The sequence below is a fragment of the Buteo buteo genome, chromosome 12 (assembly GCF_964188355.1).
Source record: "Buteo buteo chromosome 12, bButBut1.hap1.1, whole genome shotgun sequence".
Classification (NCBI taxonomy): Eukaryota; Metazoa; Chordata; class Aves; order Accipitriformes; family Accipitridae; genus Buteo; species Buteo buteo.
Genome location: NC_134182.1, coordinates 14,590,698 through 14,712,593, shown reverse-complemented (window position 1 = coordinate 14,712,593; position 121,896 = coordinate 14,590,698). Strand labels below are relative to the sequence as shown.

General features: G+C 40.1%; 2 protein-coding genes and 1 long non-coding RNA gene across 4 annotated transcripts; 2 read left to right on the top strand and 1 right to left on the bottom strand.

Annotated features, from left to right (window-relative positions):
* The first annotated feature begins 2,880 nt into the window (after positions 1–2,880).
* On the top strand, positions 2,881–13,480 carry KCNG3 (potassium voltage-gated channel modifier subfamily G member 3). The gene is made up of 2 exons (XM_075042794.1): positions 2,881–3,503; positions 12,436–13,480. The coding sequence occupies exons 1-2, from the start codon at positions 2,881–2,883 to the stop codon at positions 13,079–13,081; spliced, it is 1,269 nt and encodes a 422-aa protein (XP_074898895.1). The 3' UTR covers positions 13,082–13,480.
* A 17,879-nt stretch (positions 13,481–31,359) lies between these two features.
* Positions 31,360–44,833, top strand: COX7A2L (cytochrome c oxidase subunit 7A2 like). 2 transcript variants are annotated; one of them, XM_075042795.1, is made up of 3 exons: positions 31,517–31,933; positions 40,370–40,504; positions 41,397–44,833. In XM_075042795.1, the coding sequence occupies exons 1-3, from the start codon at positions 31,862–31,864 to the stop codon at positions 41,538–41,540; spliced, it is 351 nt and encodes a 116-aa protein (XP_074898896.1). In that variant the 5' UTR covers positions 31,517–31,861; the 3' UTR covers positions 41,541–44,833. The 2 variants fall into 2 exon arrangements, 1 of the variants encoding a protein (XP_074898896.1); XR_012652475.1 differs by lacking the exon at positions 40,370–40,504 and having other exon boundaries at positions 31,360–31,933.
* On the bottom strand, positions 43,537–86,665 carry LOC142037962 (uncharacterized). Its single transcript, XR_012652476.1, has 3 exons — positions 86,533–86,665; positions 84,104–84,222; positions 43,537–43,664 (listed from the first exon to the last, which is right to left on the bottom strand). It is a non-coding gene; the product is annotated as an uncharacterized LOC142037962 (long non-coding RNA).
* Between the last annotated feature and the right edge of the window lie 35,231 nt (positions 86,666–121,896).

Below are 121,896 nucleotides of genomic sequence, written 5' to 3'. Positions count from 1 at the left end.
CAGATATATGACGACAACCACTGAACTGACACTTGTGAATTTTGAGTAGTTCCCATGAAACAATGTGAGTTACCCTGAATTTACTATAAACCACCTATTTCACAACTGCAATAGGGAGACCAATCTCAAAATGCCAAAAATCAGACCATTTACTGGAAAGTCACAAATCCTGTCTAAAATCTGAGGTTTCGTTCCCAGTAAATTGCTGCTCCTGGTGCGCAAAGGTGTTGTTTACAGCTATTGACACCAGCTTGCTAGAACAAATCTCCTCAATTGAAAGTCAGTAATTATAACTGAACTAAAATAACTAAACTTGAACATGCCAGACTACAGAGGAAAACATTGCTGTTGTCAGGTTAGCTTTGCTTACATTGAATGTCTGACAGTGTTATTCTGAAGGAGGAGATCATTGTATTCTATATTTAAAATAAACTGAAAACCAGAAATAGGCATCAAATCAACCTACAGTGCTTCATCAAGTGATGCACTTTAGAGTCTTGGTCAACCCAGCACTTCACCTGTTCTTCCATGCAGCTTCACAACACAGCACATAAAGCTTTGTTCATCTTGAAACGATGTACACTCCAACCCATATTTCTGTAGAGTTAGTAAATATATATCTTCAGGCCATGTTATTTGTACTCTCCTCTCTTCCTCTGCAAGCTCCCTATGAGGAATGAAGGCAGTTAAAACGTGTGGGGCAGGAAGCACGACAAATTGCAAAGGCAGAAGCACCTGTATAACTCATCATCACCATCACACTTCTAGTCAGGTTTTGCTATTTAATTTTTTAACAGATATTCTAGTAATTGTTCCTGAAAGAATGAAATACAGAAGCATACACATCAAAGAAAGGTGAAGAGGTTTAAAATAGTGTTTGTTGCTTATAAAATTATCAGGCAGCCAAGATACATTAACTGAACACAGCTGCTGGAATGAAAAACCTTCCCAGCTGTGCGAAAACAGACACCGGCATAACTCAACAGAGATCAAAAATGACCTTACCGTAGAACAACACGCTGGTGTGTATACTTTACTAAATTTTGTAATTGGAGTTTGCGTGGGTTTCTCGTCAGCTCAGTAAATGAACAGAGAACAATGACTAACCCTGACCTCTAGTGGAGATACCGTATAACAGCCATAGCAGAGCTTGCGGAATTCTCTTAGTGGTAACGGGGACATTTATTCGAATTTCTCTCGAAGTATTTTTTAGAAGATGACAAACAAGGTTAAAAATAGTAGCGCTTAATCGCATTCTGCTTTAAACCAACAATTTTTAGGACACAATTGGATGACTATCCATTTGCTTTGATACATCTAAACGTGCCTTGCAAATCTCAGCTGAGAAAGTAACATGGCAGCAACAAGAACAACAACAAAAAAACCCAAACCCAAACCATAAAGACAAGTACATATATCTAGAGCGACAAAGAACGGGGGTGGTAAAACACTGGTTTAACCTGGATGTCTTTTCATAGACACAGCGCTTGAGCGACAAATCTTTGGCATTGGTTCTGAGAGGATATACTCACCCGCCCTTTCTCCTGACAACTGGAGGCACATTCGCAACTAGAAGCGCCTCACTGAAAGGGAGGGCTGTATCTTGGCTGATTTTACCCCACGATGCTCCAGATGTTAATAAGCCTAGAAAATACCTCAGCCTGGAGAACTGTCATATTCGGGTAAAAAAAAAAAAGGAATTAAAAAAATCAGTAGTGGAAATGAGGAACTCCCTGTACAAAATGCAACTAAATGAAAACAAAGCTTTAGAGAGCAGACAGGGTCGTACCAGCTGGTGAGCGGTTTAATGTTGAGGATGGGCGTAGGCCACAAGAACGTAGGAAACTGCAGGAGTACGGACCTGAGACTGAGGTGGGCAGAAGCAGGGACGAAGGCTCTACCTAAGGCGCCTGACTCTTCCTGCTGTCCATACACTACGTGGGGAGGAAAAAGAGAAGTGTCTCCTTGTCCAGATGTGCACGGGGGGGGGGCTCTGAGAAGAAACCCGCGTTTCGCAGAACGCCTGGCCGCTGCAGCCAGCCGCTGCCCCACGCCGCCCAGCCGCGCCCGGGGTCGGGGCCGCCCGGCAGGAAGGGCCGCGGCGAACGAACCAGACGGGAGCGACAGGCGCTGGCAGCCGGCTGCCTTCAACACAGAGCGAGTGGCGTCCTGCTCAAGCGCTTCACTTCCACCTTTTTTTTTTTTTTTCCGGGGGGTAGGGGGATCGCCCCCAAAGTGTTCCTTGGCTTTGGTGGACAACTTCGCCCAAGTGCCGCTTGGCGGGGGGCGGGGCTGGCGAGGACAGGCTGTCCCCCGCCGCAGCCGAAGCCCTCGGCCCGGAGGCGTCCCCGAGGGGCCGGGAGCCCCGCGGCAGCGCCAGGCGCTGCGCTGCTCCGCGCTGCTCCATGTGCGCGGGCGGGGGAGGAGGCGTGTCCCCACCCCGCCGCCGCGCCGCCTCCCGCTCGCCTGCCAGCCGGCCCCGGCGGAGCGGAGCGGAGCGGCGCCGGGCGCGGAGCTCCCCGGCCCCGCCATGCCCGCGGCCGCGCCCCGGCCCCGGCCGGGCCCCGCGGAGGCGCCCTCCCGCCGGCGCTGAGGCCGCGGCCGCACCTGCGAGCGGCACCGCCGGGGGGGCGCGCAGCCTCCGCCGCGCCCCGTCTCCCGCGCGGCCGCTGGGGCGCCCGCGGCGGCGCCTCTCCCGCCTTCCCTCCCTCCCTCCCCCGCTCCGTCCCTCCCCGCCCGCCCCGTCGCCAAGCGGGAGCCGCCAGCGGTGCGAGCAGAGCCGGAGCCGGGGCAGCCTCCGCCGGCCGCGCTGCCCCCCGCCTCGCCTCGCCTCGCCGCCCTGCCCTGCCCGCCCTTCCCCTCCTCCGCGCCGCCCAAGCCATGAACTTTGGCCGCGGCCCCTCGGTGGTGTTGAACGTCGGGGGCACCCGGTACTCCTTCTCCCGGGAGGTGCTGAAGGATTTCCCGCTGCGGCGGGTGAGCCGCCTGCACGGCTGCCTCTCGGAGCAGGACGTGCTGGAGGTGTGCGACGACTACGACCGCGAGCGGAACGAGTACTTCTTCGACCGGCACTCGGAGGCCTTCGGCTTCATCATGCTCTACGTGCGGCACGGCCACCTGCGCTTCGTGCCGCACATGTGCGAGCTCTCCTTCTACAACGAGATGATCTACTGGGGGCTGGAGGGCTCCCACCTCGACTACTGCTGCCAGCGCCGCCTCGACGACCGCATGTCCGAGACGTGCACCTACTACGCGGCGGAGGAGCCGCCGGGCGAGCCGGCCGGCGGCCCCGAGGGCAAGGGCCGGCGGCCGGCGGGAGCCGAGGGCGGGAAGTGGCTGGAGAGGATGAGGAGGACTTTCGAGGAGCCCACGTCTTCCGTGGCCGCCCAGGTCCTGGCCACCGTCTCCATCCTCTTCGTCATCGTGTCCATGGTGGTGCTGTGCGCCAGCACCCTGCCCGAGTGGCGGGTGCCGGAGAACCGCAGCGTGGAGGAGCAGAGCAGGTACACGGCAGAGTCAGTGAGGGAGCCCTCAGGGTAGGAGGATCCTTTATTTTCCCGCTGTCCGGTCCCCGTGTGTCCCGTCCAGTGTGTCCTGCCCCTCGTCCCGACGGTCCGTAGCCGTGGCCGCCGCCGCCTTAAAACCCTGGCCCTGAACGGGGGACCCGGGGGGTGCGGGGGTGTCTCGGGCGAGCGGGCGCCGCTCCGCCGCTCCGGCTCCCGCCGGGCTCTGCCCCCACCGGCGGCTCCGAGCGGAGGGGACGGCCGCGGGAGCGGAGCCCGGCGGCGGGCAGGGCAGCAGCCGTGCTGCGGGCAGCCCGGGGCCGGCCCGCAGGCAGCCCGGGGCCGGCCCGCAGGCAGCCCGGGGCCGGCCCGCAGGCGGGGGTCTGGGGCGGGCGGGCGGCGGAGCAGGTGCCATCGGACCACGGCTCCTCTTCCGTCTGCGCGGCATCCGGGAGCTCTTAGTTGCCCCCTTTTAGGAGCCACGGGGCTCCTTAGCCACACAGACGAGTTCAGACACCGGGAAGATCATATCGGGCCTTAAAACTGTGGAAAAGAAGGGAAGGAGAACCCTGTGGGAAAAGCACAATCCCGTAGGTACTCCGCCTGTATTCATACAGGTCCTTCTGCCGGAGCAGATCCCCTGCCTGTTACGGTTCTCTCGTGTAAAATCTTGCGTGTGGGAAAAGCCTTACCCCCGTTCCTCTTTCCATCTCAGATTCTCTATGTGGGGGGCAGAGACGATCAGGCTGCGCAGTAAGCTCTTGCAAAGGCACCGTATAAGCACCCCACTGTATGAATGTAGCAGATGTTTACATTTCCTCTAGATAAAAGGTGTGTAAGCACACTAAACGTTGCAAAACAGTTGCAGAAACCAGGGCATGGGGTATAAGGCTCAATCCCGAGCCTTCCTAGTAAGAACAAACCCTTTGTCATCTTCTTGGTGACCTCGGCTTAGGGTTACATCGATGCAACTCTGCTGACTTCAGGATCGTTGCTCTCTCTCTCTCCTCTCTCTCTCTCTCCCTCTCCTGTTCCCTAGAGAACAGAATCAAGACCACTCTGGTAGGATTTCTCCCGTAAATAAGACTGACGTATAAAGAAAGAAGTAAACGTTTCTTGTATTTGCTACCTTCTCCCATCTTTTAAAACAGACAGGATATTCAACAAAAAGTTTTCAGCTTTTTGCTGCTAAAGGGGTCCTACAGAGAAATTGCAGCCTTGCCATTATGAAATCATCATCTTTTACCATAGAGTTAATTGGAATGTGATGTATTATATCTTAGTAGCCAAATTAATTCCCTGGAAAGTATTTTCATAGTTTCCATTAGCTTAATGGAAAACTGCACCTGTATTTCTCACTGTACCTGAGCCAAAGAATTAATTGTATGAACAAAAAGAAAGCAGATACAGATTGGGAAGCTGTTGATTCCTGCTTAGATTCAGATATGTCAGAAGTTGCTCTTACAGGTTCTCCCAGTTAAAAAGCCTTATTTAGGCTTTGCAAGGTTATTTCAAAGGGTGGATGCTCTGGGTGATCTTACTGTAAGGCAGCGAATTGACACAGGAAAACAGATGCAACACCACCATAGCATTAAGGACATCGGTCATATCTTTGTTCACATCTTCATGGTGTGGGAGTCAACAACAATTTTTCTCTTACTGAAAGAGTTCAACTTGCAGAGGAACAAGGCATACGACGTGTAGTTTTTCTTTCATAGTACCTTTGTTTTCAAGAACATGTGTGTATTATGTACATGCATAATTTTACTCTTCTGAACAATTACATTTTGTATACCAAGTGTTTGAAGGATAAGGTCCTAAATACTTGTATGCTACAGTAGCCAAGCTCTTCACAGGGCAGTGAGGGCTACTTTTAAAAGCAGAAGAACCACTATCTATGGTAGGGTGAGTTTCTTCAGTACTCCTTGTAGTACTCTGTGAATTTGCAACAAAAAAAAGAGAGCTAACTGTAAAAGTTGCGGCTGAACAGTTTCTAACCATCTTCTTGCAAAAGTCTGTCACATATAAACACTGATACAGGCTGGTTCATTTCACGTGTGACTTCACCTGTGTGCTCTCACTGCACAGGAACTGATAGCAATTTAATGGCAAACACATGGAAAACGGATAGAAATGTGTTCCTTTCTGTCCACAGCTGGTCACCTGCTGAGGTGACCTTGTTCTCTCACAGGAGCCACTCCTTTCCTTATTGCGTATGCTGCATCATGACTAAAAAGCCTGTTATGCCTGGAAAAAAAGGTGTGAGCTACAGTTGCTTTTAAGTGAGTGATCCAGTTTGGTTACAACTACTTATACATGCCATAGGATTTGACCTAACATGCCCAGTTGTCATCTGACTTTATTTCCCTTTATTTGTTTATAGTTTCTTTTGTTTGTAGTTATTTCATTTAAAATTAGTTAGGTTTTCAAAACCTAAGTAGCTAAGTGGCTTATTTGAAAATCTGCCCACAGAAATCACACAGGAGTGTCTGGGATTGCATACTCTGGCAATACGGTCCATCTTAGGTGAGAAGGCTTTTAAAAATCTGGCCACTAGTTTCTGATACATTTAAAAGTTTGAAGCCAAATTCTGTTTTTTTGTTTATTAACCAAGGTTCCTCACTGAAATAAAGAAATTTTATCTAACATGATAATACAATAATTTATATTTTTTTTTTGTCAAGAGAAATTGTGACATTAATGCTGTATGCAAGTTTTGACTCGCATGGCACTGTAATTACTACTATGAAGACTTTACATTATTCTAAAAACATACTTTGAAAAGTTTTGGAAATGAAAATTGAATGGGCTTATCCAGAAGTCCTTAGGCTGTAGATATTGGATGTAACTAACTATTCAGATCAGCATAAGCCACTGCTTAGAAGAGGTGAGAACTACCTCATGAAATTCAGCAACTTCTTTGATACTTTTAGTCTCTCACATGCTTACTAATAAACTCCCCTGTCCTTCCCTTGATGTTATGTTACAGTTCAGAAAGGTGCCACATGGATTATTTCTGTAACTGAACTGTAGTAACCATCCCCAGAACCGCTTTAGTAAGAACAGCTCTAGCAGTGTGTCTCCAGCTTGCCTGGACATCATCTTTAGAAGTGAGGGGGTCACCAACCCTGTAATTTACAAAATCAGCCTCTTTAATGAGGTTTGCAGTGGGGGCTTGCTGCAGCTGCCAGCTAATACCAGCTGTGTTTATTTTCCTTGTATGAACACCTCTTCACCAGAAGAGGAATCGAGTCCACCAAACTTTTCTCAGAAACCGTTATGTTGTTATGACTTATCATGGTGACCACACTCTCAAGGGTGAACAGCCTATAGTTCTTTCTGATCCTGTGGAGTAATACCCTTTAGAGGGCAACAGAGAACTCCACGAGTAAGCCTTTTCAAGGAGAGAGGGATGGGGAATCTGACCTCCGAATTTCACAGATCTTACAGACACTGACAGTGTAATTCCCTGATTTGCAGGGGGGTTGCCTTCCTCAGGTCCGTTCTCGGGCTGAGGGATGAGTTACTGAATTTCTTGGATTTTAAGATTTTTGCTCTCTTCCCTGCCTTGGCACGTTGCACTTATCAGAGCTAAAGATTTGCATCAGATATGCACAGTTTAGGAGCAGACAGCAGGGACACCTGTCTCCCCTTCTGTTGCTTCTGGCAATTTCAAGTCATCTTTGCTTGCCTCTGAACTGTGCCAACAGATGCATACTGCGAGCCTCTGATCACGGACCTGTCCACTCGCTGATCGTAAGGATAATCTTTTGGGGAGAGCTTCTCAAGCCTGTAATAGGAAGTCATTTGAAGCTGCTTGACTTACTGCCAGCACAGTTCTATCTACCTGCCTTTAAACTATTTTTCTAATGCTAAATGTGAGTAGCTTGTTAGCACAAGGGAGAGACTGTTGCACCTTTTCCGCTTACTAATCATGATTAAATTTGTATTGAAAGAATCACTTGGTTATCAAGCCTATATGATTGCTGTGTTCTTAAGCAAAAGCAAATAAACACAGTAACTTCTCCAAACAGCATCTCTCAACAGATGCCAGTGGGCTTTTTTTCATCTCTGCAAAACATCAGCTTAAAAAGTTGCATTTAAATTTTAAACACACAAAAATCACCATTCCTTTATGGTGGTGGAATTTCATAACACCCAAATGCTCATGTCCAACATCTGTTCAAAAAAAGTAAGAACTTCTTTCCTGGGTGAGATCTAACCTGAACACCACATTTTTGCTAAGTTAAAGCAGTAGGCTGAAGGTAAAGAATGGAACTACAGACCTAAGTTAAAAACACAGACGTGGATTCTTCTAATGAATCCACGAGCTTTTTGAAAACTAGAGATAACAGAAGGAACAGACATGTATTGCTGCCTGGCCACAGGAGAACCTTACCGAACTCGCCAGGGCTAGGTGCCGCTCATGTTGCAAGCATATGGAAAAGATGCTGAGGACCCCCAGGGCTCGAGATGTTCATATCCAGGTATCCCCTGAGAGCTGGGTCATTACAGCCTCCCACATAAAACACTGGATTTCAATGCATCAAGACATATTATTGCTACCAAAGCAGGGACAGAATGGAAAAAAGCCAGCAAGGTTTTTAAAGCAGGGAAACTAGCTGTTCTGTGGCCCTTACTCTACAGTTTGTAGTGAGACAGAAACCCTGCTGATTTCAAAAGGATTAAAAAAAAAAAAGACATTTGCTGAAATGACTAGGAATCTTCCTGAGCAGGAATTTGATACTTCTGGCTACTGCTTGGAGGTTTTTCAGGTTTAATGTGCTTTACATGAAAATAGGCTTTAGCAACAATTTAACAAATCAGTGCTGACAGACTTTAATCCTGTTATATACTGCCTTTAATCATATTGTCTGTTTTCCTCATGTGTCCCGTTGATGTGTATGTTTTATTTACAAGCTTAATAGATAATAGTGCCACTAATGAATATTTTGGCTAGATTTCAACCAACTCACCAGGGGATATTGAAAGTATACAAATTGGCATGCTGGGGCAAAGAATAATGCTAAGTTGAGATATTCTAAGACATTCACAGTATGATTTTTTTAGTAATAACAAACTAGTCTTGTTAGTGATTGAAAAAATAATTTCTGAAGTGGTTTAACTCACTGTACATAAAATAGCTTATTCTGAAAGGAAGTTACCAGATGGAACAGAAAATTGAACAGTGATGGGATTACAGTAGAAATGAGGCTTACAAAGGCTTGATTTTCTGTTTATGGACAAAAGACTCATTAGAGCAATCTTGAAAGACTGTTAAGTACGAAGTGGCTTAAAATTTTAGGAGAAAAACCCTCTTTCATGTGCTTAGGTCTGGGACAATGAACAGTAAATTTGAGCAGAAATAACCTGAAACTGAATAAAAATTAGGACTCAGTATTTGCTCTGATTATTTATAAATTTTGTGGGGAATCTTCAAGCAAACACTTCATGAGTTTGCTTTTAATTTCCCCTCTCCTTTTTGAATAACAGCTATTTTAAAACTGAACTGATGGGGGGAAAAAACCAGCCAAAAACTGTGATGGAAGTTTGTAAAATAGGTACTACATTTTACCAAATCAAGCTCATGATATAATTATATAGTTATAGATTTTAATACAGCATTATTCCAAGAACAGGCAATAAAAGGCAGTCTGTCCTGTGAATATGCAGCAAATACTTTTAAGAATTGATTACAGAAGATACAGTAACTTTAGCCTTCTGAGTGCATGCATTTTATTTGGCTTTAACCTTCATACCCAGTTCTAAGTTCTCTTGAGGACTAACTGTTAAATAATGCTTTCCTTATTAGATGTTATTTATCTTTTAACAAGGTTAGCTATAAAGATAAGACTACAAGGAGAGGGAGACTTGATCTGAAAGTGGAAACGTAGTATGTAGCACTCCAGATCTCCCAACAGGCCAGAGGTTTCTAGTTCTTCTCACCAAAGTACGCACTTTTACGTGATTCACCAGGACTGCCGAAATCCATCTACCCAGGCAAATAGAAGTGACAAGACAGGAAAAATGAAAAATGTTTCACTGGTGGCTAAGTAAGGAGAGGAAAGAAAAAAAAAAAAGGGACACCCTTCTTCATTATCTTGTCCCTAGCCAGGATGCGTATAATTGATGAGAAGGAAGGAGAGATGTAGAATGGAGAAATGGAAGTGCAGTATATAATGGAGTGGCAGTAATGCATCCCCCACTGTCTTGATCTTGCTTTGTCATTTTTGCATCAGTGATGCTCCTTAGCTCTCTTAAAGTCTGTTCTACAATAAAAGACTTCTTCAGTCCTACCTACTGAAGAGATTTACAGTATCTCTTGTGCTAGGAACTGCCAGAGTAAAACAATGGGCTGATCACATTTCATGGATTTTTACTTGTACAACTATTCCCCAAAGTTATACCGGACCACTAAATCAATGTTGATTCATAAAGAAGACTTCTACTGAATCACAACAATCAGGACCTAACTTCCTTAAAGCTCAATTTAGAGATAACCTGCCTAATTTGTGACAAAATGGAGGAATCACATTTTCAACGCATCAGGAGGAAATACCGAGTGAAAAAGCTTTACATTTTAGTATAATTACAAATTGCTTTTTCATTCAAATGCTCCATGTCACAGGGTATAGGCAGCACTACCAGAGAAATCTCATAAAATGTAATGAAAGAGAGTGTGTTGGAATTGTTGAATATTCCTGGCTGCAACTTTCTATCCACATATAATTTTTCTTTTAATAATTACAAGAAATCTCAACTAGCCAACGTGTAAGTACATTCAGACTTTATCGGTGTGTCCATTACCATGATCTTGCTGTTTCACTGATTTTACTAGGGAAAATTTCAGGTATTTCCTCATCGTGTAAAAAGGATTTAAGAGAACTTACCCATTAACATTTTTTCTTTATTTTTTTCAACATAAAGGAATGATAACCCACATAATACAATAACTTTCATATATTCTGTACATGACACTTGTTTAGAAGACATGATCTAAGCATTTTTTAAAAGAAATTAAATCTGCATCTGAGGTAGTTATCACTGTCATTATTAAAAAACCACCAGTACTTTCAAAAGCTTAATTTTTAAGAGAACATGTAATTCTTAAGAGCAAGCTATTTTTTAAATTCACAGGTCTTTCCATCAAAAGGTGCTAACATGAACAAGTGTTTTATAAGCCCTTTATGAAGAAAGGCCACTTGCTTACAGAACTTTCATTTTTATTCATGAAACAGCAAAAACAAGGTCTGATTTTATGTGAATAATCATTTAAGTAATTAATTTATGTTCATTTAAATTTGCTGTGGCTGGAATTACAGTGTACCTTACAACTTTAGATCAACTGACCGTTGCTGTTTCCTCCATTTTTTAGCATAAAACTAAAGTGAATGAATGAATAAGATGAAATTAATAAAAAAATAAATAAAACTTTAGTGTATGAAAGTTAGTTTATAGAGTCTATTAGTATAATTATAGAAGTTACAGAAGAATATTTTCTTTCTAACAGGCCATTGTCTTAATAATAACAATAGATTTCAGAACTGGTAAAAAATTATGCAGATATGTTAGGGAAGCAAAATTTTAGGTTTGAAATGCCAGTCAGATTATTACTTGCAAATCATTACATTTCTACAGACACTACCTTGTTAGGATCCCTGTAGGAGCAAAAAAGCTCTGGTTGTATGTGGTATTTTCAAATCCCCAATCTTGCATCAGTTTGGCTTCAGACCTGTTGATATGAGAAGGCATTGGTCATTGGCTTTTTCTTTGCTCAAACTGTTGGTGAAAAAGATAAACAAAGGAAAGAGGGAAAGATTAGCTCCCATTCCCTCCTGTATTAAACAAGTGAGCGCAGTCTGAATTCTTAAGAAAAGGGTTATTTTCAGATGGGAGATTTGAGACTACATGCACAACAGTTATTAAATAATCTTAGAGCAACATTTTCGTCTTCTGTTTCTACCTTCCACTGGTTTCAAGTTGAGATATTCTCAAGTCTCATTCACTGCACTGGGACTTGAAAATGTTTAAGAAGATACTGAAGTCACCTTCCAGGATTTCTTTTCTTAAGGCCATTGTTTGTATTTGGCAAGAAGATGATCTTGCCTATTGCTTTGGTTTCCTTGACATTTTTGCTGCAACACAGTTTAGGTGGAGTCACATTTAAAACAAAAGAAAAAATTCAGTAACACAGAGCATAGTGGTAAATAGGAAGACACAAGCTTATTACTTGGTGTACCCAATGATGAAAAATAAAATACCATCTGTATTTACTGGCAGTACCTATAAAGTTCTGAATATATTTATAGGTAAGCCCCTGTTTGGGATGCAAGTCAGACTGGTTTAGGCTGGTTCCTGAAGAGCCAAGTTGCATGAATTATCCAACGCGAAAGCTGATTCCTGCCTACTCCATCTTCACTTCCTTTTTAGTCTAGCAGTCTGGTTCTATACATTGTTGTTCATAACCAGCCAGTTCACTGATCTGCAGTCCTTAGCATTCCCAAGTGGATCACGCCTCACAGATTTAAAACAAACAAACAAAAGAACAAAATCCCCCCAAACTCAACCAACAAAACCAAAACAAACAAAAAAAGGTTTTCTAGATAACATTATACATTGGCATCGATGGCATTTCCTGTAGGGTTCCAGTTTTTGTAGGCATACTTGCCCAGTATTAGAATCAGTCGCAATCTGTAATTCAGAGAAAATGATCCATGAGTGAGTTTTTAGCAATGATCAGTTTAAACTCCTCAATAGATCCTCAGGTTAATTGCTGAAATCTGGTGCTATGTGCATAGGATAAGAATACCATGGCTTTCTGTTTGTCGGTTGTGAAGGTCTGAGTGTCAGTTTGGTAATATCTGTGAACAACCCAAACATCCACTAAAGCTTTTGCACAGAAATAAATACTGTACTTTGTTTCTTTTGACAGGATAATTGAAGCTATCTGCATAGGCTGGTTCACTGCAGAGTGCATTGTGAGGTTCATCGTCTCCAAAAACAAGTGTGAGTTTGTCAGAAGACCTCTCAACATCATTGATTTACTGGCAATTACTCCTTACTACATCTCTGTTCTAATGACAGTTTTCACAGGGGAAAATTCACAGCTTCAGAGGGCTGGCGTCACCTTGAGGGTCTTAAGAATGATGAGGATTTTTTGGGTGATTAAACTGGCTCGTCATTTCATTGGCCTTCAAACACTTGGTCTGACTCTGAAGCGTTGTTACAGAGAGATGGTGATGCTACTTGTCTTTATCTGTGTTGCTATGGCAATTTTCAGTGCACTTTCCCAGCTTCTTGAAAATGGGCTGGACTTGGGAACAAAGAATAAGGATTATGCCAGCATTCCCGCTGCTTGTTGGTGGGTGATCATCTCAATGACCACGGTTGGTTATGGTGACATGTGTCCCATCACTGTACCAGGAAGGATTCTTGGAGGAATTTGTGTGGTTAGTGGCATTGTTTTATTAGCCTTGCCAATCACTTTCATTTATCACAGCTTTGTGCAATGTTACCATGAGCTCAAGTTCCGATCCGCTAGGTACAGTAGAAGCCTCTCTGCTGAATTTTTAAATTGACCAAACTTGCATTCTGTTGTAGTTACTTGCTCAGCTTTGTCTTAGAAGAGAATGGTGGGAAGTCCCTTCGCGTGTCCTCCTTGACTGGATGGTCCTATGGAACAACATTCTCGCCAGCCTGGAGAAAGCCCGTCACCATTCAGACAGGAAGGATGGCCATCTGCCTTGAGCACCTTGCAGGGAGAGGGAGTGATGTTTCAAATTTGAGAGAACAAAATCAACAACAGAGGATTCAGAAGTCCTCAACCAGACCAGTCTGGTCTTCAGTTTGCCTTTCCACACAAAAGCAGAACAAAAACCGGGCTTAACACTGAGATCTGTCATTCCCATCATTACATCCTATACCATTCTAAGCAACGTGTAGCAGAAGTTTTTCAAAGATTTCAGTATCTAAATGCTCCATAGAGGCATTGATAACTTCTTGCCTGAAGTATCTCCACTTCTAACTCAGATAACCAATGTAGATACTGAAGGAGAATCACTACTACTTTTGAGCTTCGCAACAGAGTAGAGCTGGTTCTGTAACTCTGGAATGATGAAGAATATAGGTCTGTAGGGCAAAAAAATCTTGAGGCCTGATTCTGATCTTTGATGAAGCACACAAATCTTCTGTAAAACCACTGAAGTCAGTGGCATTGCTCTGAATTTGATAATTCAAAGAAGTGCAAGAAGTGCACCTCTGAATGGTGTAGCAAGGACTTCCTTAGCCACAATTAAATTTCTTTTCTGGAACCAAATTGTTAGTAGAAGCAAGTGTTGTACTTTATAAAGATCAGCATAAAAAATCAGGCATTGATAAATGTATTTTCTGGTAGCTAAGTGGGGGAGCTATCCAAATTTTACATACATTCAGTTCAACTCCATCCACCTGAAGTTACATACTCATAAGCATGTATTTTTTCCTCCCATTTAATTAAACATATATATCATAGTGAAAGTTCTCTAAGACAAATTATAAGATTCCATAAGACAAATTGTAAGATTCCATCACTTGAAACAGTCTGGAGAAAGCACTGAAAAATAAAGGGTAGCTGCTCCCTGTCAGATGAGACTCTTCATCACCTTTAAACTCTGCAATCCTTATTGAAGGATACACTTTAATGGAAGTTTTAAAAACAACTGTAAAAAGCCCAGAGCATACCAAAGAAAGTAAAATATAGAGGTGTGAGCTGCACTTGGCAAAATGGTATATTCTCCAATGTAACTAGAAAATTAAAATGAATCAAGTTAGGTTCTGAAATATTGTTCGCTACATTTCTTGTGTAGTACTGCTTAATAACATCATTCAGTATAATTCTGAAAGGCTGCTACATAGAAATGTGCAGTTAGATACTAAAACACATTAAGGTACAACTTTAGAAATTTGGGTACCAATAAATATCAACAGAGAGCCTTCTTATTAACATGGGAGTTCAGAGTCATGAGCATCGTTGAATTTGGTGTGCTTGCCTGGAAATACTGCATTTACTATTACTGTGCTGTAGAAGCAACTTTTATATACGTGTTTGTTAAAAGCTTTAGAAGTAAAATGAGTACCACCTAGAATACGCATCTCTGGAATTGCTCACTCAAAAGTACCACATTGGTCAGTAACCAGTACATCGAAGGCTCTACCCCGAGACCTGAAAAATTCATTATCATTTTAAGTGGTCTTAGTCTTAAGTAGTCTTAGAGAATTACACTGCAAACACAATTTTTCTGAAGACCTGAAAATAATTGTAGTAGCCTTCTTGCAGACAAGCTTGACTTTTCCTTCAGTAGTGTTTCAAGACTACATTATTAAGTAATGTTACAGCCATACCTCTGTTTCTTGCCACTGACGCATTCTGGTGTTCAGAAGGTTAGCTCTGTAGTTCCCTGTACTACTATATTTATGGCTTTTATATCAGAATCATGTCATTCAGAAACTGGCTCCAGCATTCCCCACAGAGAGGTGAATATGAGATAAGCAAAAATTTCTTTCTTAGGTGAGATTCACAGCTGATGTTAGTTAGGCAAGTTGTGACTTCAGAGACACTTAGATGTTTTACACCAGCAGAGATGCTGGCTCTGTATTCCTGCATGTGTACCTATATATATCCTGCATATATTATAGTCAGTTGAAATGTTGGTTTTTTTTCTCCTCACAAAAAATGTCCTCCTTGACAAAATTGAAATTTCAGACTTTAATCCAAACACAGCTGTTGAAGAAAATGACATTTTCATCTTCTAATGAAAAGTTTATTTTGACAGTATCAAAACCATTTTCAAGGAGAAAATAGCTATTTTTTTGTACTCTGCTCCAATTTTTTTTCCATTAAAAATAGTTTAAAAAAAAACCCCACTTAAGGAATTAGCCCTACAGATTTTCTGTTTTTAACGCTTGGGAAAAATACTGTTTTACATAAAACTCCTTAAAACTTAGCCTTTTGTCTATGTATTGTATTTAACCAAACCAATACTCTGAGATACAACCCTCCTCCCACAAAATGCCCAAACCATCATCACAATGACAATAGTTTGAAATCCATACAGAATATGAATATATTTCAAAGTATGTTGCAATCTTGGTTTCAACACAAAATAAAATGCATTTCAGCACTACCTGTAAATCTAATCTTTAGATGCCCGTACAAAGGAAAAAATGCAAATTAATGCACATAATAATTTGTGAATACCAATTTGCACCATGAATCATTTTGTATAAGCAATTAAGGACAGGAAGTTTTCAAAGATCCAGGCTATATGTGGTATACAAACAAAACGTTTGATCCTTTATAAAGTGTTTTCCAGCTAAAGAATCCTTTCCCAATGTAAAAAGATTATCTAATGAAAATAATTGTGTAAAGGAGATTATCTTAAGTCATACTTTTTTTTAACAGCCTATGTTCACTTTTTAGATGGCAAAATGTGAACAAAATGACCTAATGTATTTTTTTAATTTGAGTTATAATAAAAATATTTTGAAACTGCTCTATATAAGACCACTAAGGAGAGATACTGGGGTGTTGCTTTTTTATTGTTGTATGGTTATCAGTGTGTAGACTTTAGTTTCCTTAGAAACCAAGTTGAAGTAACGTGATCTTAACGGTAGCCTTAAAACAGAATTTTATAGTAAGTAAATAGGGTTCCTGGCTTCCAGTAATATATGTCATCTTATTTTCAATGGATCAGTGTTTTTTTAGTGGAACTTTAAAAAGCCTGAATTATATGTGTAGTCAAAAATAAGCATACTTTTAAACAGATGAAACTGTTTTAGTAGAAGTTCACTTGAGGCCATGTTTTATGCAGACATGGGGTGCAGTGCTCTATTTCAAAATACAGCATTTCAAAGCCAAGTGAAGACAAGGTGGCTTATTTCTAATCATTGCCAGTTAGAACCCTATACAATAAAATACTTCATGGGCAGTACCTCTTTCAATATCTGAAACATTCACAGTTGGGACAAATTAGATTAAATACAAATATAATAAAACTGGGGATAAATGAAGACAGCTTATATAATTGTGATTCAGCCTTTCTATTCATCTAAAACTAAAACCAATGCCAGTGAGTTTTGAACTGCCATTGTATGTTTGATGACAACAAAGGTTAATCATACATTACATACTAGGTTCAATCCTTAGGACTGACTTATTCGGAACTATATATTGGCTGCAGTCCTTCAAGGTACTGTGTACCACTTAAAAGCATTTGATCATTAATGGAATCACTGGAATGGAAACCTGTCTAGGGTACATTTTCCTTCTACAGTTCTACATGAAGCAGCATCCCCAAAATCACAAAGAATGGAGGATTATCATTTCCCTTGATGTAAGACTTGGAAATGATATTGTCATGATGAATACCCACCAAAAAAAAAAAAAAAAAAAAAAAGATTAATTTGCTTGTCTGATGATTTTCAACAGTTTTATCAGCATAGGGATCAGCCATTTAAAGATGTGATATTCATTCTTACTGTACAGTGGCTTATCCTGGTATACATAGCAGCAAGTTTGAGGAAGATAAAAATCCTGTTAATGGGAGATTCGTATCTTTATACCCACGTATGTAAAGGAAAAGGTACTGGGTTTTCATATCGTGTATGCAATTTGTGTCCATAAAGGAATCGGTCTTCGGCTTCTGTAGCATTCAACCCTCATGTTTCCAAAATAAAACTGAAGTCCTTGTGGGTTCAAAACACTTGTCTCTTCCCCTCTGGGTAACAACTACAAAAATCTTACCAGATCTGAATGTCTGCCAGGAAGTGGTCATATGCACACACCAGCCAGCTAAATTCAGCAGCCAAACCAGCCAGTTTCCTGGGAACCAGCACAACGAACAAGGTCTGCTGTGCTCTCAATTTTCTCCCACCTAAGAGGTTCAGGATAAAACTACTGATTAAAGTTTCATCATTTGAAGTACCTTGAAAATTTAGAATTATCCTTTCAAATGATCTTCGAAGGAGACATTTGCTGGAAAATTAAATAAGCTATGTGTAGCAAAAAGGATGATAGAGCTTTATAAAAACTTTTCCACTATGATTTTTAAAAAAGGAAATTGACTCTCATTTTCTCTTATTTGTAAAAGCAAACATGCAGGTCAGGATACATGATGCAAGTTAAACTCGCTACATAAAACAGATCCCTGTTTAAAATATGTAGACTTAGTGAGAAAGGTCTTCCAGCTTTGCTAGAGCTGTAACAGTTTACACTAGCTGAAGAGCTGCCCCAGCCCATATGGAAGAAACAACAAAATGCTGGTTTCATAGCAAAAAACTAATATGATGTATGGCCTGTGAAGTGCAACACAAAGTAGGGAGTATCTTTTGCAGATGAGAGGATAGGTTAAGGATCAAGAAGGCTGCACAGTGAGCAACCAAGACTGACAATCTGCTTGACAAGAAATTTTAAGAGCCACAGAAGAAGAATATAAATCTTTCGTCAAATTAATAAAATGTGAATGCCTGCAACTATACATTTTAGACTCCTTTGTTCTTTACAAACACAAAGGTTTATAATTCTATAGAACATTAATTTTATATATTGATTGCTTATCTGTAAAGAAAAATGTATACTATAATTTGAAAAAGTAATAAATGTGTTTTCTTGATGTGAATACACAATTAGATGCATAAAATCACATAATAAAATTTGCTGGTCTTGTTGCTATATTTCATGGACTAGTGGTCAAAACACAAATATTTATAAAATGTGTTCTTTTTAACAAATGAATTCTGTGGCTATTTATATTGGTATTGTACCTTGGCAAAAACTTCTTTCCTTTAACAATTTTTGGCTACTGAGAAGTCTGCAATTTAGAACCTAGGAGTTTTACTCAACAGAAAATTTAAGTATTTGATCCAGAAGTTAGTCTGAGCCAGAAAATAAAGTTAAATCTACACAGGGTTACTCTTCTGCAACTGAGTATCTATTATAATCATGGACAACAGAACTGTCAAAACAAAATTAAAAAGCAGCCATGTAACACATACATCATTCCTCAGGGATTACTTATAAGAACAAATCTGGAAAAATGGATTTAATTTGGCTTCAAGTTCACCAAAATGTATTTATGTTTAAAAAAAAAACCCCAAAACATCAACATGGTGTTCATTCTGGAATTTCAAAGCCACCAGAAATTTCACCAGTGCAATGCTTGCATTATTGTGAACAGATCTGAGACACTCTGGTGATTCTTCAAATGCAGCCATTTCAAAAGTACTTCCAAAAATAAACACAACTAATGTTCTTTTAAAAAAAAGCTTGAATATTTTAAGAGATCATTGAATTATAAACTATTATGGCACCAGCCCACTGCATTATTATGAAAATGAACAGACTTTATGTTTAGAAATCATAAGCATTTTTACTTCTCATATTTTAATTATTAGTTTTAAAAGTTTTACATAAAATCAGTGAAGAAACGAAGCAGGTATCCACATAGTCATATATTTTAGAAGTGTTTTTCTAAAAGAACTTCTAAAATATTTTGGAAGGGTTTTTTAATACTTTAACACTATTATTATTTTACAGATATGCTCATAGCAATCTGAGATGCAACTGTAAATACACAGAACCCCCCAAAATAAGCTCAAGTCTTGCTGTCTTGGGGAACATTTTATACATTTGTTTGCCATAAGAATTAAAAAAAAAAAAACAAACAAAAAAAACCCCAAAAACCAACACTAAAGGGGTTCATTAAAATCTAGGAAATCTAGAAGTTCTTTCCCTTGTACCCCAGAAATCTTCCACTTCAGTTTTCGTATTTCTTTTCACTGCTCTTTTACCAATATTGAAGTAGTAACTAGGAACTACAGTGAGGACCAGGCTTCTGTTGTACTATGTGCTCTGCAGCCATGGATCAAAATTATAGTGCTGCTCCCAAACCCCATATAATGCAAGACTGAGACAAAAATCAAAAGCTGTATGCAGACAACGGTGCAAGCAAACAACATGGCATTTCTCTGTAGCATGAGTGTAGCTTATGTATTGAGTCTGATATACTTTTAAGTATTAAATGTTCAAATACAATTTATTTTTTTCTCTTCAATTTAGAGAGGCTCCCAGAGAATGCAGCACTTACAAGACAGTCTTTTCTACATTGCTAAAGGCCTTGTCAGCTGTACAAGCCTCTAACCGTGACTTTTGTTGTTTGGGGTTAATATTTAAACTTGGTGTCATTTGATGGGATGCTATGAATGAGTAAAGTTGGGGCCATTTATTAGAATAGCATCTTGAATCCTTGATCCATGTAAGAGTAAAAGAGAAAAACAAACCCAACAGTGTATTCACTAAGTATAGTCATGCAGAGGCCCACTGAAAAGAAAACCATCAGTAAGAAATTTACTTCAATAAAAAAAAAACCCAAACCAAACCTGAAAATGTGGATTCCTGCCAGAGAGTCTTGCTTCTAGCCCTCAAATTTATATGAATTCCTTGAGTATCTCTGCCTTCAGGTGCAGTGTCTTTAGGCTGTACCTGTTGGGTCCTTTGATACAAACTAAGCCTATAGGTCACAGCAGCTTTTTGGTCTCCATTGACTCAAGAGGCTTAAAAACCAGGTATGTCTGAAGATAAAGGGAGTCAGGCAACCAGCAGTGAATAAAAGGTAGGCAAGATGAATTTAGCTTTGTTTTAGAAAATCTATTTGTCATCTGGGTTATAGAAGACGAAGTCTTGGATGTAAGTGCCAGGTTACTCTCAACACAAGACCAGGGACCATGAAGCTCATCTGCTTCTCTCCTTATAGCAGACTCCAGCATCTCTTATCTTGTTTTCTTAGCCGTTTCTCCTTTCACCTGATCCTCACTCAAGGAGCATTAAGGTTAAACATTAACATCCACGGACTGAGGCTGCTGTTACCTTTGCCTTCTCTTCACACAGACTGTCCCATTCACATCTGAAATGCAGTTCAACTCCAGATTATATAGCTGAGAATAAATATCGGTATGTTTCTGTCTCAGTGTAGGATAAGAAGCTCTCTCCTCCCCCACAATAAATGTCATATATAATGGGAAGAAACAGTCATGCAGAGCTTTTACAAAGCAGTACAAAATAGCCTAAATCATCCACATCCCACCCTTCATCTACAGTCTTACCCTGGGACGTCACATTCTGCAGTCCATTCAAATCCACTGACAACTCTGCAGTAAAGATCACCTGTCTGCCTTTGGCCACCTACTCCTGCCAGCATAAGTGGACTAGACAGCTGAATTACCAATGGGATGTTGGAGTTACAGATTTGTACTTCTTTACTTTTTGGTTGATTACTCCAAATTGCTGTTTCTACCAAGAAACAGTAAAGCAAACTGGCCAAGCTTGTACAGTACGTTTCCACAGGTTGGTTCACTTCCACCAGCGTATGAGTCATGCTAGAAGCAACTAACAGCCTTGGAAACTGGTAGGCTTTCACTCTAGTATTAAAGATCCCAGTTTAAGATCCTAAGAGGAATTAGTACCTTTATGTTCCCTGCTTTGGGGATTTATCCCTACTTAAGAGTCCAGGATTGTCATGCAAACTGAAAGAACATTGCAGAGAGCAGGTGTAAGACTAATTAATGAAAAAAAGGAAATGGGGTGGAGGAATAGGCAGAGATTAAAAATACTAAATACAGCATTGCAAAAGGCTCTGAGACAGTAATGAAGTCCTTTCTAAGCGACTCACCAAAAACTAAGAACATGCAATGCAGATAACTCTTGGACACAAAACACAATAGGACTTTGCTGTGCTTTTCAGCCCTCTTCCCCATCACTGCTGTTGTCCTGGCATACCCTCCCTGAAAACACATCTCTGCTTTCTCCCTTTGCCAGACTTTTTCCATCCAACTCCTTTCCTCTGGTTTTTACCCTTTTCCCAGCTGCCCCATTTTCTTTCTGCCACTAGCCACACTAGCAGGCTTCTGTGCTGGCACCAAATATTTCTGAAATCGCAGTGCCAGCCCACTGTCTCCCATCCCATCCTGCCCATTGTTTTCTGTCCTACTGTCATTTTTATAGGTACATCCTTATTACATTGAGTGTCCTGCCCCTTGAGTAACTGTGCTAAAAAGCAGTCCCCCAGTCCACTCATCCCTGGTAAATGTAACCCAACTGATACCTGCCTACTCTGCTAAAAAGAAAAACTTTCACCCATTTCTTTGGGTTACACACTGTGACAATAACTTGCATTGCGCCATCATTTGTGATTTACTATTTCCCTCTAAATGTTTTCTGAATGTGTGTGCTCGCAGATGCAGTCTCTCAGGTCAGGAGAATAAAAGAGAATCTGGCACCATCTCATCCCATTCAGCAGTCTCTTCCCTTTCCGTTGTGTGCTAATGACTACCAAAAAGCATGAGGCATCCACAGTAAGGGGATCCAGGGACTGCAGGCCACAACTCAAAATACGTACAAAAGCGAACAGAGGGCTTTGACTTAAAACCTCCCCAACAGTCACGTCCTTTCCTTTCAGAGACAACCACTGGAAACTTCCATGAAAATGTGCCATCTCAGCATGGAGGGTCCCTAACCTAGCCTTTAATCATGATAGCTGGTACACTAAACACAACCTTTTGCTGCTTACACAGGCTAAAGCTGTGGCCAGCACCATGTCAGCCAACTCCTCCTGCTCGAAGGCTAATAATAACATACGCAGCAAATGCTGCTCTGTTCAGCTCTATAACTTGGGCTCCCAAGCCACATCTTTATCCATTTTCTCCTACTATTTTAAAGCAGGACATAGTACAAACAATACTTACTACTTTGCTTTTAAAAAGAGTATGAAACAAAAGCTCAGCTAAAGCACCATAAATTGTCTTGGAGACGAGAGCAAGAAGATAAGCACTACAGCACTTGATTAGGCATTCTCACTGCTCAAAGGAGAGACACAGATCTCCTGAATCAAAAGATGTTCAGTTTGAGTGTTACAGTTCAGAGGGAAAATTGGGTAAGTCCATTGTAGAAACCTGCAGTTATTTACCAGTAGTCATAAATAATCCATAAACTCCCTACTAGGTATTATTTCCTCCTCATCTATCAAATATGCAAATCATATTTTATGATTTCTTTTTTTCTGTAACCAGCTTAAAGAAAGTTTTTTAAGCTGTAAGGTTGCAATCACACAAAAAGGAACAAAAGGGAACACACATAGGTATTGTTCTAAAGTTCAAATTGGTTTATGTGTGAATCAAAGGCAGCTCTTAGATTACACTGAAAATACATGGGACCTTAAGTAAAATCTTTTTAATAGCATTTGGAGAATGTTTCCCTTGTCTCTACCCATAAAACTTTCCTGTAAGGCAAGCGTGTAGATCTCACTCCTAATTCCTTTCTCCCTGAAGTACTACAAACATGATGCTATAATTGAATAACCTAGTGAAAGCAAATAAAGATCTTGGAGTAATTTGGTCCCCATTATTTTAGTGTAATCTCTACACTATAAGGCAAGTGTTTAGCCAGTGCTAAGAAGCTTGAGTTTCTAGGTTCAAATTGTATTAAACTGATACTGTCTGTTTGGTGGCAACTGGATCTGGGACAAGCAATTTAATAGGGTCAAAGTGGTGCCTCCAGCAATTCTGAGAGGGCATAGAAGCAAGTTTCCATTCTGCCATTGAACAGTAAGCAACAAATATTGTAGTCTAAAGGATATGGGGAATCCTTCAGGAAACCACAATCACATCAGCTCCACACTGCAAAGTCTAAAAAGAGAACTATATTGGGGAGGAGAAACAATCAAGAGTATGCAAAATAAAAAGCAAGTAAAATCATGGTGCCAAATCCCCATTTCCACAACTCCTCACCATCCCTTTTCAGTACTCTCAGGCTGCAGAATAGGATATAGCACTCTTAAATGAACATGCCTGCACCACCAATGGTATTGCAAGCTCTGATACTCCTTGGGAAAGCAGAACTCAGATTTTCCCCTTAAAAAAGCCCAGGCTCCTATATATTGAGCCAAATGAAACTCTCCGTTAGTAACTGGCATCCCAGAACCTACACAAGACAAAGGAGCCAGATACAGTTCAGCAAAATTTACTGTGAAAAATCTTTAGGAGGGAGGATGCTGTCAAAAGACATGTTTTCAACAAAAATTTTTACTCAGATGTTAAGCGTGGTCAGCAACTGAATCACACTGCTTCCATCCACGTACACATACCTGCACTCATACAGGTCATCTCTTGCTTGGGAGGAAACTATAAATAGAGATGCAAAGTGCAGTATGAAGAACCCAAATCTATCTACAGGCTTTGTAAGGCTGTGTATGCTCTGCCAAAGAAAAGTTCCTGCACAGTGCAGAGGCAGATGTTGCAGGCAGCATTTACTTGGAGGGCTCCCTATTTCTGCAACTATCCAACCCTTTCATGTGTGCAAGTGCTTGGCTCAGGAACAGTTCCTTTCAGCTTTCTCTGTTGATACTCCAATCACTCTGGCACACTTCAGTCCTCTTTTCTGCAGAGCTGCTACCGAGCTTCCCTCTTCCCCTCACTCCGGACTTTATCAGTCTTCTCACACACTGTTACCCAATCTCCTGAACTTCACGCTCTGATAAGGAGATAGAGATAGATAGTTCTTTCATCTGCTTGCACTCCCAGTTTTACAGTGTCCTGATGGCACTAAGAAAGCACAGACAGGTACACAGCAGCTGACAGAATATTTTAAAAGGGAAAAAAAAAACATTTATAATGTGGCAAGATAAAGGGGAAATGCATCAAAAAACCTGCAAGACTTCCTGAAACAGATCTGAGTTACACTACCACATGAAGAGACAAAACCATAACAATTATGTGCTTATAGAATGTCAGTGAGACTACAGGATGCTGCAGGAAAGATAATTAGGAGACTGTCAGTTGTAAAGGTATCACAGGGTAATGGTTCTTGCTGCTGGAAGAGTACAATCCTCAAAAATAAACATAGTCAAAACTATGCATTATTTTCAATGCAGGAGACACTGATCTCATGGCAGCAATCTATTTTTATTATATTACTTCTAATGTGCTAAATGATTCATAAAACAAGAATATTTTCTATGAGAAAGATTTCTCTAGTAACCAGACAGTTGATATTAGTATTACTGAATTTAAGTATGCCTTTTTTTTTTTTTTTTTTAGATCAGTCAGATAGAAACCCCTGAGAGTACAGCCTGCTGACAAATAATCTGGGCAAAGCTGGACCTTCTGCCTGAGTATGGCAATAGTTCAGCCAGCTCTGAATGGCTTTATTCCATGGCAGTACTTGGAAGAAGGGCTTAGAGGTAGTAGCTGTGAATGGGATTCTAGGCAGGCATTAAGATCTCAAAAATCCATCCTCACATCCCATCTTCCACAATTTACCAGGTTGTGCCTACTGTGGAAAGTAGCTGAGACAAGAGGAGCAATGTGCAGAATGAAATAGCCAATGCTGAGGACCTGACACCCACACCATACATGTTTCGGGGGGGGGATTACTTCAGACTAGTTCTAGTCTGGCCCTATTGTCTGAACACTTGTTAGCAACTGGAGCACATTAGATGTGTTCCTAAAGTGCATCTTACAGTCCACCAGGAAGTCCAGCTTCATCCAAAAATACATCCCAGCTGTGAGCTCCAAGCCTGCTTGCTCAGTGATACAAACCAAAGCACAGGTATAACTTGGAGGTTCACTTTAAAAGCATATTTCTGATTAAAAGCTTCCCAGTTGAGTACATCTGGAGGAAAGTTCTCTTTTTGCTCCTTATATTTCAGATTCTCCTCTGTAAAGTACTGGAGATCTGCTGTTTTCAACCTTTGTGGATCCACAGAACTGCAGACATTTCACTGGAGTTGCAGGTCCAGGCTCTTCTTAGACTACATCTTGGCTGAGTGGCCGTGGTGCACTGCATGGTCCTGGCTTCCTATTCACTCAGTCTGGAGACTCAGCCAAAAGCTGCAGTAGTTTCCCTCCCATAGAAAACTGTGTCCAAGAGCAAACTGGGAGATGGCTCTTTGGCTCTACATCTTAGACATATCCTTAGCTAAAACACAACCAAAAGATTTTACATGTCTAGCGCTCTCACAGTGATGCTTAGATGTAAAGTACTGCTACTTGATAGCACCACCTTAAGAATTATTAGCAAACAGTGATCCTCTGGTGGAAGAATTGCTGTTATTCTTGTTTCTTTGTCCTGAACAGCATGGATTCAATGCAACCTATCAAACAGCATTGCCTCAGCATGTACCTATAGGTCACTCTGCACTATGTTAAGGGTGGAGCTCTAACAAACACTTTATAACTTCTTCAGGAAATTACAACCCAGAATTTGCCAACTTGTTGAAATTTATTACCTACAATAGTTTGTTACAAAAACTCATCATGTGAAATGAGACTTTCATCTGTTCATATTCCTTATATCCTGAGGCGTGAGAGAGAAGTGGTAACACACGATCACATGCTAAAACGTGAATAAAATGACAAATTTTTAAACCCAAGCTTATGATTTTTGAACAGCTGGTGTTGGCAATCCTGCATGTTCATTGATTATTGCCTTCTCCAAGGAACTGTTAGAGTAGATACAGGGCAGTGTCACTGTTGGGAAAGGGTAAATTAAGCCCAAATATAGCTGTATAGAATGTTCTGAAGTGCGACTGATAATTACTAAAATTAAGTATGAGTGAGTAACAAGTGGGAGCTGGACCAAGAAAGCAAAAGACTTAAGTATTCAAATCAAGCAACCTGGTATAAATTGCCCCATGCATTTCCAAGACAATTGTATTTCAGTTGTTAATACTGAGAAACAGTGCATGGGATCTCTCCTCAGCCCATCACAATACCCTACTATCCATCTGCTTCATAATATACAAATGCACAGAACATTTCCTCTAACACATGTACAGAGGAGGGTTTTTTGGTCTATAAATCTTGCCTTATTCAGGGAAGTTTGTTACACTGCTGCACTAAGGATGTGGTTGTCTCTGGACTCCAGTCTGTGGATTTGCATATGGAAAGGCTGACAAGAAGAAATGAATACAAGGACAATGCATCATCCTCCCAGTATCTACAACATTTCTGAGCAAAATAAATTTTTGCTGTGGACTGCTGACTTTTTGAGAGAGAAACACAGCCTAAGGAGGGAGAAGGAAGAGGTGAAGGAAGGCTTTGGCAGCAGTGTGAGAACAGAAAACCTTGCAGATATATTTCACCTCTCAATGCCCAGAGATACTGCTCACTTTATTTGGGAACCTATTTCACTACCTGTATAATGTTTAAAGGAAAAGTTCAGGAAGAATAAGGTACTCCCATTGTGAGATTTCCCTTCTGGTTGTAAAGGAAAAAAATATGTCACAGCAGAAAGCATGCAGACAGAAACTTTGAGCTGTGGTTGTCCCTGTCAAAGTCAACAGCAAGGGGCAAAGTATCCAACCTTGCAGTACAGCATTTCAAAAGTGGGAAGTGTTATAAGCCATAGAGATAGGGCCTGGAGATTTCAGGATTACTTTCTCAAAAGTAGAATAAATAGGGCTTTTAGGTAATTATTATTTTACTGACAGCCAACACTGATGTCTCAATCAGACAAAAATTTTACCTTCACTTCTGCAATTCTGCAAATAAAGGGGAAAAAAGCAAAGACATCAAAGGTGAAAACTAGTGAAAGCAATATTTACTGTAGGTTCCTATAATGCTTTTCACATCTGGAGACTGGAGGATAGAAGAATACTTCATTGCTAACCTGAAATAAACCCCTGCTTTCACAATTTCCATTCTGCTTTTCTACAGGTACCACATAACTGCAGAGAAACGGTCTATAAAAAGCAAAACTTATTGCCCCAGAAGCATTAGTCAATCATTAGGCTTTACAACAATTATATCATCAAGTTTTCAATTCCTTAATTTACTTTCTCAGACAAGTTCTGCCTGAGAACCTGGAAAGAATACTATACATGTGTAACAAGAGGTAGATAACCCCCAAATAAAATTCAACACCTTTAAAAAAAATTCCTGATCCCCATCATACTACAGTCAACACAATGCCCTTATTGCCAAAATTGCTATTGCTATTAAGTAGGTATTGCTATCAAGTATTTCACGTGTAGAAGCCTTATGTCAAGACAGAAGTGCCCATGAAACAGAAGCGCAATATGGATTTCTAAATTCATAGAGAAGATATAAATGGCTGCCTCTTTAATCCCATCTCCCTCAGAAAAAAAGCAAGAATTTTGTTGTAAGAAAGATATACAGTAAAAGCTTTGGTTAAATTTATATTAATATTGTAACTGTATGAACAGTCTTAAAATTAAAAACTATTTCTATTAATTTTCAGCATTATTAAGTCTAACAAAGAGAAATCTCTTAGTTGACAATAGTAGTCTATTTCCAAGAGTAATCTGTGCTGTATTCAGTAGGTATGGGCAATAAAGCACCAATAAATTCAGGTTTTAGAAGTAACTACTGCCTTAATCTGTGCATAGACTTAATTCATTTCTTTCAGTTGATAACACGATTCAAATGGAACATGTTTACAATGTCACAGTCTCTCACATTAACAGAGCTTATGTTTGGTGATCACCTTCTAGTTTGGGGGTTTGTATATATTATGTACACACACACACACCGCAAATATTAAGCAAATCCAATCTAGTACTCTTAAAAATGAGTACTGCATAAACAAAACATAAGCGCACATGGCAATTTCATGTTCTAAATCCACCCACACAGTTGTTCTCAGCAATTCAAGAAGAGAGTTGCATGGGCAGATTCACAGAATATGAGTTACAGACATCTGTGCCGAAATAATGATCAGCATATGAAGGTTTTGTTCATTAAGCAACAGAATAAGATCTTGTTTTTTTATTTATTTTACCCTCAAAAAGAAAATAAATACACAGAAATTGCAACAACAACAAAAAAGCAGAGTAAGTTCAAGGTATTCTGCTTCTTTCATTCACTCCCAGAAATCTACCAATCTTGAAGCATAATCCTAGTGCTATTCCAGGAACAAGCCATGATAAACAAACCTGCATGTATGAAATCAGTTACCTTAAAAATCTGGGAAAAAATGAATAAACTACAGTGTAGCCTGTAGGACAGTATTGTCTTTAGCTGCTGCCAATACCACACTGCAGATGAAGATACAAAATCCCTAACAGCCCAGATGTAGAACTGCCAGCCCCCATGAATTATTCGCCTCGGTGTCTAGAAGTCAGAGCTCACCCTGAAGTTCAATGCAGGAAGTCTTTTCCTTCTGGGACACTTTGTTTACATTAACTCTCCATGTTTTATGGTCCACAAAGATGCCCAGTCTTTCTTTGAACCCTGCTAGGGGGAGTGGCCTCATTTTGCCCCAATTACTTCCTATGGCATTAAGTTTTACAGTCTAATTAACCATTATGTCAGAAATTTTGATAAGCAAAGCAGTGTTGGCAAAAGTCTAGAGACTAAAGCAAAAGATGGACCAAAAGCCTAAGGCAAAAACAAGTTTCTTCCTTTAAAGGAAAGACTTTATGCTATTCTGATTTTACTTTCCTTTTCATAAAATGTCCCCATGATCCCGTATTAGAACAACAGCAGAAGCTTTATTTGTAACTGTAATTTTATTCATGTCATCCTCCCATGCATCTCTCTTGCAAGGTAAACAATTGCCCATCTTCAATTTTGTGAGCTAAAACAAGAGAGAGACAGCACCTAGGTTTTGTTTCAACAGCTTGCAGCATCAAAGTTTCACAGCTTACTTTTAAGCATCATGACTTAAACTGATTAACTGAAAAAGGGGATAAATTGTACATTTTTTACAGCCTCCCCAGAGCTCCAGGGCACGAACCTTTCCTTTCTGCAGCCTTCAGTCAATACTGAATGACTTTTCAAGAACTTGACTCAAGAGCATCAATGGAGCAAGAACTAGCTACACAATGGCGTTACCTCCAAGCACTGCCTGCCACAAAACCTGTACTCCTCTGAGATTATAGCATGTATTAATATTGGAAAAAAGGTAGAAGAGCAAGATATAAAACCAGCTTAGTAAGTGAGCTTGCCAGGCACACCTGTTTCTTCTGGCAAGTGCTGAAATAGCTGGACAGCAAGAGCTGTAGTGCATCTGGTGACAGATATGCCCAGTGAAGGTTCCAGAGTAGTTATAATACCCGCCAGATCCCATGGATTTCAATAGGTCAAGACTGTTACCACACAAACCTAGCCATGATTCACAGCATTCCACTCATTCAATAGTCTAAAAGACTATGTATACCCCATCTTCAGGGTCTTCTCCTCCATTACAGGCAGATTTTCAATCAAACATAACTTCTAGTTTTCTCAGAAATAAGTAGAATCCTGATCAGCAAATTCTTTTCTACTATAAATTATGCAGCCCATGTTCCAGTTCATTAATCCTGCCTGGTTGTGAAAGCTACAGGGATTTCACAATTCTTCCTGTAACATTTACAAAATATTTCTCTAAGTTTCCTACTTACTGAGCAAATAACATATCCTCTCCAGTTAATGTTCCTAACACAGAGTCAGAACACCAACTCAGGGTATCACGTATGGAGCATCCAGCTGGTTCTCTTGAAGAAAGGACAGCAGAGACAGAGTTTGTGGAATTGAAGTCTCAACGAAGAAGAAAACCTGCCTCCAGGGCAACAGGCACAGATCAGAACTGGTGCAGCAAGGACCTATGCTTCTGGTTCACAGCCCTGCTCTCACAAGTAAATGGATGCACAGTGCTCACAGGGGCTTTCCTCGTTACTGAGTAGTGTTATCCTGTACAGGACATGTCTGTTCAGAAGGAGATAAATGCAAGAAGACTCAAGGCTCCATTCTGCTGCCACCAAACTCAAATTCTAAAAACTAAGTAGAAGGTGTTACACGGGTGGGCAAATAAATCATCTCATACATATTTTTATATGAGTATTTCACTTTCTAAAACATCTTCTATGATTAGATCTTCCCCCAGTTTATAAGCAAAGTACATTTTAATAGTTTTCACTCAGTGCATGACCACAGATATTTTTATAGCAAGCATATCTGCAAAACTGTATGTGGGACTCCTAATAGACAATACTCTTAACTGGTGCAGGTCACTAATGATTGAACATTACCAACAAGTGATCCTTTTTTAATAAGGCTTCAGTATGTTTAATCTTAACCAACAGTAAGCAGTTCACAGGGTGAGCTCAAATTATGAATTTGCACTGTCAGACTGATAATAGCAGGATGCTCCAGATTACTAACAAGAGTACCTCAGTTGGCAACCACCTGTGACCCAAGGCATGCACAGAAGCCAAATGACCACACGATGCCCGCAAGCCCTTGAGCTGTGAGCACGCCAAAACCCCACCACGTCGTACCTTCAGCCCTAGGGCTGCTGGACTTCTCAGGAAGATTAAATTCACAACAGAAGCAGCATCATACCACATTTCCCTAGTTCACGATGCTGAAATTTCATTTAATGAAAGCCTTATTTTATGAAACAAATTATAGATTTCAAATGTTTCTGTAAGACGGTGGGAGAGAAGGGAATCGCTTGATAGAGCGGAGACGCACAGGTTAAGTCCCAAAAAACAAAACCGCTGTTGTCCCTTCTTAATGTCTATCCGAACACAAACACTCCAAAACAAGCCGCCAGCGCTGCCTCACGTTCCGAACACCCGCAGCTAAGCAGCGGAAGGCGAGCACGCCGGACGCCCCCCGCTACCTCAGCGGCGGCCGGAGGGAGGGAGGGAGGGAGAGCGGGCCGGACCCGCCAGCCCTCAGGAGGGGAAGGGCGGGCTGGGCCGCCGTGGGGGGACCACCACCCACACGAGCCCTGCTTTAGCCGTGCGCACTCGCGACCCACGCGCGTCCTCCTCCCGGGCCGCCCCCGCAGCCTCCGCGGCACCGCGGGGCTACGACAGCGGCCGCAGAAGCGGGCGGGAGGGCGAGCGGCGGAGGGGCCGCCCCTGCCCCGCGGGGAGCGGGGCCTCGCCTCTCGCTTGCGCTGATTGGCTGACGGCACCCCCGCCCCTCCACACCGCCTGCCGCGAGCTTGCGCCCCGCTTCCGTTGCGCTTCGGCGGGCGGCGGCGCGCACGCGCGCTACAGCTCGGCCTGTTAGGGGCCGTGCCCGTTGCCTGACTGAAAATCGCCGCCGGCCTCACTGGGAGAGCGGCAGGCATTCGAGGGAGAGAGGCGCTCCCGCTGCGTTACTCGCGACTCGTGTATTTCGACGGATTTTTTTTTTTTTAATACCCCGCTCCTTTGGCGGCTTTCCGGGCTCACCGCTCGCAGGCGTCGGTGGCGGTGGCCCGCGAGCCGGCGGGCCCTCGCACGTGAAGGCGTCGCGAAAAGCCGGCTGGGGTCCTTCCGCGCGAGGCGTCGCAGTCGGTGGGCCGTTGTGAGCGCGCGCGCCGGTGGCCCCCCACCATGTATTACAAGTTCAACGGCGTCACGCAGAGGCTGGTCGGGGCAGCGGCGTCCGCCGCCTACAACCCCCAGGTAACGGGGCCGCCGCCGCCCCGGGCGCCCTCGCGGCGGTGACCTTCGCCGCCCTCCTCCCGGTGCGGCGCCGCTCGCTCCCCAGAGCCGCTGGAGGAGGCGGGCCCGCCGCCTTCTCCGGGGCGAGCGGCTCTGGCCGCCGGGCGAGCCCCAGCCGGTGGAGGCGGCAGGGCTCGGGGCGAGCCCCCCCCCCCGGACCCCGCGGTGGCGGCGGGGGGTTCGCGGGGAGTTGGGGCGGAGGGCGCTCGGCTGCTGCTCTGGCGGTCGCCTGGCAGGGCCGTCGGGGCCTGGCGGCGTTTATTTGGCGGGGAGGGATCTCCCGCGGCGCGCCTAGCGGACCCGGCCTGCCGTGTGACCTTGGGCAAGACGAGAGGCTTCGTTCTGCGGTGCACCTCTTGATTCACTTCTGGGATGCGTTGGGTGTCACAGCATGAAATTAACACGCTTTGATCACCTAGGGCTGCCGCTGAGCTAGAACCGTGGCGGGTGGCGTTTTAAAAGCGCAGCTGGCAAATCCGGACAGTGCTGCAGCTAGTCCCCCTCTTGTCTGCGCATGCAGAAAAACTAATTACTGAGAGCATTAAAACCCTTTTCAGAGAGGACATACATTTGTAGAAGTTTGTTTAAAGCAAAATGAGAAACAGCCTTTCCTCTGTATGATGCTGATGTGTTTACTAAGCATATACAGGTTAAAGGTTGCATTAAATAGGCTTTTACTTTCCATACTTCATAAAGTACTTGTTTAATTCTGCGGGAATGGAGGGGAGCTGAGGGAGAGGAGAATGGATCCTGATTACATCAGCCATTGTTGCATATTGGTGAAAAGAAGTCACAGAACTTGTTTGCTTTTATGTACATCAACATAGATTCCTAAGTAATACTGGGAAGGTTTGTAATGTGATTTTGTTATGGGACAAATGCAGCATGGTTGCTATACCGTGTTCAAGTTTCTGAGTAAACTTTGAAAAACTCAAGTTCTTACAGCTCAGTAATAAAAAAAAAAAAAAACCAACCAAAAAAAACCCCCCAACTTTGAGGTTAAGTATTGGAAGAATGACTTTTAAAAAGTTAACCTTCCAAAGAACTGCCTCCAGGGAGCAAACACATCTGATATGTCTTGGCTTTTTTAAGGAAAAAAAAAAAAGTAGATACGTGTGTACATGCAGAAGTGAAATCAAAGTTATGGTTTGTCTTTTTTCTGAGAAACTCATTAATAAAAGGTAACTGAAAGACACTTGATTCTTGTAGACTAATGTGTATTGTTGTGATACACAAATAACTCTATTTCATTCTTTCTTAGCCTAATTCTGTTAGCAACCTGCTTTCCTAAATATCCTTGACTATGCAAGTTTTACTTGGAAAATCCAGTCATCTTCTGCAAGCAAGAATATTAAACTTATGTAAAATCTCAAATTGTTTCAAGGGGCCCAGACCAACTACAAAGCTTTTAATTCTTTTTTTTTTTTTTTTTGACATTAAGATGTTATAGTTTAGATGGATAGACAGTTAGAAAGGTTAAGAGAACTGGATGGTTGGGCTTAGCATGGTGTCATACTCTGCCCAGAGGCTCATTAACAGGTGGAATGCTGTAGGTTAGTGCAGGACTTTATCAATTACCTGGAGTAGGCAATAGAGTGCACTCTTGTAAAGGTTACAGAAGACATCAAGGCAGTGGCTCCAAAACATTCGAAGTAGAGCTGCTGTTCAGAGGGACCTATCTAGAGTGGAGGAATGAGCTGACAGGAACACTATGAATTTCTATGCGGGGAAAAAAGACAAAGTTGTGCATGTGGGAAGGAAAAGCCCCCGGCAGGGATACAAGCTAGGAACTGACAGGCTGGTGGGAGCAGCTCTGTGGTAGAGACCCCGGAGCTACTGGCAGACGGCAAGCTGGGTGAGAGCCAGCAGTGTGTCCTACCTGTAAAAGAGGTCAACAGCATCCTGGGCTGTATTACCATATGCATAGCCAGTAGCTTAAGGAAAGCGATGATCTCCCTCTACTCAGCACTCATTGGATCACATCTAGGTACCGCATTCAGTTGCAGGCCCCCCAGTATGGGAATGCTCTTGATCAACTGGAGCAAGTTCAGCAGAGGTCACCAAGATTGTCGGAGAGGCTGGAGAACTTGCCCTGTGACGAGAAGATGAGAAAATGGGGCTTGTTCTATCTGCAGAAGAGAAGGTGTAGGGAGACAGAGGCAGGTGCAGGCCTAAGACCCGCCAGCCAGCACCTACAGGGAGGTTATCAAGACAATGGAGCCTGGCTCTGCACAATGCTGCATGATGGGAGGGCAAAAGACAACAGGCATGAGCTGCAACAAGAGAGGTTAAAACTGGATATAAGGAAGGATATTCTCATGGTGAAAAGAGGCAGGCAGTGGAGTGGGTACCCACCCAGGGAGGTTGTGCAGCCTTCATCCTTGGAGGCTTTCAAGGCAAGGCCAGACCAGACAAAACCCACAGCAACCTGGTCTCATCTCAGTTTGGACTAAAGAGCGCTAGAGGGCCCTTCCATCCTGAATTACTCTATGATCTTAAGTAAACATTGAGGTACCAGTGACTTTCGGATATGGCAATTCCTGTCCCAAGAAGATTTTTATCCTCCTCTCTCCCCATCACTCTTTGGAAGGCTTCCTGTGTAGCTATTGGGGGGAGGAGGGGCTGCAGGGCACAGGGGTGACAGTGGCATAAATAACATGTTCTAGTCTGAAGGTATGTCTATTCATTAAGAGTATGTCCAAGAGGCACCTGTGCTAGAAAACACTCTTGCCACTATTGCAGTGTTGGGGGCACTTCCTACCTCTTCTACACAAAGTTACAGTCAAAGAATAAATGTTAATTGACACTTCATTGTGTAGAGGAAAGCAAAGGCTAGGGTTACCATTGGGGGCGGTGGGGGGAATGTCTTCAAGCCCAAGCAGTAAAATATCTCATTTCTGGAAGAGTATAGCTTAGAACATGATGTATTAGTCTGTAGGTCATTGTGACTGTTTTTCTGCAAGTAATGCATCCTTTTTGGGATCCTAAGAGAAAAGCCCCACCACAGAAATACAGGAAGCTCTGATAACCACCTGGAGTAAAGTTGTCCTAAAGACAACACTCTTGGCTTCTGGAGCCCAGGTTGCGGAGTATTGCTTGGCCTTCTGTTCAGCAGGCTCCATTACATTATAACAATCATCCCATTTTAAGTACATCTTTATTTTTTAGGGATTAAAAACGCAGAAGCAAGATAAGAGGGGAATACAGAATTCTCTGTTATCCCACATTCTGTTCTGTTAATATTAGGTATGTATGAATATCATTGCATTAGATACAGAAAGACACAATAAATTCTGAATTCTTGACATCTTCTAGATTAAAACGCTATAGTGTCATGTATCAAAATTGGTTCCTACAGGGTTTGTGCAAAACTAGCTTCACATACAGGTATCATTGCAGATAGGAGGAAGAAAAAAAAAAAGTCTAGATAGGTCTCACTTCTGTGCTCTGCAAGGCAGGAAAGAGAATGTTCAAGGAGTAGAAATACTTTTCTTCTAAAACATTGTAGTGATTCTTTTTAGGTCATCATCAGGCATTATATTTCATTTCAGTGTCATCACCAAAATGTTAAAACCTAATTTTTGAGAGAATATAGTTGAAAAGATGAGGTTGTATCCAAGCAGGAGCATTTCACATACATCTTACAAATATTTTCTTGCTTTATAAATGTGGTTTTTTTTCATATTGATGAAAGAAACGCTGTCTTTTGTATCTGGCTCACGATTCACATGGCTTAGTCCTCAACTGTGGTACACAAATGTGCTGTGCAATAGAATAGCTACATTTTTAAAAGTTACCTTCTCTCACTTTTTGTAATGTTCTTAGGACAGCTTTTTGGTACTTTTTTTTTTTTTATAGTTTGACTCTACTCCCAGGTGACACATTCAGATGCATCAGTCTGATAAAATTGTTTGCAATAAATAGAGATTAAAATATGAAAGGAATCATGTGAGTAAGTAGATGTTAAGTCCAAAACAAAGTAAACTTTTTCCTATTGATTTCATTGCTGCAATAAAACCATAGCTCAGCATGTAAAATGGTTTGCTTTTTATGCTTCTGTTTATCTTGATGTTTCTGGAAAAATGAAGACAGCCTGTGATTCAAATTCTTCTTGGTCAAATATAGAGTTTAATAATTCACTCTATTCTGCACTGTTACATTCTGATGCTTCCCAATGGAGTATTGTTCTGATGCAGGTTTAGGCTTATTGTAGGCTTGCAAAATATCAGTCAAAATGTATTTCAGAAATTGTTTTGCTGACAGTAACATAACTAACAGCTTGTACTAACAAAAAAAATCTCTTGGTTTGAAACCTATACTGTTCTTTCCGTCTTAGCATTCTTAGAAGACTTAATTTTGCATTTAATGAAGTTATGTAAAGTAGTATGAACAATTTAGCCTGTTTGAATAAATAGGAACTTTGTCAGCTAGTGCAGGTGAGGAGTCAAATAGGTTAAAAACTACTACTCCTATTTAAGAGGGTAATGACTGCCATAACCATTACAAATACAATAAAAACTATAAATTCGAAGAGTTGGCTTATGTTTGAAGTACAAACAGTGGGACTAGTTCCAAATGCTGTCAGGTGAGGATGACTACATGAACTTTTCCCTAGTTCTTCAAGGCTGGCCATGATCCTAGTAGAAATTTAGTCATGCCACCATATATTCACTTGATACAACTTATTTTGCTTGTAGCTATGTAAAACCCCCGCAAGCCACAGATCTTTTGATTTTAGCTGTTATGAATTGTTTAGAGTTCATTGAGAAACTATAATGGTTAACCTTTTATGCTGTAGGTGATACTTAAAATGTATACAAAATCGCTTTTACTTGTGTCATCCCAGTACAAACAAAGCATCAAGTGATCCTACCTAAAAGGATCCTTGTGTTTAGTGGTAACAAATATATTTAACCTCATACAGTGAGGTATGTTCTACTATGAAGGACCTGCTATTTATGTTAGAAGTGTCTAGGTTCAGCAGTGTTACTTCAATACCTGTTCTGAAATAATAATTCTCAGCTTAACTTTCTTTCCTGTTTCCCCATTTCATTTTGGCCCTTACCTCAGTTTTCTCTACTTTATCATTCTCTGATCTGTTTGAGCAATTCCCCTAAAATTTAAAAACTTAAGTGTGGTGCTATCTCCATTAAATTGTGCTCCAAATCCTTAACTGTTCTGTGCTGTCAGGAAAATGTAAATCTATCTTGGGAATTCATGCTAGCAAGGCATAAGTTTGTTTTAACTTTGAGCATGTTGGCCAACCAACAGATAGATTGGGTCCTAAGACCTTCAGACCTCTGACAGGAAAACAGACACACTTTACAGAGGGGTAGGCAGAGAATTTTATTTGTTGTTTTGGATTAGCTACATGTCCTGACCTTTCATTGAGGACTGCAGCATTTGACAAAGTCATTGCTGTAGTGCGCTGATGAAATCAGCTGGTGTTGACTCTTCTGCACGAGTACAACTGCTGTACTTTGTCCAAGAATTGGAACAAATTCCAATTTGTTAACATGATTAGAAATTAAAGATTAACACCTAAATATCAGAAGAGGAATTATCAATATGAAACATTTTCTTACAAAGCATAGGTCAAATGCGTAGAGGCATTCATTCCTCAGTACTATCTTGAGTATAGTGAGACACTAATGTTATTAAACCTGCAGTTTTAGTCATATTCAATACAAGTGACAGTTAAGGGTCATTTCAGGTGTCTTTATTACTTGCTTAAAAAATGATCTGTACTGAAATTCTTATGTGTAATACTGAGGATTTCTCTCCAGCCATGCTAAGCTTAGCAAGCAGCTGCGTGTGAGATAAAGCACTTGCCACTTTCTCTCAATGAACACAGACAAATACCCAGTTGGAACAGCCACATGGCTGCACTAATTTAGCTGAGCTTGGTTGGAGCTGACCACAAGATGCACAATTCATGGATAGAATTCAAGTGGAATTTTATGTTGGGGCGAGGGACCCTGATTAATGCCGTCTGTGTTAGGTAAACTGAACTGTCTCTCTACTGCAGCATGTGTTTTGTTGTACTCTTTCCTGAAGCCAATGAACCATATCAATGATTTTTACTGAAATTGCTATGTGATGCTCTTAAGTGGTGCTATGCTGTTTTGGAAGTCATTTACAACAGTACACTGATGCTTGTATGAGTTTTCTGAAATGGCTTTATTTGATTTCATGATGAAGTTAGTCCCTTGAGTCAGGTTGGAATCTCCTGTTGCTACAACAGGAGAGGACCTTACAACTATCTGAATAGGAATGTATTTGTAAAGCCTGAAAAAGTATGCAATAACTTACAGTTGTTAACATGACTGATTTCATTATTCTAATAGTAATCTGTAGAGTGTGTCTTGCATCTAGGTGGTATCCTGTAGAGGCAGGAGTTCTAGCGCTAATAACAAATGGTAGGGGTTGCTAATCACATTTTTAAGCCCCCTATCTGTGAGTTTAGGAATGATGAAAATATCTTTATCATGGAACTGTTGGAAGTAGTTTGCAGCTTACTCCAATTCTCAGTATTTACAGTTTTTATACACTACAGATAGTGCATGAAATAAAGTAAACACATCACAACAAGCAGGAATTGCAATGATCTAGAGTAGCTGTTGAAGTGATCTCAAAGACTGCTCCTGAAAAAGTTGGGCCCTCAGGAAGGCAAAAGCGAGATTCAGAAGTGGAAATTTAAAGGAGGATGAAAGATGCACATTGCTGCGATACTAACAATCAAGGCAGCAAGAAAAGTTTTGGAGAAAAAGCCACCTGCATGTTTGGTATAGACATACGTTCTATAGTTCTTTCTATCAAATCACCAACCTTTTAAAGACAAATCTAATAAAGTACTTAAAGTTCTTATAGACAAAAATACTGGTCCAAAATTGCTTGCTTCAAGTATTTTGATGTAGATGGTACGTAGCCTTTAATATATAGCCAGTAAGTTCCCCTGGCTAATAATAGTTTCTTAGATGCTTCCTTCTTACTGGTGTGACCAGAACCACTTAGTCTTAAATACAGGTTCAGAACTTCTACACAAGCCTGTTCAGTAGGAAGGCACTAGTTACTGAATGTGTCAGAGAATCCAGTTTTGGCTGCTGTCTTTCAAACTACAACTATGGTCACAAAGGGATTCTAATATTCATTCAAGCACTAGAAAAGTGAGAAGCTGTAACCATGTCTTCAGGATGGAGACCTGATGACCATTCCATAGGCTATTTTGGGATGTTAAGAAATCTGATCTTTCTGTTGAAGATGCCTATTGTAGCGCAGAATGTAGAGAATTTGCATATGGAAAAAACATGCCTGGTCTGTGGCAGGCATAAAAGAAGAAGAGTGCCAGTCTGCTTCCAGCTCCAAATACTGTTCAGGCAGTTCTCTTAAATACAAAATGCATCAACTAGTCCTTTGAACAGAAACTAGAATTTCAGTGCAGCCTTAACTTGACCCATGCTGCTTCTGTTTGTAATGAAAACCTGTTGCATTAACCTACTTGTACAATGCTTTTAATTTCTCTGGCAAGTTAGAAAAAAAAAGTTACAGCTGTTTCAGGAGCCATAATGTAGACGTCACTGCCATGTGTCCAGGCATAACTGTTAAATCTAACTATAACAATAACGGCAAGGAGGCCACCTCATAATGGCTGTGACTTTGTGCACTTAATCTTATCCATAGAACTAGATTATGTAGTTTTTAATCATGGCAAATGTAGAGTACAACCGTCAGAACCAAAAGGAAATTATTATGTTGCTCATGGGAGTACACTGAGGTGTGGAAAGTTGCAGCAGCATGTGCATTATAGGGTGTACTTACACCTGCATAAAATATCCACCATGTCAGGGCTTCTGGAGTGTCCTTGAATACCACTTACTACTTTTGTATGAAACAAGTGGTCCTAACTCCCCCCTTTTTTTCCTCCTCAAACTATACTTCTAAATTATTTAAGGCCCAGTTATTTATGGCTATTGCTTGCAGCATTCAGGAGGAAGAGTTCATTGAAGTCTCACTCTGTTTGACCCAAGCATTAGGGATTCCCTGCTTCTAATCCTACTACTCAGAGCCCTAGATAGTCTGACTATGTGCAAAAAATAAGCAGCAATTTGGACCAAGTACCAGCACAGAAAGACTTACGATAGCATAAATTATAAATTTATGTCATGAAGACATCAGAAAGGAGACTTCTATTCTCTTTGCTAAGCCCTGACCCAAAGTTGTAGCTGAGAAGTGAGTGGGCCAACAATGTGTCTTTAGCTCATTATCACAGCTCTTCATACCAGATAAATATTCTTTGTAATGTATCCTTGTAATGTCTGGCAGTGTGCCTGACTAACGTGACAATTGGTACATTTGCAAGTCTTATATACCTTGATATTTTAATCTTTATTTATGCAGGGACTCAAACCAATAGTTTCCACTGAATCCCCAGCTCTGATTTTTGGGACAACAACTAAACTTGCTTCAGATTTACCAGCAACTGATTCTTTCTTGGGTAAAAACAAGGTGCCAGACCTACAGAAACTTTTTCAGGTAACAACAACTTTGGGAGTAACTTAAAGAAAACTGGAGAGGGGGACATATCTTTCCTTATTTTAATGTGGCTACCTACTTTTGTCATTCTACAATACCAAAATTTTGTGAAGTCTGGTTAAGAAAGTGTCAAGTACAGTATAACCTGTATATTTGTACTATACTACAAGGTTTATATGCCTTGTATGGGAGATAAATACAGAAAGTGGAAAGTCTAGTAACATTGTCTTTTTGCTGGCTTCAGATGATGCTTATTGTATTATTTGACTATTGGAAGGACTTTCTATCTGGGAATCCAAGCATATGCCTTAAAGCAGATCTGGAGGAGCAAAGCAGATTATTACTGTTTTGTGTATAATAATTTGAATATTATTGAAGCTGTTTATAATGCAGTATAAGAAGAGCACAGTAAAGTTTTCAAAGCCAGTTTGTTAGCCATGCAATTTCGAAGCATACTAGGACTTTTCATAAAACAAATCAGTTAAGGATTTTTTAAAGAACATGAAGAATGTGCTTTATATAATGTTCCTTTTCTCTCTTACATGCCACTTGCATTTGGAATGTGTCAGTCTGACTTGGTGAATAATTTTTTATACCTACCTTTTCACATTCTTTTGTTAGTGACACTTTTCCCATCCAGGTCCTCTTTAGAAATATTTCAAGATGTAGTCTTTCTGCCTGCACTTAACAGCTTTGGCTAATAAAATTAACTTGCCTTTGCATTTGTCTTGCTAAATGAAAAACACATAATACACTTGATTGCAGATAGCCTATTTGTCAGGAGGTTTTCCTCACAGAAGTCTCTTTATTTACCTGAGGTAGCTTGTTCCTTATGGCCTTGATATGGGTGTTCATTTCTTTTGTTTGTTTTCTTTTTAAATTCTTCCCACAGAAAGCAGATGGACTGCCAGTACACCTGAAACGAGGAGTTCCAGATAAGCTGCTTTATCGGACCACTATGGCTCTAACAATAGGCGGGACAATCTACTGTCTAGTAGCACTGTACATGGCCTCACAGCCAAGAAACCAAAAGTAAACGAACCGCAACTCATGGGACTCGTGACACTTCTCTGAAGGACCTCCTGCACATATCTCTTTGCACTTGCTTTAATTCTGTGATCATATAAGGTTCATTACTCAGATCAAATTTCTCTTGAGAAAATGTTTTTAAATTGGTTGCCTTATGTGTTCTAGAAATCAATATAAACAGGTTTAAAGACATAATTTTAACATATGGTTGTAGCTTTGCATTTGTTGTCTTGCAGGAGTGTATGAACAGTTGGAGAAAGTTAAGCTTTTCCTTCCTTCCCTCCCCCAACTTAAACAATGTTAGAGATAGGACAGGACAAATACTTTGTGGGCTATGCTCCACATTCCTTAGTGGGAGGATGCTGCTGGTTTCCAAAACAGTAAAAGCAAATAATGTAATTATTATAACATACTGGGAGCCTGTTTCTGTCATACACAGCTCATTTTACATAAGCAGGTGGCAGTGAAACTTTTCCAAATGCTGGTATATTATTAAATATTTGTACCTCTGATGGTAGGACAAAGGGCTTATCACCTTGGAGCATTTAAAGTGGATTTATTCTGTAATGTTAGCATCACTGTACACAGCAGAGTGCACCAATATTGTAGCGTCAATTATAACAGTTTTTGGACTTTCATTTGTCAAACTATCTTATTGTGCAATAAAGATAACTACATGAATAATAAAATAGGCAACTCTTGAAAGTTTCAGACCACGTCAGCTGGCCTGGTAGTGAAATAAGCAGATTGGTACACTTTTGTTTAAGTTCAACCTGTAGATCTCAAACCAGACAATTGATTCAGCTACATTACTGTAATCTTTTTGAGATGGTAATCCTCTTAAAACCTTCTCTCAGAACTCATTGGGTGTTTAACTATAATTTTAGGTGAAACAGGTCACTGTCATAGCTCAGCTGCATATTATTTTCAGTGCACGCACATACCTCTTTATGTAGACACAGACACATACATTTCCTTTGCTGTGTGGGTGGAAAAGAGAGAAGCCAATAAACCCCTTTCCCTTGTAATATCATAGCCTTGAACTGCAAGTTTCCCACAAGTCTTCACAGAAAGTATCCTCTAATTTGATAGATACTCCTCTGTCTATGAACATTGAGTATTCACTCTTGGTCACCCAGGCTCTGGATAAGCATGGATTCACTGGCCTCTGTAAAGACCCATCTCTCCCAGAACTGTGCAGAAACCACCTTCCATGTAAATCGGGAAAACAGTTGATAACAGAACATAAAATTCCCATTCAATCTTTTACTAAAAACATTCTGATTTTTTTTTCCAGTCAAGCTATATCAAAGCCTTATTATTGTTTCATAGGAAAGAAAAGAGCTGCTTGCACTGTGATCTCAGGTTTCAGTCAATGTTGGTATTTCAGGATGGGAGATTAAGTCACTGAAAAAGAAGTTTGTAAGGACAGCAAGACTCGGAGAATAGCAGAGAATAATTAAGTTCTCCAGGAACTGACAGCTGTGTTACCTCTGCTGATAAAATATTTTATGCTCAGTAGCCCATGCTTCCATGGCACTAAGAATCTTGTGCTATAGGCTGTAAAATCCTATTTAAAAAAAAAGAAAGAAAAAAAAAAGAGAGAAAGCAGCATAGTAGGTTATTGTCCGTCTTCCCTGCGTATCATATATTAAGCACTGCCTACAAGAATCTTCTAATAAAGGATACTTTGCACGCAAACTTGACAGGCAGATTTTCATGAGGATGAGTTTTGCTCAGAGAACTTCTATGCTCTTAGGTTCTGGTTTTGGTTTTTGGTGTTCAGTGTTTCTAAAAACAAAAAAAAAAAACCCAAGAAACAACTATTTTTAGAGTTCACATAGAGGATAACAAGTTTCTGCTTGTTGCTAAGGCAATTGTGGATAAAGTAACTAAACTGTTATCCCATAGCTCATTAACCAATGGAAATAATCTTCCAAGTACTTGTGGAAAGAACAACAACAGAGACTTACCACACAGGTCCAGCTTTCTTAAAGGGAGCTCAGCTAGAAGATTGCATTCATGTATTGCTATAGAGGTCCTGGTTGGAGCTAGGGATATCTGCATTGTCTTCCTATTGCCCTGGGTCTAGCTTTTTCCAGCTCTTTCTCAGCAGCTAAAAACACATGTGCTAAAGGGAAAAGAAAACACCATCAAGTTTGGCAAATAACCAGATGTTAGATAATTCATTGGTTTTTTGTGGTGTGGTTTTTTTCTTTCTTTCTTTTTTTCTCCCCAGTGTTTGGATTTTGAAAAACTATTTTCACTTTACCTTTTTCAGAAAAGCTGACCCAACTGAAGCAGGATGAGAGTGCTGCTTCAGCTTGTCAGATTCGCATCCCTGGTTCAGTTGGAGGTTAAAGAACAAAGAGGCATTGCTTGTCTGTAGCCATTGGGCACGGCTCCAGTTGCGAGAGAGAGAGGAGACTGCGTTTCTAGATTCCCACAGTAAAGTGCTCCAAAGAACAAGAAAGCTTGCAAGCTGTAACCAGAAGGTTAGGCTGTGGCAGCAAAATCTTGCCTCTTTTCTCATTTAATTTTGAGATCATCATAAAGAAATTACAACATGGTAAATCCTTTTTCTCCCTAGAAAAAAAGCTCTGTTAAATATCTATTTTAAAATATTTCTGGTGCCAGACTTCTAGGAGGATTAGAGAGGGTTTAAGTGTTTTGAATTACTCTTTGTGATAGAAAGACCTAATCTTCTTATTCTAAAGCCATCAAGAACACCCTTACCTTTAAAGGGGGTGGTCTGATGTTAAATAAGGTCTTAAGTAAAAGGAACCAGGAGTGAATTACAGCATCAAGAAGGCTCCTCCAATATTTTGTGTTGTTATCCCCAGAAGTAAGAATGTGACTTGGGTACTACAGCTTCGTTATATGTGTGTTATGTTCTGCTGTTTTTTTAAAGACCCTCTCAGTTTTGTCCTAGAAATTGCACAACCTGCCAGCACTGAGAACTGAGAAAACAAGATGCATTTTTAAGTAATAGCTTATACTGTAGTGTTTGGGCTTGAATGCACAGCAGAGAATAAATTATAATAAGCTCTCGTACCCCAAGGTGCTGGGTTTGGAAGGGAAAGCAGCTGAGACTTAAAATATCAGGAACAAAATTACCTTGTGGATAATCAACCATCCCCCATGGCATTATATTATTGTTGAGAGTGAGTGGTTTTCCTTCCTAAATGATCTCTGTGGCAACTTGAATTCAATAGTTATATCTTTGTAATGGTTTTTAAATATGATCTCTCTCCCTACTTTTTATGTGGGAGTAGTAGAATAAATGTACGTGAGAAGACATTGATAGTATGCACTTATGTCTTTCAACTGCTTTAAAAATAAAAGTATGTTAAGGAGAGGATTCCTCCACAGTATTTCAGTATGACCATGCCATCTCAACAGGCTTTTGCCTTAAGATTTTGAAATGTCAAGAGACCGATTATTTCAATACTAAGACATTAATTGATTGATCTTGCCTTAAAGTAAAGCTTGTCAAATTAAAAGGAATAAAAGCAAGAGAAACTAGGAAAATGGGAATCTAATCTTACGAACATCAAAAAGTTGAAGAGGGTGTTTAAGAGGTGTTTCCTCACACATACATACATAGTATTTACTCCCTCTTTACCTTCCTTCCTCCAAATTCAAGCCTTCCAAGAGGCTTCAGAAGAGTCTCACGTCAGTTTTTTTCCACTCCTGTCACAAGCCATTACCCCAGCAGATCTTAAAATTTGAAAAATCCAAATGCTTTTACACAAAGAAAAAAGTGCATGTATTGGGTAAGTTACATGTAAAATCATGCTAAACTGTTAAAAAAAAGTTGGAAGCTACCTGCATTTTATGACATAGTATACTATTTTCCCCTCTTGAGCCCTTAACCTCAGTGAAAAGTTTCACAGGAAGCCAAAGTTTGATCTCTGTTGTAAAATGGAAAGTGGAAGAAGTTGCCTGTAATCTAAGCATTAATTTTTAGCAATAGGCATGAAAAACAACCTTTTAAGTATTTTGCATATTCAGTACCAATTGCATCTTAGTTTATTAAAGACTATTAATTTGAATCAATTCCAGTTAGCTGCAGTGCAAGTGATGCACAAATTGCTAAGAAGTAGAAGCATATTTGCTGTGAAAAGCAGTGCAAGCATGGCTGTGGATCAGGAGATAGGGTATACGCTATCAAGTGTCAGTATGGTATCTCACTAGTATCAGATCTTACCTCCTGGTGCTTCTTACGTGATCCCAGACTGCTTTTGGGTATGGCACTAGACAGAAGGAACCATTTTATTTGTACATTAGTTATCTCAAAATGCAAGAAAGTTGAATTCAAGGGTCTGTTCCCCCACCACCATCTGTTGCAGGCAGCCCGTATCTGGCCTACAAGAAGGTATTCATCATCCTCTGGTTCCAAAGAGAGTTGGTACTCCATGCTAAAACATTGTTCTAAATGACTTTGCCCAGTGGATCCAGTGCTGCAAAACTAGGGGCATGGGAAGGAGGGGGAAGTACTTTGCCTCACTTCACATCAGCTGCATACCACTATCATCTTTCTCCCTTCCTCACTCCCACATTTTTATTCTTAAAGACCGTGAAAAGTTTTCTAGTTTACTACTTTTTTTCACAGCATTTTTTAAAATATTCTGTGCCACAGAAGGATTCAAGAGAACTTCTGAAATGTTCATATCAGAAGGTACACATTTGTCACATGTATTTTTTTCCTCTGCAAGTTGGAACAAGCCCTGGAAGTCTATGTGAAGTATATGAACCTGTCAACCCAGCAACTTGCATGTGCTCCAGGTATACAGGTGAGCACCTTACTACAGTGGCAAGTCTTTGAAGACACTGTTCTACAGGCGTGCAAATGTAGGGGTGTCAAATGACTTGCTGCTTCCAGGCACCTGACTGTATTTCAGAGAAATATAGGTATTACTCCCCTGCAACATTCTTGCACTTTGAGCTGTGTTACCCGAAATGTATGTTGTACCCATTTTTACATCTTCCTTGCAATTCAGTCACACACATTAATCTTGCTGTTAGTTGCTTTATCTGCTTATGGTGTGGTGCTACCTCAAACATCTTGGATTCCCTTTCTGATTTCATTATTGAGCCCTAATTTTGAGCATCCAAAATTAGAAATTCAGGCATTAATTATAACATGCACCCATTACAAAACTTACACTTGAGGCAGGGAGCAGCGACAGCCAGCAGCATCCATAGCAGAATTCAGTACAATGTGCCACAGTAAACCAGGTGTTCTTCCAACCGCACAAAGCCGTCCTTAGCATTTTGCATAGTTCTTGTTACATATAAGGAGGCTTATCTGTGTAACCTCTAGTCGCTTACCTACTCGCAAGAGAAGATTGAACATTGTCTAATTCACAATACTGCATAAGTGCAAATTGTGTCTTCCCTTAAACTAAAACCAAAACAGCACTTCTTTGGAAGGAGGCAAGGAGAACATGTTTGGAGCAGTGGAGAGGTTGTAATTGTCAATTCCACCAACTTGATCCTGACTTGTAGCCAAGAGAGCAAAACTAATGAAATGCAGCTTTTCTGGCATAAAGAACAAGTGCTACTTGTTAAAACTTATTCTTGCATAAGCCTAAGGAAAATATATTAGTCTTCTAATTGGAACTGATTAAGCAACTCTGCTCATACGCAAAACAAAAGGACACGCTTCAGCACGCTCATTTTGTTAGCAGCATGACCCTGCAGAATTAACAGGAGTCAAGACTTAAGGCTCTCATAAGACAACAGCAGCAGCAAAACCCTATGTTGCAATAAAGCAGGCTGGAGTTCACATAGGTTCACCAAGATGTGGAGAAACCAAGCAAACAGCTTGTAGCACTGTGCAGTTCTTGCACTCTCTTTTCAGAAAAGCATACTTTAAAAACACACTGAAAGAATGATTTCTGGCAATCTCAGAGACTTACTGTTTTCCCAGAAGTTCACCTGGAGGCCTTTCTAAAGCTCTGTAACAGCTTTCTATGGCCACTGAAGAATGGCTTGCTAGACAAAGGTCTGAACTTTTGTTTAGACCTGTTCCAGCTACGCAGAACCTGATGGATAATGCCTATCAGGTCTGCCTGCAGAGAAGCCGTGTGTTTGATCCCTCTGTACTGCATACTACTGCATACTGCATTTCTACTACTGTAGAAAATGTAAGCATAATACAATATCCATGTGTGACAGTATTAAAATGTTTGAATAATTCAGGGACGCACATGGCCTTCAAGAAATTTCTCATCTGTGTGGCTTTTTTTTTTTTACTTTCACTGACCAACAGGTTGTGAGAAAAACCTGTGTAATAAGGATTTCCTGGATTACAGGCTCAAATCCTGTGTTCTTTATTTAAATTGTATGGGATAAACTGAACTGAGTAAAAATAGAGAAATCTGTCAATATCAGTATTAACTAAATTAATCCCTCCTCCCTGGTTTGCTGCCCCTCCTTCACAGGAGCGGATGTCAGTGCCTGTGCTTTTCCTGCTGCTTTTTCTGGGAGCAGGAGGCAATCATGCACCTATTCACAGTATGATTTTTCTTGCTACTAGAACAAGGGAGATTGGGTGGTCATAGGGTAACCAGCTTGTTTCCATGACACCCATTCCTTTCTTTGTGGATGCAACCAAACAGCTAGACTGCAGTTTTCTCCGAAACTGTAGTGCCTGGCATGCCTAAGGAAGGGAAGATCCCAAATACTCTGGCTGGTCAACAGCAGGCCCAGCTGCTACGGCTGGCACTTAGGTACGAGCAGTGAGAGAAAAGGGAAAGTGATACTCACTGTCTCTGGAAACAAAGCCATCAGGACTACATGAAGAGCTCACCTGTAAGGAACACCATCGAATGCCAGCAGGTCTACTGGGAAGGCTACTTATGACCATGTGTCAGATTGCTATTCCATATATATGTGTGTGTGTACACTATTTCAACTTAAGTTTTGGATTCCGTGTTTTCAAAATTCAGCAACTTTCACCAGCTAGATGACAATCTGTTGTGTGAACACTTGTATATGCCCTTTAGTTGTTACATACTATAAACTCAAATGACCATCTGATACACACATTTCACCAGGATCACTGATCTGTGTTTATCTTTTCATCTCTGTACATTTTAACTGGCTGCATAAGAGTCTTCAAATGCTAGATCAAGCCCAAACTACTCTTTTAACTTCCATTGCTTTTATTAGGTATTTCTACTAAGTGTCTGCTGGGCAGAGCTCTATAGTATCTTATCTTGTATGAACAGTTCTGCTCCTAATAACTGAGCCTGAAAGCTGCTGAACTCAGTGCATGAATGAGCAAATATGTGCTTTATTTCTCAGGACTAACACACAGATATGCATACACAAGGCCTGTGGGTTTAATTCTGTTTTTCAGTTGCACTTGAGGAAAAATATATTTCTAGAAGCAGCAATAAATAAGCAAACAGAATCTAGTACCTGTAACAACATTTTGCCTGGTTTGCACCACTGGCTTAAAGAAATTAAACGATGCAAGACCCAGCAAAACCTGTCTTCACAAGGCAAAGGAGAAGATTAAAAAAGAATGTTTTTATCTAACCTGTTGAAATCCACTGTAGACAACTTAAAAGCTTAACTATTACTGCACTGTCTACCTTTGGATTTTAACATACATGAGGCAAAAATGTACTATTACACCTTCTCTCATTAAATAATTATTTCAGTGTTAGACTGTGAGGAGGTACACGACTGCTCTCCTAGAGCTGTGAATGCTGGAGACACAATGATCTCCAACTCCACGGCTTGTGAAAGGTTTCAAACAGGTGTTCTATTCATGCATTTTTGTGTGAAAAATTGCAAGGATCCTTAGAGTCAGCTTTGCTAGTACATAGAGCGTTAGGCCAGAACTAAAAGAGCCCTGCCAGGTTGCCATATATCAAGTGGATCCTCTCTCCTGGGTCTGAATCAGAACAAGTCTTGTTTCTAGCAAGGTATAAACTTATTTTTAGGTTGTATTTCCATACTCTTCACCATTTTATCAGCAGAACCTATGTTGGTTCAGGTTTGTGTAGCAACCTCTCCAAGTTTAGTTACTGTTGGCAAAATCCAGGCCAAAGTGGAAAAGGTACGTGTGAAAGAAGAAAGTCCTTTATGTTTCTTTTACAATGATCTGTTACACAAACATTCAGGGTTAGGGTGAAGAGCATTAGGAAAAAGAAAACAAAACAGTCAAACAAACACCCCCCCGCCCCAAAAAAAAAAAAAGCCCCAAAAGGCCTCGCAGAGTTTCTGTCCATTTTTACAGATTATGACAGGAAATATCTACAGACTTTTCCCCTCTCAAGATTCCTTTCATGTTTCATCTCTCCCGATCAGAAAGATCAAGTAGCAGAGAGCAATTTCTTTCTTATGAAGCAGTTTGTAATAGGCCACATCTCTGCAGCTCCAGACACAGGACTCGTGCTGACCTCAAAGGAAGTGTTAACTGTGAATTTGTGACAGTATACGTGATCCAGTTGGATGCTCTTTCGAGACTGAAAAGTTAATGGGACACAGAGTATAGATCAAACTATAGAGCAATTATACTAAAATGGTCCTTTTGCCATCCGAGGTATCCCACATAAATCTGTGTTGTCATACCTGCCTTGTGAAACAAATACAGTTCTGATTGTCCCATCTGCAACGGCAATGTAACCCAGAGGCTGCAAGTTGGGTAACGTGCTGGGTTTTAGATCCAGCCCTTGCTTCCTGTGATGAGATCAGAGCATTTAATAAAAGTCCTGTTTGCATATGGTGGACTCACAGCCTATCATTTACCAAACACTGTTATAGCAGTCACCAAAAGTATCCTTTTTTAATATATAGAGTTACAGGATTTTTCACTGAGTACCAAATAATTTATAAACCTAGGATACTGATTTGACTCACACAAGGATAAACATGCTTTGGTTCTTCCTGGTGCTACCCCATTTTTCCAATTTGTTTTATTTTTCAAACTTGATTTTCCCAGTTGGAGTAAACATAAAGAGTGCAAGAGCGGTATGAAAAAAAATAATCTATAATTGCTTAAGTGTGCAACAGGAGCAAGAACTAGTCTTGTACAATTAAGATTGAAAGTTCCTCACAGTTATTTCATAATGTATTTCTATACATACAAAGCTTCTTGAAGCTTTGCATTATGTTTTGTATAAAATACCATCTACAATTTTTGATTTTGATTAAAGTCCTTTTGATTTACTGATAATGCTCATTACAACATACCCAGCTGTGTCACTGAAGCCAAATATTACAGTCCATGTGAACTTTGGTTTACATTTCACCTGAGTGATATACGAAAGGGGGTTGCAGAATCTGATACGGAAGTAACTGCATATTTGCTATAATTTTTGCAACAGAACGATTTATGATCGGGCACACTGAAATAAATCTGAAGTGTATTAGCTTTACCCTGAAACCACCTTTATCTCAGACACAAAGTCAGTTATCTGTTATAAGATACAGCACATTTTTAAATAGCAATAGCAGTAACAATTATAAGCAACTTCACAGTTGTGTTTGTGGTGAGCAGTTGGGTTCTGTGAGCCAGAAGAGACCATCAGATCTGGCAGCCTGAATGGCCGTGGAGTATCATCTTGTCACTATAAATTTTATTTTTGTAGAATTTAGGACAAGCTATAGTATTAATTGCAATAGCTTCATTTTTAGAACAGACAAATGCAAAACAGTCCTTTATTTCTAGCTATTTGTATCATACTGTTACCAATCAAATGTGATTTACTCCATTAATCCTTCATTAATAGCATTTTGTTAGGAATGAACTATGCAAGATATTCATTTCAATACAGTAATAAAAGGCTTGAAATGTATTTCATGGCTTGCACAAGAGGGATTGGGGAAAAAAATAGAGGGCTGGTTCTCACTTATTTTATCTGCTGCACTTGTTATATCTGTTCAAAGTAAACTTAGGATAATGATATTTTAGTTCAGTGGCTAGCTAAGGGTAAGAAAAATTCTAGGGCATTTCTATTTCAAGTTAATCTTAAAGCAGTCCATTTGATTTGAAACAAAACATACCAATCTCAGGTAATCTAACCTTCAGAAGTTGTTAACTTTAAAATAAAAGAAAGTACGTACTATTTCTGCAGCTTTAAATTACAAAAAAACCCAACCCACAAAACACTAGAATTTCTGGAATAAAACCATCACACAGAAACACATACACTTTCTTACTGTTTTTTCCTCCTTGTGCAGATAAAACTATTCACTGAATTTAACCTAAGCTTGAGTATCATTTAGCTTCCACAGAAACTGACTCCCTTAACAGAATTTTTTTAAGTGCAAGTTATATTCTAGCACATGCACAAGAATAGAGTGTACAAAGCAGAAGAAAATAGGGAATCAGGCCAGAGACTAATTTTAAGGCTATTTTAGCATAACAAAGACTGGGAGAAAGAAAGTATGGAGGAAAAAAAATTGAGTGAGGTTTTACAGTGAACTATTACAGATTTTCATAAAACTAGACTAGTATACATGAGCTGAAACCCAGACTCTGCTTCTTAAAGGCAAAAACTGAAAGCGGCATCCAAAGAACAGTTATAAATTATGACACAATTTCCCCGCAATGTTTCCCTAGAACATCCAAACTATTATGCAAACTCGTCATCCAAATAGTTTTACTTCTTACTGTTCTATTAGGGCTAATACAAATAATTACATTTACAATGGAGACACTGGTCTATGAGTGGATGGCAAAAGGCAGACCTTCCATCACAGACCATTAAGAGTTCTGTGTGAGTAGAAGCTTATTTCTCTCAGAAAGCAATGAGGGGATTCAGACATCTCAGTGAAGAGGGTTATTTGTTTACAAGTGTTTCTCTGGCGAACGTATGCTGAGACCATAGACGTTAAGATGAAGAGGTCTGTGGATGAACACTTTAAGATGATTTGATTTCTACTGTTTAGTGGAACTTTGATGATGCAGAACACCCAAGAGTTTAATAACACAACAGAAAGCAGCATTTTCTGTCTGGTGCTTAAGACTCAATTATTAATTAAAGTGACTATACTGCTTTTTCCAGCTAGAATGATTTGAAAATAATTTCTGATTCATTAACTTCTGTGTTTTACCCTAGCTACTGAATTTTAGTGTTACAATGTCTAGTGTAAATGTGTTTTTCTTTTCCTTGTTGATGACCTGTCCTTCTCATTCCAAAAATATGGAAAACTTAAGATAATCATATCTTCAAAATATTTTCATTTGAATTTGATAAATACCTGATATTAATGCAACATAAGATTATGCCAGGGCTGATCACCACTTTGAAAGGAACACAAGGCTTCAGGAAAACACTTCTGAGCACCCAAAGGGGACATGAGGCATTAAGAATGAACAGAAATGAACGTTTGTTTTATACAGGGCTGTATGAAAGGGAAACACAAAAGGCTGGTGAGATAGAATATTCTCCTTGGCTTTCTTCGATAGAATATTCTCCTTGGCTTTCTTCCATTCAAACACTTTCATTTTTGTAATAGGAGCTTTGTTGAAAGTTTGCAAGGTTTTATTTTACTATGAGCCCTATCAACATCTCTAACCAACTCTAAGTCATTTGTCCCCGTGAAGGATTATGGCCCCTATTAGATTATTGAACACTTGCAGTTCAGCTTCACAAAGGAGTCTGTAAGCATTCAGCACCTGACAGGATTACACCATGGTGGCCATCATGATTACTTTGCCCAAGACTGACCTTGGGAATTTATCTTGTTTGTAAAATATGGTGCGGGGCAGGGGTGGGGGAGGTAATAAGCTCAGTACCTGTTTTGAACAGGCAGAACACAAAAGTTAGGGACCATCTGTGGCAGACAGAGACTTGTGAAGAGCACGGCTTTGATCTTCAAACTAGAAGAACTGATTTGTTTCAACACACAGATGATGGTGTCTATCTACTTTATAATCTCACTGTGCCCATTGTTTTGTTTTCTCAGGGTTCTTCTTGTGTCAAAACCAAATCCATGTGACATATTTGAATAAATCTCTATACTACTTAGGAGAGCCAAAGCTGAAAGGGCATGCCACATTCATGGGGCAGTGTGGAAGGGTGCAGGTAAGACTAAAGACAAGCTGCTCTGTGTGCAGCAAAACTATTAACGCCTGCTCTTCTATGGTAGTTATGTTTTGTCTCTCAGACTTGCTCCCTTCCCTTCAAGATAACAGTTATCCTAGGTCCCCTTTAATATTTTAATCAGGTAATAGACAACATACAGATAATCTGGAGCTACTGACAGTCTGACAGACAAGATTACAGCTGGCAAATTAGCCCCCAGAAATCACAAACAGCAGAATTCTGCTGGTTTTCCTGACACTGGGAGCACAAATCTCTCAGCTTTCTACTCTGTCAATGCATCAATTTTAAGAAGGTTCCAGGAATTTAATTTTCTATAATTTGAAGGAGATCAACAAACAGGTTTAAATCATTATCAGTGGGGGACTGATAGATGGACAGTAGATGAAATCACATATTGCATAACTGACTTGCTATGTTGCAATAAACTTTATTCCTTGATAGAGTAAGACAGAGCTGCAAATGAGCCCTTTGACCAAAGCAAAGAGGAGAGATGGCAGTGCATCAAGACACTAATACTCTGTAGGAGTGAGAGTGCTGGCTAGTATAACCTGTGATGACCCATAGGACTCAAACAACACGGCCAAGTTGGTTTGTGAGCACAACTGTCTTCTCTGGGGTGCTCCGACTGCCCAGAGGTAGTCTGGCATTATCTCAGAGGTACTGCGTCACTATCCTCATCTGTCAGAGTACTGCAATTCATCTGTTATCTTCTGCCAGGCACAGTAGTACTACAAGGTCCACATTTTTTTTGTTTTTTCGTTTTGGGTTTTTTTTTAAACGAGTTACTGTAATCAATCTGCAGTTCTATACTGCAGTGTAAATGTGCATTTCTGATAAAAGTATCAATTAAATATCTGGAACAAAACCCACAAACCTGAAAACTGGTATTTGCTGAGGTAAATATGGGAATCCCAGATACTAAGCAGTATAAAAAAGGAGTAAGAAATGGGCTTTGCCCTAAAATACTTGCTGGTGAGCCTCATCTTTGTAGACAAAGATACAAGGAGGTATCATTCACTGAGGCATGTAGCAGTTTAGTGTCAGACAACAGCCAGAGCACTGGAGAATCCTACTCACTGCATGCTACTGCATCTGAAGTACTGTCATCAGCAACCAATATTGAAAATACCCATGTTGCAGTAAAATGCTGTCTAACTAATCACTTAATCAGGACAAGAGACATTAACAAACCCTGTAAATTGCATCCAACTTTGTGGGTCATCAAACAGTATTTGTGTTCAATAAAATAATAAAAAGATTTAGCAAGTTGCCATCATGCCTTAGGCATATCCTCTCCACACAGCATTCACCATGTATCATGCAGCACCATTCCCTAGCAACATGAAGCATTATTATTAGCAACTTAAGTCCCAAGGTTATTAGTGAGCTATGAACTCACAATACGCAGAAGATAAAAACCTCTAATACTTTTATTGCTTTCATTCACCAGCTGGTGTTTTAATCATAATATGTTGTCTCATTAAAAGTCATTACATTAATTCTGTATATGATTAGAATCCACAAGGCCTGTTACACATTGCCCTTAAAAAAAAAAAAAGTCCTTAGCTTCCTATAGTCTCTCAGAGTACTTTCAGTTTTATGTTAAAGCCTTTTCTGAGGAAAGAGTAAAAAGGAATAACCGTGCACACTAGGGTTTTCCCATAAGGTAGAAACAAAGCCTGTGAAAACAAAGGTCTAAGCAATTAAAGTGGGCTGTGTGCTGAAACTGGCTTTGTGCAGTTGCAGTTGGAAGGCAGGCAGACTGCCTAAGTTTTAGCTTTAAACACCAGGCTCTGAGCTCCCAACAGTGAAGCATTTTTCCCCCATTTCCCCCAGCACAGTGGTGCCTCAGCCTTATTCTCAGAAATGCTTATTGTTGGGCTGGTATTTGCTACATGGGACACACATGTCCACTAGGAAGTTTTTAGAGGTTCATGAATTGTATTAAAAAGAGTAAAAGCATTGCTGCAGAATAAAATCCCCCAGTCCCTGGAAAGACAGTTGAGGACTGCACCCACCTGCTCCACAAGTAAATTAGGGTAAGGGAAGACCTTCAGCATTGTTGTTGCTCTTATCTTTTGCTGGGTCAGCTGCAAGAGCCAGGTCCCTCCTCCTAGATGAAACTTTTTCTTCGTCTTGTTTTGTTCTTCACCCTCCTTATTAGCCTGTTTCTGCTCTTATGCAAAGTACTTCTGAATCAACTTACAAGGGCTCAGGTTTGGGGAGAACTAGTTTTGTTGAGAAATTGCCTTTCCTGCCCTTCAAGACTTGCTCTCAGAGCACTGATATGGCTGCCGCACACAGCATGGGATGACGCAAGGAAGCCTCATTTGTTCCAGTTGCAGATTCAGACACACAGGATGTCCGAAATTTCTCCTTTCAAGCTGCTGAATGCCACAGCTCTATTTGTGCATCATTGCTTTCAATCATGGTTCCGGTTAGATGTCTTTTGCCCCACCACAGGGCTGCTAACTCACATCTCAACAGGGACCACCGAATCACTTTCTAAACAAAAGCAATGAAACAAGTCAGGACAAGGGAGGTTTCCTAACAGCGAGGATGCCAATGTTCAGAAGCCATGCAGTTAGCGCTTCTCTTTAATATGCAAGACAACTGCTACTAAGTGGAGACTGGACTGTTTTCAAGGGGACACTCAACATGAAGGGGAAAGCAAGCCTGCAATCTGACCTTCTCCTAATTCCAGCTATAGACAATATAGACAATTCCCAGTTCATTCCATCTAATGGAAGGATTGTGAGTCCTACTGAATATTTCTTTTTTTTCAGTGAGTGTGGAAGGAATGGGAATTGAGACTGCGAAGGCCTTGTGTCACTCCCCCTCCTGTCAGTCAACCTTCAAAAGAAAGCACCGCAGCTTCCTCCCGAAACTCTGAACAGTACCATGAGGCAAATAAGGGTGCCTCCCTTATTTGTCTCAGGTCAGGTAGGCAGAGGAGGTAACCTCAACTCACCCCATTTGGGAACCGTTTTGCCTTGAGAGATCAGTGAGTGCATGATGAGTCTCAGTCCCACCATCCCACCCCATGGTCCTGTTTCAGTGACAAGGTGGGACAATAGCTGGCAGACTGGTTTATGGCCAGGCTGGTAAATTCACACAAACTCCCACTTGTTGGCATAGATCAAGTAGCTGAAATACCACATCATCCTACTGCCAGATCCCTCCCTGCCAATACAATCTCACCAAATGGTACTGATGGTATTTGTTTGCATATAGAGACGTTCTGAATCTTATCAGCCCGAATCATAGCATTTCTCACTACCAAGCTTTCCTCTCCACTTCTGACATTTAACACTTGCATTTTGTCTTCTTGAGGTAGCAAAAGTATTCATTAAGCAGAGATATCTTTGGTTTTGCAGCTTTTCTTTCAGAGGCTCGAATTCACAGAGCCCACAGACTGTGGTTCACTGTCAATCCCTCAACACAAACTACAGTATTATAAATTCCCCTGCAAATGGAGGATGGGTGTTCACTGGGACCAGGGAAGTTCCTAGGAGATGGTCTCAGTGCAATTCAGGCCAATTCTGTACTTGCAAGGCATCTGAAAAAAAAAGTTCTGGCTCACCCTCAATGCCAGTCTCATCCTCATGTCTCTTCCGTCATTAAGCCTTAAGCAGAAGTCTTCTGTGGATATTTCTAAATTAGCTCACCTGTCATCCTCCTATTCAGCGTGCAGCAGCAACTTTCTAATTAGCAACTATTCTTTCACTGTAGTGTACACTCTAAAACTCATTATTCTAAATTTATCTACAAATTGAACAGCCCTCTTTCCACCTGTAATCAGGCCATATACTAGCATGTTCTAAATCCTTCCTCATCTGACTACATTACTGCTCATTAATTTTCTTCCTTAGTGTTGTTATTCCAGCTTCACAATACTGTGTTGTTGCTGACTATTAACACCAACAACTTCAGCTAAACAACACAGGCCCTGTATGTCTAGTCTTTAATATCAGTAAAATAGACACATTTGTGTTCACATCTGTTTGTAAAGCTGAGCCCTGTTCATAAAAGTATTGCGTACCACTATGTAAGAACATCTGCAGAGAGGATTGTACAAACATTTCCAGTCTAATTTCAGTTTTTAATTACCTTTTCATCCTTATTTTTCTAGCTGGAACATGACAAATTTCTATCTGAGGCTGCGTTTAAGAAGCATTAATTCTTATCTTAACTATCTAGTGCTCAAGACAAAGTAAGAAAATACACCTTCTCCTAACAGGACAATATTGAAATGACAAAAAAAAAAAAAAAAGACCAAAAATATTCCAATATGATATATGGTTCAAAATCTGAAAAGAGATGGAGACATCCAGTGCAATAAACCTCTTCACTATGTGATGAAATAAGCTGTAATTTTTGAAATTTAAAGAACTCTACCCCAAAACATAAGAAACACATTCATATTCAAGACAGACAGAATCCTGACCTGCAATCAACCTGACTTCCTCTTACTTAGTCCACTTCTCTTTCCACTTTGACATACCTTGCACCCCCACTTTGTAAACAGTTTGTGACTCCCCTCCTGGCCCCTCCACTTCTTATATTTCTGCACCAGAACTCTATGCGAGCAGAGGCACATGGGCATAGCCAGACATTTCATGCCCAGCAGCTACATTGGTTTTGGACACATCTTTCCCTTATGGTGTCTCCATATTACCCTTGCTATGTAAACAGCAAGGGTGTACAAAAATCCAAATGCAGTGATGAAATGCAGCACAAACTGTACAGCTACTCCAGTGATTCTTCCAGTTAACACCAGATTGTGGCTTCACCTTACCTCGCCAAGCGTTTTTCTCACCATCCTACCCAGTTTAGGATCCAAATTTTGTATCCAAATCTAGTGTTCAGCAAAGCCCTATCATCTGCAGTTTTCTCAGAAAGTCACTCCATGAGACAGAGGATGAATCCCTGCTGTGTTCATTGCCCAGCTACCCCCTGGACTAGAGCATCTGGCCACCTGCAAAAGGAAATCAAACCGAGCCCTTTCAGGCTGTGATAATTTAGTCTCCCTTTCCCAGAAGATAAGGGCAAGCAGGAAAACACTCTTTGTCCATGTACCATTCTCAAAGGCACCAAAAACCCTTTACGAAGGTATAATTCTTCTTTCTGAAAGCTAAATAACACTGAGAAAAGACACTGTAACACTCAGAGGTTTCTTCACGCTGACAATTTTAAATACCACTTCCTTCAATCTTCATAGACTTCAAATTGAACACTTTTTTATCCTTCCAGTAAAATACCATTATTTTAACTGCCTTAAAATGCTTCTTCCAGTTTTCATACTAAAATTTTCCAGCTCTTACACTCTGGACCATGTAATCTATTATAGCTTTTATCTTCACACTAACCACTTCAGGAGCAATCTGTGGATATCCTAATCCTTCCCTTTCTAACACCATAATCTCCTGATCTTTAATAAAAAATTAAAAAAAAAAAAGAGAGAGAAAGATTTGCAAAGCTGTTCTGTGCCTCCTGTTCCATGTTAGCACTTGCTAAGTCACTTTGCAAAATTATTAGGCAGCGAGCTTTTCTGCTCTATTTGATGTTTTCTTTTTGTTGTGCTCCCTCTGTTAACCTTCCTCTGTTGCTTCATTATGCATCATTTGTTTCTTCAATTCCTAGATTAGTTTCATAGTTCTTTATTACTCCTTGCCATAGCTTGCAACACCTTCCATCGCTGCCACGTTTACAACTGGCATATGATGCTTTATTGAACTAGACCAATATAATGTGAATGCAGAAGATGCATTTTCCAACACCTTCTGAGTTTTTTTGTTTGTTTTGTAAATGAGAGCAGGTTAGAGGGAGTCTGATTATACCAGACAGGACACTTTCATGAAGCAACCTTATCTAACATTGAAGTGAGCCCTGCTTGGAGAATGAAGTGAGACTACATGATCTCCAGAGGTCCCTTCCAGCCTACAGTTTTCTGTGGCTCTAATTCCAGTCTTGCCCTTGCTCAGTTCTGTCCAACTTACTTTTTCCTTGGATCCTTTTTCTGCCTTGCCACCGAGTCTGTCTTTCACCACAGGCAATACCAAGTCCTTCTGAATAAGAGTATGTGCCCACATATTGAAGGGCTACACTCACAATACACGAATTCAGGTTCAAATATTCCTTGCCTACAAACTCACCCTATTCTCTCATGTTCCAGAGAAACACTTTAAATATCTGCCATAGCCTACTTGGTGGCTTGCTTTCGATTTCTTGATGCACTTTCACTTTGCATAGACTACACAGCAGGAGCCAAAATGGAGGTCTACCTTCTCCCAGGTAAGTGCTCTCACTACCAAATTGTGCATCATGTTCTCACCCTCTGGTTTGCTCTTCATCCTCTTCTAGGCAAATACTTGACTACCTTACAGTGGTATATAATCAATTGGAGGGGAATAGATTGTGCTGTCACCTTTCCTTTATTTTTTTAATGGTGAGTTACCATGATTATTTGGTTTGAATGGTGCGTGCGCACACACCCGCTACAGTCTCTGTTTAAAGGGAAAAAAGAAGTCAAGAATAACAGTTCCCTCCCTTCCTTGTCTTCCTCCTAGTTGTTCAGATGAAGCCAAAACTTGTTTTCACAGCCCCTGCAGAGTACACGCTGATCATTTCTCTTGCGTCGTTCCAAGCCAGTGAAGCAACGCTGGTAACTACTTTTAAACTTCATTAGTGGCACAAAGAATAACACTTGGATTATTTGTCAGTTAGAAACTAGTTATAAATAATAACTTATTTCTGTGTCCAGTCAAACAGGAAAAGCTGTGACTAATGTGGAGAGGCCACCATTTTTAAATCTATGAGAAAATGCCACATAGGAATAGCAATTGCTTGTACCGAAATGCTTCCTCAGGGCCACTGTAAGGAGAGACCAAAGGTCACAGACTTATGTGTTTCTGTCCTGCTTTATTAGGCCAAGTATGAGCAGTACATGTGGGGAGATCCTGCAAGCTTGTGGCTTCTGCTGCATCACATAATTCAAAGCTTTCACCTGTTCAAGAGGAGCTCATAAGAAGGCAAGAGTCACCTCTCTCCAACTTTGCAGATCCTGCCCAACACTTATTCCATGTTCTTCAGAAAACGTGTTGTCTCACCCAATGTGCAGTTATAAGGGTGCAGGACAACAGTCTGTTACAGCCATAGGACGCTACTGCCAAAGAAATAGCTGACAACTAAGGTCACGATGCAAAACACAGCTACGGCCTGAAAGCTTCACAGAAATAGGTGAAATAAGTATTAAACACTTCTTTTTTTGGTAGATTAATTTCTTCAGTACAAACAACCAGACGAAGACTTTGAAGGAGTGTGCGAGAACATAAGTGGGAAGCTAATGAGTGAGCAGGGTGGTATTACCATGCCCCAAAGTGAATGCTATCTCTGCACTATGAAAAAAGCTAAAAATGATACCTGCCAGCTATGGAACTTTTGCTGTTTGAAGGAATAAGAGATTAAATAGCTTCATGAAATGCCAGAATAAATGAGCAATTACTCAGTGAGGCACATAGACCAGATTAATTACAGCTTGGAAAGAGGTCTTGATAGGAACGTTTCTGTAAATTGGCAGCACTGAAGGAAAAGCCTTCATGTTCTAGGTAACCAACAGAATAACAGTATAAATAAATGAGAAAGCCCATCACCACCGCAACAACAAAACAATAAAGAATAAGCAAGCAAACAAACCAACCCCCTAAAAACCTGACACTGCAGGAACCATTACTTCACGAAGAGGATCCAAGAACCGTTTAGCAGTGTCCACCCTTTCTACTCTAAGCCAGGAAATGCAGCTCATATATTTTGGGGTACTTCTGAGGTACCTCAAAATATTTTGTTAGTAGAATATTGAGTTTTATTCTTGCCCTTAAAATAGTGCAACAAAATAAACCAACAACTATGCAGAATCTGTTACGGAAAATTTAAATCCAGAAACTATGAAGGGGAGAACCTTGTGTGACATCAAGAAAATATGAAGGATATGATTCCCTTGAGATTTTAGAAGAAAAGTATTTTCATTCCTCCCTCCCCCGCTTCCTTTCCATACAGTACAAAGAGTTGTTAAAGAAACTGAATTCTCTTCTGCTAGGGAGAAACCTGCTGTACCATAGCGGTATTATACCATAACAGTATAAGTCTCTCTCTGCCTGGAGGTATAAAGGTTACTTGGAGACAGTTACACTAACCTTACTACAATTGTCAGTCACTGCAATTAACAGAAGCCCTACATCACCGTGTATTTTGTTAAAGAAAATACCATATACTTCAAAAACATGCGATTACCAGACTTCTGCCCTATCAAAATTAAGCATCCAGAGTTTTCATGAGCTTTTTGGTCTTATACAAGCAATATCAAAATACACCATGATACTTTCTTTCAGAATGAGCTCGATAGCCTTTTGCTTCCAATTCTAGAAGTACCCCAATCTACTGTCATTTTAATTAATTCATGCAGTCTGAACAACTGTCGGCAATTAACTTTTGTCCAGCAGCACTGTATCACATAGCATGAATATCTTAAAACTAATGCAATTTTAATACCTTTAATCATAGAGAGAGAAAATTCACTTTGGCTCATCTGAAAATCCCTCCCTATGCTCAGTCTCCAGACAAAATTCAGCTTTTCAGTTCTCCAGCTCTAGTTTCAGGTGACTAACAAACAGCATATCTTCAGCTGTGATGCTTTCAGAATTGTTTGGATCTGATCCTACAGACATATCATGCCCTACCTTAACAAGGTTACATTTAGTTTTAAACTCTCCTTTATGAGTAAGCACTGGCAGGCCCAGGTCCTGGGATCCCATACTGCAGTCACGTTCACATGAGGGCCTCCTATTGTGCTCTGAGGTGTAGCTGGTCACCACCATCATCACATGGGAATTACCAAACTCAACTCAGAAAATCTTCACTTACCTCTAAGAACATTCGAGCTCCTCCAGCACTGCCGTTCCTGGGCTGAGGAAGGACTTGCAGCAACAACTGAATCAGGGTAAATTTTCTGCAGGACCAAGCAGAGGAGCAACAGCTCCTCGAGCAACAGCCCCCAAGCAACTAGTGAGGGCAACAACCAGCTGATACTCTCTACCATCTGCTGATTGGGCATTTATTGCCTCGCTATCTTGCTCCTTCTGGTGTAATCCCCTCATCCCAGCATTACTCTACCTGCCTTCCCACTCTTCTTCCTCTTGGGTGGAAAATCCTCAAAGTCTTACCCAAAGAATTAGGAAAAAACTGTGAAAGCCCAGTGAAACCCTCCTTTTTCAAGGCAAGAGAAAAGATAAGTGGTCATCAGAAGAACAAGCTTACCACTGCTGCAGTCCCAGTGATTGCTTTACCTACACCTCATGTATGATTTTCTATCCTTCTCATTTCAAGTCTTCACTCTTTGGAAGAATAAGAATTTCTAGCTGCTCTGTATTGGCAAAATTTTTAGCATACATGGGCTTTGTTCCTGTCTGGTCCTTAATTCCATCATTATAATAATAAAAGCTGAATATTCAGAAATATTACAAAAATAACAATTAGACATGAGCCTGAATATTACAAAACAAAAAAATTGGTTTAAGATGTAAGCTGTTTTAGAGACTGATTTTCTTCCCCAGCAGGCAAGCTGTGAAAATCTAGACATTGCAGTTCAGTTTTGGGTATGAGAATTGCCAATGTTGCTGAGAGCAGTCTGGAAGATAACCTGGGATGCAACACACCTGGGTTTGCAAGTACAAGTTAAGTAAGCCTAGTTTTCCTTTTGAGGACTGAGGCAATAATTTGTGCTTACTCAACAATCTTCCCTTATAAAAGAACACTATTAAAATGTTTTGTTATGAAAATGGGAAGAACACACGTTAAAGGGCATGCTGTGATGTCTGATTAATAGATCACAGAGAATTAATAGATCTTTACCTTTTCAAGTGAGAAAACAAGCAAACAAACCTCAAAGAAAAATCACAAAGTTAGTTTTTATATAAAGTTAAAAAACAAATGAGCAGCCAGGTCTGCAGCTGACCCACACACATTCCATAGTCTGAGTTTTAGGTTTATTTCAAACAGTTAGTTCTTCCTTTTCTCTCAGAAGAAGATTTTCTTTCTGCTTAGAGATCTGTAGAGAAAATCAGCTATTATAGTCAAACATTTTCCATCTTTGCTTCTAGTTAAAAATCTAACTATTAGTCCAAATGAAGATTTTTGCAGAAAATGTTTGCCCTCCTTAGATAGTCTTATAATTCTCTTAGGGAGAGAAATTGTTAGTCGTTTAAAAAACAAAACAAAACAAAACAACTCCAACACCTTTTCTAAGCAGTTCTCTTTTAATAACATTAAGAATCCCCATATTCATAGTCCAACTTTGTCTTCAAGGATTTTCTTATTTCAGTATCTTTTGTATTTGTTTGCCATTTCAAAATTGTATTTACAGAAATACACCACATTTTGAAGTCCTCATTCAAAGACAATTCATAAAGAAGGTGTCCTCATGGTTTGACACCCAGTTTCAGCTGCTTTTTCTGTCTTTCTGTGCCTATACAGGTAGGTGGAATTTTGCCTCCAGCCAATTCTGCCTAGTGACAGCAAGTAGTTGGTCAATTAGCTGTGGACACGCTCACAGCTTTGTCAGTTAAATTGACATTGAAAAGGGAATAATATCAGGTCAAAGGTTTGTTCACCAGTCACACCAATATTTTCATTAGATTAAAAGAAACGTCTTTTCTTGTTTACAGATATCATTACGGCAATTGGAAATGGAAGATCTTCAGAGCTATTGTATTGTGATGTGAGAAGTACCTTCAGGCACAAGCTATCAACTTTGGGGAATAGTATAGACAGTTTAATTGCTGGTCATAGGATCTGAACTTGTTTGGTACTCTCCAGTAACCACTTTCAGCTGAGAAGTCTAACAGGATTTGCCTGAGTGCTAACCAGTCAGCATGTATTTAACATGAACCTCTGAGTAATACACTGAACAGTTTCAGAGAGTTCAGGCTGTATCCTCTTTGAGGTGCTATACTCCACATCTTCCTTTTGTGAGCCAAAAATATTAACAAGAATTAACAATCAATAATAACATCATACAACATGTCAAATACAAGTAATAACTGATTGACTCAGCTAGCAAGATCTGTTTGTCTTTGTTATCCTATGCTGCTGCCTGGACACATTGCTCTCCTGAAGTGTTGATGCTGTGTAGGCAGGTGCTAACAGAAATTAAACTCTTGCAATTTCCTTTGAATAAACTGAAAATGATTAAATAAATACAATAAAAATAAAAAATGTAAGTACTACAGGAACAGCTATATTTGGCAATCAATCTACCCTTGATTATAAGTCTTTTGCTAGTGCTCATGGACTGAAGTCATTGAGCTGGCTCTACTTAGTATTTTGAGAAAGTTTTAGCCTGGGTGATGTTTTTCAATGGTACAGGCTTTTTATATTAAGGTGTTTACTTAATCAGTTTTAATTCTGCTATCAAGTGCAATTCAGAAATCAGACCCATTTAATCAGATAAATGTTTGGTTCATTCAGTCCTATATGATTAGTTTTGTATAAAGACAACCTCTTTAGAACACATCTGGTACCACAGACTCCATCAAAAAGCTCTTGCAAGTGCAAGCGTAGGCTGGGTGTGAGCACGTACTCCAAAGCCATGCTTGAATTACTAGAGCTACACTGAGGCTGTGCTTCTTCGTTTGCCAGAATCTCTAGAGGAAAATTTTACTGTTATTAGTCCTGTTCTAAGCCACTGTGAGATTGTTTTGTTGAAAAGACAAAAGTTCAAATCCCCCTTTGGGAGATTGTGGCGAAAATCATCTCCATTGTCATGTTTTTCAGCACTTCATGAGGTAGAAAATAATGAATTTTTAAAAATTCTTTTTAGGGTATTTTTTTTTCCCATGATGATTTTCTGAAGGATAAAATGTCATTGTCAGCTTGAAGAAATATGATCAATGTTCTCTTTGCAATACTAGTCTGGTCCTTTTTGGTCATTTTATTTCCTTTTTCTTACAAATTAAATTGATTTGCAGAGACAGAACTCTTCAAAGATATTCCCATAAGATCTCTAGTTAGATTAAAACGGTACTTCAAATGATAATGAATCTGTTTCTGAAAAACAAATGTTTGTCTCTTCCAAATTGTGCCTGGAGTTCCCTTGAGCTTTACAATTCAGTGAGCATTAATGTTACATAGCACAAATGATGGGACTTCTCTGAGAAGACAGGATGCAGCTGCTTATGCTTAATTAAAACTTATAAGATTTGGTGTGCTGCTTTGATCTCTTGCTTTTTTGTTTCTCCACCTTTTGAGCAAAGCATCTATCAAAGTCTAAATGTATGCAGCCTGTTTGTCTCTGTGAAAGTCATGCATAAGACCTGTCTCTGAAGCTTTCAGAAGAAAAGGGCAATTCCCATCAAGGTGAAAACATTGACACGTTTAACTGTGTTTGCATTAAATTTTTAGATCCATGTTAACAATACGCATGGCTTATACATTCAGATGTTGCAAGCAGATGACTGTGACATAGTTTGCACGCACGAACAAATATATGTGCCAAAAGCCATAGAACATGTCATTTTAGTGAACATGATTTATGCAAGAAGCCTGTACAACAATATACAGTATGCATCACCCTACAGAACACTGATACAGATGTTGGGGCAGGACAAGAATTAGTTAGAGGCAGCATAAGATGCTGCTGGAATGGATGGGAGTCCATACTGCTGCATGAGCTATAGCAACAAGGATATCATTGTTTTTGTATCTGTCCAGGGGGTAGCACAGCTCCTAACAGGAGGAGGACATTGCTTAGCATCATTTGAGGAAAAGAGGCTACGCTGTACCAAGTCACATCAGAACAAAAGCTGATAAACCTGCAGTTCTCCCCCTACTTTCTGTATTTTGCAAAAGGCATAGCCAGGCTGTGCACCGGAGGGTGGGGCAGAGCATCTGAGCTAGCAAAGACAAGGGGGGGGGGAGGTGTATGAACTCAGGCACAGGCCGACACAGCAAAGCCACTTTAAACCCTGAACTGCCTCTCTGTCTAATGGTGCATTGTGTTGCACAGATGCAGCCATCTGGAAATAGCTTGGCAATCTCTGCACTCTCTGTTACGCGCACTGGATAAGCCCTTACTGTAACCCCTGCAAGTACTGGGGCTGGTCTATAGCCTAGGAAGCAAAGGAAGCTGAATGATGTCTCCTCAGTCTCAGCATAGCACATACTACTCACTAAATTTAAATTTGCCTGAGGTTGTCTCTCATCAGCTACCAGGATTAATTTTCCTCATCTTCTCAGTTGGGTCCTGGGAACCTCTCTAGTAAAAGCAAAACCAACATCACACTACTTCACTCTTTCGACTCAGTGGTTAGTTTGTCATGTTGCTGTTTCAGGCCAATACAGTCCAAAAATAGCTGTGTTTTGAACATGACTTTGTGCAGAATAAAGTGCTCTGTGGGTTGCCTTGATCAAGCCACCTGGGATGAAGGAAAAGAAAGAATTCCTTGTAATTTTAGCAGGATTTGTCTAACAACTCCCTTTATGAGATCAAATGTTCATTTACCATAATCTTCAGCCACTCTTGTTGCCATGAAATATTTAATGAAAAGAATACCCAGATCAGTAACTTTTTACCTTTAAGAGTTTTTAAATAAGCAATTATAACACAGAATAAAACTTCACTTTCTGTTGATTTTGATCATTAGTGATTTCCTAAGTCATTGCAAACCTAACACAGCCACAGAAAAATTAGCTGAAGAAGGGGGAAAATCACCTCTGAAAGAATAAGTGGAAACATATGACCATTTTAAGGATCATGATTTATTGATAGAAACATTTTAACAAAAATTAGTCTGTGTGATTCATAGCCCTTTGAAGCCAATGGAAGAATGCCTACTTACTCTAGAATTTTGATTGGACTCCATTATAAACGAAAAGATCTTTACGGTTACATTTTCAAAAGTGCCCACATGACTAAGGACGTTAAATCCCATGGTGCTTTGGAAGCATTTCTCTTGGCAATGTTTTTTGACTTGAAATCTCTCTGTGTAAGACCAGTTGCCTGACTTGCGACCTTGATCACAAGTTTGTAGGAGAGCTGACGGATCCAACGGCGTGAGACGAACTCAGCCTCGCTGCCCCTTCTCCCCAGTGGTCCCTGCTCTTTACAGCCTCCGCAGCTGCCGGCAGTCGTGCCTCCCTCTCAGTCCTCCTCCTCCTCTGGCCCAGCCATTGCTGCAGCAGCGGCAGCACAATCAGCAGAGGCTGTTGAGAGTCCCTCCTTTCCTGCCCTTATTTTGGCTTTGTCGTCTCCTGTGACAATTCCTCTACCCGCCTGCCCAGGGCCCAGGACCCCATGTCGGCCCCCACCCCAGCGACGCTGCAGCAGGGCCGGTCTCCAGCTCCCCACAGCCCTGCCCTGCCCTGCCCGGCCAAGGGCCCCGGTAAGCTGGGCCCATCGGTGGGCCCGTGACTCAGCCCAGCCTCGGCCTGTCCCCATCCCCATCGCCAGGAAGGTGTCCAAAGGCCAGGGCCGCCCCAGTGCCCTCGGCTGCCCTGCTCCTGGCTGGGGTGGTGGGAGGCAGGAGCGGCCCTGGCTACCAGGCCCTGGCCCGCCACCCTGGGGAGTCCCCAGTGCTACTGGGCCCAGGGAGCCGCTGGTCCCCGCTGCACCCTGACCAGGAGATTTTCGGGTGCAGAACCCGACGAGCAAGGTGCTTCCCTAAAGACTGAGCCTCAGCACTCTGCGAGTGGCGGGAGGCACACGAAAGCTTTTCCTAGGCAGATGCTGATGTCTAGCTTCGGCCACGGCTGGTCTGTGTGCAGGGGACATGCAGGGCCAAACCTGGATGGAGCTGCAAACCCCGTTAAGACTTGTAACATTCGGCACAAAAAGATGCACAGACCTGCTAATGAACCAAATCTTTAGCCCATCACCACAGCCCTTCATAAAAGTGGCGTATGAGAAAGTTCACTGAGGGAAGCACAGAGGACAAATCAGTTTTAAGGTGAAAACACCATTGCATGGAGTCTGTAGGAATTTGCTCTGGCATTTCCCGCAGCCAGGATTTCATCCTTGCTGTTCTTGGAAAAACAAAGACCATCTTGTAACTGCTACTAATAATTTTGTAACAGTAATCCTTACAATGCAACTTCACTGTGCCCCGTGTGTTTCCGTCCCATGGTGCTCGCCTGTACCGCAGTGGAGGTGTGGTCAGTCCATAGCATCAGTCACAGGCATTCAGAAGTACCTTTACACAGCCTTTGTACCTTACCGAAAACTGTTATATAAGAGTTTATCTTTCAAGATTTATATAGCTTAATTTTAAACATTTGCCACTTAATTTAAATACCAAACAGATTACTTTTCTCTGTCAGATCAAAAATATTTAGGGTCACAACCTAAGAAGAGGATTGAAGAATAATAGAGAAAGCTTAACCATACATACAGTAGTATTAGTGATATGTACTGCTTAAAGCTCTTAAGATAAAAGTCACTCATCATCCACAGTCATGGATCAAAGGTAACGTGCAGATACTGGATAAGTGCCACTTGTATTTCTTTATGAGTGGCTAACAAGACTTCTGGCGTTAAGAGTCTCAGCTTACTATTATGGATTTTTAAAGGCAGTCCTTTTGTTCTACTGAAAGCAAAATATGACATACACAAACAGAATTCGTGCTTCTTTTGTTGCCATCCAGAAAAAATGCAATGGTATTCCCTAGGGAGTAGCATGGCCACGTTGCCTTTGCTAGCACCTGGAAAGCCAGGCTGGCTGCTGCTGCACAAAGAGATGGTTGGTCGTGCGAGGGGGTGGCTATCACTAGAGTAGTAAGTGGTACAAACCCAAGTGACTCTCCAGGATTCAGCTGTCCCGTGCCTACTCTCAGCCATCTCCTCCCTGGGATGGCAAAATCCAGCATTACCTGTAGTGCTGGCAAACCTTGAGCCAACAGCTATGAAATCAGGACAGAAATGAATTGTACCTTTTGCTCCATCTAAGCAGCTACAAGCTTCTAAAAATTGGAAGGCCATTAGCTGTCTTAGCAATAAATAATGCAGAAGACAGAATTTTTGAAGAGGATAAAATTTGCCTGAGAGCTGCTACCGGACTCACTACTGATTTCTACTAAAATGAAGGGTGTGTCTTCATGGACAGATGCCAACAAACCCCAAATCTTGAGCTCTTGCTTTGAGCTGGAATAATTTTAGTTGGTATTTCCAGTCTGAAAATGGCACAGACCTGTTACAACAAGGTGCTGATGACTGGCAGGTTGCCACAGGAACAGAGGAGCTCATCTACTCATCTCTCCATTTGGATTTAGCCTACTCTGCTATGGAATCTGATTCTCCGTTTCTGAAGCACTTGCCATACAACATTATTTTTGATTCAACCTCCATTTCGTATAATCTTCAGAAAGGTTTGAGAAATATAAATCCACAAAACCTTTCTATAAGTAGGACATTCTCCTGTAAATTATTACATTCCCCATTGCTCTCTGCCCTCAAATCCTGAACAGACGTCAACTCTTTTGACTTAACATGCACAATCCGTTCTACTGTGTAACCTGTGCCACAGTGCAAGAGCTGCTTATATTGAGCCATTTTTAATTACCAACTGCAAACATTGTATTAAAGGGCATGTCCTCAACCTGCCACACTTTATTTAGTGCCTTGTTTTAAATTCTCTTCTTCCCTGACACATGACTTCTCAGGAGATTTCTAACATTGTATTCTTAAATGAAAGTTTCTGGTTTTAAAATTAGTTTTGTGTTTTGGCACAAACTGGATGAGGGGGAAGGTGGCTGTGCAGAGAAGACAGCTGAACTGATGCATTATGAAAGATATTAACATGTATGTAAAAAGATTAATCATTTTGTAGGTCAAGCCTAGAGTTAGGAAGCTAATTTGCTGAGCAAGGTAACACCATTTTAGTAAAGGAAATAATTAAAATGTTCCTCTGGCACAGAAAACTACATGTCCACTTGCAAGGTGTGTGTATCACAATATAATAGGCTGGGCTGTTGAAAGGTGGAAGTTTACAGAATTCAAGCACCTAATGTTTCCCTTGTAGTCTAAGCTGCTATGTCATTTTTCCAAGTTACAAATAAAAAAATAAAAGCCCTTGGACACCCTTATTTTGTTGAAACACAGCACAGGGAGAGCTTAAGAATGTTTTTTTTTTAAAAAAAAAAAGATTCAAGGGGTTGTGCCATTCAAGAAAAATCTGTCTTCTCTGCTGAGTGAAGCAGACGTGCTATCTAGCAAACCATTTAAAAGTATTGGTTAGGGACTTTTTGTGCTAAATGAAAGCTGTTCAACTTTCACTTTCTGCCAAAACTACTTCATTTTGGTATTTTCACAGCCTTGGTACTTGTTTAAATTTGTTTCATATTACAAACCTCCTTCAAAACAAGGTGGTTACCTTTCAGACACCTGAAGAAACGCCTTCACATTTTGAGTTTAACTTTGTTTACTGTGAACTGGGAAAAACATATTAAAGCAAGTAAGCACAACTGTTTTTTTTCTATTTAATAGAACAGAAAGAGATAAGCTCCTTTATGAAACAACTCAACCTTTTACATCAAAACTCAGTCACATGTAACAATTAAATATAACTGCACGTGCCAGGCCACTCAGGAATTTGCTTGGCATTGTGTACTACTTGTGTAGGTATGTAAATGTGTGGATAGATGTTGGCAGTCTCTACTTGGTTTTGCAAATTTCAGACTGAAGATGGAAAACCACAGAAGCAAACTAGACGAACGCTCTGAAAAGGTTCATGTCAAGCTTACAGAGAGCCTGTGGACTGAGTGCACAATCAGGTAGGCTGCAAGCTGTGGCCAAAGAAACAGATCTGCTGCTGGTTTATTTGACTGCATACAGGGAAACAAAACCTTGTACATTCTTTTCAAGGAATTATGATTTTATCAAAGAAACCTCTGCTTTCATCAGGTTTGCTTCCTAAAAAGAACAAAAGTAATGTTTGCTTCATCCTTCCTCTTTAATGGTGGGGAAGTGCAACATTAGTGAACCCTTTAATAACTGTATTCCTATTTTAGCCCTCTTTAGTAAGCTCTTTATCAGATTGAGAGTCAGTCATTACACAAAAGAGCAAAAAAGACAAATGGTAGGTAGAAGAATACTCAGTACTATCAATAAGATATTCAAAATTACAATTCATACCTTTCAATTAATGAGATTCACTTACAAGCATCCTTAAAACTGTATGCTTTGAAACTTGTTTCATAAATGAGGAAGGAGATATTCTGCTTGTCTCATGACTCTTGAACATGGAGTTTACAGAGGATGCTGAAACCACAAGACTTGCAATAAAAGTCTGAGAGCTGGCATCAATGAATCACATCACCCCATTTCACAAATAAGCAGCTGAACCAGAACTTTTGCAGACCAGATTCTTAAGATTTCAGGGCTGTGTATTCAGATGGCCGATGCTGCAATTAGGGTTAAGCTTTCCTGACCATCTAAGCTACTAGGTGAGACCCAGATTTCTAACAGCACTCATATGCTGGTACTAACTGATCATACCTTCAGATGATTTTAACATTCCATATGTTGAGGTTTTTTGAAAATGTACCTTCTATATTGGTGGTGAAGTGGGAGCTACAGCAGGTGCATGTATATTAGTTTTTGGGTCATACCAGGAGAGTGCTTTTGCAGTAAATCTCCAAATCACACCCATTTCTTGTGCTCTTGCTCACCTTGTGAAGCTGTCTCAGAGCACGCAAACCCAGCTCCTTCCAGATCCATGCTCGCTGAAAGACATGCCCAGGGAGCACCTCTACTGTGATTCAACCACTCAGAGGCAGCCAGTCCACAGGACCAGGCAAGAGCTGGTCTGAGCTACCCTTCCCACCTCCATGAATAAATGTAGTGTGGGTGCTGCATCCACAGCATCAACTGTTTGTTCTGTAGATCTGCTCCTATTGCACTGTACTACTTGCTAATACAGACATAGCCATCTTTAGAAGAATTGGCACTGTACTCTTGAAAACATGATTTTAGTGACATATCTACAGTGCACAATGGGGAATGAGGCACAAACACAACTTCATGAGTTGTTTCATCACTGAGGATGCTGGGAATAACATGGATAAATGTTTATCTAGCAGGGGATGTAACACCATGCTTATCTAGTCTTACGGCTTTCAGCATCATCTCAGTTTCAGTGCATACTGCTGCACTGTGTCATGAGATTGTACCAAGATGAGGTTGAGGCTAGGAGGACACCTCTGCATGTTGATGCTCCTTCGTATGCTGCACTGTCCTTTCTTACTGTGCATCATGGAGGGCACAATAACTTCCTAGGACCCAGCTGTGAGGCAGCCAGAGAAACAACCTTTTTTTTGTCTCTGGTGCCTCCTGAAGTTAACAAGGTAGCAGTCATCACAGAAAGGTTTGTTCTAGCTAAAAGAATGCTGGGGAATATAGAATTCAAAGGTAAAGGTAGCAGTTTGCAGTGGAGGAGGGAGGGGGGAAATCAAGCAGAATGTAAAATGCAGAAAGTAGTTCAGATTTCTCTGTGAAATATATATTGATAGTAACTGCTAGTTGCACATCACAAACAAAATTCATTTCTCTGACCTTGTGCATGTTTCTTTCTCATGGGCTAAGATCTTTATATTTGGGTCTTGCTTTCAAAGGCACAAGGGAAGTGTAGAATAGTCAATAAACCTATTGTATAAAAGCAATATGTAGGAGAGACTTTCCCTTGCTGTAAGATGCTAAAAAACTTAAATAAATTAGTTTTGTACAAACAGTGCTCTAATAGTTTGGGGAGAATACGTGGGAAATATGAGAGAAAACCTAACAAGGTTTCTTATTCTGTGGCTATCACCATGGTATTTGAGCACATTCCATAGTTAATAGGACAGCTTTGGGGCTGGCAGTGATTCTGAAACTTATTCATATGGAATTGATGAAGTATATGAAGAATGCATCTGCATATGTATAAGGAAATTACGAATCCTGCACATTAGCGGAAAAAGTCTAGCAGATCTTGTGTTTTACTCCAAGCATTAACATTTAATCTTAATGCCTGCCTGCCTTCCTGGAAAAACAATTACAATATGAATCCAATTCAAAGCCCAAGGAAATCAGTGCTATTTGCCCAAATATATTAACTTTTGGCTAGATTGAGTGGCTGCAACTCCCTTTTTTGTGGAATTAAAACATTTGACAGCTAGAGCAAGTTTATTCTTAAAGTGCTACCAGCTCAGGACAAACTGGAACAAGTTTTAACAGATCCTGTCATATGTGGGATAGGACCCTATCCACTGTAACTCATTGTTAAACAAATTTTTATTTATTTATTTCTGCATTGCCAAAGCAGCATTGTGTGTGAATGATTATATAGGTAACCTGGATAGATGCATCATACACTGTAGTTATTTGAGTGACTGCATGTAGACCTATGGTTAAGGGCTTTGGAAATTCTACCCAGAATGCTGTCTCTCTTTAGTTCTTGGCTTTGTTCTTATTTAATCTAAATTGAAAAGCCTATTAAAACTTGAAATGAGTAGAACTTGTGAAAGAATAAAACCACCAGCCAAGTAAGACTCAAAATGAGTTTCAGCATTTCAATGCAGAATGAATTAACAAAGGTGTCCAGATAGGTATCTAGTATCTTTTCAATATCACAGACATCTAAATCATTAAAATCCTCATTAAAGTGGCTAATGCTGTTTTCCAAGCATTTTTTTTAATATGTATTAAACAAACACATAGTAGAAGCTTTAAAAAACTCCAAACCACCAAGCCACACACCAAAGGGAGAAAGCTGAAGAAAATCTATTCCAAGTCAAAGGACTTGTACTTGTCCCTTTCCTACTTTTGGATGTTTTTAAAATGTACATTAAAGAATTTCCCTCCTTTTTCCTAAATTTCTATCCAAACTAATATCTAAAAAGAATGGTAAGTAAAATTGCCATTTTCAAATACAGTGGTAGAGCTTAACATCTGAGTTTCATTAACTATAAAAGTTAAAAAAGCAGTTACATAAAACCACGTCAAATTTAAAGATTCAAAGCAAGAAAACCAAATCTCCAAAACCACACATCCAAAACATGCACAACATGTAGATTAAACACTATCTTCTAAGGAAGTCTATAAAATGGCTAAGAACTCAAAACAGGCAAGAAGATACTTCTAGAAGAGAAGAAAGATCAAGAGAAAAGATTTTTTGGGCCTGGAAGTGCACCAACATCGCAAGCTCTATTAAAATTCCATACAAGGGGCTAACTCAGAACTGTTTGTTCAGTTAAGGTCTCGGAGCAATGACTATACTTTGCCTTTCCTGCTTTGTATTTCCCAGGTTGAAAAGTCTCTGTATTCTCTGCCCTTCCTTGGCACTTTGATGGCTGAAAGCAAAAGAGCCACTGGTCAGGCCAGACCCCATGGCTGTTAGCTCCGGTCGAGGAAAAGCAGCCACCTGAAGCCTGGCAGGAGGCACCACCCCCTATTCTAATACCCAGACACTTTGCCCATCACTATATGCAGTACCAAACGCAATGCAGCCTAGGATAGGCAACTTGAGCAGTAATTCAGCCTGTTCGCTCCAGAGCTGAGGATGCTGCTGGTTTTAATGATCACCAGGATTTGTTCCTTGTATTTTACTGAATTTGACTATTCCTTTTTACCTAGAAATACAGCAGTTGCAGAAAAGACATGTGTAAGCATTCACACAGAGGATATAATATTTTAAAAAGCTCAGGATATGCTTACAGCACTGTGAAGCTACCTGAAGTCATGGCAAGAGATCCTGCTGAACTGCTGGAACTAGACTGCCACCTACACCCCAGCTAGAAAGTCTCTATTCTAGCTTAGCTAGATATACATACTATGCTTTTCACAGCTCAGTTCTTACAATGGCAATGTTTCCTTAAACTGCCAGGTCACTTGAGAGAACTTGTCTGGGAACTTTCTTTCTGCTCTTCCTTGATTTTGTTTTTTCTTCCATCTCAACCAGGAATTTCAATGGGAAAGGCTTTATGGCAAAGGTGATATTATACAGCAGAACTTGGAGGAAGAATAGAGCACTCAAAGAAAGTGGTTAATGATTGAATTATCAAAGGTTTCCATTTACTGGAAGGGGGAGAATTTGCCCTGTAGCTTCACAGCAAATAGAAAGTTCAGATGATCCAGAAATAAGTGGCAGATAAAAATTTAAAAAAGAATCAGTTCCAACACCCATGGGGAAATGACCTCTTCTGTACTTTATAGAGCCTCCACATTAAACAGATGAAATACAGTGCAGAGTTTTAAAAAGGTGCACTTTTTTCTTCTCTCCTTTTTTTTTTTTTTAAACAGACTTCTTCAAATAGCTTGTTTTCAATATATTCTTAAAAGGGCACTGCTGTGTGTTTGTCTGAGAAGGTGGAGGGAATGTTTTGTGCGAACCAGACAACAACGCCGCCAGTCATGCACAATTCAGTTCTTCAAGAGAAGTTCTCTCCAGCATAAGGCCTATTCACACAGTTTCATTTCAGATATATTCTGGGAAGTACATACCATTATCCAGTAGTAAAAAAAGTAATATGTACACAATAAATTATGTGGAGAAAAACTATAATGTTCAATAAAACTGTGCATTTTGAATTCTTGTTTCAAATGCAGTTCAAGCATTTTAAATGTAATAGACTAAGATAAGCAGGCAATTCACATGTTTTCCCTTTGTGCCTTACTCAAAATGAAGTTTGCTTTCCGTGCATCACTAGTTTCTGTTAAGGCAAATTCTGTTTGGCACAACACCGCTCATTTTTGTTGCTTTCAACTGTTTTAGGTCACAAGTACTGATATGTGTTTTGAGCCCTACAAGTGTCTTGAACAAAGATTAACCACTAAATCCCAATCAAAGCTATGCTTATGTTTTCTCTAAGCACATCATTGAGTTAGCTTTAGTTAAGTTTCCTTGGTTCACTATCGGTTTTCATTTATTTATTTATTTTTATTTTGGAAGAATTGCTTCTTAAGAAGCTTAGCATCTTTGCACCATACTTCTCTATCAGCTACATGGATAGAAATCCAAAGTAAAACCACCAGAGTGGTTCTTGAATTTCACTGTTGTAATTTACAGAAAACTTTTCACTTACTCTATATCTGTTGGTAATGATTCATAGATCTGAACAGTATTAGTAACATACTGACACCTCATCTTCAACTTCTCTCTTCCAACTTGTCTTAGACTTGTCATAGAACATGATGATGTTCCAAGCAAAGGACATTTTGTGCCTTAGCAGATTTCATTGCTTGGATTTGAGTACAACAATGGAAAAAGCACCCTGGCTTGTCTTCCTTGTGAGGGCTATTGTGCTGACATATTAAAGTCCTCCTCCCCTTTACTGATGCTAAAGAGCCAAGTCTTAGTTCTTTCTTCATTAGTGAACTAATCCAAACAGAGCAGCAATCATCCTACGGTGCTTTTATTGCTCCCAGCTCTGATGGTTGTGCTGACATTTCCAAAGAATAACTGTATTATTTCTTGAAATCTTTTTAATTGTGATTTTTACATCTGACAAGCATACTGTTCCTTACGCTGTTGGTACCTTACACAACACTCCTTTAATTTCTGGTGTGTTTGCTGACTCCAAGATGGCATGGGCTCTACCCATCAGGCACAGAGGTAACAATTTTTACTAAGGAATAAATCAAATAATTCATTGTTTGAATTCAATTGCCCCAAGCTCACTCTCACTTCAAAATAGTGAGTCACCCAGATTTCTGCTTTTGAATGAGAGCCAGAGCCAGTAATGAGCTACATGTATCAACTGTATTTACATTTTTATATCAGAGCAGCTGGTGGTTTACATATGAATAAAAAAATACAAGCTTCATGGGAAAAAAATTCTTAATGAGATTTTCACATTTCCTCATTCATAAGTTAGGAATTTCCTAATAATTTAGTCATGTATAAGACATCACAACTGTTCTGCTGAAGACGTGAGCATTTTCAGAAGGTGGAAGGCAGAGGGGCAAAATTGCTTCCAGAGAAGTTAAAGATCAATAATCTTTGAGAAAAGAAAGACCTGAAGCTGAACGGAACTCCAGGTAAGGGGTTTAAGATAAAAGACCATGTGTTTTGACAGCACATTTACTGAGTGTGCAGACTGTGCAAGAGAGCTGAGTTCCCAACAACCTGGGTTAGGGACAGACTGCCAGTGACAGAGTGAGGTGGCTCAGATTTGAAGTCCACACAAGTAAATTGAACACAGATCTTTAATTTCTGCCTCCTATGTCCTGATAAACTGCTGTATCTGTGTTGGCTGTTTTAGAAATAAGTGTTTTTCTTTACTTGTATCTTAACTTGGCTTCAATGAAGAGTGATTCTGAAGGAGCTGGTTAACAGCAGCGTTCAATATGCCTGGGCACAGAGAACTCTAATCAGGGGTCTAGGTCATTCTGTACATTTCACCATGAAATAAAACACTTGCCGCTGATCTGAGAACCAAGTCTAAAAGGCAAACTGTCTTTCAGTGAACAGCATTAGCCAGGAAAGCTCTCTGGCATGCAGCAAAGAAGCGGGGCATAGATAAAAGCCTTAAGGGTCCTGCAACACTGTTTTTCATGGGGAGCTGACTCTTTTATAAGCCATCACCTGATGACAGCAGAAGATTATTTTAATGAAATATTATATGGTTTAGATTTTTCCATGGGAAAGGCAATATGTTTTCACATGCTTATTTGGGAATGCGTACAAGCTATAAGAAAGAAGGTATGACACAGTGGAAAGTTCAGGTTTGGGGATAATTCAGAGTTGTCAGACACTATAAATTTCCTCATCTTTTCCCACTTTTGAAAAAAGTGGATCTGCTTGCTGCCATGGCAGGTTGTAAAAAATGTGTCAGTATTTCTCTGAAAATCCCATGGAACTTGTCTCGATTTTAGGAAAGCTTCAAGAACATCCATAACATGGCTGTGTGATGGCCAGTGTCCTTAGCTACTTTTGCCAGCAAGTGTAAGGGGGCTTTTTCTGTAAGTAAAAATCTCTGGTGTAGTCCAGGATAAAAGCACAAATATTAAAGCTTACCCAGTTCTAATCTGAGCAACATAGGGGTACCTACTCCTTACATATGGAAGTTTAACCATTTTTTTATTTACTGCTATATCTGCAGATTGAATAGCACAAGTATTTCCATGTTTTCCTCCAGGATGGGAATGGTGTGGCAGAGGAAAGAATGGACAGAGAGGAAAAGATCTTATAATGAATTTCCTTCTGCTTTCATTACAGGTGAGGGTGAGCTGACAAAATAAGTACAGCTCTAAAAAAACCTGGTTGAACCTTGAAATAGCTTGTTAGTTAAATGTCCTGCTTGCCATTTTGAGCAGAGAAAATATTGGAAAGAATGTGTTTGACTAATCATTATTATTTACAATGGAACCTGAAAATTTCAGTCTAAAGTATTCAATCATAAAATCTGTTAAAACCCCAATAAGATGGAAATAAATTAACAGCGAATAGTTCTGCAGTTTGGTGTTTTTTTTTTTTTACTTCTATTTCCAATTTTATTTTTGCATGGACCCTTTCTTACATCCAGCTACCCTCAGTCCTTTTACTGCCATGCTTTAGCAGTCACAATTCCTTTTTTACTCTAATGAGTTGTAGCATTTTCTTGTGTACAAGTTGTCTGAGTGAAGTGCAACACAAACGTATGACATATGTACACTGCTCTTAAGCTTACTGACTCCTCATTTCTTCTAAGGATTCATCAAGGGGACATTAAGTAGCTGCCAGGCTTTGGTGATTAAGCCAACAAGGGAGAAAGGTAAATGTTGATGTTTAATTTATTAACACTATTATAAATTCTCATGGTATATAGAGAACTATATTATGCCACTGGGTTTTAAACATGTACATTATACTTAAGAGAAACTGCCTAGAAACCAATTATGTTATCTTTCTAGACTCAATTTAGACCATATTCCTGCAAGACATACAAGGACCTGGGCTTTTAATGCTGATTTACATAGCATATGGTTAAAACATTTCACTACCATTTCTTTTATAAACATATATGCTGGTAGTCCATGCATTAATAGGAAAGGCTCATAAAATTATTGACTTTTTAAAAAATGGAATCAACTGATGCTGTTTTTTCCTTAATGTTTATTCCCTCTTTTTCAAAGATATGGATACACACCATGAAACTTTTCTATACAAGCTGCAGTTAGCATTTTTTTAAATCCCTGGTCTTTTTTTTTTTTTTTTTTTAAAGATAATCTCAACTGCAAGACTTCTAACTGTGGTTGGAACTGTCAGAAGAAAAGCCCACCCAACTAATGCAAGGAAGACTTGTGATAAAAATCTCAAGAATTGGTAACATGGCAAATATATCCATTCAAAATACAAATGATATATAAAAGTTTGAATAGGATATAAAAAAACCCAACCCTATGGGGTATATGAAGTACAGTAAGGATGACTGAGTTTGTACATGTTTCACTTAGAGATTTAAAATTGCCAGCCCACCTCCCATCCTAGATAGCATAAGATATTTATAAAAAGAGTACATGGAACCAGAACAGGCATACAGTGTTTTTCCCCATGGCCAACGCAACTAGCATCTGAGAGTCAGCAGCTCGGGGGCTTTCTGAGACAGAGGCTTCAAAGAGACTGGTGTATTTAGTAGCTGTCAGCAGAACTATATTCTGTCAATTCCATTTAATTCTTTTTGGAGGCTATTTATACTTTCAGCCTTTTGTGACAATGAGGGTATTGGAACATCTCTTACTCCTTCTGATACGAGAAATGGGAATAATAATCCCTATTCACCTTCTTCCTGCCTTTCACAATATGATATTATTCCAGTATACCTTCTTCTAGCTGCCTCTTTTTCAGACTGGAGTGTCCCCTTGTATTTCCATTTCTGGACTTGACTCTCTCATTTAGTCTCTTCTCACATGGAAGTTGTTCCATATTTCTGTCGTTCTTCTCAATCTTTAAGACAGAGGGACTATAATCTCAAAAGTGTTGCAAACAGGGGCACGATGTTTCTTTTTAATTCCATTCTTTTTCTAGTTGTTTCTAACACTTAGTTTACCTTTTCTACCACTGATGATATTTTTGGAAAACAAATACCAAGATCACAGTGACTCCAGGATCTTTCCCTGACAGGTAAGACCTAATGCAGAGCCTGTTACTGCATCTGCTTATTTTAACTCAGGTACACTACCTTGCATTTATCAATATTAAAACCTACCTCCTGTTTTATCACTCAGCCAGTTTCACAACATCAGGAGAGCCTACTGCCATTCCTCAGGCAGCTTTGTTTTGACTATCCTGACTATCCCTGCACCAATTGCAAGCCGTGGCACCCTGCGATCACCTGCCTTTGCAGCGCACGCGTTGGCCCCAGCAGCACCAGTCCTGAGCCATCTCTTGGACATCTCCCTCCTCACCCTGCTCTCCCCCATGAGAAGCGACTGCTCATCCCCACTCCTGCTCCCTGCCTTTTTAAAGGCATGCTCTTCCCTAAATCCTGATCAAATTTGAAGGGGACTGAAAAATACTGCAATCGATATATCTTCTTGTCCACTAGAGGGAAGTACCTCCGTAATTAGGATTTGATGCACGACCGTACAGATCAAGGAAAACAATCTTTTGTGTTTCTAAATTGTGAGGTAACACTCGTTTAGAACTTTAATAGTAATAATTAAATGAACAAATGAACAACAACTTTTTGTAAGGACATTGACACATTAGGTAATAAATAACCTTTTAAACGGAATTGTGTTAGGCTTATCTTAATGCAGACTTCTCTTGTTCAATAAAAGCTTGCTTATGGCTTAATAGATTCACAGGAAATTGCTCTAGAAGAGCAATTAAAAAAAAAGGTTAGATTTGTATTTCTAGCAAAATCTGTATTGTATTCAACTCCCTTAAAGTAGAAATACCATTAGCCTTATGAAGTGATGTTAAATTACCTTCAAATAATTGTCACTCTAAAGATGAGTCATAAAGAGAAGTCACCTGAATAATGTTATATTTATCTCTGCACTGACACATGTAAACCCAACCTTTTTCATTCTTCTGCTATTTATATGGTACTATCAAAGAAAAACTGGTAAAGGTAGAGGTACCAATCTACTGAAACATTTAAGCATATCAGTTATTTCATAAAATTGAACAGAGTGTGCTCACAGCTAGACACTCACTGTGCAAGAACCCAAATGCTTTATTTCCCACAAAGTTTAGCAACTTAAGTACGAGAGAACTAGGTCATATACAGACATCGTATGACCACATTACATTCTCATTTTATTTTTTTTTCTTACTAAACTCCGATAGAGAGCCTACCATTTTTAGCACATTTTAGAAATGCATCAACAAAAGTAGTACCTCAATGCCTTCAAAAACTGATCATTAAAATCCTCCAACAGACTTAGCAGCTTATCACATTTCAGATATTAAACCCTTGTGCAATGGCTCTCTACTCAAGTTGAATGAGGTTTGGGCTCCTACTTCACTGAAACTCCTCTCTATCACTATTTTGAGTTTTCATGATCAAACAATAGTCTAAGAGGAATTTCATGGGAAACCAAGTATAACGTGAAGGTAAACTCACTATCTTGAGCCAACTTGTGTTTAGCCAATGTTGCAGATGGCTGACCCAAATGCCTTAGAGTTGTCACTTAACCATCTCCCGAGTGAAGGAATTCTCATTTTTTTATATAACAAAATTATTGTTTTATTATAAAAGGAAAAACTTAAATAAATAAGAAACAGGTGTCAAGATGCCATGACAGTGACTCTCGTTCTTCTCAGCCAGAGCTCTGCAGTCTGTTTCATACAGAATCACCCCACTGAAATTCTCATGGCTTCAGCACTCTGGATTTCATTTGAACCCTTCATGCCCTTCAGCAAATCTTCCTACTATTTGCTCCTGTAAGTTAAAATACTTTAATATACTGCCAGGAAAGGACATCTCCTTGCCACATTGAATCATTTCTGGTTTAGGATACTGCTACATGGGAATTACTAGCAAAACGGGGGGGGGGGGGGGAAGCAAAGCTTCCAGACTGTCCTAGCAATTCCCCCTTCAGGTTTCCTAAGGAGAAAACAGGGTTGTATTTGCCCTGTGCTTCGTTATCTTTTCCTCCCCTCTGTGATCGCCTCATACCTTTGGAGGAACCGGGATGAGGAGGAGGCAGCAGCCCATGTCCTGGGGAAAGCAGAGCCTGCTGACCGCGCTGCCCAGGCGGCCCCCACCGCGGCTGCCCTGGGAGCCGCTCGGAGCGGGGCAGCTCTCGGGAGGACTTTCCCTGCCCAAACACACCCAGCGGAGGGGATACCTCCTTTCTACAAACACAGCCCCCCTTCAGAGCCGTTCTGGAAGAAGGGTGGGTGGGTGAGGCCATGCACTCTGCGACTCCCTCCCTCTTCTGGGGGGTCCGGACTCCCTGTCTGCAACTGGGTGTACCGGGGCCTTAGCTGGTGCATTCAAAACAGACCATAAAAAGGTAAAACTGCAGTATCGAGGTTTTTACACTTTATTTCCTTGAACTGCATGGTAGAAATGATTAAAAAAAGCAAACCATTGTGTTTGCGATATATTTTTTTAAGCTTAACACAAAATGACAGTTGACTAAACAGTTTTACATAAAATTTCCATTTCCATTTGAAAGGCTTACATTTTCAATAAACATCCCTTCCAGGCTCCCCTCCCAAACTCAAGCTTGCTCTGGAGAAACCCTCAAACACTGAAATAAACATTATTTCCAAACTGCTTCTGCCACCTCACTTTCTCCTTCACAGCTCCATCTCCTAGATAACATTACAAACTTCAACTTTACAAGGTGTTTTCCACTTCACACCAGCAAACTGTTAAACAAATGACTTGCCTGCAGAGTGAACTCTGCTTAATGAGGTTTTTGCTTTAAGCTCTGTTCTGGGCACAGACTGAAAAAGAAGCAGCTCACTTACCACAGAAGAGTCACTGCTGAGTTTTGAGCAGCAGAACTGTGAATGAACGGTGCACAGAAGATAGCATTTAAATGACATGGCTTTCCACCGAAAAATGGAAAATTTTGACCCAGCTTTCCGAAGTCTAAAAACTGTAATTAACAGTGACTAGACTGCTTAAGGCTAATGCATTCCCTATGTAGCCAGACTACCATTTTATTTAAACTGTAATGGAAGTGAAATGCTGCCTCTGCAATCAGCAGGTTGTGGCAGCAGAGCAGAAACGAACACAGAGAATAGGTAGGTGCTCTTTCGCTGGGTATCAAAACCTTGTTGAAGGAAACATGTTTCTTTGTAAGAATACAATGGAGATGGTGAAAAGAACAATGAAGGATTTCAAAAATAGAGTGCAAGAACTATGTTTCACGCTGAATAGGTCAGAAAGGGGTCCCTCCTGTCTGAAGACACACAAAGCTATGCCTAGCTTATTTTTTGCTGCACGCTGCTTTCATACCGCTTCAGACATATGCACAGGCTACCCAGAGCAGAGTGGGATAGGTAATGTGTTAGACTGCTCAGGGCTGACTTACCCCTTAGTCCTTGTCTGTCTTTGTCAAGTGTCCTCCTACAGAGTAATTGAAGGTAAAATTTCCAGGAGCAGCCACTAATTCGGAATCTTTCAAGTGCTTTTGTGCATACACCTAGAAACCTAACGGGTAGAGAGAGATGTCTGAGCAACTTGGTTCACTGATTCCCAGGGGAAACTGTGCATTCCTGCATGCTTTGGAAGAGCATGACATCAAACAAATCTAACTTCTCTTTCTTGTTTTAATAACGTCATGTTTGACAACCTTTCTAAGTCCTGGTTTCCACACCTATAGTATCTATAGTAATACTGTATTGATAGTAATATCATTAGCAATCTCTTCCACATAGATATTTAGACATATGGACAAATAATATTAAATTAAAATTATTAAATACAAAGAATTAAGGTTGACTGGTAGTGGAGGTGACAGATTTTTTTAAATGTTCTTTATTGGTAGACCTATTCCTTGACCTTTAAAAAACCCCAACAAAACAACTCACCGTACTCAGTTTATCTCAGATGACTAGACATAAGCAGAATGGACATCTGCTAACACTGCAATAATTCAGGTTACAACATTATTTCCATTATAACTATCTTTCCCTAGTGATTTTCAGTCACTCATAACTTCCTGAAATATTAATAAGTGCTGAAATTTATTATGTACCTGGGGCTCAGTCTTGCCATGTACATAGCTCTGTGGCCCTAAGCTGGCACAAGAACTTGTATTCACATGCTCTTCTAGCACAGAATCAAAGCAAAAGAAAATAGGACTGGAAGGCACCTTAAGGGATCATCAAGTTCATCCCCTGGCATTTCCACCCCATCGGTGGATAACCCTACATTTTCCTAATTTATTCTTAACAACCTCCAATGAGAGGAGGTTACAGACATCCCCATTCTCAGGCCTCTCTGTGCTCCCTACTGGGGCTTCTTCTGTTGAACCTAAGCCTTCCGCTGGCAACCCATGATTTTTTTTAAGTATCTTGGATGGGGAGAACAGCTAGTTAAGGCTTAAAAGGGACTTAATAGCAGCCTTTGAAGACCTATGAGAACATTACTGAGAAGATGGAGCTGAACTCTATATTGGGGTGCATGGCAGAGATCAGAGGTCATAAATTAAAGAGAGACAGTGGTCATGAATGGGAACAGGGGAGGTTCTGGCTGGACACCAGGACAAAATTTTCACTATGAGGATCATTACAGACTGGAAGAGGTTGCAGGCTCTCCCTCCTTGGAGGTTTTCAAGACCTGACTGCTCAAAATGCTGAGCAACCTGGTCTGAATTCAGCATTGACCCTGCTTTGAAGGAGAGGTTGGACTAGAGACCTCCCAACTTGAATTATCCTGTGACTCTAATTCTCTCTTTCTTTACAAAAGACTCTTACAATTAATCTGCTTTTACTTTTCTCTTATGTAGATGTCATGGTTTAACCCCAACCGGCAATTAGGCACCATGCAGGTGCTCCCTCCTTCCCTCCACCCAGTAGGATGGGGGAGAGAATTGAAAAGAAGTAAAACTCATGGATTGAGATAAAGACAGTTTAATAGGACAGAAAGGAAGAACCCCCCCCCCCCAACCAATAGAATTAGAATATACAAAATAAGTGATGCACAATGCAATTGCTCACCACTTGCAGACCGATGCTCAGTTAGTTCCCGAGCAGCAATATGTACACACACACACCCCCTGCCCCCCTCGTTTATATTTTGGGCATGATGTCATATGGTATGGAATATTGCTTTGGCCAGTTTGGGTCAGCTGCCCTGGCTGTGTCCCCTCCCAACTTCTTGTGCCCCTCCAGCCTTCTTGCTGGTTGGACACGAGAATCTGAAAAATCCTTGTCTTAGTATAAACACTACTTAGCAACAACTAAAAACATCAGTGTGTTATCAACATTATTCTCATACTAAATCCAAAAGATAACACTATACCAGCTATTAGAAAGAAAATTAACTCTATCCCAGCCAAAACCAGGACACTAGATCAAATAATAGCAATGGATTCAGCCTCCCTTCAGAAGCTGTGTTTTCCACAAACCTGGCTATTGTTATTTCTCCTCTCTGGACTATCTCTGGGTTTCTCCCATCCATCTCTCCTGAAGTGCACTGAGTCTCTAGTTTGATGTGGCGAGAACACTTTTCTAGACTGAGGCCAAAGATATATTCAGGTGGCAGAATGGAGATTCTCAGTTGCCGCGTAAGTGCTGGACCTGCCTTTGAGATTGCTACTTAGAAGACACAGCACAGGACAGCATATACAGCATGGCATTTTGAAACATATTCTGTAAGCAGACAGTTTGAAGCTGCTCAAAGTGCACTGCATACTTCCTCAGCCACACAGGTCTTTAAAATGTACAGACTAGAGCTACCCTGGAATTCAGCTTTTCATGCTTCTCCTTCTCCGAACTGTGAGATCATTTTTCTTACCTGGAGTATTTGTGCTTTTTTTCCAGGGTAGTTTCAAATACATCATTGTCCTCCAGAAACCTTCAGGTTGGCACCAACCGTTAATGTTGTGCCCAAAGACGAATGTACTTGGACTCTGACTCTTGAAAAGAACAGAAATGGGTTTGCAGCTTTAAATAATGGGTAATGCTTTGACAGCAGTATTTTTTTATTTTTAATTTTTGTAAACAACTGTATCCCAACAGAATTAAAAAATGTCCTGCAATAAGTCCTCTTCAAGAAAATATGGAGCAAACAGTGCTTTTCAGTTGTTTATGTGAAACAAAGAGCCAAAACTGTCAATTTTGTTCCTGAATCTTTTTCTCTGAAGACTCAGAAAAACCATAAAGATACATTTGAATAATAATAACCAGAACATATACAGTATTTTCCAAGCACGTTCTAAAACTATTTCAGCAGTCTGCATAAAGCTTTGCTTCTCATCGCCCTACACAGCCTCAAAGCCCAAAACAATACCTCGCAGTCCCTATTGTTCCTTTCTCCCCTGTGCTTTCCCCACTAACATACCCACTTTGCCACAGTCTGTAAGGAAAAAAGAAAAAAAGGAAAAAAAAAAAAAAAGGATGTTCTCTTACACAAGGAGTTTTCCCCACAGTATATTTTAAAGTCCTTGGTGATTTTAGGACAATGTGAAGTTTCTGCAGCACCATGGCTTTCTTGTTCCCAGTCTGGCACACTACTTGCTGATCTTGGCAGAACCACAGTGAATTGAGAGACTTTTTTTTTTTTTTTACTGTTTTTCTTGAGCTTATTCCTTACTCCTTTCAAGGAACTGGTATAGTCAAAAGAATGTCAGGCTCAGCTTGAGGACAGGAAGTTTGCAGGTTACTTCTTTCCTTCCAAATTACTTAATGTATCATCTTTACAAATGCCCATATCAATATAAGATTCAAAAATCATTATTTATAAATGGAGGCATAGTGAGAGACTTTATCTTGGTACCCATCCTTTTGATTACTTATACGTAGTTACAAGTAATCAAACCTAAGGCACTTTGATATCATGCTTGGATCCAATAATTTCATTTATCACTTTTTTCCTTATGTTTTTTGAGAGTGATAAACTGGCAAAATGCATATTTAATCTGTATTTGCTACAAGTAAAACTGCCTCTGAAGTACTGGACATTTATTTCTACAGCTGGTTCTGAATTCAAATGCACTGGTTATAAATAATTTCTGAGGCCCATGTAATATTTATGCCAGAAATCTGAAACTTCATGTCATGTTTGGAAAAATGAAACACAGGGAGGAGAGGTTACTTTTTCACTGAACCAGTGCAGGCTGAAGTATCTGACATGGTACTACCAGTGCACCTACAAGAACCCCGGAGTAGCAGTTATTGCACTGCCGTTGGTGAAGAACCTGAAAGTCTCCCCTTGGCAATCTATGTGGTCTGCACAGTGGTTCGTAATAGCTTCTCAGTCCATCCCCCTCATCCTAGCCCTTTGCAAGACTGCTGGCTCTTACATAAAGAAAGTGCATCTTCTCAGATCTATCCAACTGTTTGCCTCCACTTGACAGAATATAGAAAATCAGTTGGCTTTGATATGTTGCTTTTTTGCCTGATCGTTTTTTGGAGGGGATGGTTAGGCATATATTTATTACATTGACTTGTTCAGTAATAACTATGTTCCTAGTTACTCCTATGTGGGTTAAATTTAACTGTCCATCTTTCAGGTGAGAATTATCTTAACTGATTTTAGTAATCTCCAACTTGGACAGCTATGGCTGAGCTAGGTTCCCCATATAGTCAGTAGGAAGAAAGATACAAAATGGATAACAAATCTGTAGATGACAAAGCCAGGAAGGACTAGGAGGATGCTGAAAGACAAAATCATAATTCAAAACAAACATGAAAAGCGGGGATGAATGCTGTGATCCGTTTCACACAAATGGATCCAATCGGTTGCAAAACAATTAGCTAGGCATGGGTCTCCTATGGATGACACTGGATCACAAACTGAACGTGATTCCACATTCAGGTCAACATGATCAAGTTTTCAAGGAAAAGGCCTGGGAGTATTAACCTAAGAGATCCTTCCCACCGCTGTGTCCTCTTTCAGGAACAGTAATGACCATTGCAGTCAAGGGTGGAGTGTGTCTGGGGTAAATATCCCAAGGATGATTAGAAAACATGACCTAAGAAAGAAGCGGGATCATTTCTTCTAAAGAAAAGGCTGAGGAGGACTGTGCTAACAGTCTCCAAAAATGAATGGAGCAGCCTATTCTCCATATTTGTGCAGGGAGGACAAGTTATTGACCTGAGGTGAAACAAGAGCTAATTGAACTTCCCAAAGACTTTTTAATGCTAAGAATACTAAAGAACTGGAATAAATGGCTTTGACAGGATCAGGGTCTCCATCACAGGAAGTCTTTAAGAGACAGTCAGGAATGTTGTGGGAGAGCAACAGACTCTATAACTTGCCAAGCTTTTTTTCATCTTTATTTTCGTACAGTCTTGTGCGTAAGCGGCTGATGCAGAAGGAAATAAATGCTTGTGTGGCATACCACAAACAGCAGGTGACCTAAGCACCAAATGGCTTGCAGTTTCATGGACCTCAGGTTTATCCAGACAGCTAGAACATCACACAGCACTAAAACCAAAAACAGCAGACTATGTGAAACTAAGCAAGAATTTCAGGTGCTTTTATTGCAGTACTCTAAAAAAAAACAGCTTAAATGTCAAAATTAGGCTCCAGTGAATGGCATGTTAGAAAATAACCATACCTCATCACTGAGATCCACAAACCTCCTTGCATTATTAAAACTTGTAGTCAGGTCATTTTAGAGAAGACTAGGGCCAGAAACTCTAAATGTATTAATTGACAAAGAAGAATATGGCAGTGGCAGTGACTATTTTGATCCAGCAGCCTACAACTGCACCAGAGGAACACTTAGGAGCAAATGATATTGCTTAGGTCATGAAGTTAGAACAACAGTAGCAAAGGAAACATATTATATTCCTACTCTTTTTCCAATAAGACAGGGAACATTTCTATTCTCTCCTTCCCCTTCCTTTAATCTTACATTGCCCAAGCCTGATTACTTTGGAAAACTAATACTAACAATAAAGCAGGTGAACCTCAACTGAATAACTAGGATGTAGGAAAATAACATCATGAGACACAAGGTATGAATGAATGCATTGGAAAAGGTGCAGAATTGGAGTTGAATATTTAGTGTAACAACAAATACAATAGAGAGTCTTATTAAGGCAAACCAGAAACTGAAAATTAGAGAAGAAAACTGGCTTAAAACTTTGGCTAACGCAAACAAAACAGTTATGGAAAGCAAGGACTTTGAAGTGCTGATGCTTCAAACATACAAATGCTGACAAGAGGGAAAGAATCACTAATCCCACTTTGACTGACAAGTGAAAATTATGCTACCTGACAAGGAGAGTGAATGAAAAGATGTAGAATCTGCATCTTTTTGATCCAGACATTTTCTGATGGGAAGATTACCAGCAGAAAAGTCCTTCAGCAATATTTGGAAACCATTGGGGCAGTTGCATTTAACACACTAGCCTCTTAAGAATAAATGAGCTCTTTTTCTGGGAAAAGGCATTTAAAAAAGACGACAATGTTACAGATTCTGATCTTTAGGGAAGTAAATTGTCGAAGTGTACTGTGACATAAGGGACTTACAGGAAAGGTAACTCTCATTCTGGTTAGCAGAGCAAAGACATGAAAGAAGGAGAATACCAAGGGGAGGGAAGGACAAGCCAGAGCTTAGGGAAATGGCTAGAAATGAGATGCAATGGCCATATGTTAAAGACTTGAACCAGTAAAAGACCTAAAAGCTTCAAAGGTAAGCTGTATTGAGTAGTACCTCAAAGTGAAATCTAAATCCCTACCTGGGCACCTACCATTCTTGTATAAGACAAGAGAAACCAGAACTCTCCAAAGACAGGGATACAAGAAAACCACTGAGCAGGAAAGTCCCTGAAGCTAGCCAACAGCCAACATAATAACACACAGGACTGCATATGAGCTTCTCCCCTCTCCAGAGGTTTTATGTCCAACCAAGCACTCCTCTCCCTAATCAGGAGCAAGAACTTCCAGCAAGGCTTCTAACGAGGGAAAGCCTAGGAGAGCTCATTAGGAAAAGTGATCATCATTCCTGCTCAAACTCAGCTGAGGCAGAAACATCATTCATTTTTTTACAGCCTTTAAAAAAGCAGAGCTGAATGGGGCTTTAAGCCAAACCCCAAAGGACTGCTTTAACCTCTGCTTACAGAAACAAATTCCATCTTGCTTATCTTTAAGTCTTGAATTATATGTTCTTGCCCACATGGTGACAGTTTCAAGAATAAATGGTATGTCAAGAACGAAAATCGGCAAAAGCAAAACTTACCCTGGCATTAGGGTATTTTTGTAGGAAGTGAAAGCTGAGAGACTGGTGGAAGTGAACTCAATTCTCCCATATGCATAGACAAGTGTTCTTAGTAGCCACTGAGCTGCCATGAAAGATTAAAATTGTAGCCCACAACTGCTCCAGCTCAAACCTTGAGCAGAAAATGTGCAACTGCTCTTTGTGAGATTCCAAATATCTATTCCTATACAGCTAAACAGAGCAGCTCCGAAACCTTTTACTTGCCCTAAGGTCAAGTGCACAGCTTGGTTTGTATCCACTAAATTCTCTCCAGTGCAAAACTAGGAGCATCCAAGCTGCTTATTAGAAAAGTTTCTGACACATGCTATCCCACATACACTTTCTGTGTCTTCTTTGAGAAGCAGCAGACTATCAGAGGCCAAAACTGAGACAGGGAAAATGCTAACAGTTAAGCAAGATGGATGATCCTGGACCTGAAAATCCATTTGGGAAGTCAGGGATGCCGCTTGGTTTAGCTTACAGAGCCTAGCTTTTCAGGCAGAGGCCGCTAGGGATATTTGCACAGCCTAGAGCATTTCTGGAATTGCGGACAGAACATAGAGGTCTCCAGTGAGTTAAGGTGGTGTCAGGACCAGGCTGCTGCTGGGAGGGAACAGGCAAAAGATTTGGATCACGACTCTGGGCTTGAGTCCATTAATCCCTCTTTGAATCTGGCTGCTCTGTTCTCCACTGGTTAAATGAGGCTATTATTTCTTGCCCCCTTCCTAAGGCTGTTGCGAGACTAACTGCAGGACTGCGAGGCAATCAGATACTTGGTAAGTTGCTATCGGCACCCCTGGGGACCTTCTGCGTCTCCTAGAGCAGAAATCCTGCAGGAGCTGCCAACACGCTGAGCTCTTCCTCAGACCTCCTGTAACAGGCTGCTGCTCAGCCCCAGCGCCGCCCTGGGAGGCTATAGAACTCCAGATGTCAACGTGCGGTTAATCCTTGGGCAGGCAAGGGGCCAGAGGTACAAATGTCCATATGTAATTACCATTCTCTCATGATTAAACACCAGCCCGTGCTCAGTGCCCAGCTATACGAGAAATTCTTTACAGCTTGGAGTCCTCCCTGCTTCCTGCTTGATAAAGAATGAGTTGATCTTGTGACAGTATTTTAATGACTATTTTTGTATGAAGTGAAGCATGCAGTTAACTGTGCTAATGCCACACTTTAAATTATATTTACTTGCAAGCAGAGTATGCCCTGTGAACCAGGGCAGTATGCCCAATATTCTTGTTACAGGAACATAAATTTGTTTTTTCCCCCTGCAGTTTTCAGTTCCTACTAATATATTTCTTCAAGTGAAGAACAGGGGAGCCCTCCTGTGGCTAATTTAACACCTGTGATATTGCACAGATGCGATATACAGCAGTAAAAAATATATCCTATGTAAGTTTTCTTTGTCCTTGCCTCTGGTCTCACCCCCTTTAAATATGGTTGATTTAATCAACCTCAAATTTGTTTTCCAGGCAGTTATATCTCAATTTTTTTTTTCTTCCCCTTAAAATGAACGAGCCATTCCTCATACCATATCTGTGTTTCATTTCCCAGTTTTGACAATAGGAATGTAAATTATAAAGTAACCCTCTCTAAAATGTTTCTCTTGTGGGCTGTAGGGCAGAAGAGAAGCATATGGGGGATTTATTATGCACAATGACCTCATTCTTTCCAAGTTTCTTCACTCTCAGAAGACATATTTGCAGTTCACACACACAGTTCAAAACTAGTAGGCTACATGTCTGCTGCATGTACACACAGAGCACAGCTTCTTACATCCCCAGAAGACAACTGGTGACAAACCACTGGGAGTATTCACCTTATTTTTGCTTTAGGGCTCTCTTTGGCACTAAATGAAACCAACAAGCATCTTGAGTAACCCCTAGTTTCTGTATGAGCTTCTCAAAGGCACTGCAAAGACAGGACGGTCAGACCATCGGGGGTCCATTTTTAAGAAAAAAATTACTCCTGCCTTCTATATTTTTGGTGTCAAATGGATAAGTTTGGGGTCAAAAAAGGGGATCAACTGAGGTCTGATGTTCCCTTATTTCTACTTACTATCCAATTCAGGGTTAAATTAATTTAAGTCTGGACTGACATCAAGAGAACTTGAGTCTTTATGTGTTTATGTGTGTAAACCCCGTGTTTAACCCTTAGGAGGCACTCATTACTATGCAGGTAACATGACACAGATTAAGTTGCACCTCAGAGGAAAAAATCCTCAAGCTTCTCAGGCACCTCTTTTCTGCTCTGTGTGTAATGCACACATTACACTCATCTCCTCTTCCTCCATATCTATTCAGTGGGGATTTTTGTTCCCTTCCCCATTACTCTGTTTTAAACTAACATGAACAAATTCTGCAGGGCAAATGCTGCTGGCCCAGTAGGTGGAGAATACTGGATCTTGAGAAAGATTAGGGTGGAAAACAAATATTTTCATTTGGTTACCACGTTTGTCTTTTTCTGCACATGAATTATTTCTCGCATAACATAAATTTGTTGCAACTGAGAAAAGCAACTTGCCAAAATACCAGTCAGTAATACAGGTTTTGGTGTTCCTAGCTGGCCAGTCAGACAGTAATAATATTGCAGAAAATTTTATGACTGAAAGCTGAATACTTTGGGATACTCCCAATCAAGGTACAATCTAGTAGCAATCAATAACAATCTAGAAGCACTGCGCATTGATTATGTGTGTCTGACACACAGTTAACACCAATTTTACTTTTAAACAGAACAAAAAAATCTTGAAGCAACAGATCTAGAGGCTCCGCATGCAGAAACTGTCTGAACCAGCTCAGATAAAGCATCATGAAAGCTTGGCCAAACTGAGATGATAAAAACATATGAAGACATAACCTGTGTTTTCAGAAGATAAGACTTTTCCCAAAGCTAGGACAACTGTGATTAGAGACACTAGATTGCCTTATAAAGTGGGGACCGAGGCCAATTGGTTTAATAATATTGGATTTTAGGATTTGCCTAGAAGTAAAAGAACTGATTTAGGTACCTATCTTTCAGTCTTAACCTTGCATTCTTTTCTTTACAATGACCTGAATTCAATAGTGTTAAGTGGAGGCTGTTCTCAACCCAGATGAGATGAAAATATACAAATAGAAAGTTTAATAAGTGGTTTGAGCCTACTTAGGCTGAGATAGATCTCTGGGCAGCCAATAGAACCTCTGTAGAACTAGCACCAATCTGATCATGTTCAGCCCTATCTTAATAATAAAGGAATATATGGACCAACGTGATGCCTTCTAAAGATGCAGCACCACTTCATGTAGTGCACTGATACAGCCTTCTAACGACCTGCCTGTTAAATCAATGCTTGGGCTATTAAACCATTTTTCTTGTGAAAATAAATGATATTTACTTCTTAGTTTCTCTAGGCAAAGATGCATTCTTTAGCTAGATGCCAATGGCATTTGAAGCCAGACTATCTTCCAATTTTTTTATTCTATCTCTTCATCAGTTCACCTGAGCAGAGGTGACAGGTTTAAAATTTGCAAGGCACAAGTCAAACTATTTGAGAAAGATCAACAGATCATCTGAGTGCCTGGAGACCTAAGGGTTGGGCTGTGTTAGCAAATCCGCTTTTGAAAAAAGAGTATAGAGAAATGCTTTCACCTTACACAACCAACCTGCTCAATACACCAAAAGTTGCCATTTAACTCAGATACTGCACTATGACATTCTTTTAAAGTGTTTTTTTTTCCTGTGACAGGCTTTTTCCACAGTAAGGAGCCAGACTTATTTATAAACATTACATTCTTTTTCTGGTCTTTAGTTAGATGACATGTACAAGTTCTCATTGTGTTCTGGCTACAGAACTCAGGCACAGTCTCATATGTATGTATAAATACACATTTAGGAATTTGTATTTAGGAACATGTGAATAATTTGCCTTAGAAGAATGGCAACAATGATTTTAATAGGCCATCCCTAAGTGTAAAATTGTATTCAAAATGAGACAGAAGGTTATGTGTCTATTTTGTTTGCTGAATAAATGCTTGAAGTTCTAAAGCCATGAAGTCTAGAGCTAAAAAAATTAGACTGAAAGTGTTCTTTGAGATAAAACACAATTAACCTCAGGGACATAGGATTAGAAGGAATTTTCCACTCGTTTACAGGAATCCCTGTTAAAAATGGAAAATTATTTTGCTTCCTCAAGTTACAAGAGCAAGACCTGAAAATTTAGGAATATTCTTATGTTTCATGCATTTTATGCCACAGAGCGTAATTACAAAAGCTTTGCTATTGAGGTATTTTGAAATACTGATAGTTCTCGCCAGTTGCTTAAAAAATCCGTACCTCTTCACTTTAATTCATCTATTTAATCTTTAAAATCAATTTAACTTTGATGTTTTTATTATTTTGCTGTCATTTTAGTAATTCAGATCTTCAAAGGTAAGAACACATTAGCCATTCAAAGCCAAAAATCAAATAAAGCTGCACTCCCTGCTCTCTAATCAGAGCTTTCATCTGCACATTTATGATCTCAGGAAGAAGCCAAATTAGTCCTAATTGCCTCTAATTTAACTCGGACACTCAAATAGGATATGAGATCACATTTTATCACATTGTAGATATTTTAATCGCTAATGTGCACAGACTGGAGAGTTTGCTGTACACTGAAAAAAGCCTATCATCACATAGAAGTTCAGCCACCTAGAAACAGACCCGATTTCATTTTCTTTTAAAACTACTGACTTTAGACAAAATGTGTTCTCTGTTTGATGTTCATTTGAGGTTACAGGTTGACTTACAATTGAGTGCTTGAAATAGTTCTTTAACACTTTGGCTTTTTAAGCCTCAAGTGGCCTAAAGTAATTTAATTTATTTACTTCAATGTTATGCAGCTTTACATGAGGAGAAGACCTTTTGCTTAAAGACTTTAAGGGGACGCAGGTGTTGGGAGAAGAGGCACCCTGGAGCTGCTCGGGCTTACAGGGCAGTCCTGCCTTTAGCTCCCACTTCAGCAGCTGCTGCAGTTTTGTAGGAGAATTTGGAAATACTTAAAGACAGTCAAAGGGCTGAAGCAAGGCTGTTTGCACTGATGTGCTGGCTCAGCATGAACCAGAAATTCTCCAGTTTTGCTTAGCATATGTTAATTTTGATTCTGTACTCCCAGTGAAATACCTAATTATCACTTCAGCGTTCTTTTCCTCTTGCTTAATTATCTACCAGCTTACATCTACTGATCATATCTTTCATTTGAAGTGAGATGATCAAATGTAGTTAAACCTTTTTTAAGAATAATCTTTCAGAATGTTTAGAACTTTTTGCTCGGCAATGTTGATACTCCTTAGAAAGCCCGTGAAGGCAGTGGCAAATGGGGAGTGTTCCTGACTACAAACTAGAGAGGGAGCAAATGTTGCACATTCACTTTAGAGCAGAAGAGCTGGGCGAGATAAATTTTGTAATCAGAAACTCTTGAACTGGCAGCTTATTTCTGAAAGTTATGTGTAACTCAAGAACGTGAATGCCATGCAATCTCTGTATTTAATAAATGTTCAAAATTTGAGTGTTTTCATTACTGGAAATTATTGGAAAATCTACAGACCAAGCATTATTCATAGCAGTTATTTGGCAAGTAAATTTGGATAATGGAAGCACTGAGAAGCAAAGGAATCACAGTTGTAAGTTATTGGCTATAAGTTATTTTCCTGCCCTACACAGAGGAGCTCAAGCTATTTCACTGGCGTTTGTTAAGGAGGACGTTTTCAGCAATATAACATCACAGTTTAGAGCCCTGTTCTGTGGAAACCTAATTCTCTCCTATTTTTGGAGGAGTGCCCCTAAATCAACCCACATCTCTACTGGGCAGTTAAACTGCTTTGGGACTGGGAAAGAGCAGTGCATGCAAGCTTAAGCAGAAAACTCTGTCAGTCACTCAGATTGATGACTGGTAATTTGCCTCCACAGCGAGATGGAAACCCAAGCACATGGGCATGCTGGGTGGTTTTCTTTAAATAAATCAAGGAAATTTCTTCTTTCCCCACAGAGCAGAGAAATCATCTAGAACAAGACAGCTTTTACTTATTTTTTTTGCAGGGAGTGGGGACAGAAGTGACAAGAACTGTAAAATTATATCTACAAAAGTGCTGCTTAGATGAGATTGAACACGGTGACATTTTCCACTGGAGGCCTTTGTGCCCCTTGGCTCCCCAAGCATGAAAACAAATCTTATCTCAGTGTTGCATTTCAAAGTTCACCAATGCATGGGGCACCAGTGGTGGATATCTTCAGGTATAAATACAGCATTTCAGCTGCACAGTCTCCCACCTTCATCTATGCTGTCTCAACTTTTATTTTGAATATTAGCATTTTAGAGCAAAAAAACCCTGAATTTGCACTAGAAGTAATTAAGACAATCCAGCATTGTAAAAGCCATTCTTTCAGAAAACTGCCAGAGTAGGTCAGAGCCAAGGTTTGCTATCTCATCTGGTGTGCACTTCCAAGAGCCTCCCGGGGGAAGGAGGCCACGCAGCCGCTGCTCTGCAGCAGCCAAGTTAATTTGCTGGGAGAACGTTAGATAGGTATTCGTGAGAATTTTTGAGACACGAGGTGAAATATTGCTACAGCATTCAGTCACTGAGTTATAGACTATCTGGACTAATATTTTACAAGTGTGCTCCATCACAGTATTTTTTAAAATGTCTGTATTTGCTATATACTATTTGGATCCCTTGTTCATGTGCACTAGGAGTTAACTGGCTGTAGTTTTGCTAGCAGAAGAGATTTTTTGAAGTTACAGGCAGTAACACCAGCAAGGATAAGGGAAGGAATATTCTTTAATGAAGACTAATAAAATTGCTAGGGAAATAGGTAAAAGTGTTCAGTATTACAGCCTTGGATAGGCTGAATTGGAGCTTCAGCTGTGGATTGATAACTCTGGGATGAAGAGAAGTCAGCTAAGTCAAATCAGCCTTTTTGATGGTCACATCTGTCAGAGGGACAATATCACAAGAGGAAGATGCGTCCAGCATACAGAACAACTAGTGGGAGAATGGGTTCTCCCTCTCCCAGCATTCAAGTGAATAGCCAGGTGAGGTTTCCACTTGGAGGATTCTTGGCTCACAAAAAAGGAGATCTCAGGATGATTAACTAATAGTTTCCCTGGAGGATTGAATGCTGGGGAAAAGGCTGAGTGAAATAGCAATTGCAGGGCTCACAGCTCAACCTCTCCCATTTGGAGCTGACTGGATCACAAGTGGGAAGCAAAGGCAGTCGTCAGAACTCTTTCCAACTACTGTTTCTCATCTTATAGAATAAGCCAAAAATATTCAGTGACACTAAGGTCTGTTAGCACTAAGGACAAACTAAGCATCTTAGCTTTCCAAATTTTAAAGGAATTTGGATTCTTGTTTTAAAAAGCAATTTACTAAGAAGAGTTTGGATGTTTCTTTACAGTTGAGGGAGAAATATGATCTTCTGATTCCAAAATATCATGAGAATGCTGGGTATTCTGGAAGCAGAAAATCTTCATTCTGATCTCCTTCAGAAAAGTAGCTTTAAATCAGATTTAACCCCAAGGTTCCCAGGTTCCTCGTAACCAAGAAGAATTAAGATTCAGCATTTCTACTAATGAACTAAGGCATAAGTTTACATTGTTGTATAAGCTCCTTTGCATGCGTTGGCCATTTAAATATATTGAACATACCTTAGATACAGTTCCGCTATCACATTTTTTACAGTTCTTGCTGTTTTGTGCTGTCATCTTTGCTCTGTTGCAGAGGATGTGTTATTACTTAACAGGTTGTGTTGTCACAAGCCCGAAAGAGTTTGTTTTCCACTTATTGTTTGCTGCCTTGTGTGGGAAGACAATCAAGGACCAAATATGGAGACACGTCATGCGTGGAGGAATAGCATAGAATAAGAGCACCAAGATTACTATTGTCCTGATCGCAAGCATCTCTCTTCCCTCCTTGAGATTTCAGCATGCTTAAATGCTTTTCTCAGGTGGAGTTTGATGAGACTCTCAACTGTATAGTTGGGTTCCTAGTTGCTAGTTTCTGACTGAAGGCATTACAGCGAAATCTGTAATAACTTGCCAAATTTCACCTCCTTACTGCTCAGAGCATTAATGAACTGATTGTTGACACTGATCAGTTGTTTACATTGTGTTTCATGGGTCATGATATCAAGTTCCTCCTGATCTGCAGCTGACGCTCTCTGCAGTGTGCCTGCAAGGTGGCACTACTGGCATCCCTGCTTTGCCCATAGTGACCCAAGGCATAAAGACCTGAAGGGCACCAAGTGAAATCCTGCCAGCTGAAAAATTGCAGACCTCTGCCTGTGTTTTTTAAGCAGAGGTCCTAAGCACTCACTTACAGGTGGCCAGTAAAACTGACTGCAATATTATCCTGCCATCTGAATGCTCACCAACAATTATACACATGAACGTCTGGTTTTCACGTTATTCAGAAAGAATATACAGAAGAGCAAAGAACACTGAAACAGCACGGCCACACTGGCGCATTAACACTAACATTTCTAAGGCTGTGCTCCTTTTGTCCAAAATAAGCTTGTTTTCCTAATGAAAGAGCTGACTCCCCATACCCCAGAATACTCAACCTTCCAGTGCTCACCCCTGCGTTTCTTTATGCCAGGGTGGCTTTTATACACTATCTACTAAGCTGGCTCAGGTAGTTGAACCAGCTGAAAAATTCATGGGTTTTGTTGCTTAGTTTTTATTTGGGTTTGAGAAAAGAACCATCTGACTGTAACAGGATTTCTGCTGCATAAGACAGTGGGAAAATGTCTTCTGGTGAGCTACAGAGAGGGACAAGGGCAGAGCTATCCTGTATGCTGCTGTATGAACTTCTGTCAGATTTATGCAATTTTGTCAGCCCAGAACAACATAACCTAGCAGCTTTTGGAGTACAGGAATTCTGCAGTTCTGTCTGCATTCCCCTGCTGGTTTGATGGGTGATTTTCAGAAAGTTTTGACATCCTAGCAATAGAAAGATTTAGGATGCTTTGCTTAGCGAAGCCTAGAACATTGGCCCCACGTGGCTTTTATGAGGTCTCTTACGCAGCCGTGCCCAAGTCTGACACAGCCAAGAGCTGAAGCATTTCCTGGGGTCAAATCAACATATGGTAACTGTGCTAAGAAATTATATGACTGTGCACATGGCCAAAAAACAGTGCAGGAGGTAGTGTGTTTATTATAAAGGCAGTAGATCACTCTCCTCCTGAAAGGAATACCTTTGCTAAGCTGTAGTAACATACAGTCATGAGTTTTCCTACCTTAAAAGACTACGGGGAAGTTGTGGCTGTTTGACAAAGCTACATCTGTTAATGCCCCAGCTGCGCTATGTAACTAAAAATGACAGTGTCTGTATACCATTAGCTCAATTGCATTAATCGAGATAATTCATACTTTCCATGACTGTTTGGCAATAGAGTATAAAATACTAATTAAAGAATTGCATGCAATGTAAGGATGAACTCAACTGTGTTTCAGGTTTAAAGAAGAGTGGTAGAAGTATAGATCATTCTTTCAAATAAGCCTGATGTATAATAAAGTAAATGAAATAGCAGATACCTTCTGTTCCAAGTGTGTTCTCTTGTCACAGGTTGGGAGAAAAAAAAATTCTTTGAAAAACCTCAGGTTAAGAGACAGAAAGCTCCAGGTTAAGATTCTCAGGTCCAAGCTGTTATTTGCACTGTTGTTTTCTGGTCAGAACACACCAAAACCATGCATGTGGTCACACACATGCTGGTCTCATCTCTTTATACTTTAAAAGAATCAAACAATTTCTTAAATTGCATCCTAGGAGAAGTTGCCCTGTATAACTGCTATGAATTTAGTTCTCTGCCTTGGGAATGTATGATATACAGAATTTAGTGTCTTGCAATTACTTTCTCAAAACAAAAATTGTTTAGCTGAGGAAGAATGCATGATAGAAATATTATTTGATTTTTTAAATATTTAAACCACACTTGATGATTAAATATCTCATTATGGGATCTGAATGCTTCTAAATTCCTCAGGGACTACGCATGGAACTTGTACAGAGTTTTATTCATTTTCATTCTGGATTGCTTGAATTTCCTTCTCTGCAAATTTTTAATTAATTCTTTACCTGTTGCTTACAATCACTCTTAGGGGAACCTGGCCAGCAAGCTCAGCACACAGGACAAACTGGACCTTCAAGCTGACTGCTTCTGAAATTCTCTGGTGAGAGCTATGAAATAAAAGTAAACTGAGCTGGAGCCAGTAAGTTCTGAAGTTTAGTTCTAGTGAAGGTTTTGGCTCAATATAGTTTAAAATATGTTTAAAAGTGCCATTTAATTGTATTTAAAAAACATTATTTCCTTGTGCTTCTACAACATGTTACTTTACAAATTGTGTTAGGAGAGACAAGGGTCTAGGCAGGAGAGACAGAGAATCTTTTCAGAGATGTTCTAAGAGACAGGAAGTCAGGAGTTCAAAGGAATGCGAATTTAACAGCAGCATTTTGGAAAAGACAGCATTTTTACAACAGGCTGGAGAGAGAGTGAAGTCATGGGGGAGAAGATGTGGAGCTAAGTTATCTGTGTGGCAGGGAAATGATCCCAGCCCTGATCTGAATGGCTATAAAGAGAAAAAAGGAATGTAGAAACATGAACATGTTTCTGATAGAAAAGCTAAACCATTAATACTGACATAGAGAAGATGATGGGTTCAGAGTGGTAGCCCTTCAAGTAATTCCTGCTTGAGTGTGTAGAAATCCTTAATTGACTTTGTTGTGTTTTTTTTTTTAACCCCTAGTTCCTCTGTACCCCTTCTTTGGAAAGGCTTGGGTGGTCTCACGTTTCTCCAGTTCTATTTCCTGAGAAACAGCTGACGCCTAGCATTGGATGGTAGGGATTTGTAACAGAAATATCAAGACTGATGTGAAAAAAGCATGAATGGAAATGTGAGTGTGAAAGACAATAATATGCATTAATTGCTACAGAGCACGGTATGTGTGATTTCATTTGAATGACCAGATAAGAAAAATAAGCCAGCCTAATGATTAGGGGACAAGATGATGAAGAACAGGTAAGGCAAAAAAGAACCATGAAATGCAAAAATTTTGCCCAAGACTTACAGGCGCTGAAGCAGAATAATAAGACAAAAGAAATCCAAATACTATCCACACCTAGGGGGCAGAAAGCACACATTCAAAATTCAGTTGATTGCTGCCAATCACAAAAAAACCAAGAGAGATAAGAACGCCATAGCTAGCATCTCTTGTCCTTGCCAAATCACATGGGCATATGTCTTGGCAACGAACAAAATCTATGAGTGCAAGGGAGGGAGATCAGTTTTGCTTAAAGTAACTGTCACATTCTCCTTCCATAGCATCTCACACTGAATTTTGTTGTACTAATTCCTTACAATATCAACCGTAACACCGCTATACACCGTGGGGTTTGCGGAGCAGAGGTACCACCCCAGACTGTAAGCCTCTGCAGCTCCTTAATGACCGATACACCTTCTCCCCTGTGGATGGGGGAGTCGATACCACATATTTAGTGGAGAACAAAGTCCTGACAATATCTATAACAAGAACAAAAGAATAATTTTGTATCACCAGCTGCCCAATGGCATTTTTCATTGTTCTGTTCTTCACTAAACCAATGAATAGCAAGTTCTTTTTTAAAGTGTTAAAAGCAACAAAACTCTGAGATGCTACTATGCCTATAATACTACAAGGAACTGTGAGGAGCAGTGCCATAAAAGGAATGTCTTTTATGTGGTGGAAAAGAGCACAATTACTGTAACTGTACAGCATTTTATATGACAGTAGAGCTACCACCTTATGCCACTGCTGGAATTCCAGAAAGTTTTATCTACTTTCAGTTGTAATTCATAAAAAGTCTGTGCTAGTTCTGAAACAATATATGAAGGCAATTGGAAAAAGTCACCTAACTTAATTATCACCCAAGCTCTATTGTAAGGGGATTTTCAAATTTGTGTAAAGCCCATCACACCTAACAATACACTGAAGTGAATTTTATAGGCCAGCCTGAAACTGCTACAGAAAAGGGAATTAAAAGTGGGAAATAAAACCCCTGTATGCAGCACAGCTATGGAATAATTCTATGCCAATTGGTGTCCACAGAGAAATAACTTGCTGAAATACTTGGCTGTAACAGACCAAGCACTTAAACCCTACTTGTAGAGACCTATTGCCAGTTACTCTGGTTTCTGATTTTTTTTTTTAAGTGAAGCAATGTCCCATCCACATTAAGCGTGTCCAAGTACGTGTTTCCAAGTTTTCAAAATACTTGAAATTAAAGCCTTGATATTATTCTACGTGTTCCTAAGTGGAGTCAAGTGTGAGTAGATGCTGGAGGTACAGGTGCCATTTCACATTTGATGTTTTGTCCAGAGAGAAAACAATTTCTTTTATGCATATGAGCCATACCATGAAATAAAGCCTGCTTTAAATAATCTTGCTAGATATTGGAATTAAAAAAAAATTGAATTGTTCTCTATAATCATCAGAGCTGAACCTATTTGTGCTACTTTTTTTTAATGTGAATACTGTGCTCTAAAACCTTTCAGCGTGCTGAGCAACAATAGTCTTAACATAATGAATAATAATACAACATAACACTTTTATTTACGTTTGTTCCTTGATACAATATTATTGTAATGCAAAATCAGCATTTCTTCACTTCATTGTGTTACAGTTGCAATGTGTGGCATCTCTCTAAATGTGGTACTAATGTCACTCAACAGTTTTAATATTTTCCTTTTTGACCCAAATGGATAACCCAGTTTTGAGGGTCTTGGGTCCATTAGGAGGAAAAAAACAAAGAAAAGAGGACTTTTTGATGCAATTCTGTTCATTTACAAATTCTCATTCTTTGCCCCACTGTGTTCAGGGTAACAACAAGCAACAGCAGCTTGCTTACATTTCCAGGCAGAAGCTGACACAGAGAGGCAAAAAAAGAGGTTTTGGACTGCTTTCTATGTCCTGGTGAGGCTCCATTACTGACCACCCCACAGCTCTCCCTTCCTGTCTGGATGTCTCATTAGTACCATAACTTTCAGTGGCCGACAGTGGCTTCACCTTTAACTTACTGCATCATTGCTTTGATCAGTAACATATGTTTTAGATGAAGTTTCAGAAGGGAGAAGGTGACCTTTAAAAAGTTGACATCATGTTCAAATGAGGAAAATAGAGGAGAATGAACTCTGGCAGGTTAAATGTAAAAAACACAACAAGGCAGGCAAAGGAGTTTAAGGAACAACTTACAAAAGGCATAAAGTAATAATAAATCCTTTTACAAAACCAGCAAAAGCCAATAGCCTGCTAGAAAGGCTGTACAACAATAAATGATCAAGGCACAAAAGAAGCATTCATAGAAGAAAAGGCCAGAGCAGATAAATTAAATGAACTTTTATACATAGTGAAAGCAGAAGAGTTTAGAAAATTCTCTGACCAGAAATGTGCTTCCCCTCTGCCACACAAACACACTCTTTTTGTTATAATGGATGATACCTCAATGGTTCTGCATTCAATTGAAGTCCAGAAAAGGCTACAAAACAGGTTCATCAGGACCAGAGGATATTTATCCAAGAGCTGAGAAGGAACTGAAGCATGAAATAGCTTAAGTAGCAAATGCAGTGTATGATTTCTTACTTAAAAATGGCCAGGTACAAAATCAGATGGTAAATGGGATGGAATTAAAAAAACAAAAAGCCAACCAACAACAAAAACCCACACCCCACTCTGCTCTTCTGTACTGTGTTAAGTGGTTTGAACTATAAGAACAGTTTGTGGACATAATGAAAAATGGTATATTGAAGAACAGTCAACACAGCTTTTTGAATGAAAAGTCAGGTGACACATCTCTGAGGGTTTCTGAAGATGTCAGTAGGTATGTAGACAAAGGAGGTGAAGTTGATGCAATCTCGTTTTATTTTTCAAAAGGCATTGATCCCTCATCAAAGGTTCAAAAAAACGAAGCTGGGAGAAGCAGAAGGTCATCACTTGACTAAATTATTGATTAAAAGTTAGGGAACCCAAGGCACTAATTATCTGTTAGCTTTACTGGTGGAGAAAGGCTACCTGTGGGGTTCCACAAGAATTACAGCTTTCCAGACACTCTTCTATTATTTTCTGTTCTGCAATATATCCTCACACCATGCATGTTCTCTAGTCTTTATTATGCTAAAAGGAATTCAAACAGTGCAGTTTGGCCACGTGGGCCGTGCTGGAAAAGGTTGCACCTTCCCCAAGACACAGCAGAGCACATTTGAGGAGCTGCAGAGTTGCGGCAGGCTGAAAGAGCAAGAGGGAGAGGTCCAAAGAAGGGACATTTGTCCAGGTGAAATTTTGGTCTGACCTGATCATGATGTTCCCATTTGTCCCTACTTCTGCAATCCTCCCAGTTCCTACAGAAAGACAGCTTATGAGAAACAGTTATGCTGAGATGTGAAAAACATTCCTTCAAACTTACATTGAGGTATGTTCCTCCTCTCCTAACAGAAGGCATGTAGTAAAACTATTACATTAAACAGCCAGTGCCCTGGAAGGGCAGGTGATACTGAACCTTTTTAAAATGAGCTCTGTTCTCTAGTTTCATAGTAGGCAGCACAGTTTTAGTTTGGGGTTTTTGATTTTTTTTTGGTTGGGATTTTTTTTAGAGCATTCATCACCTTTGTGTTTTATAACATTTGCAATCTTGCTACTACTTCTACTTACCAGCAAATAACCCAAAAGATGCATGCCTGTACTAAAAGCTATTTCTCCAGCCTGTTGTCACTATAAAGTGATCATCATTTTTTGATCTATAGTGACCATAAAATCCTCTAGAAGTTAGTGTTTTTCCTGTGACTCTCACAAAAATTTTATTCAAATTGCATCTCGAGGCCCTAATTATTTACCCCGCTATGGCCAAATCTCACTGCCTTTCAGATGAGGGATCTGCAGTGCTTGCAGTTCAGCCTCAGATTCACTTAGTTTCTGGTCTTTATTTTTCCTTATAATTTGTGTGACTCTAACAGCACATTAGATACTCCACAGACAAACATGAAAAAACATCAGATGTTTCTTTATGGCCTGGCACCTGTGCAGTCACTTCACATGTTCAAGGTAAAGACTAAATGGGACCATTATGTTTAAATAGTAATTTACGCCCAGTTCACACTACCACAATCAGAGTCATACCCTGAATGAGAAACACAGGAGCACAATATTGCTCATAACTTGCTAGCATCATGAGCAAGTGAGAGTAATTGGTGCACCTTTCCCCCAGTCCTTTCAAATGAAGCATTTGTGGATATATTTACATATACTGAGCTACACCATCACCACAGCTGACATAACTTGCCTGGCTCCAATACATTAATTTGTGACAGCTGAGTAACCAGCCAAAGTCACTGGTCAAGCTGATGTAGCAGACACTAATGTACTCTTATCACTCTGCAAATACATTACAGTTCATGGTGAGTATTTACCAAAATGTGTCCTTGTCTTCATCGAAAAAATTAAGCGGTAGTTCCACATCCTGTTTGGTGTGTACAGCATCCAAAATAAAACCCAATGAACAATTTGTTGTTGCTGTTCCTCTTTACAAGCATTGTAATGGTTGGGTGCTACTAAATAAGGGTAGGATTGATGGAGTTATCTGCTTAAGTCGTGTGCTGTTAAGTACATGTTACTAAGCTGAGATGCAGCTGTGAAGGGAATGCTTTCATCCTTCAAAAAACGGTAGCGTCTTTCATGAATGAACCAAGGTGGAGTATTTTCCTTACAAAACTGACTTTACTCTCAGGCATAAATCATTCTTTCCTTTTCCTCTATGAGAAAACAAATATGAATGGAATTGAACCCAGAACACCCCTCTGTTACTGGTGATACTGTGAAGTGAGGTTACACAGTTGTAATTAAGCATCACAAGAATCACTACCTCAGCTAGCAGAGCCCAAGGACCAACTCCCAGTTTGTAACTGGGAAACTCTGTGAGGGCAGCCCAGAAGGGCTTTCCTGGAGTTAGGTGTGTTGTTTGCTCACTGGCTAAAGAAAACGGTCATTCTCCAGTGGAGGCAAACCTTCCTGAACTCCCCTTTTGGTCAGTGCCCAAATCATTTTGCAGAAGTGAGTATTCAGGAGGCTCCTTAGCTGTGTAACACATTTGGAGGAGCAGTGCTGATGGTATTGCAGCTGCTAAAACATGCAGTGCTGCCCTTCTTTCCACAGCGAAGCTCTCCAGATCAATTCTGCTAGTTTTCAGTCCTGCCTGTCATCACCCACAAGCTGTGGCTGGTTATGTTGTCAGATCACCAAAGAATAGTAGTCTAGAGTTTGCAGTTAATGGAAAAAAAAAAATAATTCAAAAGAGACTGTTCTCAATCTGGCTCTTGTGCTGAGCCGTGAAGGGTTAAACAGTGTTCGGTACAGGCAGCGTTCACAGAGAACAGCAACCACCTACACAGTAGTCACAAACCACAGCAATACCCACCTTTAAAAAAAGGTGCTAAAAGTTAGGAAATCTTCCCTGAGCAGAAGGAAATTTCCTTTCTAAAACCAAGGGGCTGTTTCTGGGGAATTTCCTATGGACCAGGAGCAATCAAAAGGCAGTCTGCACACTGCACATCCATTAAAGAGCTTGCTCTCCAGTCATCTGTTAGCCAACCTGCCTCTGTGGGATGGGCTCGGGGAGGCACACAGCCGGTCTTGTGACAGGGTGTTGATGGTCTCCAGGGGACACCTGGACTCAATGACCCGAAAAGAGGCACGCATCAGAAATCATCAGTCTGTATCCTGCTCTCTCAGTGCATCTGTCAGGACAGTTCTTAACATTTTTATCCCATAACTCTTTAAAAAAATATAATGTGCGGGTCCTTTGAGCGGTCAGGGGGACTTGTAGGTACAACCTCTGTTTGTGCGAGACTACAAGTTTACGTTCCCTCATGCTCCGAGAAGCAACACATCTTGAAGTTGTGACACCGTGCTGTAAACAATTTAGAGGGATGCCAAAACTGCATGGGCTCTGGCCAAGGAGGGAACTGGATTTGACTACCCACCTCTGGGTGACTGCTCAGACTGCAGCACTACCGACAGCAAAGTTTCACCCCCCTCCAGCTGCTGTGCAGAAGTTGGGCTCGCTTCTCTGAGAGAGAGAAGGAAGGTCAGCAGCAGAGGAGTCAAAATGGATTTTGAATGCACTGAAGTATGGGATGCTTTCATAGTCATACACATAATTTCATACTCCTAATATGATGGATAAAATTAAGGTGTATATGTGTATGCCATAAAATATGTATCACAAGCATATGTAGTAAACATTTAAAATAATGAATTAATGGTATATAATTTAAATCTATGATCCAACTTTGATGTTAGTCCTGCTTTGAGGAGCAGGCTGGACTAGATGACTTCCAGAAGTCCATTTCACCCTAAGCTATTCCATGAGTAGCTCTAGAAGTCTCTCACTGTTTCAAGTTCCTTGCTCTAATTACTTGTTGGTTATATAAAAGTGGCTAGCAGAGCCATTGACTATTTACCCCCCCCCCCCAAACAAAATGGCACATCCTTATTTAGTCCACTAAAGAAAGTCTGTCATAGTAAAAGAAAAATAATCCCAAACACTGACCCTAAGAATATATAAAAGCATCTTCTCCTGTCATTTTGAATTCTCTCCTTTTGAGTGAACTCACATTTACCGAATATGAATTTATTCCCATTTTGTGAATAAATCCACACACCATCCACTCACCTGAACTATTGCCAGCCTGGCTACCACATTCATAAAAGGCAACTTGAATGATCAGATGGCGCAAGTTTGACACAGCACATGCAAGGTGTACAGATCTAATTTCTTTAACATTCATTACCCTTCTCCAGTGACATTTCAGTGGTATAACAATCATTTTCATAGACACAAACAAGGCTAGAGTGGGCTGAAAAGGAAATTCAATGTTTCAAGGTAATGATTCAATGGTAAACCTTTCTCTCCATTCAGGCAGATGTCTCCCTCTATTTGGGATCCTACCCTGGAAGTTATCTCTTGGAGTTAGATATCTAAACCCCACCTATAAAAGAACTCCACGAGATCGCGTGTTATCCAGGGCACCCAGTACTGTAAAGGACATAGTAATTTGGGTTTGGATGCTACTCAGCAGTTCAGGGCAGGATGTGACAGCTATGGCTCGTAAGAAGCCCCATCTCCAGACCACTCAGCTGTCACATCCACTAGCTGCAGAGTTTCCAGTTGTACTAATAAAACAGTAACTGGGCTAAAGTGAAACAGTCCTAATAGGACTAACAGGGGTTCCTAAAGAGGGAGAGACATACACAGGAGTAGATGCACTCGCAGCATAGCTAAATGACTTGGCCCTAACAACAGGGAAAGTAGGGAATCTATTTTGAGTCCATTTCGGTGCTGCAGGGACTTCAGGGTGACTTTGAGCCCTTGCTTCAGGCAATGTCAGTTTTTGCAGGAGTGCTGTGCTCAGGGAATTCAGGCATTTGTGGAGTTCAACAGCAGATGTTAGAGGATGGCAAAGTCATCTAAAGGGTAGAGTTTTCACTAGGAACACAAATACTGTTGAAAATCTGGGACCTGCAGGCCTGGTTTCTTTTTGAGAAGAGGTTTTAGATAAGCATACCTTGATCTTTCTTCTGTAAAATGAGGGTATTAAGTCTTCCTCTGTCCAACGAGATTCTAACACTTAGGACCCAGAGCAGCCCAGTTTGTACAGTGATTAGATCTCTAACATCCCACCCTGATTTGTGATGCGGTATGTATACCCTGTCAGAAAACAAGTAATATTCTGCATACCAGAGAAAGACAACAGTGCAAATTCAATGGCAGACATTTATCTTGGAAGCTCAAAGAAAAAGAAACGTACAACCAGAGCAATTTGCTTCACAAGTCCTTATCACGCATAACCCCATCACTTGAATGTGGCGATATTATCACAGTTGTATTTTTCTCTACAGAGCAACAGAGAAGAATTATAATTTAAGCAGGAGACTACAAGATTTATGTTGAATGCACATGTAAGCAGGAGCTTCTAATAGCATGCCCTTATGCCTGCTGCAGCAACCTCCATGCCAGCCTGCACTCAGCATCTGCCCCTGGATGCTGGGAGTTCGCAGTATGGACAGGAGCACATCTGCCACAGAGGCTGGCAGGCACAGGATTATATGTGGTGATGGATGATATCTCAGCCAGGACTAAAACTTACAGGTGTCAGCTGGCTTAAAGAAAAATACCTGAAGTTCATGGATCATTTCACAATCACTTAAAGCTTTACTTTCATTAGACTGTAAGAAGTACAGCTTTTGCACATTAGAGAGACGAGCAATCTGTAAAATAATCTATTTGTGTCCTTGTATTCCTGAGGGTAAGACTGTTTGTTTTACATTACATGAGACAGTCTCCAAGTTGTTACCAGTCTGATGAACAGACTAGAGGACACAAGAAAGCTTTGATTTCTCCTTTGCCCCTGTGCAAAACCAAGTGCTTTTTCTGGTGAACAGAATTAAAAGTTTTATGAGGAAGAGTGCTGTAGGTCAGATATTTGGTCATTGACATTATTAACTAAATAATTAAAAAAAAAAATTAAAGTAAACCAAATACTGACATGCAACAGAGGACAAAATAACCCATACAATAGAAATGAGCAGCAGCCTTAGAACTGGCAGTTCTAATGTTAAAGTTTAGATCACTATGGAAAGCTCACATAGTAAAAGGAAGGCAACATCCCTGGGATAGTACATAGAAAACCTGCATTAACACAATATTTTAACAATATTCAAATACATAACTACTTTCTAAGACTATAAAAATTACCAGTAGAAAGCAATTCAGAAACAGAATAAGTACCTCTATAGAAAGATTTTTAAATAAATGGTTATTTAGCTAGGAAAAAACCACCTGAATACATAAGATGATAGATACTTTGACAGCTGTCATGTTACCACAAAAGTTGTAAGGTGTTTTAAATTGATTAAGTATCTGGCCACCAAACACAAATGTGTGATTTTACTTCTTAACAGACTTTGATCTAGTTATCAAAGTTAGTGTTTTAAATAGCCAATTAAAAAAATAGAGAAAAACCGCAAAACAGGGTACACTATACAAACCTGTGATGAATAACAGATTATTTCCAAGTTCTGATAAAAGAACTAGTGAAGATTATAAAAGTGAAAGAAGACTTTAAGGGAATGATACATTCAGGTCCGTAGAACAGTGCCTCAGGAGCTGGGAAGGGCATTATGGTCACCAGACTCTCCTGCCTTCAAGATCCCAAATACCCACATGACATTTTGATGTGACAGAACAACAAGATGTCTATGAGAATTACTGTACCATGTAATCAAAAGTCAATTATCCTGAGATATCTCTTCTAAATGACAGCTGTGTATCATAGGATCTAGAAACAGTAAATTATGTGATAATTAATCACTGGATTGCCTGATGATTGCCATTATAAATTATTCCAAGGAAGAAACTATTTAAAACATGTATCTATTTATTATATGTTTGTTATGACTTTGATAGGTAGTGACTGAGGTAATTTTTGATTATTTGTAAGTAAGAATCAGATGATGTTGAAGAACAAATACTTATGGAGATACTGATCAACTGTTTGTAGGCCTGATAATAAACTATATTTCTTTATTTAAAAGTCTATTCAAATTTTTTGAATGGAGCTCACACTTTTAAATTTTTTGAACACCTTCAGCAGAACAGGGTCCTGAAATATTTGATTTTCTTCAAAGTCACACACATAGTAACTTGCTATGGTTGAGGTGCTGCATGCTTAGCATTTATTCATTTGAAAAGAGGCTGAATCCACATAGTAGAAAGAGTGCTTTGAAAATAAGTGAGATTTTTTCAAACAAAGGGTGAAGTTTAACACTGCTGTGAATGGATATATTTTTACTGATTGTCATCTGAAGTGATCCAAAAGTTGCTATGATCAAAGGGCTTTTTTTAAAAAGCCACTTTTTATTTATTTTTTTTATTTTTAAATTTCAAACTAGTTCAAAGCTAATTTGAAATATGGTTTTTTTTCCCTTTCAGTAGAGACCCAATTCAAAAACCCATGAAACTCATGTGGAGGGTCATATTCTGCCTATACCTAATGGAAACAAAACCAGTTTGTACTTCTTAGCCAAATTACAAGCTGCTACAATGTATTTGCCATGAAAATCATCCTCATAGTTGAAAGCAGAGGCCCAAAATTGAATCAGTGAAGTGTATTGTTCTAATCATAATGATCTAATCTAATCTAAATGTAAATAAAACATCAGTCTGTCAATGCATCCAAAGACACTTTCAAAGAAAGTGGTGTGGAATTTCAGACCTCAGGAGCTGGCAAGTAGCTGCCCTGTGTTTGCTCCCTGCCAAACTCCGTGTCCTTCCCTCCACTCCCACCCCACTTCAAACAGGGTGCAAACATGGTCCGCAAGTGCAAATAGTAGGAAAACAGTGTTTCCCCCTCATCATAGTCGGCATCATAAAGACATGAGAGCACAGACATTTCATGGTCAACCTTTGAGCAGAACCCATTCTGCAACTGCCAGCATGCAAGCCTAGGAGGAAAACCCTCTCCATGTTTTTCAATTTTTATGCCCCAAACCACCACTAATTTTCATACTGTAGCAGAGAAATTAACCACGGTCTTGAAAGTAAAATTCCAGAGTACTCACTGCTACACCTTATTCTCAGTCCAAATGGCTGCATAAATTGCAGGTGTCCAGTATTAAGTGTAATTCTGTAGTAATTTTAGGACATATTTAAGGCTTTCACTATTTTTAAATCGTAGTATTTTAAAAAGGGGACAGTGACATTGAAGAGATGTTAAATGCTGAGTCCTACTAGAGTTGCAGCCCCAGGTGTTGGGAACAACTGTCCTTCAAGGTTAAAGTACCTTTCCGGAATGTTGAAAGACTGTCCTAGGAAATCTTTTAAAAATAGTTGTTTGTAGAATTAATCTCCATGTTCATTGTGAGACAGAGAATGCTTATCTCACAGTAACAGAGTGTATCAATGTAACATTAGTACTCTAATTTTTAAAACCTCTGTTTCAGTTTTATTTCTGTTTGCTCTAGAATTATGTCTAACGCTTGTATGTTCAGAGAGTTAATTTATGGATGCAAGATACTTCTGAGAGATTTGTATAGGAGTGCAACATTCATAAAGTCATACTATTGCCAATACTTGCAATAAGCTTAAAACTCCTCACAGAAACAGCAATATATGCCCACCTCTATGAATTCTCTGTCCTGCTCTCCTTCAAGATGGATTTTTTTTTTTTAACCAGAAGTTTCTTCTTGGCTAAGCAGAGGTGAGAGTATATTCACCCCCATACAAGACAGACTCACTCTGTGACCAGGCAGAGCATGCCAAGCTGCCAGCACAGGCAGAACGAGCCCATGTCACCATTCTTTGTAAAACAATTTATGTAAAAAGGTAATAGCGTCAGGGAGTAAGCCAAAGTAAGTAAACATCTCCTCCTACAGAGTGTATAGAAGGAACAAGGGGATCTTAGCCATTCATGAACCTCCCGGAAAAACGCATTAAAAAAACAAAAAAACCTCTTTCAGTTGGCAGACCAAAGCCTAGAAGTCCCAAGTGGCAGCCTTTCAGGTTATTTTGAAAATTAGCTTGAGTCCCAGTAATTTACACAACATTATTCATAGTTCTGTTTGTGTTTCTATACCCCACACTACATTATTCATAACAGCACATTATGAATTATGAACAGTAACACATAAATGCCTTTTACCTAATTTTCTACTTGCAATCTACTTTGGATGTAGTGAAAATGGCCATTTCCAGATAGAGAGATATAGACTAAGAGTAACAAAAACTCTTTTTAGCCTTCATCCAGTGAACAATCACTGTTCAAGAACAACCCCCGGAGCCCCTTAATCCCCCTGCCTGGTTTTGTGCTGGTGGTATATTGCTGTACAGGGTTACTCACTTTTTGCCATAGTCCAGTGGCTGATTTCAACAAGGTCTGGTCAGCAGGAGGTAGGACACCATTTCCAAAGACAAAGGACATGCTACTCACTTCCAAGGCAACTGCATTCACACCTTGCTAGCCAGGTCACTCCTATTTGTAATTTGGGGTTTTATTCAAGGGAGGAGCAAAACAGGTGAGAGGCTGGTGGTGAAGACGATGTCCTCTACCTGCTTTATTTGTGGGTTTTCTAAGTCTTTCTCCAAAAAAGAGAGAAAACTGAAGAGGAAAGGGGAATTTTATTCATATGTGTGTGGTACATAGTGCCAGTTTCACAGTACGGGCTTGAAGGTCTTGCAGACTTATTTTAGAGAATTTTTATAATGACCGTAAAGATGTTTGTGAGAGACAAGGCAGCATGGTAGGGATGCCTTTATAAATTTTGGCATATTTTTTCTTATTATAAACTACCTGAGGGGAAAGTCTGTTATATTTCTCCCTGTGGTCAAACCTCGGGCCCCTGTGAGGGACAGGGAATAGAGGCAACTGACAGAAACCCCAGCCTATCATCATAAAGACATCCGTAGGCTACCACAGAAATGCTGCTCCTCTTTGTGATTAAGGACTATGCAATCAATGGTCAAATTCTTTCTTGTTCCCTGGGCTTTTTGCCCTTCCCCTATCTCTCCACCAGCTGCCCTTTTGCATCCTACTGTAAGCATTTATCTCATACTCCACAGCACTGAATGGTAAAAACACCTCCCTGCACCCCTCCAGAGGGTGAGTTATTGTGCTAGTTATACACTCACCCATGAGAGTCTCCCATAGCATAGGAACATGTGTTCATCATACACTAGCATTAACTGCGTGAAATAGTTAAAATATATATTTTTCTGCCAGCACTGAGATGAATTTGATGCTTTACTGTGCCACAGTACCACAAGAAGTCGCCTCCATTCACTTTCGTTACTCCAGTGGGGAAGGTACAGTGTTCATCTCATATTGTGCAAACACTTTGTATTTACAGGACATCTGAGAACACAAGATTTATTCTTCTGTGTATATGTCTTAGAGCACAAACTACAACAATGCTGGGAAATATGCACATAGCTTACAAACATTGAAATATTCTTTTGATATCCCAAGCTGAAGCCAGAATTTGTGAATTGCTGCATGGCAGAATGGAGGCAGAACCGCAGTCAGCTGCAGCTCTCCACAACCCACGCCGTTCATGTCATCTCACTCACCCACGCTCCTCTAGCAAACGGGGTTTGCTTTGTGCTCATGGATCTTTATTAAGATTTTTATCCTGAATATCTCTACAACTGTATACACCTATAGCTGCAGAAGCATGATAGAGACAGCAGCCTTTGGGATAATTACACTCTACTCAAAATTATGGCTTATGGCTTAAACAAACATCTTTTCACAAGACATGTCAAACAATTACAGATTATTTGCTTATAAATGAATGCTTCGACACTTAGAAACTCTTATACAAAACCAGTATTTGAGCATTTTGTTCCTTCAGATGCCTAAATTTATTCTTAGCAGTTTTATCTGTTCATCGAATCATGTAGGCAGGATAATTACTTTCTAGGAAGTAACGTTGTCCAAAATTAATGCAATGGCAATGGTAAAAGGCAGTAAAAAATGTTACTGAATAAAGCCAAGCTGATTTACATGGTGAAAGTAATCAGCCTTTAATGCAGCTTAGTTTTAATTCTCTGCTTTCTTAATCTAATCCTTTTCTTGTCAACTGAGAACTGACATAAGTGCTCAGGGTGCAGAACTGGAACTGTCAGCATCATTCAGATACAAAGCCAAACCTCCAGAGTTTGTGGAAGTTTTTGTATGTATGGGGTTTTTTATGGTAGTATGACTGTAACTTGCCTTTCAGTTTAGAAGAAAAACTATATGAGCTTTATGTTTCCCATTAGCAATGGGTACCTGACCTTCAAATAATGTGAAACTTCCTTTACTAAAATTGCGTTCTACAGTTCAGCTTTTCTGTATGTGCCCCACTGTGGCAATAAAACTGCAAAACTAAACGTGTGACTTCTGTGCACCTCATACCTGCCATACGCACAACGAAATGCCTCCAGGGTGGCAGTCTCCCAGACTTCTCTGACAGTCCTATACTTCCCAGGGATGCTTGCCAGAAAGGTCTCAGAGGACCAGAGGATCCCCTCTGCCCACATCCTTGAGGAAAGCCCCATTTTAGGATGCCAGTAGGACACTAGACTTCCTTAGCTGTCACGGCTGGGTGAAACTGGGCCACTCTTGTAGCCATCTGCGGATTTTAAAGTTTCTGCCAGTAACAGGCAAATGGTAAGTGGGAAGAGTCATTATGTCCATTCTGGACCTGAGCATCTAATTCTGCTTACGTCATGATACGCAAAGTATATCTTAAAATAAATTAAGGCTCCAAAATAATTTGTGTACCTCAGATAATTTCAGCTAAAATCTCAGCAGAATTTGTGTTACACTAAACTAGAGTAATGCAGTCCCTTTAGTTTAAATACATTGATTCTACATAAACCAATGAAAATGCCATCAGGGTATAAAATTACATGCTCAGGCAAATGATTGTAATATTAGGCCTGAAAAAAGAAGTATGATCCGAACAATGACAAATCTAAGTTTATGCTATATTTACATGAGTGTGCTGCATGCTTCATTGTCTGTACAAACAAAATGATAAATTAGTAGCACACTTTGGAGATCTATTTGAAAAAGGAACCCCATATTGTTATAAGTTTATCTTCATGGTCAGTGAATAATTTTATACTTACTGTCACACTAAAATTAAATCCTCTATAATATTGTAATTCTCAAGTGCAGGGGTGTTTCTCTTTTTTATATTCTGTGCTGACCAATTAACAGGATTGATTGCAGCTATAAATTAATTTAACTGAAACTATAAACTGATTTTATAGTTCAGATGACAGATTGTTGCATTCCTTATGGAATGCTCTGCACAACACAGTTGCACAGAGTGCTGGCAGTAATCAACTACAATACATATTTCCAGGCCATCATACAATTCTTATTTTCTTGTTTATGTATTTCTATCTGTTATTGACTGTATTTTAAGGCCTCTCAGTCACCTCTTAGCTCTGTTAGAAGCTATGATGCTGTTTATGTGTTATGGTTTTCTCCCAAAGCACATAAAATAGATGAAAGACTCCCCCACAGGACTTCAACTGACCTTGAATTTAATGAGTAGTGGCGAGAAGGGATTACTCTGATAAGAAAGCTTTATTGAAATGGTTTAAATAGACTTCTTTGGCCCAGTACATTGTAACATGACATTGAATTTATAGTGTACCAACAGTGTATTAACTGTTTGTATCTCCTCTGTCTTGATGGAAGGATATATGGAGTTTGACACCTTTTTTTTTTTGTTTAAACATTTTTTCAACAGTGTAATTCTACTTACCACAGGAGAAGCTAAGCCAAGAAAATGTATATCAGATTATCAATCGTTACACTCCTCCATTTTAAAATCTAGTGGAGCCTGGAGGATTGAGACATCACTGAATATGTTACATTGGTGCTTTATATACATTGTGATAACAGCATTAGCTCCATTCCAGACTTAGACAAGCAGCAGAAGCCTTTGTTTGAACTGAACACTAAATACTCTTCCTTGTGAATAGGTTCATTTTCTTTTGTTGTGGCATTTTCTTTCCATGGAATTATTTGCACTGCTAAGCTGCAGGGTTTCTGTCTAAGAATACTGGCAGACCAAACAATTTGTCTTTTTTGCATTTCTTGGTAGCTGACACATGCTCTTAGAATTCATTCCTTGCTCTGAAGGACCAATACAAAACCATCTGAACTGGCACAAGCTCTTAAGCATTTGTTAACCTTGAGGCACTTTTAAGCATGTTATTGCCCTTTATATTCAAGATATTAAAAGTAATTTAGTAGACTGCCATACACCATGGGAACATCCATCTGTCTAATGGTATCTCTACTCAGAACAGAACTAAAACAACAAAAAATTACTTGATAATACTAGCTTCTTTAAGAAAATAACCCACAAGACAATTCCCTTAAGCCTGCTCTCTTTACTGCAACTGTTTAAAAACAACCTCTACTAGCTTTTCATTTTCAGAGTAGAAACATCTTCTAAAAGCTTACTGTCAGAAAGAATTAGTTTCAGTATGATACATACTGATTCATACTCCTAAGAATCCCTATTTAGCTGACTATTGATCCTACTTCTGAGCCCTGTACTCAGCAATAGTGATAGTAAAGTATGTTCAGGCTCGATTTATCTTCACACCTGATTAGCCATTGTGGTACTCAGAGCCTGGTAGTCTTTAATCCTTACCTACCTGAAAGAAACAGCATGTATTGGACACGGTATAAATGCCACAGGTGGTATGAATGTCTCCACTGATGAGGTGCTGAACTTTGGATTTTGGAATGAAAGATTTGATTAAGAGTTATTTTCTTATTTAAAATTGTATTAAGTAGAGAAAAGTACTTTTCTAGGGACTTTGTCATGTTGTCATATTATTCTTTCATTTAATAATTTAAATGTTTAGTAAAATAGTAGCCTATGTCAAAAGTTTAAGTGGTGTGACTACAATAGATGATAACTTCAAGTCTGCCTTGGTAATGAATCAGAATGGCTTCTATGCTCATAAATAAGACTTTGATGGCTGCATGTGTTCCAAACACTGATTAAAACCATAATTAAAGCTAGCTGGAAAAGCTGAGGTGGGCTAATTTTAATCTTGAGATAGTCTGAACACATCATAATGATAAAACAGGGAAAAAAGGGGGTGGTGGTGTGAAGAATAGAACAGTGCATGCCAAGGAAAGCCACCTTCTCCTTCCCCCTTTTGCTAATACATAAGGAAAGACCGTGTCTTCTAGCTTTTAAAGGCTATTTCCAAACTTTATACAGATGTATCCAGGAAAAATCCTTATTGTGAGAGTAAAGAAAGAGCAGATGGAAAATATGGGTGGCTGTTACTTAGGTGAGCACTGCTAGGCTTCCGAGCCACCCCCAAGGTATGTTCAACCTGGCTGTCCTCCTGTGGGGCTTCATAGCCACGGCAAGGTAGACCCCAAGGAGAAGCTGAGGAGCTGATCTCTGCAGGCCTTCTCAGGAAACAGAGAGGGGCAGTTTCAGTCTCCCCTCTGTCAAGAGAAGGCTTTTTGGCAGTCTGACTCCTAGCTCATCCCAAGCGTTAGACCACACCAGTGCATCTCAGTGCTCTACACCGTCAGCAGACACCAGCAGGCATCACTGCCTGTCATGTTGGTAAGGGACATCTTACCCTCCACTTTTCTCTCTACGCCGCTAAGATCAGGTGACTCATTTCTCCTATGTGAATAGCTGAGAACCTCCTGTGCAATGTACAGCAAATAGGAAAAAATACTGGTGCAAAGAGTTGCAAGCTGGTCCAGTCAGAACACCCTCCAAATGTGAGTCAAGGTCTGACTTTGTACCTAAAAGCCTGTGCGTTTGAACTGCAACACCACAAGATTTGAAGGTTGAGCAGAGGTCAGTACTCGTTCACAGTATTTCTTAGAAATCCAGTGACAACCAAGTGAGTGGATTGAAAGAAATGAAGTGATTGCTTCTATGAGCTTTATATATGTGCTGAAAAAAAGAGAGAAAACCTGCAATCTTCATTGTGAGTTTGGTGAGACAAAAGCCTCTGTGGAGAAGAAAATGTTCAGCATTGCTTACAGAGCACAGCAGCAAAGTCTCTGTTTTCAGTAAACATTTGAGGAGAAGAGCATCTTATTTGAGCCCAGCAGTGACTTTCAGGGAGAGAGGAAGTAAGGCTGCTGGCTTTTGCTTAGATTAAATTGCTGTTGTTACAAGGAGGAAATCTGGTGCTAATCATTTGAAAGCAGTCTCTGCTGTAACTGAGTCTTTGGGAAAGCAAGCAGCTAATCATGTGCATAGCTCAGGCAAAAACCAGGCAGCCCTCCTCACATCTGTCTGCCAACCTGCATGGGGCGAGGAGCAGCTGCATGCCGGGGCAGCCGCTTCATCACCGCCACCCAGACCCCTACGCCTGGCCAAACATTCCTGTCTTGTGGCAGAGCAGTTCCCAACAAAACTCACCTTACTACATCAACCCGCGAATGGGAAAGCCAATAGCACTGCCTGATGCTGTGCTGGTAATGATTCTCCTCTGTCAGAGACTGGTTCTCATGCTTAGTGTAGATAGTCACCGGTAAAATATTCACTGCAGATGACTAACACCAAGAATAACGGGGAGCAGGAAGCAGCTTCACATCCTTGGGAACACATTTAATGACTTGCAAAATATTCCATCATATTATCTCATTTTATGAGGCCATGAATCCCAGTAAACACAGTGACACTTGAGTGATACCTTTGCTCTCTAAGCTTCTCGGCATGCAACAGTAGTATTTTCTCTTTTCCAGAGATGAAGATATTGCATCATTTGTTTTTGCATGAAACAAGATGAAGCCTGAAGTGATTTTCCACACTGCAGGATGCAGACCTCTGTTATCTCATTCTTACCTCTTCAGGGACATGTCTACTCTGATAAGAAGAATAATGCAGTCTGAAATGTGAGGGTACTATGATAAGTAGAGTAGAAGTAGTTATTTGCTGATCACAGCTCTTCGAGAAAAAGGGTGACTGACTAAGCCTCTGAAGCACAACATATGGTTTAAGACAAGATGTTTGTTAACCCTTTATAAAGCTTCACATAATGAATCATTCACAATATTTCCACTAAAACATTAAACACTTTAAACCAATTTTTGGTTAATAGTGCTCAATTGTAAAAGCACACAAAAATTTGGTCTAACGCCCAGTTTCTGTTGTTGTGTTCTTCTAAATTTGAACCTAGAGCCTGGGGTACATACCAAAGCTTTATACACTTACGGGAAAAATCACAGAATATTCCTACAGCTTTTTTAATCCTGAATATTTTATTAATCCCACATTCTCATATTTTAGAGACCTAGGTCATATTTTGTGATATGAATCTGAACTGTATCGAAGCTATTTTATTCACATTTCAGACTATTGAATACCATGGTTTAGCTGAGACTTGTAACCTAAGAAGTAGTTAGGTTACAAGCTTAGTAGTGGAAATCATTATAGTTGACTGATCTCAATAGAGGGCTATATTCAGTTGTGTATATATAGAGCATTTCAGCTTAAAACATCACTTAAGAACTCCCATTTCCTGCCTTTATTAGTAACTGAATGCAAGATAAATATGCTAATCCTATAAAATGAGAGCTATCACCTGGGGCTGGATCCTGGCCAGTCAAACTGTCACACAGTGATGCTGAAGTTACCTCTGTGCTGGCTGAAAGAACCAGTCTTTCCCATGCTAGAGAGACCTGTTTCTACTACCCATGATTTAAGTAAGAGCTGATTTTCTAGTCATTCACCACTGAAAACAGAGGGACAATGAAGTAATTTTGACAATAGACTGGATGCATATGAAGTATGAAAAATGCCCTAAAGAAAGAATCTAATTACTTAGAAAGATGCTCTTCCTAGAATAAATGGAGCACTGGCCAATTTCCATGCTGAGATCAAAATCAGAGCCAACATTAATGTGGTAAGCACGCTTTACAAAGCTATTGTAGACAAAAATAGTGTGCATGCAGAACAATTAGCTATGTCTTGGCAGGGCTTTTTGTTGTTCTGGGGTTTTGTTTTGTTTGGGTTTTTTTTTTGGTGGGGTGTTGTTGTTTTGTGGGTTTTTTGGTTTTTTTTTTGTTTTAAATAGTGGAAACTGTCACACTTACAGATTAATTCCTTTTGCCAAGATTCAGTTGTTTGGGGTTTTTTTAAGTTTGTTTTAAAGAAGATAAGCTAATAAAAGCATAGTTATAGCTTCAGTATGAAGTCATCCTGCTTTTTCCTGGGTCAAAAAATGTCTGTCTGATGTCTTTAGAATATGAGTATCCAGAGATGTACAGATACACATGATGGTTTAACTATTTGACCTCAAGTACATAGAAGATTTTCCAAACACATTTTAAACTCTCTTAATAAAGAAATCCC

What these genes read in the sequence shown, in the direction of transcription:
- KCNG3 (XM_075042794.1), top strand. Translation starts at nt 2,881, where the DNA reads ATGAACTTTGGCCGCGGCCCCTCGGTGGTGTTGAACGTCGGGGGCACC. An exon ending in AGCGTGGAGGAGCAGAGCAG is followed by an intron (nt 3,504 to 12,435) that starts GTACACGGCAGA and finishes TTCTTTTGACAG; the next exon opens with GATAATTGAAGCTATCTGCA.
- COX7A2L (XM_075042795.1), top strand. Translation starts at nt 31,862, where the DNA reads ATGTATTACAAGTTCAACGGCGTCACGCAGAGGCTGGTCGGGGCAGCG. An exon ending in CCGCCGCCTACAACCCCCAG is followed by an intron (nt 31,934 to 40,369) that starts GTAACGGGGCCG and finishes TTATTTATGCAG; the next exon opens with GGACTCAAACCAATAGTTTC. An exon ending in ACCTACAGAAACTTTTTCAG is followed by an intron (nt 40,505 to 41,396) that starts GTAACAACAACT and finishes TTCTTCCCACAG; the next exon opens with AAAGCAGATGGACTGCCAGT.